General features: G+C 37.3%; 9 protein-coding genes across 14 annotated transcripts; 7 read left to right on the top strand and 2 right to left on the bottom strand.

Annotated features, from left to right (window-relative positions):
• Nucleotides 1–21,344: 21,344 nt before the first annotated feature.
• LOC145125880 (kinesin-like protein KIN-14H) lies at nt 21,345–24,994 on the top strand. Of its 5 annotated transcripts, none has more exons than XM_079061288.1 (9): nt 21,345–21,362; nt 21,495–21,848; nt 21,923–22,064; nt 22,131–22,250; nt 22,333–22,520; nt 22,593–22,739; nt 22,813–22,884; nt 23,214–23,357; nt 23,437–24,994. In XM_079061288.1, exons 5-9 carry the CDS (start codon nt 22,494–22,496, stop codon nt 23,458–23,460), a joined length of 414 nt encoding a protein of 137 aa, XP_078917414.1. In that variant the 5' UTR covers nt 21,345–21,362; nt 21,495–21,848; nt 21,923–22,064; nt 22,131–22,250; nt 22,333–22,493; the 3' UTR covers nt 23,461–24,994. The 5 variants fall into 5 exon arrangements, with proteins under 5 accessions (XP_078917414.1, XP_078917416.1, XP_078917415.1 ...); XM_079061290.1 differs by lacking the exon at nt 21,345–21,362 and having other exon boundaries at nt 21,378–21,848; nt 23,437–23,474; nt 23,542–24,994; XM_079061289.1 differs by lacking the exon at nt 21,345–21,362 and having other exon boundaries at nt 21,378–21,848; nt 22,156–22,250.
• An 11,998-nt stretch (nt 24,995–36,992) lies between these two features.
• On the top strand, nt 36,993–41,651 carry LOC145124356 (kinesin-like protein KIN-14C). Its single transcript, XM_079059665.1, has 17 exons — nt 36,993–37,240; nt 37,718–37,978; nt 38,069–38,213; nt 38,283–38,392; nt 38,485–38,604; nt 38,721–38,924; nt 38,991–39,200; nt 39,270–39,344; nt 39,432–39,578; nt 39,662–39,797; nt 39,940–40,049; nt 40,176–40,337; nt 40,415–40,587; nt 40,661–40,742; nt 40,821–40,925; nt 41,007–41,111; nt 41,210–41,651. Exons 1-17 carry the CDS (start codon nt 37,205–37,207, stop codon nt 41,384–41,386), a joined length of 2,358 nt encoding a protein of 785 aa, XP_078915791.1. The 5' UTR covers nt 36,993–37,204; the 3' UTR covers nt 41,387–41,651.
• A 4,019-nt stretch (nt 41,652–45,670) lies between these two features.
• On the top strand, nt 45,671–47,968 carry CXXS1 (thioredoxin family protein CXXS1). The gene is made up of 3 exons (XM_079061090.1): nt 45,671–45,939; nt 47,099–47,221; nt 47,543–47,968. The coding sequence occupies exons 1-3, from the start codon at nt 45,769–45,771 to the stop codon at nt 47,693–47,695; spliced, it is 447 nt and encodes a 148-aa protein (XP_078917216.1). The 5' UTR covers nt 45,671–45,768; the 3' UTR covers nt 47,696–47,968.
• Nucleotides 47,969–53,044: 5,076 nt separating this feature from the next.
• LOC145125954 (transcription factor bHLH115-like) lies at nt 53,045–55,441 on the top strand. The gene is made up of 5 exons (XM_079061362.1): nt 53,045–53,427; nt 53,853–53,915; nt 53,997–54,068; nt 54,291–54,453; nt 54,964–55,441. Exons 1-5 carry the CDS (start codon nt 53,279–53,281, stop codon nt 55,222–55,224), a joined length of 708 nt encoding a protein of 235 aa, XP_078917488.1. The 5' UTR covers nt 53,045–53,278; the 3' UTR covers nt 55,225–55,441.
• Nucleotides 55,442–61,139: 5,698 nt separating this feature from the next.
• LOC145127842 (uncharacterized) lies at nt 61,140–66,092 on the top strand. The gene is made up of 5 exons (XM_079062963.1): nt 61,140–61,384; nt 61,739–61,915; nt 62,527–62,598; nt 65,651–65,768; nt 65,850–66,092. Exons 1-5 carry the CDS (start codon nt 61,301–61,303, stop codon nt 65,876–65,878), a joined length of 480 nt encoding a protein of 159 aa, XP_078919089.1. The 5' UTR covers nt 61,140–61,300; the 3' UTR covers nt 65,879–66,092.
• Nucleotides 66,093–73,175: 7,083 nt separating this feature from the next.
• On the top strand, nt 73,176–76,862 carry LOC145125198 (kinesin-like protein KIN-14C). Of its 2 annotated transcripts, XM_079060694.1 has the most exons (10): nt 73,176–73,432; nt 73,818–74,063; nt 74,170–74,314; nt 74,384–74,493; nt 74,583–74,702; nt 74,782–74,838; nt 74,919–75,149; nt 75,249–75,323; nt 75,438–75,475; nt 75,715–76,862. In XM_079060694.1, exons 1-9 carry the CDS (start codon nt 73,382–73,384, stop codon nt 75,468–75,470), a joined length of 1,068 nt encoding a protein of 355 aa, XP_078916820.1. In that variant the 5' UTR covers nt 73,176–73,381; the 3' UTR covers nt 75,471–75,475; nt 75,715–76,862. The 2 variants fall into 2 exon arrangements, with proteins under 2 accessions (XP_078916820.1, XP_078916819.1); XM_079060693.1 differs by lacking the exon at nt 75,715–76,862 and having other exon boundaries at nt 75,438–75,667.
• On the bottom strand, nt 76,124–76,855 carry LOC145126535 (antimicrobial ginkbilobin-2-like protein). Its single transcript, XM_079061886.1, has one exon. The coding sequence runs from the start codon at nt 76,853–76,855 to the stop codon at nt 76,124–76,126; it is 732 nt and encodes a 243-aa protein (XP_078918012.1).
• A 25,869-nt stretch (nt 76,863–102,731) lies between the features above and the next one.
• Nucleotides 102,732–103,794, bottom strand: LOC145125661 (antimicrobial ginkbilobin-2-like protein). Its single transcript, XM_079061086.1, has 2 exons — nt 103,011–103,794; nt 102,732–102,925 (listed from the first exon to the last, which is right to left on the bottom strand). Exons 1-2 carry the CDS (start codon nt 103,762–103,764, stop codon nt 102,846–102,848), a joined length of 834 nt encoding a protein of 277 aa, XP_078917212.1. The 5' UTR covers nt 103,765–103,794; the 3' UTR covers nt 102,732–102,845.
• A 20,533-nt stretch (nt 103,795–124,327) lies between these two features.
• On the top strand, nt 124,328–134,936 carry LOC145126534 (uncharacterized). Its single transcript, XM_079061885.1, has 3 exons — nt 124,328–124,883; nt 124,991–125,904; nt 134,550–134,936. The coding sequence occupies exons 1-3, from the start codon at nt 124,328–124,330 to the stop codon at nt 134,934–134,936; spliced, it is 1,857 nt and encodes a 618-aa protein (XP_078918011.1).
• The last annotated feature ends 9,243 nt before the right edge of the window (nt 134,937–144,179 follow it).

The raw sequence follows: 144,179 nt of genomic DNA, 5'->3' as shown, positions 1-144,179 counted from the left end.
GAGGACAATCTAAGGTTTACCAAAGATTGGTTGCTCAAGGACAGTTGGAAGTATAATGTTAATTCTGGAAGGACCATATTGACATAATCTGTAAGGAGGCAACTCTTGTTCAGAAGTGATAGTCAAAATGGAATATGGAAATGTTTCAAAGTTAGAAATTATTCAATCTGTGTAAGATTAGGAAACTTAATGAAAGAAGGATGTTTCCAAGGAGCTGATCTCCTTTGGAATGCTCTGTAATGATTGTTGTCAAGTCTTTCTAACTTCGTGCATAATCATTAAGAGGATCAATGCATATAAGTTTAGAATCTAACAGATTTCAGTAAATGGCATGAATTTGGAATTCTTGCATTTGCAGTAAGGATTTGGGACTATGAAAAGAGGATCATTGGAGTGATGTTCAATTGATCTATTTTACAAAGTAAAGATCATAGACAAACATAGTATGCATACTTGGTGTATGGCATGACTAGTGTTTAGAAAACATAGTGTACATGCTTGGAGCATGAGACAACTATTGTTTTAAATTCAAGTATAAAGTTGATAAAACCGAAACAATGAATAATGAGTAATCAGTATGGTGATAAATAAAAGTGTTTATTTATATTCATAGGGTTTGATACCATATTTGATTCATTTATTCTTGTGTTTCACTTTGCATGTTTTGACTTCCATAATAACTAAGTCGCTCTTCCTGAATGATTAAGTTATTCAAACCATCCACAGTCGGTCATATGTTGGAAGTAGATATGAATCAAGACTGTCATGGGTTGGTTTGTAGAGGTCCAAGTTGGTGGACAAAGTGGTGCTACAACACTCATGAGTGCTCATAAGTTCTGAGTATTGGATTCAACCCGCACTCATTTGAATCACTTCATGGATTTTATCACGAGTGATCATGAGACGATAATATCTTATATTCTTCAAACCTAGAGATATGAGTTGTTACTATGAGTTGGTTATACATTGATTGCACGAAAACACATTGGTAACTCAATGTTATAAAACGTGCCTTTGTGTATGATTCAACAAGTAGTAGAACAAGCCATATGAGTCGAAGTTTATCCATTCCTTTTACCTTCGGGATAAAAGCGATATCTGTGGGCCCCTCGATGATTTAAAGATGATACATGTGAGTGCTTGGCCAAGCCAGGACTGATGATTTGTTCAATCAGTCAGTCATCATGAATCAGAAATCGGGAAACAACAAATGGACAGAGAGAATGATTGATAATCCATGTCTCAGTCCATATGATATCTAGAATGGAGGAATATATGATCCCTTATCTAATGGACAAGTCATTGATAAAGGTCAGAGTTCATCGACAAGGTCAGAGTTCGACAGAAGCTTTTGAGAGCTACGATTGCTGATCGGTTCCTGAAGTCATACGCAATAATAGTTTTAGACTTATCCAAGTGGGAGACTGTTGGATTAATGTCTAAGTCCATAACTATAATTGGTAAGACTTGACCCGACCCGACATGGTCCATTTGGGTTGCATGGCATCATGCATTTGGATATACTATAATGAGAGAAATAACACTTAAGGTTGGTTAATATATTATAAGTTCTAATATATTAATAAGGTTATTTAATTAGTATTGATCAAGAATTAATTTGGAATTAATTAAGTGATCAAAAGGAGACTAATTAAATATATGGGTTGATTGTGTAAATCATTCATTCTTATATATGTGGGCTTGTGATCCAAGATTCCTTATGTTGGACTAAGTCCATGGGGTGACCCATGGATACTCCATGGAGGTTAAAATCCATGGAGCATAAGGAATGGGTAAAGTTATGAGTTACATGGTGTAACCCTAATAGCCACCATATAAAAGAATCCCATGGCTCAAGAAATCGTGCACTAATGTGTGAGTGTGAGGGCTAGACGATTTCAAGGAGTGTTCAAGTTTCTCTCAAGTTATTCCAAGTGTATTTGGTGTTGTGTGAACCATTTGAGGTGTCACACTTGGGGCACTAGGCACTCAAGCTTCATGAAGACATTCTACATCAAAGAGGTATGTATTCTATCTTGTTATATTTATTATTTTGTATGCTAGATTAGGATAATACCTTGGATGTTCATAATTGTATGTATAATAGAGAAAACATAGATCCAAGGTATTTAGGGTTGCATGTACACTTAGGAGTGTTAGAATGCTCATAACCCAACAACTGTCTCACGGGCCTCGCCCATGGGTCTCACCCAACCATACTACTGAGCAATCCTGCTCCCAGGTCTTACCTATACTGCTACTAACATACGGGCCTCACCCACGGGTCTCACCCAACTGTATCCTGGAGCGGCCTCTCCCAAGGTCTTACTTCTCTAGGGCTACGCATGCCAACTCCACACTAATCTCAACGAACCACCCTTTCCTGATCCCTACCTTGCTAACTAGGAGATACGGGCCTCCGCCCACACTTCGTGAACTAGGAGATACGAGCCGCTACCCACACTCCGCTAACTAAACTGCTAATGAATGCTACGGCTTACCCGCAGTATTACATCACTTCCCTCACTATCTCGCTGCTGGGGAATGCTGCAGCTATCCTGCAGTCCTACCACACTCTCCCTGTTGTCTTTACCACTGACTACTATTCTGAAGGCACCCTGACTCACCCGAGTCCTGCTGGCGATCCTCCAACCTGATTTCCCCTACCAGCCCTCAACTATCAAATGCTACCACTATCTTGTAGTCTTATATCCTTGCTACACTCATGTTCTGTCGAGAAAATCTTCAGCTTGGTTTCTCAAACCAATCGTCTACTAACCCCAATTACATGAACCCAACGTCGGGAAGTTTTCCCAAATTCCCAACTCCTGCACAACCTCACGGACTGCTTTCCCTTCCTTCTCGGAGATTACTAACCCTTTCTAAGTTTAGCGTACTACCGACCCTGAATACTTGAAGGGTTCTCCCCCACTTTGATCCAGCTAATCTCTTACAACTCACAGCTTGAAAAGGATTTCCACATCCTTCCTATCATTTAAAGGGTCGATCTGCTGTCAACCAACGTTTACCTCTGCTGGTGCTCCAACTAACCCTTTACCAGACCTGAACCAATCTTGCCAACTAACCGAGCACCTTTCAATCTCCGATTGCATTTGCTACAGTGACTGCATCCTGAGAACCTGCGCTTAAGGGGAAATATCTTCGAACTACTACCCTATCGTCCATGGTATGCAGATGGCATATAACTCAATTACAAGCAGGTAATATAATACTCCAATATATATATATATATATATATATATATATGTATATATATATATATATATGTATATATATATATATATATGCTTACTAACGTCGATGCAGTACCATAACCATAAAATAAAAGTTGACAAGAAAGTAGAAGATACGCACCTCCAACATCCGGTGCTGCTCGCGGCTCCACTGTAGACCACTGAAATGCCCTGCTCCTCACCGCAGGCGCCTCTGCTCGGCCCTGACGGCCATCAGTGATCCTCAATGTCGCAGGGGCAGGTGCTATCACCTGTCCTGCTGAAAGCAAACTCGGGCACTGGGCCCTGACGGCCTTCTTGTGGCCCCGCTGATTGCAATGGAAACATATCATGTCTGATCCCTGAGCGATGGTAGCAGTACAATCTCTGCTATAATGACCAGTTTGGCCGCACTTGAAGCAGCCAGAATCACCACCACTACCACTCCTACATGCACCCTCGTGCGTCCTGCCACAGTTCCCGCATCGACTGCGACTCTGATAGCCCCTCGATCTCGAATCTGACCCCTTGGGCCTTTTTCCCGAACCCATGGCTACCTGAATCTCATCCGACATCCTCTTCCGGATCTGCTCCAAATCGATCTCCCTTTGCTTGGCTCGAGCAATCATGTCCTCCAACGTCTTGTAACTGGACCTGCTCACAAACTCCCTGATGTCACTCCTCAGCATCTCGTGATGTCGGGCCTTCTTCATCTCCTCATCCGCGACATACTGTGGAACAAGAAAAGCCCTCTCTCTGAACTTGGCGGTGATCTCCACCACTGACTCTGTCGTCTGCTGAAGGTCCTGGAACTCCTGTGCCAACTGTTGCACCTCAATAATTGGTGCAAACTCAGCCCTGAACCTGGCCAAGAAATCACTCCATGTCATCGCGTCCAATGCGGCATCATCACCAATGGCATGTCCAACCTCCTCCCACCAATCTCGTGCTCTGTCCTTCAGAAGACAGGAGGCAAGTCGGACCTTGTCCCCCTCGGGACACCGGCTCGTACGGAAAGCATTGGCAATATCGGCCAACCATCTGCTGCTAGCAATGGGGTCCCTAGCCCCATGATAATCTGGAGCTCCACATGCTCTGAACTCCCGGAATGTCAAGGTACGCGCTCCCATCAAAGCCATCATCTATGCGCGAAAGGTTCCCAGCCTCTCGTCCAAAATATCTAGTATACCCTCCTTGACCGTGCCAAAGATCACAGGAGTCTGGTCCAAGATACTGCGCGTGATCTCAGCTGATACAAACTCTCTCATCCGCTAATCAAGCTGCTCGGTCCCTGAACTCGAGCCTGATCCCTCTCCGACGCCTGATCCGCCCACTGGTCTCTCGTGCAATGTCACCATGCTGAAAACACATCACAATAACTATCAAAATACTCATCACTACTGAGGGATCACTCATACGTACACTACAAGTTTCCTGGTTTTATCTCATCCCTTCTTGAATCGAGTACAGATCCTCTGCTTTCAGTAGTATGGGCCCCTACTACCTTCCACATATATCCGTACTTTCCTCAAGAATTGCCTCGACTATGCCAAGTCCCTTTCACTGCTACTAACACTGATACCAACACTACTCTCATCACAGGCTTGCCCTAGGGTATCATCTAACTCATTCCGTCCTCAGCTGCTGAAGGACTTCCCATTAGTGCTAACTAGCTACCTTATGAATATAGCCACATGCAACAGAGATCAGATAATCTTTCGAGTAATAGACTCATCCCTAGAACGGTTAGACTCAAACGAGAGCTGCCTAATAGGGTCAACTCCATCACTCTGAGATTATCCAGCTTGTGCCCCATGTGACTTAGCATATTCACTTAATAGCTAACTCACATTACTAAGAGTCCCACAAGCACAAAGCAAGCAGCATTCAGACAATGGGAAATAAACTAACCACATAATCCAATCAAGCTGTTTTATCCTCTAATCGGGAATCTGTACTAGCATGCAATTCATAAAGCTCATACACATAAAGCAGGCACATAAGGCATCTTCCTAGATCCTTAGTCCTAATCCAGCATGCAGTTCTAATAAACATAGCATAACATAACTTGTATGGGTATTTTGGGGTACTTACTTGAGCTCGGCTGATTGCATGCACCACACCCTTTTCTATTTTCAAAGTTCTTTTCTTTCTCAAAGTTCTTTCCGCTTTTTCTAAAACTCTTTTCTTTTCTCAAAAATCCATTTTTACAAAAATTGATTTTTCTTTTGAAAATTTCTATACCAATTCCTTAGTTTGAGTTCAGACACACCCGAAAGTGTGCCCAAATCCCTCAAACCAAGGCTCTGATACCAACTTGTAACGACCCAAAAATCATGACTAAAAATTTCATTTTTAAAACGTTACTTAAACCACAATTGTCAATCCATAACATAAATCATAACATAAAATCAGAGTGTTAATTCAAAACATATTCTTATTATCAGAGTAAAACATCCCAGGCTGACTAACTCGCCGAGTCCACTTGCCAACTCGCCGAGTCGGTCACTTAATCTTTGACACGGAACCCGCTCCGACTCGTCGAGTTCTTCCCTAGACTCGACGAGTTGACCCCTTTGACTCAGGTTTTCCTTTCCTTTCTTGGTCTTGCTGATTCTGGGTGTTACAGATCATTGACAATGTGCCAAGATCTACTAAAAATGGTGGGGAATGAGTCAAAAATGGGTGTTACCGAAAAAACTTGGTCCCAAAATATGTGAATTGGGGGACCCACTTCAATGTTTATCGAGCACCTCAATGAAAGGTGTGATAAACAAAATCTATCTAACTATCTACTCTAGACCCCTAGAAAAATGATGACCTATCTTAAAAAGGTGGTGAGAATCTAACTAAGTAAGGCTCGGACGTGACTCGGGAGTACTAAGGGGTACTCCCCCCAAAACCAAGATGCGAGTCTTCAATATCTTCAATGTCTTCATAATACCTTACCGGGCTAATCTTTTCTCGCACACATTGGCATGGCCAACCACATCCCTCTGCACCTAGACCCAATCAAGCTACCTGCATCTGACCCCCACGCAAGCGGTCTTAAAGTGGTCTGTGAGGCTCAAAACGTGTCCCATTTATCCAATACAAGGAATTCCATATTAAGACCCCGGACCAATCTATGATTCAATACTTATGACTCGATGCTATGGTACCTGTAGGGATGAGAAGACAAGAGATAACAAAAATGCATGAAACTTAAACTAGAATGCATCTAAAAAGTATGAAAATTAGAAAAGAAAGAAACAAAATATGCAATATTTTTGAAATTTTTATGCAATTTTTATGAATGACCTAAATGACTTACTCTAAATGCAACTATATATAACCTAAATGCAATCAAAAAAATAAAAGATAAAGAATACCTCACCCCAAGCTTAAAATGAAGCATTGTCCTCAATGCTTAGGATGAGAGTAAGGAATGATCATACTGGGATCAAGGTGGAGGAGGCATGCGAGGACGGTATGGAAGCAACACATGGGTCGTACAATAATGTGTGGGTGGAGTCCTCAATAATGTGTGAATTGGGGGACCCACTTCAATGTTTATCGAGCACCTCAATGAAAGGTGTGATAAACAAAATCTATCTAACTATCTACTCTAGACCCCTAGAAAAATGATGACCTATCTTAAAAAGGTGGTGAGAATCTAACTAAGTAAGGCTCGGACGAGACTCGGGAGTACTAAGGGGTACTCCCCCCAAAACCAAGATGCGAGTCTTCAATATCTTCAATGTCTTCATAATACCTTACCGGGCTAATCTTTTCTCGCACACATTGGCATGGCCAACCACATCCCTCTGCACCTAGACCCAATCAAGCTACCCGCATCTGACCCCCACACAAGCGGTCTTAAAGTGGTCTGTGAGGCTCAAAACGTGTCCCATTTATCCAATACAAGGAATTCCATATTAAGACCCCAGACCAATCTATGATTCAATACTTATGACTCGACGCTATGGTACCTGTAGGGATGAGAAGACAAGAGATAACAAAAATGCATGAAACTTAAACTAGAATGCATCTAAAAAGTATGAAAATTAGAAAAGAAAGAAACAAAATATGCAATATTTTTGAAAATTTTATGCAATTTTTATGAATGACCTAAATGACTTACTCTAAATGCAACTATATATAACCTAAATGCAATCAAAAAATAAAAGATAAAGAATACCTCACCCCAAGCTTAAAATGAAGCATTGTCCTCAATGCTTAGGATGAGAGTAAGGAATGATCATACTGGGATCAAGGTGGAGGAGGCACGTGAAGACGGTATGGAAGCAACACATGGGTCGTACAATAATGTGTGGGTGGAGTCCTTGGCCGCCTAAATACACATGGATGAAAGCTTGGTCGCGCAAAGGAAGCATATGAAATTACTCAAAATTTTCTTATGAAGTGGCATACTTGCGCGGGTACCCTCGCAAACTTTGGGCGGGTGGGGAGCAGCCATGCGCATACATCAAAATGCAACTCGTGTGGGGGTAATTTGAGCTTGGATTTTGCGCGGGTAGGGTTGGGTCGCGCAATGTTTATGCGGGTACCCGCACAAGTTGCAGATTTTGATATTTTTTGCAATTTTTAGCTCTACAAGCTCCGGTTTTCTTCCATACTTTACTAAGATCATTGCTAAACTCAAGATACTTATTTTTGACCAACTTCAAGCCTAGAAACATCAAAACTTCAAGCGGAGATTATTTATTTACAATGTATTTATTTAACGTCTTTGCCGAGACATAGCCCCGCTTCCGTCAACCTTCTTAAATCAGAGTTTCCAATGTTACGTTGTCGAATTCTCCCGTGTCAAAGCCTTCATAAAATGGTTTCAAACGGTGCTCATTCACTTTGAATATTTGATTTGTTTCCAAACTCTTAATTTCAACCGCACTGTGATTAAACACTTTTATAACAATAAAAGGTCCGTGCCATCGAGATCGCAATTTTCCCGGGAATATCTTTAAGCGTGAATGATAAAGAAGAACTTCTTGACCCAAAATAAAGTGTTTTTGGGTTATGTGCTTGTCATGAAATTCCTTTTTCTTCTCTTTGCATCTTTTGAACCTTTTAATTATCTTCTTCTTGACCACTTCCATCAATGGAGGATTCAATCTTCTTTGAGCCTCTCTCTTAGGCTTGCAATCATCTTCCATGAGAATCTTGTGTGTGCATACATTAGGGCTTATACTGTTTATTGGCTCAATCACATAAACCCGGTACAATGGAGAAACATTGCTAGGGTATCTCATTGCTTCAAAGATGTTGAAGTGAATGATCTCTCCGTCAAACTCCATAGTAATTTTTCCTTTATGGACATCAATGATCGTGTGAACGGTATTCATGAAAGGTCTTCCAAGGAGGATATAGATGATTTGGAAGGAGTCTTCTCTTCAAGATCAATGACATAAAAATTCGTGGGAAAAACAAGGTGATTAACTTGTACTAACACATCCTCCAACACTCTTCTTGTAGACACACTTGACTTGTCCGCTAATTGAATGATTACTCCGGTTTCTTCCAAAGGTCCAACATTGAGAGATTGAAAAATCGAGTATGACATCACATTGATCGAGACTCCAAGATCTAACATGGCACTTTCGACATGCAAATCACCAATGGTACAAGGGATAGCAAATATTCCCGGATCCTTACATTTGCGAGGTAACTTCTTTTAGATAACCGCAGACACGTTTGCATTGACTTGAATCTTCTCATTCGCTTTGAATTTCCTCTTCTTGGTGCACAAATCCTTGAGGAATTTTGCATAACTTGGAATTTGCTTAATAGCATTCAATAGTGGAATGTTGATTTGGACCTTGCGGAAAGTTTCAAAGAATTCATTTTCTTCCTTGTTTTTCTTTGAAGCGGCTAACCGGGAAGGGAAGGGTGGTGGTATGACCGATGGTTTGATGGTCTTGTTGGAAGATTCAGGTTGTTCAATATTTGGAACAACCGGTTCCTTTGGAGGAACTACAACTTTCGAAGGTTCAACAATAATAACTTCATCTTCGTCTTCTCTTGAAACTCTTTTAGGGTTGCTTTCTCCAAGTGTTTTCCCACTTCGCAAGGTTATTGCACTCACATTGGGGTTCTTCTCAGTTTGAGATGGAAGTTTACCCCTTTGTTCTATCTTGTTGAGAGTGGTGACCAAGTCTCCAATTTGTGCTTGAATGTTGGAGAAGGTGTTCTTGGTCTCTTGTTGAAATTGGGTTTGGCTTTGAGCAAGAGAAGTGACAAGTTCTTGAAGACTAATTTGATGGTTACCACTTGATTGGACTTGTTGATGAGGTTGTTGGTAATTTGGAGGGGGATGAGATGTTTGTGGATATGGAGGTTTTTGTGATGGGTATTGAGAAAATTGGGGTCTCATCATAACATTTGTTGGGTATGGGTTGTTTGGGTTATTCCTCCAATTTTGGTTGTATGTGTTTTGAAATTCCATGGGTCTTGGTTGACCTTGATATCCGACCATTGCATTAACATCCTCCGGTTCACTACCAAGTGTGGGACACTTATCCATATAATGTCCCGTCATTGCACAAATACCACACACCATCAATTGTTGACCACTTCCCACCACCATTTGACTTAACACATTAGTCAAAGCCAAGAGCTTTGATTCCAAGTGTTGGGTGTTGCTAACTTCACCAACCACTTGTGGGGAATTTCTCTTCATTTCATTTCGAGTCCCAAAGTTCCTTTGATTTTGAGAAATGGTTCCAAAAAGTGATCTTATCTCTTGAGGTGTCTTGTTGAATATGTCACCGCCACTTGAAGCATCAATCATCCTTCGATCTTTTTCATTCATACCCTCATAAAATTATTGAAGAAGTAATTGTTCGGGTATATTGTGTTGAGGACAACTTGTACACAAATTGTTGAATCGCTCCCAAAAATCATGAAAAGTCTCATTCTCCCCTTGACGAATCCCCAAAACTTGCTATTGAAGGCTTTGAGTAACTCTTCCTATGTGTGAATAGATCCCGATGGTAAGTTGAATAACCACTCTCTAGCTTTATCTTTCAAGGTGAGCGGGAAGGCGGTTAGCTTAAAGTCATCCAATGTCACATGTTCGGGCAACATGCTAACACATATCATATGAAAGGACTTCAAATGCCTTTGAGGATCTTCTCTATCCAAACCATGGAACGTGGTGAGTTGATGTATGAAACTTGACTTCAATTCAATCCCTCGGCGGTTTACGGGATAAATAATACCAAGGGGTGTGTGAGTAACATCCGTCGCCATTATTTGTCTAAGTGTCAACTCTTGAGGGCGATTGGGTGGATTGGGGTTACTGGGATATTGTTGCATGTAATTGGGAGGTTGTTGTTGGTAAGGTGGGTATGGGTATGGTTGATGATTATACATTTGTGGTGGATAAGGTTGGTAGTTAGGGTATTGGTTGTAGGGAGGTTGTTGTTGGGGGTACATTGGGTTTTGGTACATTGGAGGGTGTTGGTAATTGGGTTGATTTGGGTAATGTACTTGTTGTTGAACTTGAAAAGCATTGGTTTGAGGTTGGTTGTTTTGGTGGAATTGTTGGTTTTGTGGTTGTGGTTGTTGATAATTGGGTTGGGTTTGAGGTGGGGCTTGATTCCAAGGTGGCATATCAATGAGAGGTTCTTGTTGTTGTTGTCTTGGTTGTTGGGGTGGGGTATTGGCATCTTGATTGTTTGGGTTTGGGCTGGGATTGTGAGGTGGAGTGTGATTCATGGCTATATAGTTTTCAAACGGAATATCTTCAAAGGAATGACCAACAATTGGAGAACTCGGCTCGATGTCGGTATCACTTGAAGTATGAACTTGGTCTTCTATGTTGATTAGTGGATAAGAGGAAGAAGCTTGAACGAGTTGTTGTTGCTTTGCTTGTTTGGCTAACTTTTTCAACCTTTTTGCTTCTTTTTCAATTTCCGGATTGTAGAGTAGTTCACCGGTTCTAGTAGACCTAGGCATAAACAATCAAATAACAATAACCAATTTCCCCGACAACGACGCCAAAACTTGATGGGATGTCAAGTCCACCAAGCAAATTACACCCTTTGTTTTCAATAAAACGTAATATAATGGTAAAAAAGGGGTATCGATCCTTGGGCAAATGGTTGTCTTCAATCACCAATGCAATCCAATAGAACTAGTGTAAATAAACAAACTAACTACAATTAAACTAAAATGGGGGTGTTGTGATTGCTTGAAAACTAAAAGACTTGAATAACTAAAAAGCTTGCAATTAAGCAAGATGATGAGATGCTCAAATATTGGTGAGAATTGGTTAACCAAGGCAATTCAACACAATGAACATTTGTGTGTTTATCATTAGGATTCAACTTGAAGCTTATCATTCATCCTAAATTGGTTATAGCAATCATAAAGCATGATATGCCAAGATTCCTCATAGGTAGTATGGAGGTTGGGGAAGCCCACAACACACCTTCTTAATCAAAATCAAAGATCCAATTGAAGCAATTGAACCCAAGAAGTTGATTAGCCTTAAGAATGAAGAAATCCCCAATTCCTAGTGGATGTCAATGCTTACACATCCATAAAGGAGCTATGATTCATAAGCTAGAGATGATTTCTACCATCATAAAGCTCTTGTTCTAAGTAAATTCAATGATTCAATGCTAAACCAAAGAAATAAACCAACAATTGCTCATGCAAGTACCAATCTCATGATCAAAGTATTAAACAAGCATAACAAATATGAACTAGAACCATAAACATAAGATAAATGATAAATAAGCATGAATCCTTCAAAAACCACAAACATTCAAAGGTTTTAGCCAAAGTTAACCAAAATAGAGAGTTTAGCCACTCATGACAATAGAATAATAATCACAAAAGTCTAATTGCATAAAGAAACTACCAATAACTTGGAAAGATGAAAAGAAATGAGTCTCAAGCTCCAAAATCGCCTTCTTCTGGTCTCCAATGGTGTAAAATCCAAGTGATAGCTGATAGATCCAATCCCCCAAGGTAATAGCAAGCCAAATGACCAAAATGCCCAAAACTGGGCAGTTGCGCGGGTACCCGCGCGACGGAAATTCCACCCGCGCAAGTGCTGCTGGAATGCTATTGGCTCATTTTTCCTCCATTAACCATCCCACTACCAAAGATTCCCTTGGTCCCCTCCATATCCCAGATGATTCAAATTAATCAATCATCTTTTAGCTTCAAATATGGATGCTCCAAGCCCAAAATAACAATCCATGATCCATCTTCACAAGCTCACTTCATCCAAGTCTTTAGCCTTTTTAAGCCCAAATCTTCTTTGGTGGATCCGCAAAGCCCAATAATGCATCGAAAGCCCACAAAGCCCAACTCCAGTCAAACCGCAACCGCAATGAGTTCCAAAACCCTGCAAAATTCCTCATGCAAAATAAAAAGTCCCCGATACGATCCATGATAAAGAAAATAAATAATATACAATGCAATACTAATAAAAATAGCTAAAAATCTAAAATAAACTAATAAAAATAAGGAAATAAAATAAGCTATCAGTGTCAAATTTAATGACATATTTAATAAAATTGATAATATTTTAATCCATTTGTCACTATTTAATATGGGTAAGAAGATAGTAGGAATAAAATGTAAGAGGATTTTTAATTTCTCTATAATTAAAAACAGAAAGGAGAAAATAATGAAATAAACATTGATAGATAACCTTATCTAAGTTATTTTGATATGTATTTCAAAATATACATTTGAGCATATTTTAACAATTTACATTAAAAAAGGAAAGCAATTTCCATTCACTAATATTTTAGCAATAATCGAAACGATGATCACTAATTAACAACATATCATTAAAATATAATTATGGTTGTTATCATGAGTCTATCCAATTTTTATTATTTATAGTTGGATCTCATAAAAATATCAGTTTACAATCTTAACATTATTTGGTTTTTGAGTTTTTATTTTTTATTTATAAACTTAAATTTGAATTTTATTATCTATTATTTTATAGGAAATTATGTATTTATCGTATTTTAATTCGTCATATATATTTGGATTTGGAGCGCATATATATATATATATATATATATATATATATATATATATATATATATATATATTGGAGAATCACATACACAATTTTTATAATATAGTTAGTAAATATTTATTTAATAATTTAAAATTAATGTTATGATAGGGAACGAGAAGTTAGGTAGTTCGGTGGAGATGAAACGTTTTGTTTGACTGAGGTTTCTTATTTCTGCTTCCCGCTTTCCCTTTCCTTCTCATCGAAGCCCGACATCTGTGAATTGAAATTTCTGTTTCCGGCGATTCCTCCTCCATCCCATTACGAAGGTATGATTTCCATGGATTTAGATCTATAACGTTCGGATGCTATATATAAAGTGTTTAAGTCATTTGTGCTATAATTTATCACGGATGTTATTGCTAATTTATGCCCAATCACTTGATATATATTAACTTCAACGTCTGCAGGTGGGTGCAGTGAAGCACTAACTTCCCTAATGAACAAGTTATCTGAAAAGCCGATGATGGTTAGTTTGTCTTATTAATCAACTGTTAATCTGTAGTATTATCTTGAGTATTTGTTAGAATGTAATGTTGGTGCCAATTAGCATTCATTCACACTTCCTTTTATCTTTCATAGCTAAGGATCACCGAAATATCAAATCCCCAACAACAGTTAGCTACTGCCAAAAAAAGTTTGGAAGATGAAAAGTCACAGAAGCTAGTAAGGCTTTTAATCTAACAATTACGTGTTATCTCATTGCCTTATCTGATTCTTTTTATCTCAAATCTTATGTATACATTCTTAGGATGCCCTTGAACGTCTTAAGAAAGAAAATGAGGGTAGAATCGTTCTAGAAAAGAAGCTGGATTCTTTAAGGGATGAGCTTGGAAGGGCCCATCAGAAGGTAACCATACAATAAAATTAACTACAAAATGTGGGATTGATTTCAGATATTTGTTTTTCCATTTTTTTTTTCGGGTGGAAACATTAGAAAGTGCAAACAAAAACCTAGAAAAGGAGAAAGATATGATATCAAAGTACAACATAACATTGGAGAAACTGTGTCTCATTTATGAGGCTCAGATTGTTGATGCTAAGGTAAGACCCCGTTTGATAATTGTTGACTGAGAAAGTGCTGACTGGGAAAGGTCTGTCTGGGTAAGAAATCCTGACTGAGTAAGAAATCCTGTTGTTTGATTGTACATCTGACTGAATGTGCTGAGTGATGAAAAATGACCATTTTACCCTTCTGTTGTATATAGTGATTGATTAAGTTGCTGAATAATTATAAAAACATACATATTGTCATACAAAATGTAAATTACACACAAATAAAAAATGTCATTCAAAATGTAAATTAAACATAAATCATTTAATATCCAAATAAAAACATAAATTCAAAATAAAATAATAATTTAACGTAAAGTAGGTGAAAGTAGTTGATTTGCAATCTGATCACGCAAAACACGCATATATTCAACGGCTTCTGGACCCCATTCTATGCCTTGTATGTTTTCTCTATCAATTCCCCCACCTTGGACGTCAGGAGTAACCATAGTGTCCTCCTCAAAATTTCTAAACAAGTCATCTTCTATATTGTATTTCCTTATAAAATTATGGACCGCGACACAAGCAATTACTATGTCTCTTTGCACTGTAAAAGGATAAGAAGCCATTTGTTTTAAGATTGGGAATCTCGCCTTCAAAACACCATATGCACGCTCAATAACATTTCTAAGTTGTGCATGAGCATAATTGAACCTTTCTTCTCTAGTTAAAGGTCTGCCTCTTCGAAAATCGGCTAACCAATACCTAGTATTGCGGTATGGAGCCATAAACCCACGAGTGTTTGTATATGCGGCATCACAAAGGTAATATTTATCTGCAAATGAATGTGACACATATTATATAATGACACATATTATATAAAGAAGATAAATAATAAAAATTATATAAAGATTACAAACCTGGTGGAGGAAATGGAAATCCAGAAGTCGAATTGAATGCAACTTCTTTCAAAACTCTTGAATCATGTGCTATACCCTCCCATCCAGCCCAAACAAAGGTGAATATCATATCAAAATCACAAATTCCTATTACATTTTGAAAACATTCTCCTTTTCCTCTTCCTCTATAACGAGTTTGTTGATCAACGGGTACAACCGCATGTACAAGAGTTCCATCTAATGCACCTATTGCTCCGGAAAAAATATTTTTTAACCGTCTATGCCGTTCCGAGTTATGTCTTGTTGGATTAGGAGTTGTTGGTACTATAATTTCTTTTGCAAAACACATCACTGCTGTTAGGACCTCATGAAAACATTGATGAATCGTTTGTGTGGAGTGATGAAATCTTCCCTTAACGGCGCAAAAACGTTCGTTATGTCCTATAACATGTAAGAATATAGCTATCTTCTCTTCAATGCTTATTGTCCTACTAGCTTGCAACCAATTTTTTTGGGTAAAGTGGTTGCATAATAAAGCAAATGCCTCTTGTGTAAGACGCATCATATCGAAACATTGTGTAGGGTCTCCATACATCAAATCTTGCGTATACGCATACCCGCTTGAATTGTTATCTCTAATTCTATGAATTCTGATTAGCCTGCGCCGGTTTGACCTCAACCAATAAAACACAAGTAAAAGAAAAGCTACAACTTCACCATCAGAAACCATACTTGACCTGTTACAAACAATTAGGTAACATGTTAAAGTAACAAAAGTCATATAACAAACGTCATATAACAAAAAACTAGTAAATAACAAAAGTCATATTCAATATCCAAATATCATCCAAAGTAACAAAAGTCACATAACAAAAAAAAAACTATTACACATCATCCAAAGTAACATCCAAAAAAGTCATCAAACATAGGATCCAAAAGTCATGCAAATAACAAAAAGTCATGCAACAAAAACATAGTAAACATCATCAAAGGTAACCATACTTCCTACCCGCACCCATCACCCACGACTCACAACTAGTATGCGAAAGTCGTAACCAAACTTTCCTAACATCGGCACTTTCACCAAATAGCAAAAGAGCGGTTTTGTGTCTTTCATCTTCTTCTCCCCATTCCATTTTGTTTAATTTCTCCATACACGCATCAACATCCTTGTCCATTTCACCTTTTTCAATTCTTTCATTTTTTTCCACTAACGACCTTGCAAATTTGACAATCTCCTCTTCAACTTCTAATGCCCTTGCATCTCTTTTTTTTCCACCAACTTTTTTGTTTCCACCAACTTCCGTATTTTTTGAACGCCCAGAAGATTCTTCACTTGCACCTACGTGTTGTGTTGAGGTTTCCATTGGAACATCATCATCAAAATCATGGGCACTAAACTCCTCTACAGGACGAGGGAGTGTAGATGATGGCCCCCAACTTTGAAAGTCGGTTGAGGTCGACCCTTCAAATAGTTGGGTGCAAAGATCAGGAAACTGCAGGGGTTTAGTTTTCAATAACAACACGAACTTGTTCAACTGTTTACAATTTTTAAAAATATTAGTATTTTTTATAAAAATAATTATAATAGTATTTGTTATAAAAATATTACCTTCCCCTCTTCCTTCCATTGTTCATCAGTGAGGTTAAATTTATTTTTTATAGGGTCATATATATTGTCGGTTTTGTTTTTCAGTTTCACCCAAACAACATACTTTGATTTGTAGTAGTCAAAGTGGTTTCTCATTTGCTTTTGATCAACCTCTTTACCGTGTTCGTTCATCAATTTTTCGCGTACTATCTTCCATGAACTAGCCTTAAGCCCAGAACCCTCACGACCATTAGTGGTTAATTCATGGATACATGCATCAAGAAAAGTTTTGTCCTCACTTTCGTTCCAAACCAACATCCTAAAACATAAATAACAAGCTAACATAAATATCTAAACATAAAACAATTTTCTACCAATGAGATCAACATAATCCTAAATAGTAATAGCTAAATCAAAGTCAACAATTTTCTACCAATTACATAGCTTATACATGGAAAAAAAATTCTGATTTCATAGCTTATACATATACAATTTGAGATTTCATAACATTAGAACATAACATCATACAAAAAAAATCTGATTTCATAACTTATACAAGCAAAAAAATCAGATTTAATAGCTTATACAAAGAAAAAAAAATTCTGATTTCATAATCTATTACATACATTACACACAATTTCAGATTTCATAGATTATTCATACACAACATACCAAGTACATACATACATTACACACAATTTCAGATTTAATAGATTATACAAAGAAAAAAAATTCTGATTACATAACATACCAAGTACAATGGTTTTTTTATTTGAATATTTGAAGAACATATACACATATAGGGACGATTCATGATAAGGGGGGCTGTAACCTAACATTAATTCAATTAAAGCATTATCATTCAAGTATTTAGAGGGGACCAGCCCATTAATTCAATTAGCAACAATAAGGGGCTCAATCATCGGCCAAGAAGATGGAGTTTTGACTAAATAAAGTCAAAATCGAATTTGATTTGAACAGATGAGGGCAAGAACGAACCTGTGTGGACGGACGTAAGGGGAAGAACATATCGGCGATTGGGAAGAACAGATCGGCGATTGGGATGCCGACGTGAACAGATGTCGCTGCCGTTTTTCTTTTAGGTCACGAAGGAGAATAATAGATCAGGGGTAGTGAAGTCCTTTTTGCCAGTCAGATGGGTTTTGGAAGCTGACCAACTCAGCCAATTGAGCCAGACATGCTGACCGAATCAGCCCACATCAAACATATTCATGTCTGACCGAGTCAGCTGATATCGCTGACTCAGACCGGTCAGACGGTTTCAAACAGCCCCTAAGTCTTTTGTCTCCATTTTTTTTACTTTCACTGTCATGAAACCTACATGATTGTTTCAAAAGCAGTATTTATTTGTTGATCATAACATCATTACATTTAAATTGGCTGAAACACGAAACTCGTTTTTTGCATTTTGACATTTTTTATGGTGTTATCATAGGGTTCAAGAGATGATGCAGACAAGCAAAAATAAATTACATTATTATACTCTAATTAATTTCAAGCAAGTGAGCGAAGATGGTTAGGATTTTTATTATTAATGGTTTTGGAACAATGTTTTGTTTTAATAGGATATGTTGGTTTAAGGACTTGTTTATATCGGGTTGGAAAAAAAATATTTGATATGCATTTATTTTCACTTAATTTAACAAGAAGCACATGATTCAACGATACAAAAAAGTGATATTGAAAAAACTAGAGAGACTCAAAATCTTATTTTGCATTTGTACGAATCAAGCTTAGTATGGATTATAATGAATACATATGAGTTATTAAAGTTCAAATTTCTATCAAGTCTCCTCATGAAGTCTCATTAAACTATAAAATTGAGTGCATGCTTTCCAAATTTGCAAGAAGAAACTATTTGGAACCAAAAGTGCAATTTTTGAGCAAACTTATCGAGCAAAAATGTAAAAGAAAATGTGTTCTACCATGGCCTTTTTCTTTGTGAGGATGGACAAAATAATGTACTTTAATCTAATATAATTTGATTAGTAAAAATGTGTTCTACCATGGCCTCTATTTTTTCACATCAAAATGGAATAATTTTTCATTACATCAAAATGGAGTAAAAGGTAAAAGTGTAAAACTTAAGTTAAGTTGGTAGGAGTGGAACAATTCAACTCATTCAATTTAGTGTCATCTCAACTTTATATCACTTTTTTATTCTTTTATTTTTTTCAATCCACACCACATGAAAATAATAATTTTCCAACTTATTCCACCCATTTGCCACATCATTATTTTTAACTAAATTAAAATAGGAAATACAAAATTAAATACAACATAACATTTTTATAAATTTTTAATCTTTAAAACCAAAAAAGTATATATAAAACAATATTAATAGTAACATTTAATTAAAAAACCACACTAAAACAACACTACAATAACATAAATTACATCCAAAGGAAATAACTAAAAAAACCATACTACAAACGATAAATGAAAACTAAAAGAAATCCTTAAATTCTAAAAAAAGACCTATAATTTTTTAAAATATTTCATGTCGTCTTGTGTCCAAAGTCTTTTATTAAAGTGTTCGCAATACTCATTTTTTGTTGTGTTTAAAATTTCTTCGTCGGAAACTCCAAATTCACAAGTATTTCTGGGTGAAAATAACATTAAACTCTTTCACTTTCCCATGTATATCTTTCCATTTTGAAAAAAAAAATTGATGGGTTGAATGATCTGAACCCTCCAAGTTGCTGCTTAAAATGATCTAGAACTGATTGCCAAAAATATGACAATCTATGTTGACTCATGTGCCTATTATCGAAATTCTCCATGTATGCTCGAGCCAACGCCACTTCTTCGATTTCGGAGCATTTTGGAGATATAACTGGCTAGGAACGACATCTATTTCAAAATTTTGAATTAGAATGTAGAGAGAATAGAGTAAAATGGAATGAGATTTAAAAAGGAAGAGAAAGTATAAAGAATGGAATGAAATTGAAAGAAAGAAATATGTGGTTTTAAATTGATAGATTATCTTAATCTATAAAAATTAAAAAAAGAGTAAATCAAAATTTCATAATTTTATTTCTCTATAAATAGAATATAAAAATGACATATTTCGTATTCAAATACAACTCTTTGTTTCTAATCCCTTGTGATTCCATATGTGTTAGCATGGATCATTTGTATCCAGATTTCATTTTAAATCTTGACCAGGGTAAAATAATTTTTCTGCTCAAAATAAAAAAATATGTACTTAGTTATTGCTTCCTGCTGCCTACAAAATGTATTATATCACAAGTTTTATAGTTGTTTTATAGCATTGTATTTTAGAAAATGTAACCAATTAGAGCATTGTAATTAGTACATAATACTTTAAAAAACCTACAACTAAAATTACATCCTACCTAATAAATGAAAGTTTTTTTTTGCCACTTGTCACACTTTCATTCAATTTGCCAAATGTCATTTTGTAGTTATTTTGAATTAATTCTTTTTCCACATGTCATTTTATGAGTTTTTCTATTTTATTAAATTTCATATAATATTTTAATGTAATAATTGTAATAAATGTAGTAATAAATGGATATCAATTCCATTAATGAACTTACATTTTAATTTCAAAATCCCAAAAATTAAAGCTTATTAATTTCTTTTATTTATTTAAATTGTTTGTTTAAATTTAAAAAATAAAAAACATTCTCATTATAATAATTTATTATTTTTCTTATTTTCTTATAAACTCAAAGTTCTCAAATATTTTGACATTTGTATTTAACTTTTTCTTTTTTTAAAATTAACCTATGTAATACATGGGTCTCACACCTAGTTTCTAATTAAATGACATTGGTAGATCTTTCAAAACATAAAGAAATAAAAGTAGGATGCTATTTAGTGCATTTAACCCTACAAACGGGTTTGGGTTGAATTTTTCAACCCATCAACCCGTCAATCCGTTTATTAAACAGGTCATATATGTGTTTCTCAAAAAATATACGGGTTGACCTGCCAACCCGTTTAGAATTTTAATAAAAAAATTATATATTTTTTAAAAGTATCAAGTATTATACACTATACATTTTATACTTTATACTAGGATATGATACCCAGTATCATTGACCATTTGACCCGTGGGTAACCATCTGCTGATTTGCATTGCAACGCGTTTGGTGTTTGCCCTAAATAATGTAAATATCCTACAAAAACGACGACATGAACAATTGAATCATTATCGAACGACGTCGACGCCTGCGATTGAATTTATCTATGTTTGTATTAATGTTTTTGTTTGAACATGTTTCCATGAATGTTTATAATTTTCATTTGGATGTTTAAGACTTAAGTTTCAAAAATTCGGATATGTTTGCATCAAAAATTTATTCATGTTTAATTATCAATTTTAATTATGGAATCTGATTTACAAACATACGAACCCAAATCTGACCCATAAACCCGCCAACCTGTGAACCCGTATAAATAAATGGGTTGACAGGTCATATATGAGTTTATGTTCCAAACCGGCCAACCCGTGACCTGTATAATTAAATGGGTTGTGTTTGAGTTGGTATATTTTGAGTTTTTGACCCGCATTCCACCAACCCACGACTCGATTGACAGACCTGGTTAGAATGGTTACATTTGATCTAGAACTTTTCTTCGCACAATGCTTTTGAGTTATTCACGTTTTCTGTTCACAAGTCTCATTTAGGGTTTATCATTTCAGTTACTAATGTGAGCTGACGATGTAATTGCAGAAAAATCGACCTGGTTATGATGTTCCTTATGATAAACATAGGAAAATCGTGACTGATAAGATCATGGGCTCAACCACTGCAAGTCGAGGAAGACAAGCTCTTGCCCCTTTGAACAACCAAACGAATGTTGCTGTAGTAACGCCATCATAAACTGAGGTTTCTGAGTGTGAAAGTATTGAGTTTACAAAGGAGGAGGTCAATGTGCTACTGAATGAGAAGTTTAAAGGGAAAAAGTTCGGTTCAAAGGTCTTTTTTTGTTAAAATGGTTCCAAAAGGGTCTAGACAACCTTGTTGAGGAAAAGGATAACTTGCACACAATGCTGGATCTTTCAGAAAAGAAATGTGTGGAAGCAGGTAAAACTAAAGTCACTTCAGTATATAAAAAATAACTTCATATTAATATCAACTTTCTTTTTATCTGTTTACAGAGGCTGCAATGAAAATCAAGGAAGAAGAGTTGAATTCAACTATTTCCAAATTGGAAAACAACTCATCCTCTTTGAAAGAGAATTTGGCAAATGAAGAGTCACAAAAGCTAATAAGCCTTATGATCTCATCTCACAACTCTCTGTAATGTTATCTCATTACCTTCTCTTTATGTTTTATTTTACCTTACATCTTTTGTATAATTACTAGAATGCCATTGATTTTCACAATAAAGAAAAAGAAGCTAGGATGACTTTAGAAAAGAATCAAGATTCTTTAAAGGAAGAGCTTCTACAGGCTAAACAGAATGCATCAACTGCTGAAGAGGAGGTGATATAAATTAAAGAATCTAAAATCATTGAAATAAAACTACGTACAAAACATATTTCTGATTTCAGATTGTCCTTTTTAGGTGAAAACTGAAAGAGACATGAACAAGATTTTGCATGAGTACAACAAAGGCTTGCAAAAGTACAATATCAAACTTCAAGATCAACTGAAAACTGCCATTGATGCAAACAATCAAGTTGCAAAAGAGAAAGCTGCAATCTTGGAAAGGAACGTTACCTCTTCATGAAACAGGAGTTCACTTCTGTAAATGTAAGTCTTTCATCTCAATCTTTTTCCCCTTTGTTCCCAATTTGACCCTCTGGTTAATACATTACATTACAGGATTCACGAGATGATGCAGTCAAACAAAAAGAAACTGCTGTAAAAGTGGTTGACATCCTCATAGATGAAATAAAGCAACTTAGGGTAGACCGGAAACACCAGGTGTCAGATTACGAGAGTTTGAGCTTGAATTCAGTCGTTTTGGAGGTTAGTTTTGTCTTTTCACTAGCCTATTAATTTCTAATAATTCCGTTTAACATATTGTCTCTTCTTTTTATAGAAGTGTTGTGCTCAAACAGAGCAAATATCTGTGCTTGAACATCAGTTAGCAGCTGCAAATGAAAAACTTAAGGTACATTTTCATTATCTTTAGAGTAGATTACATTTTTGGTCCCTGAGTATAACTGATTTTTTCAATTTTGGTCCCAAAATGTTTTCTCTTTATATTTTGGTCCTTATTTGAGGTAATTGTAACATTTTTTTGTCACTTTACCAAGAAAAAACACTGTATTTTTGGCGACAAATTTGCAAGAGAAAAGTTTTTAAGACCAAATTTGCAAAAGATCAGCATTACTCATGGATCAAATATGTAATTTACTGTTATCTTTGTTGTGTGTTAACTGTTAAGTATATAGTTAACTTTCAAAAAAAACTGTGACTGATTACTATTTTTCCAAATAGATTGTGGATTTATCTTCATTAGAGATAAGAAGAAAATACGAGGACCAAAAACGGATTGTTTCAAAATTAGAGGACCGATTGCTGGAAGCAGGTCAACTTTCTGAAGGGGAGAGATTGAGGAATAAACTCCACAATATCATTTTGGTACCCTTTTTACCAGTTATTTTTAAATTATGTTTTGACAAATGCTTTTTTGGATTTTAATGGTTTTATATAATTGCAGGAGCTCAAAGGGGATATAAGTTGATGTAGTTCAAAGTGGTATGTTTGCTATTCTCATTTTTCTGCATATTTGCATATTTGAAGTCTCATTATGATGTTATTACAGAGTAATGATGATGACAACACACAATCAATTGTCAATGAAATCAGGATGGAGTTTGAAAACACTAACAATGATCAATTTTAGTTCAATTTGATGACAGAGACTTGAAATTTTGGTTTTTTGTAACACGTTTTTACAAAATATTTGATAGTTATTTTTTAACGACCTAGAGGTTTTAATCGTCAAAACATTTCCATTGAACCTGATACCCTAAATATCGTCTGATCTCAAAACTAATTACACTTTTTTAATCGTCATAAATTACAGAACTAACGATTAGTTCTTCGTAATTTATTTCAAAACAAAATATTACCAATATACTGAATTCCATTGATTTTTTTTTTATTTATCCATATAAAATACTAAATGATTTTTACATTGACTAATAAAATAATCTCATATCCACGATTCTGGCTCCAATCAATATTTTTAATCAAATTACTTAATATCAATCCAAAAGTACATTGTTATTTTTTCCATGCAATGTCTACTTTAGTTTCATTTTCTGAAAACCTCACATCTTTTTGTTTAATCTTTATAATCTGGAACAAAGGATTAGGGAAAATTTACATGCGTATTTGATTTAATTGAATGTCATTGATTTTAAACTATTTTTGGGTTTCTAACCATACTACGATCAAATATAATTATATTTAGATAATATAATTACGTTTTATCAAACTTACACATGATTTTAATTTATAATAATTTAGAAATAAACATATATTTGTCTGTTTGCAAAAGTTTTAAACAATAGGATAAAATAGTGACTTATGGATATATATTAAGACAAAAGAAAAGAAACACATGTTTTGTATACACCACTTATTCAGAACAAACGTCCTATATCTGCAAGTGTGCTTGAACTATGACTACTTACCTATGAAGCAAATGGGGAAAAGAGAATATGAATAAGATGACGTGGCCAGAGATTCACATAGTTCAGTGGATACACCAGGAGGTGGGCCAACCTTGATAGGTTTCACTTTCACATCTGCAATCTGAACAAAAGAAGCCGAAGCTAGCCCACTAGTAATCAGTCTTAGCACAACTCTACGACTCATCTCTTTGTGTATGGATTGGGTGTTGATAACGAGTTTAGAACGAGTCACGATGCCATGGCTAGTTTCAGTCATGAGAGCTAGACTGGTCGAGCCACTCAGCTCGGAGCTTACCTCCAGCCCAACCAAAGCCATGGTTCGAGTCATATGACTATTTGCTAATCGCTATGGGTTTTTGTCTAGGCAAAATAAGATAAAGCTAAAGAGATTTTTGTTTCATCGGTCATGTAATGTAAATATGTAATGTGTGGTCAATTGGATATTTTTGATATGTGGCTATTGAGTGGCTAGAAAAGAAGAGTTGGTGTTGGGGGTGGTTGCTTGCCTTATTTTTTTAAATATATACTCAAAAAAATATATAATACAATAATTACATTTATATTGTTTTCTTGAAATTTGTTAATATGATTTTGTTTCAATTAGATACCTGTTGTTGTTGTTATTGATTTTAGGGTCTTGTGCGAAAACTAAAAAGTGGATTCATAAATATAATTTTTTATTTATACATTATAATTTTTTTTTATTAATAATAACATCTTTTAATCTAGATCATTCAAATAATAAATTAAGGGTCATAAGTGTACTTCTATGTTACTGTAAGTTTAAAGTAGTTCTACATTGATCATTCATATATATATATATATATATATATATATATATATAAATTTAGGTCCCTAAACGACACGGACCATGTGTGGTTGCACACCCGACATGTGCTTGAGGCCGACCCTGTTATGACATTCCCAATTTTCGCGATCAAATAAAACTTTTTCCTTTATGCTTATTTAGAAGTACCTCGCCATCGTGATGTTACAACCAACCACCTATATAATCACAATCACTTAAACTCAAAATACTAATCAAAATACCCAAAACACCCGTAAGTCAAACTTAGGTCAAAGTTAACCTACAGTTGACGTCCATGCGTGGCCATCCATGGCCACACCATGGTCGCAATACGACAAAACATGTGTGCTCAGCCCAACCACCACGCCGTGGGGATCAATCAGAATGACTTAATTCATTAAGCTGATTTCCAACCCGTTCCAGGAGTTCCCAAGCTCATATTAGGTCCAAACCATAACCTAGATGGATAAAGTCTTCAACTTTATCCTTTAGGCCTTGCCAATAAGTCAAGATCCAAAGCCCTAAGTCCTTAATGGAAGCATAAAGCACATACTACTCATTAAGCACTTAATCCTTAGAGTTACTTCTCCAAAGTTTTCGGAAGAGTTTCCAGCACCTTTTGGATCATAAAAATCATAGATTTAGGGACATGCATTTCCATTTTTAGGGCAAAACAAGGGAAAAAATGGCCAAGATTCCATGCATGGCCTCAAAACTCAAATCTACTTTAGATCCAAAGAGTCAAATGCTCTCAATGGCTTGGAGATCCATAAAGTTGCAAGCTTTATGAAATCTCACCTTCCAAAACCCACCAAGCATGAAGAAAAGGGACCAAATCCAAGATCTAACAACCTAGCAAATAAAAGATTGGGTCTTGAACACTCATCCAAGTCCAGAAGAGAAGCTAGAAGATGAATATACTGCTTGCAAGATGATAATCTCCACCAAAGGCTTCATTCTCCTTGCCAATAAAGTATGAAGAATGAAAATACTGCTTGCCAATAAAGTATGAAGAATGAACTACTTGCCAATAAAGTATGAAGAATGAACTTTCGAGAATGATGGAGGCTAGGGTTAGGGTTTCAGTGCTTGAGAAGGCGATGGAAGCTAAATGACCTTGAAACCCTAGGCCATAATGTCCTTTAATTAGGGCTCAAAGCCCAAATGATTAGGGTTTCACCAAAACTTGTTGCCTCGTCGTCGTGGTTCATTAAAACCCGCGACCTATAAAATAATGCCACGCCATGGCCACCCAAAACAATATTGACATTGTAAATTAAATTTGTACCTGAAACAGGTGTTACATTACAAAAATTTGGTGGTTCTTCAAAAGAGTCTGGAGCCTTTGAACAACACGTTTTTTATTAGTGGTGATTTAGAAGACAAGAAGACAACATGGGTTAACTAGAATAAAGTCTTTGCTAGTAAGAAGTTGGGTGGTCTGGGTATAGGCGGTATCTTTGCTTTGAACAATGTTTTAATGTTCAAATGATTTTGGTGGTTTAGATTTGATTCAAATAACCTATGGTTCAAATTCATTTAGTCTATTTATGGCTTAGATGGTGCATTCATCATGCTCATATTCTGATTTCCAGCTCTATCCCTTAGGTTGCTATCATGAAGTCGGTCAAAGAGCTCTCTAAAAAAAGGGATTGATCTTTTGCCTAGTTGCAAGTGGAGCTTGGGAGATGGTCATGGGACGTATTTCTAGGATGATAGCTGTTGTGGTGTTAGTCCTCTTAAAGTTCAATTTTCGGGAGTTTATGCCTTTGATTGTAGTAAGAATTACAACATTGCTTCTTGACTTGATTTGACCGAGTGGTTCTCGGTTTTTAAGAGGAACCTGAGAGGTGGATATGAGCTCTTTTTAGTACTCGACCTTAAGGATTGCATCAATATTGTTGTTTTGTCTTCTCAATGAGACATATAGGTGTGGCTTTTAGATGCTTCTTCCAGACATACGATTGCATATGCTAGGATTTTCAGTAATGTTAATACTTTTATAAGGGGTGTAAATTCCACTAGGTGGAATCGGTTAATCCATATGAAAGTCAATATCTTTTAGTGGCGTCCTGCACAAAACAAGATTCCTACTCGGGTCAATTTGGATAAGAATGGAATTGACATTGGTTTAAATTTATGTCCGACTTGTGATATTGATGTGGAGACGACCAATCATCATTTTTTAATTGTGAGATGGCTTATGATCTTTAAAGTCTTTGTGCTAGATGATGGAACGTGGATACATTAGTCTTTTTTTTAATGGATTGGACAACTTGGTTCTCTTCTCAAAGGATGACGTCTGTAGGTTGTATTTGTCTGTAGGGGTGCTCATCAGTTTAAATGCAATAGAATTTGATGGAGCCGATGTAATCCGATTGTCTACTGGATGTTGGATTTTGTCAACTAATCCAATCCAGTTTGTTATATGCAACCAAATCGAAGCGATCCAATTTACATATTGGATCAGATCGGTTTTATACATTGGATATATTTGATTAGTTATCGGTATTCCAACAAATTATAATCTATTTCTATCAAATAACAACCAAATATAATTATGATAATCAAAATTAAAATCATACACAATTACAATAAATAAGACGAACAAACGACACTTCAAATCTTCGACTTCACTGAACAAGGTTCAAACATGTAAAATCATTAAGAGAATTGGCTATGTTTGTAATTTTTATGATATTAATTGGTTGGTAATGGAATATGTAACACCCAAATTTTCAAAACAATTTTTCACTTTTTAAAACCATATAAATTCATCCACAATTGCTTTCAAAAACAATGTATCAATTTTATCTCACTACAAATCCCAAGATCAAATCATAATAAACTCTGCGGGTGTGTGTACAGATCATGCCGGCGCCTTCCCGCGATTACCACTGGTACCTGAAACACATAACACATAACACCGTAAGCATAAAGCTTAGTGAGTTCCCCAAAATACCACTCTAACACATATTAGCCACTCGAGGCTATGACTCTGCTGACCCTCTGGTCAGTGTGTCTCAGTGGGACCCTCCAGTCCCAATTCTCTGTGGGCTCTCTAGCCCTAACTCTATGGACCCAAAGGTCCTAACTCTGATAACTCTGGATCATGCATATCACATATCACAATAAATCTCAACACATAAATAGCATACAAATACACTGGCACATAACTATAGAACATAACACACATTAGCCACTCGAGGCTATAACTCTGTGGGCCCTTGGGCCCTAACTCTGTGGATCCTCTGGTCCTAGCTCTTTGGACCTTCCGGTCCTAACTCTGGTATACACACAACATAAATCACATAGAAATAATGTCGTGCCACAAATCACATAGCTAGCATACAATAACTCTGTCACATAACTCTGTTACCACTCTAGGTAAAGTATAGTGAGAAGACTCACCTCGGATGTCTCGGATAATATCTCGCTCGCGTATTCACTGATCTAGCCTCTGCCTAAACACATAACATAATCACCTCAATCAATAACGGCTCTCTAGGCTAGACTAGACTCTCACATGTTCTCTAAGAAGGCTAAAAGACTATTTTACCCTTCAAACAGTCCACAAGTCCCATTGTTGACCAAACCCTAAAAGTCAACAAAAGTCAACGGTCAACCCTTGACCAGACTCGCCGAGTGCACAAATGTGACTCGGCGAGTTCAGTCGTGAACTCGAGTCCTCTATCCCCCCTCTGACTCACTGAGTCATTCCCCTAACTCGGCAAGTTACTCACTGAGTGAATTACGGGAAACCCTAACCCTACTCGCCGAGTCTGCTCTTGGTACTCGGCGAGTTCACGCCATGCTCGAGCTCAAATGAGCTCCTGAGGTCAGATCCGCTCCTCTAACTCATAGATCTGGCCTCCTTAAGCAATATAAACACGTAAAGTTTGGATCTTGATGTCCATGCAAGAACCCAATGGCTTTATTTGAAGAAATGGCCTCAATATGCCACCTTAAGCTCATAACTCTCCATGACACCCATAAAGATCAAGAAGTTAAGGTCTCTGGACCTCTTTGGATCCAGATTCGAAGCCCCAACACAAGAAGGGACCAATTGCTTCACAAATCATACTAAAAAAGGGGCTAGAAACCCCAACTCTCAAAGCTTACACCAAAACTGAAAAGGGGATCGAATGTTTACCTCAAGATGAAGTCCCTAAGCTCTGAAATCCACAGATTAGCACCCTCTTCAGTTTCCTCTTGCCTTGGTCACCTTCTTCTTGCAAAATCACCCACTCAAGGATCAAAAATGGCTCCTTTTCTCTCTCAAAATGTTCACACACTCTGGGGTTTCTCTCTATCAACTGGTAGCCGCCATTGAAGGCCATAAGGGCCTTTAAATAGGTCCCAAACCCAAGAAATTAGGGTTTCATTAAACAGCATGGACTCGCCGAGTCCACGTATGGACTCGCCGAGTCCGGTCATTAACCCGGATGGAAATTCGCGACTCTACTCGGCGAGTCTAAGCGTCAACTCGCCGAGTCTCTCCCAAAATCTCTAAAAATAAATGAATACTTAATGTATCTGGAAAATCCGGATGTTACAATTCTCCCCCACTAGAATCAGACTTCGCCCTCGAAGTCTCTTTCCATAAATAACTCTGGATACTGCTCGCGCATCTCTAACTCCGGCTCCCAGGTCATCTCGGAACCCTTCTGATGTTGCCTCTGGACCTGAACCAATGGCACCTCCTTGTTTCTCAATGTCTTGATCCTTCTATCCCGAATCGCGATCGGCCTCTCAACATAGTTCAGACTCGCATCCACCTGAATGTCCTCTAATGGAACCACTGCTGACTCATCAGCGATACACTTCCTCAACTGAGAGACGCGGAAGGTATCATGAATTCGACTCAACTCCGCAAGTAGCTCCAAACGGTAGGCTACCTTGCCCACCCTGGCGGTCACCCTGAAAGGACCAATATACCGAGGCCCCAAATTACCTCTCTTCCTGAAACGGATCACTCCTTTCCAAGGAGATACTTTCAGGAGCACTAGATCTCCGACCTGATACTCGAGCTCGGATCGTCGCCTATCCGCATAACTCTTCTGGCGACTCTGAGTGGTTCAACAACCTCTGTCTGACCCGCTGAATCTGCTCAGTCGTCTGAAGTACTATCTCTGTACTACCCATCACACGCTGCCCGACCTCACCCCAACAAATGGGAGTCTGGCACCTCCTCCCATACAACAGCTTAAAGGGTGGCATACTGATGCTCAAATGATGGCTGTTGTTATAGGAAAACTCAACCAAGGGTAAATACGTGTCCCAACTTCCTCCGAAGTCCAATACACATGCCCGAAGCATGTCCTCGAGCGTCCGAATCGTCCGCCCGCTCTGCCCGTCTGTCTGTGGGTGGTAGGCGGTACTGAAATGCAACCTCGTACCCAACTGGAGATCGACTCAACCCCGACCTCTATCATCTGATACTCATCGTTGGACCCTTCGGTCCGGTCTATATCGTTGGACCCTTCGGTCCGGTCTGTACAACACATCACCAGGACTCGACTCAACTCAAGAGTTTGGTCCGCCCGTAGTTGGAATCGCTCGTTCCAATGACTCATTCAACTCATAGCTTGGGGACCCACAACCCATGCGTACTTTACTTATCCAATCCCTTCGGATTGGATGTCCACACTTACTCAGAATGTAATGATTCCCAATCATTGAGGAGACCCCGGTCTCACCCCTGGTCCGACCACCAAGCTCCCAAAACTCATGTGTAGGGCTTTTCAAGCCTAAAACCTACCTGTGTCGTGCTCAGATCAAGAAGGCTTCCTCATAACAACCTCTCGCTAATTAGTGCGTATTACGGCTCCCCATAACATCACCACAACCTCCTACTGACTAGTGAGTACTACGGCTCCCCATAGTATCACAACAACCTCTCTCTGACTAGTGAGTACTACGGCTCCCCATAGTATCACAACAACCTCTCTCTGAGTAGTGAGTACTACGGCTTCCCATAGTATCACAACAACCTCTCTCTGACTAGTGAGTACTACGGCTCCCCATAGTATCACAACAAACTCTCTGATTAGTGAGTACTACGGCTTCCCGTAACATCACAACACCCTTCCCTAGTAGCTCCTGAAGCTGCGAGGATAACTACTGCGTCTCTGGCGGCGCAAGGCGATAAGGCGCCTTGGCAATAGGCGCTGCCCCCGGAACCAACTCGATGCGAAACTCTACTTGCCTCTCGGGAGGCACACCCGGCAACTCCTCGGGAAAAACATCCGGGGACTCTCGCACTATCGGAACGTCATCCATCGAACTTGGCCTCCCAGCGGCCTCTCGTGTGTCCATCACATATGACACATACCCGCTGCAGCCTTGCTGAAAACTCTGTCTCGCTCTGGCGGTTGAACAAAACGCCGACCCACATCGGTTACCCTCGTTGTACACCGTAAGTACTCCCCCACTGGGGTCTCGTATCGTCACCAACTGTCGCTCGCAGTCTATGACAGCCCCAAATCGGCTTAACCCAACCATGCCCACTATGACACACACGTCCCCCATCGATATCGGGACTAGATCTATCGGGGACTCAACACCGAAGATCTCGAGTACACATCCTCGACTCACATTCATAACATACTCCGCTCGCTCGTCCGCTATGGAAACTCGTAGAGGTCGACTCAACGCCTCTTGTCGGCTACTGATGTGCCGACCAAACGTTATTGACACAAATGATCGACTCGCTCCCGAGTCAATTATCACCAAAACAGGTACGGAACCCACAAAAAGTACCAGCCACAACATCGGGCGATGCGCGGAACTCCTTCGCTGTCAACTGTAAAGCTCTCCCGCGAGCCTTCGGTGCCTCGACCGTCGCTGGCCGAACCTCGGTAACTCTAGCAGCAGGTGCGGATTCCTCAATTCAAATACTCGGTTCTTCCCCGCTTAGGGTTCGAACCACCACCAGTTGGTGCACCAACACTCTATCCCTCATGCTGTCTCCACCAGTAACATCGCACCTAATTCCGCAAGGTGCTATGCAACGCTTGATGATTTCTCTGACAAGGATCAAACAACTCCAGATACCAAGGTCTCGTATGCAACCTTCAGAACTTACCATCGTGACTACCTCTAGTCATTCAGGACCTCACACTATACTCTCACCGGACCTCCCAACTGTCCCGTGTTAACACTAACTCTGGATCTGGAAATAATGAACCATCATACTCCTCATCCTTGACTCCTTGCCCAACGTTCCAACATGCTCCTTATCACAAGAGCCGAAACCACATTTCCACCCCTTATACCTCTCAGAAACAATAGGAGTCACTGCCCTGATATACCCTTCTTGATCGCCCAATACCGCCCCTAACACCTGCCCTATTATACTCAAATAGGGTGCATCCTGATCCTTGACCATTTCAGTCTCCACTGTCAACCTGCTCAAACTATATCACTCCCTCGCGGCAGACCTACTGCCAGATACTCTGATTGAAAAGTCACCATCAGTGCGATCCCACAGGGTTCACTCCAACTCAGAAACCGAAATCTCAACACCTCTTACGTCTCCCACAAGAAATAGAAATAACACCACTCGGGTCACGGAAAGTGACATATCTACTATCGGCCGGCTCTCCAGCTCAGACCGTATCCCTCCATAACGCACCGTCCCTACTCTACTCTGATTCTTGTGACTCGAATGGCATATCACCAACAATCCCTTGGAGCTAACTCGGTTTCCCTATCATGGGATGCTCCACTAAAACTCGTTCTTCCTGGCCTTCTGGGCCCATACTCCTTCACATCCGACCTTGGTCTAGATAATCGTTGCAGAATAACCGGCAAAACCAGAAGCACTCACCGCCACATTTCATGGTACTCGAACCATGTCCTCTCTTCTCAACCCGCCTCAAATCATGGTACTCGAACCACAAAATCACCCCTCGATCTGCCACCAATCATGGTACTCGAACCATGACATCACCTCTTGATCTGCTACTAATCATGGTACCCGAACCATGACATCACTTCTCGACCTGTCACCAATCATGGTACTCGAACCATGACATCACCTCTCGATCTGCTACTAATCATGGTACTCCAACCATGACATCACCTCTCGATCTGTCACCAATCATGGTACTCGAACCATGACATCACCTCTCGATCTGCTACTAATCATGGTACTCGAACCATGACATCACCTCTCATTTTGCCACCAATCATGGTACTCGAACCATGACATCACCTCTCGATCTGCTACTAATCATGGTACTCGAACCATGACATCACCCCTCGATCCGCTACTCACAATCCTCCGGATCGCCACGGTCATTTCGTCAAAATCATACTGCGAATCTCTTCATCGCTAATACCGCTGCCCTCCGGCGTGTGCGGTGTTCCAACCATGATGTCTCTGAAACACAATATGAAGATACCAGAGACTCGATCGAGTATACTCGCACTCGATAACTCAACCCTACTTGTTCCTGAGTACCCAATGGATTCTTACTTAGGGTGCGCGCTGCTCCGGTGTCTTCAGTAGTACGGGCCCTATACTACCGTCCACACCGCATCAGTATTCACTCTAAGTCCTCCTCCTTGGATCCCAAGTCCCAAGTACTCTACTCTCTTTAACCATATGCTACTCACTAGCAACTCTCTCATAACTCCTCGCTGCTATCTAAACACTCTCAAGTATCCCTAGCAGCAAAACTCCTAGACTAAGGCATCACATATCAGGCCACTCTAGTCCTAATAAGAATACCTAGTCTACTCTAGCATGCATAGCATAACTCATCGCATATCATAACATAATATATCTCATAACACTAATTGCAAGGGTATTTTGGGAATTCACCGTTCGGGCGCTGGCTGATCGTACACACGGCTCTGCTCTGTTTGTCTCAAAACTCTTTACTCTTGTGAAAAATTTTGCAAATTTTATTTTGAAAATCTCTCAATTCCTCAGTTTGAGTTCAGATACGCCCGAAGATGTATCCGAATCCCTCAAACCAAGGCTCTGATACCAACTTGTAACACCCAAATTTTCAAAACAAATTCACTTTTTAAAACCATATAAATTCATCCACAATTGCTTTCAAAAACAATGTATCAATTTTATCTCACTACAAATCCCAAGATCAAATCATAATAAACTCTGCGGGTGTGTGTACAGATCATGCCGGCGCCTTCCCGCGATCACCACTGGTACCTGAAACACATAACACATAACACCATAAGCATAAAGCTTAGTGAGTTCCCCAAAATACCACTCTAACACATATTAGCCACTCGAGGCTATGACTCTGCTGACCCTCTGGTCAGTGTGTCTCAGTGGGACCCTCCAGTCCCAATTCTCTGTGGGCTCTCTAGCCCTAACTCTATGGACCCAAAGGTCCTAACTCTGATAACTCTGGATCATGCATATCACATATCACAATAAATCTCAACACATAAATAGCATACAAATACACTGGCACATAACTATAGAACATAACACACATTAGTCACTCGAGGCTATAACTCTGTGGGCCCTTGGGCCCTAACTTTGTGGACCCTCTGGTCCTAGCTCTTTGGACCTTCCGGTCCTAACTCTGGTATACACACAGCATAAATCACATAGAAATAATGTCGTGCCACAAATCACATAGATAGCATACAATAACTCTGTCACATAACTCTGTTACCACTCTAGGTAAAGTATAGTGAGAAGACTCACCTCGGATGTCTCGGATAATATCCCGCTCGCGTATACACTGATCTAGCCTCTGCCTAAACACATAACATAATCACCTCAATCAATAACGGCTCTCTAGACTAGACTAGACTCTCACATGTTCTCTAAGAAGGCTAAAAGGCTATTTTACCCTTCAAACAGTCCACAAGTCCCATTGTTGACCAAACCCTAAAAGTCAACAAAAGTCAACGGTCAACCCTTGACCAGACTCGCCGAGTGCACAAATGTGACTCGGCGAGTTCAGTCGTGAACTCGAGTCCTTTATCCCCCCTCTGACTCACTGAGTCATTCCCCTAACTCGGCAAGTTACTCACTGAGTGAATTACGGGAAACCCTAACCCTACTCGCCGAGTCTGCTCTTGGTACTCGGTGAGTTCACGCCATGCTCAAGCTCAAATGAGCTCCCGAGGTCAGATCCGCTCCTCTAACTCATAGATCTGGCCTCCTTAAGCAATATAAACACGTAAAGTTTGGATCTTGATGTCCATGCAAGAACCCAATGGCTTTATTTGAAGAAATGGCCTCAATATGCCACCTTAAGCTCATAACTCTCCATGACACCCATAAAGATCAAGAAGTTAAGGTCTCTGGACCTCTTTGGATCCAGATTCGAAGCCCCAACACAAGAAGGGACCAATTGCTTCACAAATCATACTAAAAAAAGGGCTAGAAACCCCAACTCTCAAAGCTTACACCAAAACTGAAAAGGGGATCGAATGTTTACCTCAAGATGAAGTCCCTAAGCTCTGAAATCCACAGATTAGCACCCTCTTCAGTTTCCTCTTGCCTTGGTCACCTTCTTCTTGCAAAATCACCCACTCAAGGATCAAAAATGGCTCCCTTTCTCTCTCAAAATGTTCACACACTCTGAGGTTTCTCTCTATCAACTGATAGCCGCCATTGAAGGCCATAAGGGCCTTTAAATAGGTCCCAAACCCAAGAAATTAGGGTTTCATTAAACAGCGTGGACTCGCCGAGTCCACGTATGGACTCGCCGAGTCCGGTCATTAACCTGGATGGAAATTCGCGACTCTACTCGGCGAGTCTAAGCGTCAACTCGCCGAGTCTCTCCCAAAATCTCTAAAAATAAGTGAATACTTAATGTATCTGGAAAATCCGGATGTTACAAAATATTTATTGGATCAATATTGAAAATCCAATCGGATGAACATTGGATCGGTTCTATTCAGTTATCCATTCGATTTTCAGGGTGATCTAATAATCAATCCAATCAAAGTGGATTTTGAAAATTTAAAACAAATCCAATCCAATTATAATTGTATATCCAATCCAGTTGATCGGTTCAAATTGGATAGGTTTAGTTTTGCACACCCCGATGCGGTTCGTATGACTTTAGTGTGGGCCATTTGGATTTTTCGGAATAAACTTTTGTTTGATCATAAAAAGCCTTTGCAAATGGCTTTGTGCGATTTTGTTGTTTCTCATTTTTTTTTTTCTGGATTACGGCTAGGAAGGCAAAATGTTGTATTAATTGGGTATGATGGTTACACAATCCTAGTATATCTATTTCATCTATGTAATTTTTAGCCATTTGGTAGTTTTTTTAATAAAATTGCCGCCGTTCTAAAATAACTACTTAACTTAGTATTGTTTATAACGATCATCGAACTATAAATCGAGTTCGAGCTTTCCCTAATGTATGGCAAAATGAGATTAAGCTCAAGCTCATCTTAGCTCATTGAAAATCCTTTTTTAAAGTAATAATTAGATAATTACCCGGTAGAATAAACTTTGATAATATTTACACCCATTTTAGTTGTAACTTTTTTTTTCCCTATAAGTATGATTTTTCTGATTTAGAAAAACCTTGACCAAAAACTCGTTTTCTATTGTAACTTGATCAATGATTATTGATAATTTGATATCACAAAAGTTACATAATTTTCAATAGATGCAAATTTACATATAATCAATAATCTAACTTGATAACTAGCTATGTGGCTTAAACTTAAACCCGGCCCGTGACCCGGCCCATCTGAAACATTCTATTATGCTGGTGAAGAGCGCTTAGATCTGAATTCAAAATTTCAAAATTTTGGGGAGCCTCTCCACTCTCTCTCTCTCTCTAACCCTAACGACAACTTAACGTTCCATTCCCCCAAAATCGAACACCTAAAACTTGAAGTTTCAAGCAATTATCGTCTTCCAAACATAGTTTCCGTTTGATTCACTTGAAATTTGGTGCAAGTTCAAGGCTACAACTCAAAGCTCTCCGTATTCAACTGTATCGGAGAGAGACATAAATCCAATGAGTTCTCGGAACCAAAACAAGCCGCCTGTAAATGTAAGTTTTTGAATAACCCAAATTTGAAACCATGTACTGGAATTTGTGAAATTTGCGTATATGTTGCTAGATTTGCTTTCTATGCTTTTATATTCTTTGATAGTTACATTTGTCGACCTCGTGTGCTTGCTATTTTCTCATTTTGGCTGTGATTTCATGTCTACCGACATTGGTTATATAATTACAAAAGGGCTTCTGAATATCTGTATAGTTAGATTATATATACAAGTCCATTCATACCTGCAGATTTCATTTCATCTCTTCACCACATTTTGTTACATTATGGAGATCCTACTGCAACAATTAAGGGAAATGAAACTGGCTTAATAAATTGACTTGTATTACCTGGAGCTGAATGTTTTATAGCAATCGTCTGTTTACATTTGAACACCGTTTGTGAATTAATCATGTTTTTTGTTTCATAGATTCGTTTTAGGGGTTATTGTTTTCAGTTACTGAATTGAGTTGGTGATATAGGTACAGAAAACTCGAGCAGTTGATGATGCTCCTTTAGATAAGCGTAGGAAAATTGGTACTGGTAGGATGATGGCCTCCACAACTGCAAGTCGAGGCAGGCAAGCACTTGCCCCAATGAGCAATCAGAAGGATGCTTCTATTCCTGCTCCTGTAGCACCCTCTGAAACTGAGGTTTCTGAGTGTGAAGATATCACATTTACAAAGGAGGAGGTCATTGAGCTATTAAACGACAAGTTCAAAGGGAAAAAGTTTGATACAAAGGTCCGTCTTTGTTATGTTATCTTATGCTTATAGTTATCATAAATTCATCATGTGTCTGAACCATGTGGTTGACATCTTTTGTATTTACAGTTAAAACAAGAGTGGATGACCAAACACATTAAAAAGCTCCATGATTGCATAAAATGGTTCCAAAAGAGTCTTGACGACCTTCTAGAGGAAAAGGATAACATGCGTACAATGCTGGATTCTTCTGAAACAAAATATTTGGAAGCAGGTAAAAGTAAACTCACTTCGTTATATAAAAATTAATTTCATATTCACATTCTTTTTTATTTGTTTACAGAGGCTGCAATGAAAATCAAGGAAGAAGAGTTGAATTCAACAATTTCCAAATTGGAAAACAATATTCTCTCTTTGAAAGAAAGTCTTGCAAACGAACAGTCACAAAAGCAAGTAAGCTTTTTTTTTTTAACAACCCTGTGTTATCTTATCTTATCACCTTCTCTTTTTTGTTTCTTACCTCAATTCTCTTTTACAATTACTAGGCTGCCATTGATGGACACAATAATGAAAAGGAAGTTACAGTTGCTTTATCAAAGGATCGAGACTCTTTAAAGGAAAAGCTTTTTGTTTCTGAGCAGAATTTGTCAACTGCTAATGACAAGGTGATTATAAACAAATGAATCTACAACCATAAAAGTTAAACTACAAAATATGGTTTTAAGTTTTGATTACAGATAACCTGTTAAGTTAATCATCTTTTTCCATTATCGATTTTCAGGTAAAACAACAAGAAGATATGTATAAAAGGTTGCAAGAATACAACACAAGTTTGCAACAGTACAATAGCAAACTTCAAAACGAACTTAAAACAGCCACTGATGCAAACAAACAGGTGGAAAAAGAAAAAGCAGCAATCTTGGAAAACCACAGCACTTTAAGGGGACATTATAGCTTGTTGCAGAAAGAGTTCACATCTGCAAAAGTAAGCTTTTTATTTCATCTCAATCTTTTTCCCAATTGTTCCCATTTTGACCCTGTGTTATTACAGGATTCACTAGATAATGCAGTCAAACAAAAGGAAGATGCTACAAATGAGGTTAAGGTACTTAGAGGTGAATTACAGAAGCTAAGGGAAGATCGTGAAAGTCAACTATCAGAAATACAAGATTTAAAATCTGAAATTCTTCGATATAAAGATAATACAGGGCGAACTGCTGCAGAGGTCCATAATTTGAGCTTGAAATCAACTGCTTTGGAGGTTAGTTTTGTCTTTTCACCAACCCATTGAAGGTGTCAAGATGTTCACATATTCTTTTTTCTTTTATAGGAGACATGTTCTGATCAAAGCAAGCAAATATCTATGCTTGAGCATCAATTAGCTGCTGCAAATCAAAAACTAAAGGTACTCAACTTGTTTCTTGATCTTCATTGTTTTTCATTTTATGTTTAATGTTGAATTTTTTTTAATAATTACTATTTTCCCAATTAGATGGCGGATTTATCTTCTTCAGAGATAAGAACAGAATACGAGGGACAAAAGGAAATGATTTGTAAATTAGAAGATCAATTGAGGGAAAAGGAAGGTCAACTAAATGAAGGGGAGAGATTGAGGAAGAAGCTTCACAATACTATCTTGGTATCCTTTTTATCTTTTTTTAATTATGTTCAGATACAAAACTCAATTTTTATTTGGATTTAATGTTTATATAATAATTGCAGGAGCTAAAAGGGAACATAAGAGTTTTTTGTAGAGTGAGGCCTATGCTTTCTGATGATGCCCCTGGATCTGATGCCACTGTCTGTTATCCAACTTCAGTTGAATTAGCTGAACGAGGCATTGAAATTGTTCAGAATGGTAACATACTTTCATTTCTTTTTACTTATTGGAATTTACATTTTCAACAAATCCACAACTATTTTTTTTTAATTGAGAAATGTGAAGTTTAAATTGTTTGTGATATTGGCATGAAAACTGATGACATATTTATTAATTGCAGGACAAATAACTCCTTTCACATTTGACAAAGTGTTTAAACAGAATGCATCTCAAGAAGATGTTTTTATGGAAATATCACAGCTTGTCCAAAGTGCTTTGGATGGATACAAGGTTATTATTTCTTTTCCCTCTTTGGATAATAACAATCTACTTTACCTAAATTGCTTATTAGTAAAGTATCAATTGAAATTGGATAATTATTGATTTTTTTTTTTTTTTTTTTAAATTATTCGACAGGTGTGTATTTTTGCATATGGGCAAACAGGGTCAGGGAAAACATATACAATGATGGGGCCCGAAATTCCAAAAGAAAGTAAAGGTCTTATTCCACGTTCCTTAAAACAGATCTTTGAAACAAGTCAGACACTTGCTGCTCAGGGTTGGGAATTCAAAATGCAGGTTATATATCAATATCAATTAAAGTTTTTATTATTATGATGACGTGGCATTTACGTATTTGAAAAAAAAATGTTTAGGCATCAATGTTGGAAATCTACAATGAAACAATTCGTGATTTGTTGTTAAAATCAAACACCGGAGATTCTTCAAGTGTAGAAGTGGTTGGAGGGAGGACAAAAGGGCTTACAGTTGTTGATGTCACCAGTGAAAATGAGGTTTCAAAACTTCTCAAAAGGGCTTCTCAAAGCAGGTATTTATTTCATATATAGGAATTTTTTTTTTATAACATAATTTATTTATTTGTTTATTTATTGTTCATTCAGGGCTGTTGGGAGGACAGACATGAACGAGCAGTCATCCAGATCTCATTTTGTTTTTACATTAAATATTGATGGTGTGAATCCTGTAAGTTTGTTAATTTAAGCATTTTCTTTTTATTAATTTAATTAATTTTGACAAATTTTATTATATTATTATATATAGCACACGGAACAAAGAGTTCAAGGAGTTTTAAATCTAATTGATTTAGCCGGGAGTGAACGACTTTCAAAAAGTGGAGCCACTGGGGATAGATTAACTGAAACTAAGGTAGTATCTTATTATTATTATTATAATTGTCATTTTTTAAATTAATTTGATTTTTATGTTTTAAAAAAAAAAATGTAACAGCATATCAATAAGAGTTTATCAGCATTGAGTGAGGTTATTTTGGCTCTTGGAAAGAAGGAAGATCATATTCCATATAGGAACTCCAAGCTCACTTATCTTCTTCAGGTATACATGTTGTTTTAAATTTAAAAAATACAGCAACATTTTGTCTTTTATTTAATTAATTTTTGTATTAATAAAAAGTTATTATGCAATTTGTGTAGCCATGTTTGGGAGGAGACTCCAAGACTTTGATGTTTGTGAATGTATCACCTGACCCGTTGTCAGTGAACGAGTCACTATGTGCATTGAAATTTGCTGCACGAGTCAACTCATGTGAGATTGGAATCCCGCGTCGTCAAACCAGCCGTCCAATTGATTCGCGTTTGAGTTGTGGGTAAATTTGTAATTTTGTCATATGCCCTATGACACTTGTGCTACTATTAAATATGATTTGTTTTTGTTGAGAATGGGAAATTTGTTTTAACAAACAAGTTTAAGCTGTAGTTGTATGGTGATTTGGTTTGTGAATTTATATTTGTTGTAACTGATGTAGATGCGGGTAGTGTTTTTTCTTATTGGTTATGAATGGTGATTTGTAATTTTTTTATTTTATCATTTTCCTAGTGTTTTCTTATATAAAGATGATGCCTTATTTTCTTTCAAGTTGATATTATAAACTAAACTATTAAATTTTGTTAATTTGATTAATAACTCATAATTAAAGAAAAATAGGACATTTGTATTGAATTATTAGTAATAACTCATATAATTGATTATGATTATTTTAGTTTTAAATATTCTTTATTTTTTTACTAATTAATTATATAAATTAAATATTTAATAATTTATGAAATATTAAATTTATAACGATTATATATATTATTTTTAATGCAAACATATTCTTTTTTAAGTAATGGTATATTGTAACGTATTTATTTTCGAACAATGTTTTATAATACTTATTAAAGTATTAAAATTTATTATAAAATGACGTGTTTAAAAACAAATTGATTAAATAAATGAATTCTAAAGAAAATTCTATATAAACAATATTAAAATGGTTGTGATTACAATTTCGTTATTAAAACTAATAACATAACAAATTAAATATCATCCTATCTTTTCTTCAAATTTATTTTCCTATTCATATGAAATGGTAACAATTGTTATATTTTGATAAAATTAATTATATTTTATTTCTCTTTATTTTTTTACGAAATGTAATCTAGTACATGAAACTAAAATGGTTATAATATAAATTCCCAATTTGATTGATTTCTTAAACTTGTATATGTTTTCTTGAGTTTGCATTATGCAATATGTGGATAATCACATGCTTAAGATTTTCTTTTAGCTATCCCTATTGATGGATTTGACTCAAATATCGACTCATGATTCCAATATTCTCAGCTGACGAGATATGTCCGATGTGTTGTAAGGCATGTTTGGACTCTTTTGGAGAGCATGCAGTTCATTGCATAGAACTCTCGGGTTTTAAATACAAGCACAATATGGTTAGGGGTATTTTGGTCGCCAAGAAAAAGGCTCTTGTGAATTTCTTGATTGACCCGCAGAAGGAAGGTCAACCCTTAGACCGGCTGACGTTTTGATTTTTGGATGAGTTGGAGGGAAACACACATATGTGAGCCTTACAGGGGTATCCACTCCACTCATGTAGACTTGAGGGTCGGGGGTTTCACGGTGGGACAAGCTGTATTAAAAGTTGCTACATACAAGGTCACCAAACATGAGAAATTGTGCATGGAAAATCAACACGTGTTCATACAATTTGCATTTGATACGTTTTGTTTCCTTGCGCCATATGCGGTGGAGCTTCTTAATAGAGTACAACAGATCATGAAATAGCAATGTTATATCCCCTAGATATATTGATGTAGTCTTCAACATAATTAACTTTTACCATACAAAAAGGCTTAGTGGCACAACTTTGTAACATCCGTTCCAGGTAATAATCTAATTTTCTCAATGTTAGGGTTTTGGTGCTGGGACTCGACGAGTTGGGAGCTCCGACTCGTCGAGTAGAGGCTATTATGTGGACGCGGGGGTTGGGTCCTACTCGACGAGTCGGAAGGCTGACTCGACGAGTAGGAGCTGGAAAGAGAAACCCTAATTTTTAGGGTTTGCACCCTATATAATCTCCTTAAGGACCTTGAGGTTGACCTTTCATCAGTCTCCAAACCCTAAAACGTCTGTGCTAAACCCTAATCCCCATTCTCTTTCATTTTATGAGCTAGAGTGACTTTTGAAGCTTAAGAAGAAGGAGATAGTGAGAAAAAGGAGAAGATCCAGCAAACCAAGCCCTCACTCTTGATCATCTTGTGGACTGTTGTAAGTCTTCAAGACTCAATTTTTATCTTAGAATATGGCTAGATCTTGAGTTTACTCTTGATTTCCCATGATTCTTGTTGATTGCATGCATGGAGTTCATAAAGTTTGTAACTTTATGGATCTCCAGGACAAAATAGTCCCAAGGTGGGCTAGATCTAGCTTTCGGTCAAGCAAGGATGCCATGCAAGGGTTCTTAGAGTATATTCCCCTTTTTTTTGACCATTTTGACCTAAAGACATGCATTGGACATGTATGTCCATAAAGCCTCCATCTTTGGAACGTTTTGAGGACTAGAAACTCTTCTGGAAATGAGGGATTCCAGATCCCTAGAGTCTTGGACCACTTGGCAAAGCTTTTGAGCTTTCCAACCTTTGATAAGGACCTTAGAGCAATTAGAGTAGTTCTAGAAGGTAAAGTTGGAAACTTTATCCTTCTAGGCACCTTAGGGTTTCAGATCTAAGCCTTAGAGTCCCTGCATTCCATGGATTATCATAATAAGCAAACAAGGAGGGGGACTCGACGAGTGACTCTGGCAACTCGACGAGTCGGATCGAGTTTCTCCGTCAATTGGATATTAAGTGAATTCGTTGAGTTGATGAACCAACTCGGCGAGTTGGCTAGGGTTTGTTTAGGTGTTCTGGACTCTGCAGGAACTTGACGAGTTGCTAGATGCACTCGACGAGTTGAGGTCAACATGGACTGTTGACCTTGACTTTGACCAGGGTTGACTTTGAGGGTGATTATGGGATTATGACAAGTTAATCATTTAATGATTATAGGTAGTTGAGTTGGAGCAACACGTGGGACATATCTGATTCTAGCTTGTTAGATCAGCATTCGAGAGGTGAGTCTTCTCACCATACCAATGGGTCTAAGGCACCAATGTCGGCCCATTCTATGTTATGTGGATTGTTGATTGAATTTGCATTATGTTAGTATGACATTTGAATGGAAGACCCTAGGGGGTTCCCGTGGCAGTAGTCGGAGACCACGTGGGGGTTCCCGTGGCATTCGGTATAAGACCTTGGAGGGTTTCCATGACATCCTAGTATATCTGCATGTATAGTTTGCATTATGTCTTGTTTGGTAGTGAAGACCTTGTGGGGGTTCCCAAGGCAGGAAGACCATGTGGGGGTTCCCATGGCAGACAGTTAAGACCACATGGGGGTTCCCGTGGCACCAGGTGTAAGACCCTGGAGGGTTTCCATGGCTTCCTTATATGTTGTATGCATGGCTTATGTGATATGTGTAGCTTTATAGCTAATATGTTATGTGGTATGTGGATTATGTGTGGGGTATGCTCTGGGGGACTCACTAAGCATTAACTTACAGTTTGCGGATTTGTTTCAGGTACTTCTGAGCCCAAGGGCAAGGGCAAGGCTTGATGGCGCGGCGTGCACTCGCTCATGCATTTTATAGGACACTGATGTTTTGAAATAAAATTGTAATTGATATAAGTTTTGAAAACAATTGTATTTGGATTTCGTGGTTTATGGAAATGTGTTTTGGCTAATCAAAAATGAATTTTTTACCCTTGATTTTTGGGTCATTACAAACTTGTTGTCCGTTTGCTTTCTCATTCGTTGTACGATGATAACTAAGATTTATTAATGTTCGATTTACCTAGTAAATTGCCCCAGTGTGTTGCGGCACGGACAATCTGTTTTATAAGTTGACTTTTGACAATTGTATTAATAAAATGTACGTACTGTTGCGTTTGTTGGTAGATAAATACATAAGATCGTTACCACTAACCAGCTCTAATTTATACGGTCCAATAAAAATGTATAATGTATTATACGTGATCGAACTCATACGTATGAAACGTACATAAAGTTAAACACGAAAACGTACACAAAATTTACGTCGAAACGTAAAGAAACTCGAATTTATACTGACATGTACATAAAAACAAGTAAGATTTTTTTATTAAAGTTATCAAACGGAATTAACAAACAAAAGTTGTAAATTTACATCGAAATGTTGACCATTTTGAATTTATACCCACACATACATATTAACATATTACGGGGATTAATACAAAATTTTTAAAAATAAAAAATGAGAAAGTGATATTTTGCCAAGTTTGAAATGAAAATGATCAAAGTGATATGTAAAAAATAGATGGATGGAAAGTATAAATGTAAATTTAAAAAAAAAAATAGAAAATTAGAATATATAATTTATAAAGATGGAAGGGTCTCTACCGACATTGCAAATTGATATTAAATATAATATCTTAATTTTATTTTATATAAAAGTTAATATAATATCTTAAATTTATTTTAAATAAAATTGTTGCCAAATCATTATTCTTGTCTAGATACACGAAGTAAATCATCAAACCGATGGCTGGAGAATCCACAGATTCCAGGTGGCAACCTTTCAAGGATTGGGTGGAGTTGATTTGAAAACAAATGGGACCCAATCTATGTTTATCCACACTCTCTTTATTGTTCTTAATCAAATTGCCAGTGGAATCTTTGTAAACGAAGAGGAGATGGAAGGCGATCTAGAAACCCCGAAACCAGAAGTTGTCAAGGTTGATTCAATTGAATCATGGGATTCCCTTTTGCAACAATCAAAGTCTGATGGAACCCCTGTAAGTATTTCTATACCCGTTATCTTTAATTATGTTTTTCCTTTTCTCTTTCAATTGGGGTTTTTCCTAAAACCCTAACTTTTGTTTGTTCTTCTTCCAGATTTTGGGTTATGGGGATACGTTCTTGTTCATTTTCACAGTGAAAATATTGTTTTCTGTCGCAAAAATAGCTGATTATAGCTCCTAGAACTGTTACTGTGTATTTTGAAAATTAGTTTTCTTTATCTTCATCCCCATGAACTGTTGATGTGAATAAATTATTTTTTCTTGAAAAAATAAAAGCTTTATTTAAGTATCTCCATCCCAGATCTTGAACGATATTTTTGCTTCATTTTCAAATGGGGTTTCTGTATACCCTATTTTTCTATTTTTTTTTGTTTGTTTATAGGAACCAACTCTTGTTAAATTTTGCATTGAAAAAATTGTTTTTTTTTGGTTTCAAAATGACTGATCATTGCTCCTTGAACTGTTAATGCTAATCTCTGATTAGGGGGTTTTGCTGGGTTTACAGTTTAGGTGATTGAAATTAATATAACAAAATATTTATTCAAACTCTAAATTATGTTTTACATCGAAAATATGATATTTTGTAGCAAAAACAGCTGATTGTTGCTCATTTGATCGTAAATTTCAATCTTTGTTGAATCTTTTATTAGGGTCCTTTTTCGGATCATAATATGTTTTATTGGAAGTAGAATAATAAAGAATTTATTCAATCAAATTCTAATGGTATCCAAACTTTAAACTTTGTTTTAAATTTTTGTTGAAGGGACATTTTTATTAAGTTCAGTATAAAAAGATCATATTGTGTTGTAAAAAACTAAAACTTCTGTGTATTGCTGCTTGAACTGTTTTTTTCATTACATTTACAAACTGTGTAAAAGGAAGAAGGATAACAAATAAGTTATTCCGTCAAAGGGTATTTTGGGAATTCAAATTTGGGACCCTTACTTTTTCCACTAATTGAGTTTGAATTCCGATTCCAAACCTCAAGTAAAATGGAATAACTTTTAAAAAGTCATACCTTTCGCTTTCTTTTACCATTTTATTTAGAGATTTTCATGATTCAAATTTCAAAGGTCAAATAACGTTTAATCATCCTATTTAAATGTTAAATTTTATTAAACTTTAACACTTTTTTTTTTGTTGCCATTTGTAGATTGTGGCTCATTTTGCAGCTTCATGGTGCATCCCATCAGTGGCGATGAACTACTTTTTTGAAGAGTTGGCCTCAGATTTCCATGACATAACCTTTCTTATAGTTGATGTTGATGATTTAAAGGTAATCTTTTCACCTTTAATTTTTTGTTTTAAATAACTTTATATTATTGATGAAAACATATAAAATTATTTGGGAAATTGATAGGGAATATAAATGAAAGATTTGCTTAACATGGGTTCTTGTTCTTTGTCTTTAAATTCCACTTTTAAAATATTCCAGAAAATATCATAAAAGTAGTGAATAGTCAAATGATACCTAATGTCTTCATTGATAATTGTGCTATATAATCATATGTGTCAAAAGTGGTATGCAATTTGTTGAAAGCATATCTTTATTGGAAATTGATGGGAATGATATTTGTTTTTTGATATTTTTTTGTAGGATATAGCAAGCAAATACGAGGTGAAGGCAATGCCAACATTCTTGTTGATAAAAGAAGGTGAAGTCGTTGGGAAATTAGTGGGAGCAAATCCTGATGAGATCAAGAAAAGGATTGAGACTCTTCTTCAATCCAACACTCCCTATGTGGTCTAGTGCTACTCTAACAAGTACCATGAGCTTTGTTTCTTGTACATTCCAAATCACTTTGTATGCTATACAACTTGGTTTGTGGGGCCTTTTGTTGTATCTTGTGATTCTTGTTTGGAAGTGACTTTATATGAGATTGATTTGTGTTCACTCAATTTGGACTTTTTGTGAGTGGTACATAAAGCATCTTGTCAAAGCAATGTTTTCTGTAAGTTGTAAGATTTGAATTCATGTCGTTTTTGTGAATATTTTGTATATATTCACATTTTAAGAACCGAATTCCATGCCTAAAAACATCGATTCCTTGTTTGAATTGATTAGCTTTTATCTTATTGAGAAATAAGTCGATTATCGAATATCAAAATCTTATTTCAAACCTTTTTTTATCAAAATTTTGACCAATTGAATTCTTAAGGTAGCGTTTGGTAACGAGACTGAACGGGACTGAACTGAACAGAACAAGATAGAACTGGACTTGAACTGAACAGAACAAGATAGAACTGGACTGGACAGAACTAAAATAATGGAACACGATTGTAAAATTACTAAATCATCCTTGAATTTATCAAAAAGTTTATAAACTATTCCCATTTTGTTTTAGGGTATAATACGTTCTAATAATCGTATTAAAGAGTAATTAAAAATAAAAAATTTACACAAAGCCCACAGATTGGAATTTCTTTTAGGCTTTGGCGGCTGCTATGGGGAATGCATAAATCATGTTATAAAGTAAATTAAAATGGGATGTAGAAGATAATATCGATAATCACTAATAAAATTAAAATAATAAAATAAAAAGGAGAAAAGAAACATAAATGAAATTGATATTTATTCACTACTATGCAACTTGAAGCCCCTTTGAATAAACAATTGAAAATGTAAGAGGCAAAACAAAAATGTAATAGAAGTAAAAAACGATGGAAGAAATGTTAAACGAGGAGGAGTAGAATTTGTTTTAGGGTGGGTATTTTGGTCAAATATTTACTGTTCCATTGTGTTCCACCTTTTTGGGTGGGATTAGTCCCACTTGACTTGGTCAATAACATCTTTTGTTCCTGTTCCATACATGCCAAACGCCTTTTAAAATAATATTGTTTTGTCCAGTCCAGTTCTGTTCCACCCACCAAACGCTAATGATTAAGAAATAAGTCGATTTCGAATATAAGAATCTAATTTTTAACTTTTTCTTAAACCAATTGGCCATCTAGCATGTTAAGTGTGCTTAAATGAAAACTACTAAAAATTTGTGCAATGGTCTTCATAAATTTACTCCGTTTTTCAGGACAACATAAGACAGTTGTTATATTGTGTTTGGCGTACATTGAACTGACACTATGAATAATATAAATAAATTTTTTTAATCCTTTATCCCACTAAAAGATGTGGAACATGGTGGGACATATACTTATTCTATTGTTTGTGTAAAATATGTGAATGTTCTTCTTCTTTATTATCGAAAATAGTTGTAAGTTCGTGTAGCCCTATCCAATCGAATCCAATTTAGTTTAGTCCTATCTTGTTTGGATTATTTCTCATGTAACAAACACATCGTTAAGGGTCTGGCTTGCAGAGCTTATGTATGATTCGTCTAAAGTAAGTTTGTTTTCTTTAGCTCCAGGTATACTTTGCACAAAAAACTAAAGTCATAGTATTTATACGAGTGAATAATTTGTATGCATGATGTGTAATGTATTTATAGTTTTTTTTACCTATAATAACAATGTATTTATATTTCCTTACCTATAATAGCAATATGTAATATGAAACATGCAACTTATAAGTTTCATTTTACATAGAGTTATCATAGGTAAATATTTGTAAGTGTGTTGTTATTGTTGGTAATGATTGTAAGTATGTTCTTATTATCGGTAATGATTGTAAGTATGTTATCATCCGAAAAAGTTCAAGTACATATAAAAATATTATTGACAATGAATTGTAAGTATGTTGCTATCATCTAAAAAATGCAAGTAAAAAAATGTAAGTATGTTCTTGTTAGGTCCGAATACATATAAAATACTTGTAGAAAGGAAGAGGTTGAATACAAGTATAGCCTTTTTATAAATATATTCTTAAAGCATAACCGACAAGTAAATAAATAACAAAATTATAAATTTATAACGTTTTCTGGTTTGTATAAACTTGAAAGGATAACGTGTTTACAATGTGGAAGGTAAACACTCTTTTGATAATCTCTAAGTTATGAGATGATAATATTATATGATCTTAGAAATAAAATCCTTACATATAAGAAATTACTCTCTCTATCCTATACTAAGCAATTGAACATATGGGTTTGCATGAGTATTTATACAAGAAGATATAAGATCTACATGCGGAACAATATCATGCAATCCATGCCTTTTTTAATTTTAGGGTTAGTAAAAGTGTTTTTCGTCTTTGTCCAAAAAAAATATGTATGCTACAATTGTAACAATAAGCTTGTGTAATTTTAGTCTTTAATGTATAGAATCTGTCCGAGTTTGATGAACCATGCCATATATGAACAAGCTTGTTGTTGTTGGTTTTTTCTTGATAAACATAGCCCATGACTTAAAATCTTCGGTGCATTGAAACTGTGTTAGTTTGACTACCATAAATGGCCATATGTTCTACAGACGAGCTATGCTGTCTTTTGAAAAATATTAGAAAAATTCCATGGTAGGTCCTAAAACAGGTTGTGTCAAAATATGGTATTAACTATTAACACACATTTTGCGACACATATAAGATACCCGTTTTTATATGAGGATCGTTATTACACATTGTTATCATCCAAACACTAATTAAATTTTGGTACCAACACTTGCTCATATGGGTTAAAAATAAAGTATATGTTACAAGTTTGAGGTTATAAAATGTAATCTAGGTGTATTTTTTTCAACATTCACATCGTCAAGAATCTAATTCCATGCGTAAAAACATTGATCGGTTAGATTGATTGCCTTTAAATCTGATTAGAGATAGACCAATATCGAATATAAGTATCTAATCATAAACTTTTTATCAAAGTTATTGAAAGAATGGATTTTTATATGATTAAGAAGTAGACCAATATCACATAATAATCTAATTTAAAATATTTCTGAATAATCTAATTTTGGTACGTATCATTTTCTTAAAGCTCTTCAGCTTTTTTTTTTTTTCATATATTTATTTGAATCAAGTATTATATAGTTACAAACAATCACATAACTTTCTTACTTAATATTTTTTGAAATAAATTGATTAATAGTTATGATGTTTAACTATCAAAATTCGATTGATTTTGGAACTATTGTTCTCATGAATTATAACCTAATATATATATATATATATATATATATATATATATATATATATATATATATATATATATATATATATATATATATATGAAGCAAATGAACTACTAAAAACTTGTGTAATGGTGTTTATGAAATTTCAGTCGTGTTGTAGGACATCATAAGAGATAATATGTTATATTGTGTTTGATGTTATTGAACCGATACTATCATATCAATGTAGAAATAAAAAATGAATATTTTGTCCTACCAAAAATATGGGGCCAAGTGAGACAACGACTTACTCTCCGACTCTTCTTTATGCAAACGACATGATTTTCCTTCTTATCTTTATCATCATAAATAGCTCTAATAAGTTTGTCTAATCCTATCTAGAAGAATCCAGTTCATTCTAATCTGGTCCCGTTCAGTTATTTCCCACATAACAAACACATCGTTAGGAGGCTTGTAGAGCCATGTATGATTCGGCTAAAGCAATTTGTCCCCTCGATGGGGGTTGTTATGTCTCTATAATTTTATGTAAAACGTCTTTTGGTGTGATGCTTTTTTATACCTCTCTTTATCAACCTTTTATGAATTCTAAATGAGCCCTTTGATAATGCAAAAGAATCACAAATAAAGTAAATACACTAAATGTTAAATATATTCTCAAACCCTTTGTTTGGATCTCAAGTTAGCTATCTATTAGAAATATTTCCTATTTGTTACATGTTTGAATTTGTTTATGATTCTTTGTAAGATCATTATATAAACTCATCTAGATGTCTTATTTATTATTCTTATATATATTTTTTCTCTTTTCTCCCTGAAGATTTATCAATAATATAAACGTTCAATAAGTAATGGCCGTTCATAGTATTTTTTTTCTTTTCGAGTTTCCACTGTATATCGTCATGTGTTCTTTGTGGTTGCTTCCACATTGTTTATTTTATAACACCAAATAGAAACAATATCGTTGTTTGACTGAAGTTTATGTCGTGTTTTTAGACCAACATTAGACATAATATGTTATATTGTGTTTGACGTAATTGAACTAAGACTATGATACCAATTCAAAAATTGAATTCTTTATCCTTTCAAAAATGTGGGGCCATGTGGGACAACGACTTACTCTTGGTCTCTTGTTTACGCAAAAGACACGTGTGCCTTCTTATATTTATCATCGTAAATAGCCCTGATAAATTTGTTTAGTCTCGTCCAGTCGAATCCAGTCCCTTTTAGTTATTTCTCACATAACAAACACATCTTTAGGAGGATTTTAGAACTATGTACGCATCGGCTAAAGCAATTTGTCCCTTCAATGGGGGTTGTTGTGTCTCTTTAGTTTTATCAATGATAAAACGTCTCTTTGTATGATGCTTTTTTATTCCTCTGTTTATCAAACTTTTATAAATTCTAAAGAACCCCTTTCATTATGCAAGAGAGTCGCAAACAGAGTAAATACAACAAACAGAAATAATATCGTCAATTTATACGATTCATAAGTTATATAATCTGTTAGCACGTTTAAAACTTTTAATAAATAATTAAAATTGTTATCAATAAGTAAATGTTCCCGAGTTCTACTTAAGAAGAGAAATAGATGCATATAGAAGGATATCGAAGAAAAATTGTGTTCCCAAATTTAATTGACAGAAAGAAAGTGCGGGGAAGGAAAAGATTTTGGAGTCATATTTGCTTTTCAAAATTTCCTCCCAAATTGGACGGATTCGGGAAGAAAGTGAGGGGAAAGAAAAATTTTTATTTTATTTTCTTTCTTAACTCGGGAACATAGAAACTTAATATTTTCCTTTCATTTTCTTTTGAATTCGGGAACACGGAATAAGAAACTTTTTCCTTCCCCTCCTTTTTTTTTTTTTCGGTGAATATTTTTCTTTCCTTTCTTTTATTGAATTTACAAGTAATCTGAGGAACAATACGCATGGTGAAATCGATCCAATCAAATGCGTGGGACTGAAAATGTCATTTTGATAATAAGTGGGGTACAATGTGAAACAAGGTTATAGTAAAATGGTTTATTCTGTCATTTCTGAATATTATGCAACGTGTTACTACGACGAACACCCGCCACCCAGTGACAATCTCAATCTCCACGATTTTCCCCTTTCTTCCCCAAATTGCCAAATTCGCATGTGCTTTTCAAACCCACCGAATACTGCCCTCTAAAAGTCTCCCTAATTTATAATTCCTTTCACGTTTTTGGAACGCAAAAACCCACAAAATTCCCATTTGGGTAATCGATTTCTCCGGTCATTTTCCCACCGGAATAGTGGAATTCCGGTTAAGGTTTCCTCAAGAACAGGAAATGGTTGCACCGGAGGAGGATGATAATTCGAATTGTTTCTTCGATTTCAGTTTGATCGAACAGTTTCCGGTTCCCGGAGGTGAACTTCCCTCTCTCGATACGGATTTTCAGTGGTCGTCTAATCCATTTCCCGATTCAGCTAATCTTAGGTCAGTTTGCTTAAATCTTCGTTCAGTCAATTTTATCATGGGTGCAGTTTATTTGATCATATTCTGTATTATCCCTTTGTGTCTGTAGCTCTTCTACATTGCTAACTTTAATTTCATTACGAGGGTGTTTGGACTTTGGATATGCTTTTTTACTTACAGAATCGGAATCAAAGTCTGATTATCAGATAGTTATGAGTTTAGAGTTAGGTAGGGATTGTAATGTAATCATTAAGCTGTTTCATTGGTTCTTATTTTGATCCTAAATAATCAGAGCTTTAGATAACTTGATTCAAGATCATGAATAATACAATAATAGTCAATTATGATTACCGTGTTTCTTGTTTATGTTGGTTTCTTTCAGTTTCATTTACAATAAACTTTTAATTAGTGGAAATAATCATACCCCTCTTGTTTTACATATGCAGCAAAGAATTTGTGGATTCATTAGGAAAATCAAATACTACCAAAGAAGACGAGTCCAGAAAGAGGTATTATTCTTTTCATCTTTTTCAATTTTCTTTTTTTTTGGTGACACATTATTACATACGAGGCGAGTTTATTGTATGTAGGGCCCATCCTGGATCGTGCTCTGATTCAAAAGCATGCCGAGAGAAGAAGAGAAGGGATAAACTGAATGAAAGGTACACTTTTTTCCCATTAAAAATATGCTGTCCACTTGAAATATGGGCAAATCTAAAAAAACAAAAACTAGAACTTAAAAGGGAAAGGGTCGTTTTTTCTGCATTAAGTGAAAGAGAAGATTTAAATATAGCTTACTGGATTAAGTCGTGTCTGTATCAAGTAAAGAAAAAAGAAAAAAAAATATGGTCGTAATGTTTTGAATTTTGAATTTGGTTGAAAAGGTTTCAAGAATTGAATGAAATGTTGGACCCGGGAAGGTCACCCAAGACGGATAAGAGCGTTATTTTGGCGGATGCGATCCGAATGGTCACTCAGTTGAGGAACGATGCGGCCAAGCTTAAAGACTCTTCGCAAGATTTGCTTGTCAAAATCAATGAGTTGAAGGTAAATCCCTTGGAGTTATCTGTTATCTGTTATTTGATATCTTGTTATCTGTTACTGGTAGTCCATCGAGTCCTCTTATCTAGTTTGGTCCAATCTCATGCAACGAATGCAGACTTGATCTTATTTTATTCCATTTGTTTATGACAAAAGATACACTTTGACTTGTGAGGATTTCATTCCTTTTGTTTATGAGAAAAAATATAATTTGACTTTTGAGGACAACATACAAAACTATGAACCTTGGAGATTCTCTAGTTTCTTGGAACTTGTTCCATAATTTGTATGGTAGGATGTTTGACCACAAACTCAAAATATATATTTAATTGTAGATATACGTACTTCTTTGCTTTTTTCTTTTTCTTTTCAAGATTTTGTACTTCTGTGCACGTTGATACAAATATGAAGCTTATATAATAATATATATGACCATACCTTTTTTTGTTTTCATATTTATTTCCTTTTGAGTTTGTAAACATCATTTATCCATACAACATTTCCTGTATATGACAGGTTGAGAAGAACGAACTAAGAGACGAAAAGCAGAAGCTAAAAGCAGACAAAGATAGACTAGAACAGCAACTGAAAGCAGCCACCACCTATTGTGGCCCACCAACCGCCTTCTATCCGCCAGCTCATCCTGTGATCCCGGTCTCCACCCCCAACAAGTTCATGCCATTCATGGGATTCCAAGGAGTTCCCATGTGGCAATTTGCTTCCCCAAATGCAGTCGACACATCCAAAGATCATGTTCTTCGATCTCCACTTGCATGATACAAGAAATTGATTCTTCCATTCCATCTTAATCTGTGCAGATTGGATAGAAATTATGTGAAAAAGAAACAAAAAACTATTCTGTGTAATCTTTATAGTTTATATATATTTATATGAGCTATTGACGAACATGGTCATGATCAGTACTCAGTAGTAAGTGTAATTTTGACTGCTTGGTATAAGGTATCCAGATTTTGACCTTGCTGGAATTTTTGAACAGTGGGTTTGACTTTTCCCAAGAGTCAACGCAATGTAGTAATGTAGTGTATCGTTAACTTGAAATTTGTGTTTAAAGTTTATAGCGGGTTTGATTATTATCATCTAAAGAACTCGATTTCATAGTATTAAAACGATTATAGATTATATTTTTGTTGTAAAATACGACGGATACGAATTGACTTAAATAATATTAGCTCAATGCGGAATGGGATCAAAAATTATCAAAGCGTAATAATCACAACGTAATACGAATAAAATAAATATAATAGAGACACAAGAATTTACGTGGAAACCCAAATCGGGAAAAAAACCACGGGCGGAGGAAGCCGAGAAACAATTCACTATAATTTGCAGTGTTTACAGGGATTATGAAAGAGATTACAAATAGAGTGGGAGAGCTAAAATACACGGTGGTGTATAAGTATATATATTTAATGCTTTTCTATATATACTTTGATTTTGGTTCGTGTGTTTATGATGAAAATGGCTTAGGCTATTTATAGCCAAAGGGAATGTAATATGAAAGGAAAGAAAAAAAAATGTCCAAAATTGTAGGCGGAAAAGATTTGTAGGCGCCTACCATCCATTCTTCATTCCAAAATTAACATATATATATTATAATATTAACCACGGTCCATTCTCATTTCCAAATTCACACTTATATTACTATTCATAGTCAAACTATGAATAGTAAATGATAAGTTATAGAAATAACCCCTGAACTATTTGCCACTTGCTAATTTTGGAGGTAACTTTTCCACAATCTCCACCTTGACATCAAAATTAAGCAAGTCATGCTTTACGATTAGTCAAAACCTATAGCTCATCAAACTCTAAAACTTCCATAAGAACCTGCAATTTTATATAGAGAAAAAAATTGTTTCCGAAAAATAAATAATACTTCCTCCACCTACGAGCCTTCAGGCTCAACTGCGATCAGAAACACCCACCATGTCCAAACATAATTTGAACTTGGCTATAGGAAGACTTTTGGTGAACATATCAGCGGGATTATAATCTGTATGAATCTTGTCCACAACACAATCACCTTTTTCAATGATATCCCGCACAAAATGATAACGAATATCAATATGCTTAGTTCGGTCATGAAACATTTGATCTTTACTCAAGGAGATAGCACTCTGGTTGTCACAGAAAACTGTGGTCACCTTTATTCTATCATCGAGTTCTCCAAATAACCCCTTCAACCAGATATCTTCCTTAACTGCTTCTGTAATCGCCATGTACTCTGCCTCGGTAGAAGACAGGGCAACTGTAGACTGTAACTGGGCTTTCCAACTAACATCACAACCATTTAGAGTAAACACATATCCTGTAATTGATCTTCGTTTATCCAAATCTTTGCCATAATCTGAATCAACATATCCGAACACCCCAGTGTTAGATTTACCAAAACGTAAACACATAGAAGACGTACCGCGTAAATAACGAAAAATCCACTGTACTGCTTTCCAGTGTTCTTTCCCCGGGTTCGCCATGTATCTACTAACCATGCTAACAGCATAAGCCAAATCAGGGCGCGTGCAGATCATAGCATACATCAAAGATCCAACAGCACTAGAGTATGGAACACGTGCCATGTAAGCCATATCAGTCTCATTAGTAGGACTCAAAGCGGATGATAGCTTGAAATGTGCTGCAAAAGGTGTGTTGACAGACTTTGCTTCGTGCATACTGAAGCGTCTTAGGACTTTCTCAATATAACTTTTCTGAGAAAGATGCAAGATCCTAGACTTCCTGTCACGAATAATTTCCATACCTAAAATCTTTTTGGCAGCTCCTAAGTCCTTCATTTCAAATTCAGCTTTCAACTGGTCTTTTAACTTCTGAATCTCCTTCATATCTTTCGCTGCAATCAACATGTCATCCACGTACAAGAGTAAGTAGATCTTTGAACCATTGTCACCTTTCTTAAAATAAACGCAGCTATCATAGGTGCACCTGCTGAATTTGTGACTGGTCATGAAAGAATCGAACCTCTTGTACCATTGTCTAGGAGACTGCTTGAGGCCATAAAGAGATTTGTTCAACTTGCATACGTAGTTCTCCTTTCCAGGAACTACAAAACCTTCAGGTTGTTGCATAAAAATCTCTTCCTCAAGCTCACCATTTAGGAAAGCTGTAGTGACATCAAGTTGTTCTAACTCAAAATCGTTAGAAGCAACCAACCCCAACAACACACGAATGGAAGTATGTTTGACAACTGGGGAATAAATGTCAGTGTAATCAATACCAGGAATCTGACTGTAGCCTTTAGCTACTAACTGAGCTTTGTATCTTAGTTTATCATTTGGGTTGACAGGTTCCTTGAGCTTGTAGACCCATTTGCATTTAACTGGTCTCTTCCCTTTCGGAATAGGAACTAAATTCCAAGTATTGTTTCGCTGCAAAGATTCCATCTCATTTTGCATAGTGAGCATCCAATCATTTGAGTCTTCAGATTCGATAGCCTCGTCATAATTCATAGGCTCCGTTGCGGACTCAATATTATCAGCAACAATAAAAGCATAGGCAACCAAATCAGATTCAGCATACCTCTTCGGAGGAATAATCCGTCTTCTCGGTCTATCTCTTGCAATGCTTGGAGTAGTAGCTTGTGGTTGTGAAGGTGTTGAATCTTCACCAATAACATGCTCATCCGACGAAGAAGAATCTTGATGCTGATTTGTACTCTGATTAGTGGTAGGTGAAGTAGGAAGCTCCACCTCCATTTGAGCATTCTCTTTATTTGCTTCGGATGATACATCTGATGCATCTGTTCTTTTAGAAGAGTCAGCAACTGGTTGAATTATAGCAGACTCATCAAAAGTAACATCTCTTGAGATGATAATTTTCTTCAAATCAAAGCTCCATAACTTGTAACCCTTTACACCTTGATTGTACCCAAGAAAAACGCATTTGATTGCTCTTGGTTCTAGCTTCCCATTGTCAACTCGTGCATACGCTGGACATCCGAATGGTTTTAAATCTGAATAATTTGCAGGTTTACCGGACCATAACTCAAACGGAGTTTTCTTCTCGATTGCTCGTGACGGTGATCGGTTGATAACATAGCAAGCAGTCGAAGCAGCCTCCGCCCAAAAAGACTTTGGCAATCTGGAATTAGAAAGCATACACCGGACCTTCTCCATAATGGTGCGATTCATCCTTTCAGCTACACCATTTTGTTGAGGTGAATGGACTACTGTGCGATGTCGAGTAATGCCTTCCTTTTGACAATAGACATTAAACTCTTCTGAGCAAAACTCAAGTCCATTATCCGTACGAAGATACTTTACCACCAGACCTGATTGCTTTTCAACCTGAACTTTCCAATTTCTGAAGGTAGAGAAAACGTCTCCTTTATTTTTTAAGAAGAAAGACCACACCTTCCTGGAGAAATCATCAATAATAGTGAGCATATAAATAGCTCCACCTTTTGAAGGAACTCGAGCCGGTCCCCACAAATCCGAGTGAACATAATCAAGTGGTCCTTTCGTTGTATGGATACCACTTGCAAACCTCACTCGTTTTGCCTTGCCATATACACAGTCTTCACAGAAATCCAAATCAACAATCTTTTGTTGACCAAGTAAACCTCTTCGACTCAATTCTGACATGCCTTGAAAACTCATATGGCCGAGTCGAAGGTGCCAAAGACGGGACTGATCTGGATCAGAAAAAAACTTTGACACAACAACAGCATCACTCGAAATTGTTTGCCCGTCAAGAAAGTAAAGATCTGAGGTTTTTCGTTCGGCTCTCAGTTTGTCGGAACCGTCTTTGAATACCCTGAGAACTCCACCTTTACCAGCAAACTCATATCCCTTTTTGTCAAAGGAACTGAGAGATAACAAGTTTCTTCTGAGGTCAGGAACATATCTAACATCCCCCATGGTTCGAATAACTCCGTCAAACATACAGATCCTGACTGAACCATGTCCAAGAACTGGACATGTAGTATTGTTACCCATCAACACATAACCCTGGTTAACCTTTTCAAATGTGTAAAACCAACTTTTGTTGTGACACATATGAAAAGTACAACCAGAGTCGAGTATCCAATCACCAGTGGAATCCAGTTTATCTGAATAAACTGTCAAAAGTTCTCCAATACCTTCGACCTCAGCTAGATCGGCTTCACCCGAAGTGCTAGCTTGTTTACCATTTGCTGCCGTCTTCTCTTTTTCTTTGTTCTTCAACTTGAAGCATTCTTCAAGCACATGTCCCTTCTTGTGACAATAGTTGCAAAACTTTCGTTTGCCTTTTGACTTGGATCTGGTTCTGTTGGAAGATTGAGAAGTTCTATTTCTCTCTGTTGTTCTTCCTCTGGCATTCAAACCTTCGGCTTTAGCATCACTTGAACCACCACCAGTAATATGCTTCATCTTCTCTTTTGAATCCAAAGCTGTATAGACTTCATCTAAAACTAGAGTGTCACGGCTATAGATAATAGTATCACGAAAATGGCTATAGGATTCTGGCAACGACGATAGTAAGAATAGAGCCAAGTCTTCATCTTCATACTGAACATCCATATTCTCTAAGTTATTTACTAACTCTTTAAATGTGGATATATGTTCAGCTAAAGAGCCTCCTTCAATCATCTTGAGATTGAACAACCGTTGCTTCAAATGCAACTTGTTTGGTAAGCTCTTGGTCATCAACAGTTGCTCCAACTTTAGCCATAAAGAATCCGCTGACGTTTCTTTTAGAACATCTTGCAAAACATCGTTTGACAAGTGCAAACGAATCTGGGATAAAACCTTCAGATCTTTCATCTCCTTTTCTTCTTCGGTCCATGTATCGGGCATCTTATTGAAACCCAATAGCGCCTTGTGTAAATCCATCTGAATGAGAATGTCTCTCATCTTTACTTGCCACAACGGAAATCGTGTGTTACGATCCAGTAGTGGAATATCGTATTTTACCGAAGACATGATTAATTACTTGATAAAATGATCCCAATGAGCTAATATTACAACCCGGATGCTCTGATACCAATTGTTGTAAAATACGACGGATACGAATTGACTTAAATAATATTAGCTCAATGCGGAATGGGATCAAAAATTATCAAAGCGTAATAATCACAACGTAATACGAATAAAATAAATAGAATAGAGACACAGGAATTTACGTGGAAACCCAAATCGGGAAAAAAACCACGGGCGGAGGAAGCCGAGAAACAATTCACTATAATTTGCAGTGTTTACAGGGATTATGAAAGAGATTACAAATAGAGTGAGAGAGCTAAAATACACGGTGGTGTATAAGTATATATATTTAATGCTTTTCTATATATACTTTGATTTTGGTTCGTGTGTTTATGATGAAAATGGCTTAGGCTATTTATAGCCAAAGGGAATGTAATATGAAAGGAAAGAAAAAAAAAATGTCCAAAATTGTAGGCGAAAAAGATTTGTAGGCGCCTACCATCCATTCTTCATTCCAAAATTAACATATATATATTATAATATTAACCACCATCCATTCTTATTTCCAAATTCACACTTATATTACTATTCATAGTCAAACTATGAATAGTAAATGATAAGTTACGGAAATAACCCCTACACTATTTGCCACTTGCTAATTTTGGAGGTAACTTTTCCATAATTTTAAATAAAATAAAAGATAATTATAAATCATATTTATTTAATAATATATAAGTTGAGTTAAGTTGTGGATAAGGAAGAGCTTATAGAAGATTACGTTTGATCGAGTCGATGATTCTTCTCGATTCCAAAATTTTGGGAGAGATACGAATATACGATATCGGAGAGAGACAGTAAACGCATCGTTTCCATTTGATTCACTTCAAATTTGGTGCAATTTCAGAGCTCTTCGTATTCAAATGGTATCGGAGAGAGACAGTAACCAGATGACAATGAATTCTCGGAACCAAAACAAGTCGTCTGATCCTCACAGTCCTGTGAATGTAGGTTTCTGAATAATACTCCTATAAGTTTGAAATCATGTTCGGTGATTGTGAAATATGTGATTTTGTATTCGTGTATAACTTGCGTATATGTCGCTACATCGTTTTGACGTTTTCTATGATTGTTTTCATGTCTACCGACATTGGTTTTTTTATTATACATACAAGTCGATTCATATTTGCACATATCGGATCATCTCTTGGATCTTTTCTAGCAATCTATCAACGATGAACGTTTAATAAGAATGTATTGTTGTTCAACAACGTTTTTGAATTAATCATGTTTATGTTTCATAGATTCTATTTAGGGTTTTTGTTAACAGTTACTGACGTGAGCTCCTAATGTACTTGCAGAATAATCAAGCTGTTGATGTTTCTGAGTGGGAAATTGTTGAATCTATTAAGCCTTATCTGTTTACAGAGGCTGCAATGAAAATCAAGGAAGAAGAGTTAAATTCAACTATTTCCAAATTGGAAAAGAAAATTTCCTCCTTGAAAGAAAGTTTGGCAAATGAAGAGTCACAAAAGCTAGTAAGCCTTATGATCTCATCTCACAACTCTCTGTAATGTTGTCTCATTACCTTCTCTTTTTGTTTTATTTTACTTTACATCTTTTGTGTAATTACTAGAATGCCATTGATTTTCTCAATAAAGAAAAAGAAGCTAGGAGGCTTTAGAAAAGAATCAAGATTCTTTAAAGGAAGAGCTTCTACAGGCTAAACAGAATGCATCAACTGCTGAAGAGGAGGTGATATAAATTAAAGAATCTAAAATCATTGAAATAAAACTACGTACAAAACATATTTCTGATTTCAGATTGTCTTCTTTCGGTGAAAACTCAACAAGACATGAACAAGATTTTGCAAGAGTACAATACCGAACTTCAAAATCAACTTTTTACTGCCATTGATGCAAACAAACATTTTGTAAAAGAGAAAGCTGCAATCTTGGAAAATCACATCACTTTAAAGAAACATTACAACTTCTTGCAGCAGGAGTTCACTTCTGTTAATGTTTGTCTTTCATCTCAATATTTTTTTCCTGATTGTTCCCAACAGTTGTTTTGGAGGTTACTTTTGTCTTTTCACTGGCTCATTAATTTCTAATAATTCTGTTTAACATACTCTCTCTTCTTTTTATAGAAGTATTGTGCTCAAACAGAGAAAATATCTGTGCTAGAACATCAGTTAGCAGCTGCAAATGAAAAGCTTAAGGTACATTTCCATTATCTTTAGAGTAGATTACATTTTTGGTCCCTGAGTATAACTGATTTTTTCAAATTTGCTCTCAAAATGTTTTCTCTTCAAATATTGGTCCTTATTTGTGATTTTTGTAACGTCTTTATCACTTTTCCAAGAAAAAAACTGTATTTTTGGCTACAAAATTGCAAAAAACAGCTACACTCAGGGACTCAAAATAGTCATTTAATTGGAACATGAACCAAAAATGTTACAAGAACTACAAATACGGACCAAAAATGTAAATTACTCTCATCTTTATTGGTGTGTTAAGTATTGATAAGAACGTGAATCCAATAACAGATAAATGAAACTAAAATATGAGATATATAGATCTAGGTAGCTATTTGATTACTAAATGGAAATAAGAACAAATCAGAAAGGAAATCCAAATGATTGTCCTCCTGCCCTAATCAAAGAAGTTCTCTCAAGAGAAACCTCCTGCCCAAGCTAAAGCCGATACTCAAAGCTACAAAATACTCAATACCTCACTACTCCTATCACTACTCTATTTATGCTATAGATATTACAATTAAGTCCCCCATGTTTACCCATATATTTATATAAGACCCATAGCACATTCTCTATCAATACCACCGTCTTGAAGAAGAGGCTTGTCCTCAAGCCGGGAGTTAGGAAATTGACTTTTTGTTTGAAAGGCACTTTTGCTTCTTTGATGGGACATTGTTGCCATGGAATCAGCCATTGCTTCCTTTGTTTTACCTTGCTGTCAACACAACTAGTTTCCTCTCTTTCATTGGATTCAATAAACACAACTTCTTTCATTGATGGCCGGCCAAAAGATGACAACTTTCTGCACTTTATAGCAACCTTTAAGGTATAATAGATGAAAAGCTTGAGCATAGCTCGGTATTCTTCCACTTCTTTCTTATATTTGCCAAAAGTTATAATCTTCTCTTTGGTGGTGTTCATGTCCCAGGATTCTTTGTCCTTAAGAAAAGAGACAAGCTCGATTTCATATGTACCAGTGGCATTAGGCGGCAATACTGCTAATTTTTGCTTGAAACCGATAAAACCAAAAGCATATTCTGGTGCAATACTCAGAAGAGCTACTTCACCTTTCTTCATCATCATCACAACTTCTTCAAGCCTATCAACTTCCTGCTCTTTATCTACCAACTTAAATTGAAAAACAACCCCTTCATTTGGGAGCTGGAATCCCGCCCCTTCTTCCAAGCTTTTTTGGAGGACTTTCTTGTCATCTGTAATATCTGTAGGGACCCTCCATGATATTATTTGTAGTGTAGCATTTGCAGGGATGGAACCTTCATTACCAGATGCGGTTTTTCCCTTCTCTCCAATTCCATATTTTAGTATGACTGTAGGGATGACCTTGTCCCCCTTCAATCTGGTGTTTAATTTCCGTTTAGCAATCTCTATCTTATCTTTATGGAAGAATTTCATAGCTTCTCGCAACAATAAGATCTTCTGATGGGCCCAACTGTTGGCTTCATGGTCTCCATAAGCTTTGGTTGTATCATCCTTCATGAAAACAAGATTTGAATAACCAGTAACACATGCCCATTTCTTCAAACAATCCAAATATAATAGTGTCTCAACCATTTTGAGGGATTTGCATCGATTTTCAAAGAGAATTCCATGAATTCTGTTGTTCAAACTAGAGTTTTTAATACTACTGGTAGCCAATTCTTGGTATATATCTGATGCTTTTATCTTACACGTGGGTTTATAAAATTGGATTAAGCGATCAATAGACCGCAGGGAGATTTCAGGTACAAGTAATTCGTCTTTTAAATTCACGGTAAGACAAGAGTCCTCATCGTGAAGATCATGATGCTGTGTTTTGGTTTCCCACTCAGAATTCGAAGTCATAGATTTCAAGAAAGTTGAATAATTACATTTCAAATTTGAATCCTCGTCTTCCCCTTCTTGTTTAAACAGGCTCGTAGTAATGACATTACAAATAGAGATGACAATCAATTTTGGCAATTTGTAGGGTTTTAGTGGTAATTGAAGATACGCAGTATTGGGCAGGAATGCTTCAGTGGTCTGTGAATTAGGCCCAATTGACTGCTCGGTCAAATCATGAGGGCTATAGTGCGAATTGAAAATGGAGCCAGAAGTATAGTTCGATACCTTACCATTCACGCTTGTACGTTCTCCCGGAGCGGTGATGGCGGTGGCAACATGTCGGGCGAGATCAATTGCTTTCTCACAGGTGGTCGGTCGGAGTAATCTAAGCCAGTTCTTTATGTCCGCTTGCAAACCACGAATAAATATTCCAAGTCGTTGTTCCTCTTATTGGTATGGAAGAAAAGCTGATAGGGCTTGGAATTTCTCTATGTATTCTTCTACATCCCCCTCCTGATTCAACGATCCTAAGTCATCGATTAGAGTGTAATCGTTGCTAATGGCTGGTCCCCTGAAGAATGAAGTCTCTGTCTCCATAGTTGGAGTAAAATGCTTGCATGTGGGTCGATGTAAGCCTTCCGTCATTTTTTCGAGTGATTTGGGTAGGTTATTAAGAGCCTCACACATCGATCTCATTGAAGAGGTAAGATCCCTTAACTGATCGATTCAAGTTTCTTATCACACGCATCCATCCTTGCTTCAAGTTGAGTAACAGTTTGAGACTCCGGTGTAACCATGGTTGATTCGATTTCCCGGCAACGGAACCAATTGATAAGAACGTGAATCCAATAACAGATAAATGAAACTAAAATATGAGATATATAGATCTAGGTAGCTATTTGATTACTAAATGGAAATAAGAACAAATCAGAAAGGAAATCCAAATGATTGTCCTCCTGCCCTAATCAGAGAAGTTCTCTCAAGCGAAACCTCCTGCCCAAGCTAAAGCCGATACTCAAAGCTACAAAATACTCAATACATCACTACTCCTATCACTACTCTATTTATGCTATAGATATTACAATTAAGTCCCCCATGTTTACCCATATATTTATATAAGACCCATAGCACATTCTCTATCAAGTATATAGTTAACTTTCAAAAAACTGTGGCTGATTACTATTTTTCCAAATAGATGGTGGATTTATCTTCATTAGAGATAAGAAGAAAATACGAGGACCAAAAACGGATTGTTTCAAAATTAGAGGACCAATTGCTGGAAGCAGGTCAACTTTTTGAAGGGGAGAGATTGAGTAAGAACATTTTATTTTTTAATTATGTTTTGACAAATAACTCAAGTTGCTTATTTGAATTTAATGGTTTTATAATTGTAGGAGCTCAAGGGTTGTATAAGTTGATGTAGTTCAAAGTGGTATTTTTTCTATTCTCATTTTAACAAAGGGAAATTTGCATGGAAGAACAACATACTTTCATTTCTTCACGGATAATAGCAATCTACTTACCTTTCACTGTTTATATTGGTATTGTACTTTATTTGTTACATATTGCTACTATCTATAAAAAAAAATGTAAGTTCATTGCTATTTTTAGTTATTAGTTTGACAAAATTGTAAAAATGGTCCCTGTGGTTGTCAAAATTATGTGATTTTGGTTCAAAATTGTTTTGTGGTGCAAAAGTGGTCCAATTTTTGATACCTTGTGCATTTTTGGTCCAAAAATGTTAACTTTAACAACTTGACTGTTAACTTTTTTAAAATACCAATTTTATCTTCAGGGGCCATTTCTACAACCAAACTACAAGGACCATTTGTGCATCTCTTTATTTAAATTTTGTTCAATTATTATACATTAATTCTTTTAAATTTTTTTTATTAGATTATTTTTCTATTATATTATTATATATTAATAATTATTATTTTTAATATATAATATTTATATATTTAAAAATATTTGTTTATTGTATTATGAGTTTATATTTAGTTAATTATTTTTTAATTTCTTTTTAAGGGTTTATTTCTATTTTATTGTATTATTATTTATTAATAAGTATTATTTTAAATTTCTAATATTTATATATTAAAAAATATTACTTTATTGAGTTATAATTTCTTTTTTATTAGATTAGTTTTTTAATTGGATTATAATTTATTAACAATTATTTTTTTAATATATAATGTTTATATATTAATAAATATTATTTTATTGTATTACTATGTTTTAATTGTTTTTAATTTCTTTTCATTATTTTCTTTATTATTTTAAATAAAAAAACCTAAAAAAATCTCACTCACCACACATTTCTTAATTTATTTTAAATATTTGGAAGATAACATATTTTTGATATCACTACCACCATCACCTAATTTGGCATAGGTGGGATAAGTGAACTTTTTTTTAATAAATAAATTAAGATGGTGGTGGTGTTATCCAAAAAAAAAAATAAAAAAAAAATTAATCCCAAAAAAATGAAATTAAAAAAAATAACTAAAAGAAATTAATAGTCTAAATTAAACAACTCGTTTTCATCATCTATGTCTTTAAAATCTTCCTCTTCTTTGTCTTCCTCCCCGGATCCCTCATTCTCGTCATTAGATATTTGGTCATACATCTTTGTAGTTGAGGTTAGGTGCAATCGTTCTGTACGAGTTATAGTAAAGGGGTGACTCAAACTGCTCTTCAACCTGAAAGATTTCATCTGCTTCCATTTCAGCTTCAGTGACTTTAAATACCTCTCTTGGTTTTGTCTTGATAACCGTCCACTTATCTTCGTCTCCTTTGTCATTGAAGGGTATGGTGTATAAACACTTGTTTTGTGATGACAAATAAAAAAGGTGGTCAGTTTGAAGTCAAGGGTTGGGTTTGACATCGATCAAGTTGTTTTGTTGACTATTACACCGTATTTGTTATCAAACCATATATAATTAAACAGTACAACAATCGAGAGTCTGATGTCATAATACCTAATCTCTAAGATCTCTTGTAATATGACGTAGTAGTCCGACTCTTTCTCGACATTATACGTCTCCCCCATCTAGGGCTGTAAGTGAGCCGAGCTACTCGTGAGCTACTCGGGATCGACTCGTTAAAAGCTCGACTCGAGATCGAATTAAACGAGCCTGAGCCGAGCTCGAGCCTAAATATGAGGCTCGTTTATTAAACGAGCTCGAGCCGAGCTTCAATTAGTGGGCTCACGAGCCTAAACGAGCTTTATACATACATGCATGCATGCATATATATATATATATATATATATATATATATATATATATATATATATATATATATATATATATATATATATATATATATATATATATATATAGAGAGAGAGAGAGAGAGAGAGAGAGAGAGGCTCGTTTAGGCTCGATTAGGCTCGCGAGCCCACTAAATTGTTCACGAGCCGAGCTCGAGCTTCATTTTATGGCTCGAAGCGAGCTCGAGCTTCCTCAAAATTAAACGAGCCGAGCTCGAGCTTGGTCAGACTCGGGCTCGGCTCGGCTCATTTACACCCCTACCCCCATCGCACATACTCCTAAGTTATTGATCGCACAATCCTCACCATATTGTTTGGACTTTTTTTTATTATAGTTTTGGACAACACCACCACCATCCTAATTTATTTTAAAATTTTTTTACTCATCCCATTAGTACCGGACTGGGTGATGATGGTGGTGTTGTCAAAAATATGTTATCTTCCAAATATTTATAATAAATTAGGAGATGTTGTTGCGTGTGATTTTCTTTGCGTTTTTTATTTAAAAAAATGAAGAAAACAATTAAAAACAATTAAAACAGTAATCCATTAAAATAACATTTATTAATATATAAATATTATATATTAAAAATAATTTTTATTTGTAACTTATAATCCAATAAAAAAGAATTAATCTAATAAAAAAGAAATTTATAATCAGTAATATTTTTTAATATATTAATATTATATATTTAAATAATATTAATTAATATATAATAATCCAATAAAAATAAATATTCTATTAAAAAAGAAATTAAAAAATAATTAACTAAATGTAATTAATAATCAAATCCAGTATTATTTATTAATATATAAATATTATATATTAAAAATGATATTTATTAATATATTACTAAAAAAATGTAATCTAATAAAATGAAATTAAAAAAAGATTTAATGTATAATAATTGAATAAAATTCAAAAGAAGAGATGTAGAAATAGTCCTTATATTTTGGTTGCAGAAATGGTACCTAAGGGTAAATTGTCATTTTGAAAAATTTAACAACCAAACTGTTAAAGTTAACATTTTTTGGACAAAAAATGCACAAAGTATCCAAAATTGGATTACTTTTGCACCACAAAACATTTTTGGACCAAAATCATATAATTTTGACAACCAGAGGGACCATCTTTGCAATTTTATCTATTAGTTATTAGTAAAGTTTTCTAAGGAAATTTGCAATTATGTACCAAGAAAATGTAAGTATGTTGCTATTATCATTAAAATATGTAAGTACATTGCTATTAGGGGAAAAAAGATAAAGTATATTTCTTATATTGATAAAAAGAATAAAGTACATTGATATTTTCTGCATATTTGCACATTCGAAGTCTTATTATGATGTTATTGTTTGGTTGTCAAACCAACAAATAATGAGATAAAATAATAACAATAAAATACAAGTCACTGCTACTACTTACACTAAAGATTGTATAGAGTAAGCAGGGTCGGTCCACAGGAATACAGAGCTTCTTATGTAGCTATATTCTCACAACTCATAAATCAATGTTAAAATGGGGGGTTGTGTTTGAATTCAAATTAAACTTCATAAACAAACAAAATTAATACTAAAATGCAATAAGATAAATACATTTCCATTTGTGATTCATATACATGTGTTGTGTTGGAAGATGTAATATGACTGTAATTCATGTTCAATCTAGGTTGGTAATGTAGATATTAATAAGCTCTAATATCCAAGTTAACAAAGGTGTTTCATTCAAAATATGTTCTTCAAATAAAACTTCATTTAATTGATTCAATTCAAATAAGCTCTTGCATCAAATCATTAAATGACATTAAATTCTTACAACAATTACCAACAATGTCCAACATTCCTCATAAGTTCGGGAATATGAATATCTAATCTTTGATTACACTAATTTTGATCTATTTACAACCAATCAAGTGCATGTTATTAGCAGCAAATCATAAAACATATACGAATTTCACAATTTGACTAACTAGATTGATAAGAACCCTAATTCGTTGATCAAGTGAAAAGAGATCCATCAAACATATATTTAAGACCAAATCAAAGATTACTAGATGATAAACATAAAATCAAGTGCAAATTACAATCTAACAACAAACACTTAGAAATCTGGAATCGGAAATGATAGAGAAGTTAGCCACACATGGCTAAATCAAACTACAAATTCAACAAGTTTGATCTTCAAATCAACTTACAAAATGCAAATTAAAGTGTTTCCAAAGTGCTAAGTAGTGATATGATCTCCCAAAATCGCCCCTTGAAGTCCCAAGTCGAAGTTATGTGTTAATGTGTAACACCCATAATTTTTTTTCTTCAAAATTTAAGTTTCACACTCATTCCAAATTCATCAAAAACATTACACACTGGTTTTCAAAATGTATAATATCAGAGTTTTCCCAGAAACATAAACAAAACATGAGGAGCTGTACGATCACGCCTTCGCCTTGCCGCGATCCCATGATGTACCTGAAACAATAAACTGAAACTGTAAGCCCGAGAGCTTAGTGAGTTCCCCCAAAATACCGATACACTGTACATAACACATATATAAACAACAACATGTACTGGGTCCATAGCTTTACAGACTGGATTACCCCCTGGGCCGATAGTGTGAGTCTGGATTGCCTTACGGGCCCACAACTCACATCTGGCTTGCCATTGAGCCCACAGTACGAGTCTCCCTTAGCCCGTAACTGGAATGCTCCCGAGCCCACAGTACGAGTCTCCCTTAGCCCGTAACTGGAATGCTCCTAGGGTTTGTTGGCTACCGCACGGGGCAGTACAACCTCAACCCATCCCACATAACATATAACATATAACATAACCACTGAGCATGCAATAATCATATAACATCACAGGTAGTCCTACAGGTCTACCTAACTGGCATAACCACTAGCATGCATCACTAACTCATACTCAACATCTAACACTGCTAGGATAACATATCCAATGGGCCGGCCTTGGTGCCTTAGACCCCTTAGTATAGTGAGGATAACTTACCTCACAACTGTCGTCTGAAACTAGAAAGCTCAACTCCCGGATCACCAACACGAACTCCACCACCTATAGTTACCATAAAACCCTTTTTCGTAAGAATTCAATACCTGAGAATCGGGGCGGGCTGGCACATTATGTAACACCCCGATTCTTAGGTATTGAATTAATATAATAATTTTCTTGTTTTCAAGGTCTACTCGACGAGTTGGTTGCCTTACTCGTCGAGTAGCAGCGGGTTGGGTCGCGTGTTTTAGTGACCTACTCGCCGAGTCCAATAAGGGACTCGACGAGTAGGAACTGGAGGATGAAACCCTAAATTCCGGGGTTTTGCATCCTATTTAAAGGATCATTTACCCTTAGCCTCCCTTTGCAGCCTCTAGAGAGTTCAGCAAAACCCTAATACGTGTGTGTGTGCTCCATTTGTGTGTTTCAAGCCTTGGAAGAAGATTCTTGGAGAAGGGAACTTGAAGATCAAGTAGCTAGCAGCAAGGAGCTTGTGTGGACCTGAAATCTACCTCAGATAGCATCATTTGAAGGTATCAAGTCGTTACCTTGACCTTCTTTCCTTCTAGATCTCTTTTGGGTTGAAGATTAGGGCTTTTCATCATGTTATGAAGCTATTCTTGGGTATGAGCTAAGATCTGAAGTTGCAACTTCAGATCTGAACTCTGCTTGGTCCTTAGGTCCATAAAGCTTACAACTTTAGCAAGTATGAACCCTTCCTTTTGAGTTAAACTCCATTTCAAGTTTAGATTTGGCATTATGAGTCATTAGAGCCTTGCATACACGTAAAGTTTGCAACTTTACGTGATAAAACATGTGTTGGGAAGCTGGATCTGCAATATGGAGCCTTTGCATGACTTAAAAAGCATCTGTATGGTTAAAGGATTGAAGGAACTTGGCGAGTCGCAAGGTCGACTCGGCGAGTCATATGAAGATAGTCATGTACTCGACGAGTTGGATGAACAACTCGGCGAGTCCGATGAAGATTGTCTTGGGCTCGACGAGTCAGATGTATGACTCGGCTAGTCGGCTAGGGTTTTTCCACAACCCTTTGATACGCGTGAACTCGACGAGTTGCGAGGAAACTCGTCGAGTCAACCAAGGATTTCATCCGTATCTTCTACGTACGAACTCCGTTTTCTACGTTCTTTATATCCACGTGTAGGTATTGCCGAGTACTACAATTTTTATTTAGACCCCGTCGACTAATTCTCATTCTATCTCAAATTTACAAATCTGTATCGAATTCATCGCGCTCGAAGATTAGGGACTAAGTTTCGTCCATATCTTTAATATACAAGCTCTATTCTCGACGTTCTTTATATCCATGTGTTGGTATTTCCGAGTGCTAAAACTTTTATTTAGACTCAATAGGTTAATTCTCATTCTATCTCAAATTTACAAATCTGTATCGAATTCGCTACGCTCGAAGAGTAGGGACTAAGTTTCGTATATATCTTTCGCATACGAGCTCCGTTTTCAACTGTCCTTTTATCGTTGAGCTCCTATTAACGAGATATTCAATTCTCGTTTAGATTGTTTTGGCTAAAAATTGACCGATCTAAAATTCGATTTCCGGGCTGTATACTGCTATGCAAAATCTTAGAAAAATCGTAACTTCCTCAAACGAAGTCAGATTTGGACGTTCTCTATATGCACGTTCTCGGTTTAACGACTACTACCACTTTCGTTTAGATTACCAAGGCTAAAAAGTATTCTATCAAAAATTTATGTTTTACGTTACGAAGAGCTGTGTCGGTTTATTTGTGAAACTTCAACGAGTCATAACTTCTTCGTTATAAGTCGGATTTTAGCGTTCTTTATATGTACGGAATCCTTGTGACATATACAATAACTTTGGTTAAGATTATTTATTCTAAATAATCTTTTATCAAAAAGTCATTTTTAACGCTTATTATCTCTAAATTGATTAGCCCAAATCTGCGGGCGTTAAACACACACACCCACAGACACCTACCCACCCCCACAAACACACACATATACCTACACCCACAAACACACACACACACACCCACCTACCCAATACCACTACTACAATCATCGACCTACCATCACCACCACCATCACCACTACCACTACCCCATCACCACCACCACCGCCACCACCATCATCACCACTGCCACAATTGCCGCCGCCGCCACTACCGTCTGTCATCACCACCATCGCCGCCTCCTCCACCCCACCCTACCACCGCTACCGTTTTCTAAAAATGAAAACCTATAGAAAAATACAAATCTAAACACGTTTTCTAATTTTCTAAAACTAAAAATGAAAAACGAATAAGTTTTAACTAAACGCGTTTTCTAAATTTTCCAATGAAAAGTATAAACGGAAAACGAAAACTGAAAAAAAAAAACTATAAACGAAAAATAAAAATCTTTTGTTTTTGTACATTTCCCAAAGTGCAAGTTAAATTGTTAATGTATTTTAAAAATTGTGTTGGATTGGGTTAGTATGTGGACAAGGAAGAAATTATAGAAGATTACGTTCAACCGAGTTGGATGATTATCCTCGATTCAAATTTCCAAAATTTAGGGAGAGATACGATATCGGAGATAGACAGTAACACATCGTTTACATTTAATTCACTTCAAATTTGGTGCAATTCCACACAAAGCTCTCCATATTCAAATAATGAATTCTCGGAACCAAAACAATCCGTCTGATCCTCGCAGTCCTGTGAATGTAAGTTTCTGATTAATCTAAATTTGAAATCATGTTCGGTGACTGTGAAATATGTGCTTTTGTATTCGTGTATAACTTGGGTATATGTTGCTTGATCGTTTTCTATGTTTTTATTGTCGTTGATAGTCTGTTTTGGACATCGTGTTCTCGCTATATTCTTGTTTAGCTCTGATTTCATGTCCACCGACATTGATTATATCCGGATTGTTTTGATCATACATACAAGTCGATTCATATTTGCGCAAATCTCGTTTATCTCTTGGATGTTTTCTAGCAATCTATCATTGTTCAACAACGTTTTTGAATTAATCATGGTTATGTTTCATAGATTCTATTTAGGGTTTTTGTTAACAGTTACTGACTTGATCTCGTAATGTACTTGCAGAATAATCAAGCCATCGATGATGCTTTTATTGATAAGCTCTGGGAAATTGAAATTGGTTGGATGATGGCCTCAACAACTGCAAGTGGATGCAGGGAAACACTTGCTTCAAGAAACAATCAAAATGATTTTACTGTAGCACCCTCTGAAACTCAGGTTTCTGAGTGGGAAATTGTTGAATGTACAAAGGAGGAGGAGGTCGATGTGCTATTGAATGATAAGTTTAAAGGGAAAAAGTTTGATTCAAAGGTATGACTTTCTTATGTAATCTTATGCTTTATTTCTGTTCCTGTTGCATATTGAGCTGCATTTCATATACTTATGGTATAACATCAATTCATCTTTTGTATTTCAGGGAAAACATGAGTGGATGAGAGAGTATATTAAACAGCTCAAGGTTTGTATAAAATGGTTTCAAGAGAATCTTGAAGATCCTGTTAAAGAAAAGGATCACTTGCGTACATTGCTGGATTCTTCAGAAAGTAAACGTGTGGAAGCAGGTAAAAGTAAAGTAACTTCAATATATAAGAAACAACTTCATCTTAACAGTCTTTTTTATCTGTTTTCAGAGGCTGCAATTAAACTTAAGGAGGAAGAGTTGAACTCAACTATTATCAAATGGGAAAACAAGATATCTTCTTTAAGAAAAAGTTTGTCAAATGAAGAGTCACAGAAGCTAGTAAGCCTTAAAGTCTAACAACTCTGTGTTATCAATCATATCTCGTTTGTTTCTTATTCTTATCTCAAATCTCTTGTATTAATTACTAGAATGCCATTGATTTTCACAATAAAGAAAAAGAAGCTAGGATGGCTTTAGAAAAGAATCAAGATTCTCTAAATGAGAAACTTTTAAAGGCTGAACAGAATGCATCGATTGCTAATGAGAAGGTAATATAAATAAGTGAATCAACATTTATAGAAGTAAAACTACAAAATGTTGTTTTTGATTTCAAATCATCTGTTTCAGGTGAAAACACAAGAAAATATGTACAAGAGGTTGCAAAATGAACTCACTTCTGCTAAAGTAAGTCTTTTATCTCTTACTTTGGCTGAAAGTACATTATAATACTTTGTTCCCAATTTGACCCTGTGTTATTATCAAAGGATTCACGAGATGATGCAGTGAAACAAAAAGAAATTGCTGTAAAAGAGGTGGCTATCCTCAGAGATGAATTGACTCAACTAAGGGAAGATCGTGAACGCCACCTGTCACAATTACAGGAGTTAGGTTCTGAAATTGTAAGATATAGATACAGAGAAAAGGAAAGAGAAAGAACAGGGCACACTGCTGCTGCTGAGTGTAGTATATTGAGGTTAAAATCGATTGCTATGGAGGTTAGTTTTGTCTTTTCATTAACACGTTAATTTCTCATCTTTCTATTATAATGAGGTGCCAATATGTTAAACATTTTTCCATTCCTTCTTCTTTTATAGAAGACTTGTTCCTCTCAAAGAGAGCAAATATCTTTGCTCCAACATCAGTTAGATGCCGCAAATAAAAAAATAAAGGTACATTTACATCATCTTCATTGTTTTTAATTTTTAATTTTTAATTTTTTTTTTGGTCTAGACAAATAATTCAATGTTCATTGGGTTTAATATTTGTTATTTTTATAATTTCAGGAGCTAAAAGGGAAGAACATAATGTATCAATAAGAGAGGTATGTTTGACTTTTCTTAAGTAGCCAGATTTTGTGTAGATTGGAAAGAAATTCCGTTAAAAAAATAAAAAATAACTACTTTAGCTTGAAGGTATCCTGATTTTGACCTTGCTCGATATTTTTAATAGTGGGTTTGACTTTTCTCTATCGCGTTAATCTTTTGTTGGTAAAATAAAATTATCAATTTTCTTAGGTTCTGAGTTTTTCTTGTTCTTTAATTTTGGTTATTGTATTTGCAGACACCGTGGAACATGGTTTTTGATTTGGGTTAATGTCGTAAATGGGTTGACAACTAACAAACTATTTTTTCTTTTACAAAACGTTATTGTTTTAAAAAGGTTACCATAAGAAGGGAAGCAAGCGAAACCATAAAAAAACTATAAATAAGTGTATTTTGTGAACATAAAGTTTGAGTTTCTTACATTCTGATAATATATGTGAAAAATACAAATAGTTTATATACCCATTTGTGACTATTTGCAATTCTATCCAAACCATAATTATTAAAATGAAGATATAAGTCATATATATATAATAGTAGATTCTATGTCATGCAATCCAATGGAATAAAAGAAATGCTACAAAAGTCAGAAGTAAAAGTAAAATACTCGTACCTGAGCTGAGCTGATTGGTGTCTTGGTGTTAGAGTCAATCCTGAATCGTTGGCATAGAACTATACCACAAACCACAACTCACTCCCAACATCTCCCACCCAGTCCGATTCAATACAAACCTTTGATAAATCATTAGAAGCTTCTCCAAACACTTTTCACAATCAAACTTGCTCAAATCTCGACTACACTGACCCAACCCGTATCTCTTCCCATCATTCCCAACATCAATAACACCAATATCAAACATCAATGCTTGATTAGAAACATTCCTTCCTAATGCTTCCATCATCGAAAACCCTCTTGAAAACACTGAAGCTTCATCAAGTGTGTTTCTACCATAGCCGGATGATGAAGACCTGTTCCAAAGTTCACCAAAGAAACTCTCGTTTGAGAACCTTAAACTACACAAACTCGACCATATCACCAAGCCTTTGCTTTCGGGACAATATCTTAGAGGTACACGAATGGTTTCGTTCAAACACTTGGAGCATGTGGTAGGAGAAACATCTGCTCGACACCATGCAAGACCATAAACTTGATTAGAACCAGTTCCAATGGTGGTATTCATGAATCCTCCTTGAAGAGGTGAGTTGTTGGCTAGTGAATCTAAAAGGGTTTTAAGGTTTGTTTGGTAGATGGTATTATAATTACCAGTTGTGTTCCTTGTTTGTGAGCATTTAGAACCCAAATGGAAAATTTTACCGTTTACATGAACAAACCCTGTCATGACAAACAACATTAATGTGCATAGCATAAACTTCTCCATCTTTGAATTGGTGTTTTGTTCTTAGACTTTGGCCTATTAATAAGCTGAGTTTTGGTTGACGAGTTGAATTAAATGGTAAACTATACGTGTTAAACTGAATTATGAAAGTCTAATTAACCAAGTTTTGGACATGGTCAAATGACTAATTCATAACATAAGTCATAAAGGATTTTATTTTTGTATGATAAGATAATAAATAGTAAAACATTTTAGTATTCGATAAAGGCGCATTTTTATATTAACTATATATGTGGAATTTTATGTCGAGATATAGTCGTCGTGTTTGAGAATAATCTGAAAAAAAACCCTATGCATTTACAAAACGTGTACATGGGAAAATGTCATATGTCCTACTTTCACCTTAAAAAAATATGTGAAACTTTCATATATCCTACTTTCTCCTTATATACAAGCAAGCTCTACTAATGACGTTTATCCTTTTTCGGGAGACCAGATCAACGTCTCAAGACTGATCATTAACTTTAGATAGTTTGGCGTCAATAAGGATAGGATAAATCACATTCATTAAGGTATAACTACATTTCTAGTTCTTAAAATAAAATTTGATTATTTTTAGAGAACTTCTTGTAGCAATTTTGGTGTTGTTACTTATGAAAAATCATAACACACTATTATTAAAAGTAAAAAGAATAATTAGAAAAAATATTTGGAAAATCGTGAGAGTACAATTAAGTTAGTCACATGTACTATATTTTTTGTTTTGTATGTCTAGTATTAAGATTAAAAAAATGACTTACTTATAAATAGAAATAACAAGAAAATAGACAAAAAATTACAATACAAATGAGATTAAGTTGCAAATATCTTACCCCTCTTGTCCTCAAAACTAGACGAATCATCGCGCGTTGCGCAAGAATATATTTATATAGTTATTTTAACGGAAAACACACAAATCCACACAATTATTTAATCGTTCTCTTAATTCTATAAATTGTGATTTAATATTTATAAATGAAAAACCAATGTTACTAAATGTATATAAAACATATATTGATTTCTATATATAACGAATAACAAATAGTATAAAAAATAAATATTTGATGATTTTATTGACCATTTTAAGGTTTGTAAATTGTATATAAATTGTATGTTAATTTATGTATTTAATGAATAACAAATATATGAAAAACATAAATACTACAACTTTTAATAACATAAAAACACTACAATTTTTACTATACCATTTGTAACAAAAAAACCTTATTAAATACTGATAAAATAATCATATCGCTATTATTAACTTTGAAATAATTATATTTATACGAAGTTGATATAAAAACTCATTATCGCATGTTTGATGCCTTTAAGGCATACAACAAAAAATTATTAATAACATTAAACTAATTATGAAATAATACTTATTGTTCCAAGAAAAATCCGCATAGTAATAACCAGATGCGGCAAAACACTCTTTTTTTCAACTATTCATATTTTAATTAAAAATATCTTAAAACACGTGATTGTTTGTGAGAAAACATATTTATATATTACTAATACGGATAAAATGTATATAAATGAGATATATTAAAACACGCGACCATGTTTTCATCGGATTTTGCGTTGGTAGCAGCTTGTATTGTGAAAGAAATTGTGCGTGCTAAAAGAGTATGACATTGTTGCGTTCGGTTAGCGTTGAGAAGGACGTTGATTGGGTTCCTGCAAGGCGGTTGAATGAGGTTAAGTATCTTTAGGCCGCGTGGTGCTGGTCGTGAGTTTCCAGGCGAATGATGGAATGTCGATAAGATCAACGTAATATCGGGAGCATTCCAAACATAGGCTGTGGGCTTAGTGATCGTGATTGTTTATTTCTTCTGCATGTGGTGTGACATCCCTATTTTCACGGCCAGAAAAGACCGATTTTGTTTATGCTTTATAAAAATCAGAGTACCTTTTTAATAAAAATGTTGCGGAATTTGTTCCCAGAAAAACATGATAAATACGTTATCAAAGCATTTCCGAAGAAATGTATTTTATTCATTTTAAAACATTGGGATGTCATCGTCAATACAGAAACATAAGCATAAACAGAACTTATATTCATTATCACTAGTGATCTACATCTCTTTTAAATCTCTCAGTGTAATGTAACTTCATATCGACACCTGTGATAGAAATAAGCTGGAGTGGGTCAGGTTGGGAAACCTGGTGAGTACATAGGGTTTTCAACCCACAATAATATAATTATTATGTTTAAACATCAAACAATCAACCCAATTACCCATCCCCATTATCTTCTTTACTCTTAAGGATCTACCCTAAGAATCAACTATTCCTCGTTCATTCATTCCTAAGGATCATCCTAAGGAATCGACACGAAGTCTATCGTCACCGGGGTTTAGGCACTAAGTCTGCATAGTTGCCAGGATTTATACAACAGACACTAAGTCCGCATAGTCGCCAGGGTTTAGGCACTAAGTCTGCATAGTCGCCAGGGTTTATACAACAGGCACTAAGTCCGCATAGTCGCCAGGGTTTAGGCACTAAGTCTGCTTAGTTACCAGGGTTTATACAACAGGCACTAAGTCCGCATAGTCGCCAGGGTTTTGGCACCAAGTCTGCATGATCGCCAAGGTTTAGGCACCAAGTCTGCATGATCGCCAGGGTTTAGAGTACACCGGGTGAACACATCGTTCACAACACCTACAGGTTGCGAGCCTGCTAGTGTTCCACTGGACTGTCTAGAATAGTCCGTGGTTGTCATCCATACTCTGCTAGATGACGGGGACATCATTTGGGAAAAAGGCTTCTCACATCGTCCACCTCTCACCCTTACCTCTTGGTCTATATCACCTCTCAACTCATCGTCTAACTTATATTTCATCTACCCATGTTTTACCCAACATATTATGTAGATATAAATACATATACAGTTTAAATCATATAAAACTTGTATGAAATCGTTCATCCAACATAGATAGCAAGTATACAGATAATATGCACACATAACACGTAATTTATATAAAATACTTCATATCTATGTGTAAGATGAAAGTAACTATGCACTCACATGTAAAAGTGGTGACTCGGAACTCGGACAACACTTCGTTATCTCAAAACAATTTTCCCTTGACAAAACCTAGTATAAATACCACTAGGGTTTAGTCTAACGTTAACCGTGACTAATTAATAGTCTAGCTATTATTATTATTATATAAGCGTTAAACAACACTCTATATAACTCATAATAATAGCCCAAATAATTATTTTAAGGACCTAATAACATTACTATAATTATTTAAAAGCTATATTAAAATTTTCATAGGCGTAGCTCACTTACATCGGATTTTAAAGAAAACCGGGCTTCGCTTGGAGCAGCGTTTTCGAACCGAAAGACCCTTTTTATCGGGACTCCGGGAGCCTCGGGGCTTCCTTCGGGTGCTAGGGGGGGTTCCCTAGGGTGGCTTAAGATAGGCTAGAGAGGGAAAGAAACTAGAGAGAGAAGGAGAATTGGTGTGAAAAACTCGGAACTCTCATCCCCCATTTATAGCCTGCGAGGCCTCGGATTACGCTGGGCGTAACCCTTGGCTACGTTGGGCGTAGTGCTCGGATAAGGATGCCAGCTCGCATCCCGCTGTCTCGCACGTGCCAGTCTCGGAAGTGGATAAGAGCCGAAGTACGCTGGGCGTATTTGGCCTCGGACGCGGGGCGTAGCGAGGGGTGGCATGTCACTCATCCGAAGCGAGACCGTGGGGAGCAAGGGAAGGCTGGGATCGTGCCACGTCATCGTATCTTGCATCAGATTTCACAAATTGCACACTCGTCTTTAAAAATTCGTAACTTTCACATACGAGCTCCGTTTTCGACGTTCTTTATATCCACGCGTAGGCGGGAACGTACTCTACAACTTTTGTTTAGATTCCGTCGGCTAATTTTGACTCCATTTTAAAAGTTATATTTTTAACAGGACGGGACACGATTGGTCCGTTAAAAATTCATAACTTCTTCATCCGACGTCCGTTTTCGTCTGTCTTTTTATCGATGCGCTACTATTAACGAGATCTTCGATTCTCGTTTAGCTTGTGTCGGCTAAAACCGCTCATTCTAATATTCGAATTTCGGGCTGTACACTGCTAAGCCGAAACTTCGAAAAATCATAACTTCCTCATACGAAGTCAGATTTGGACGTTCTTTTTATGGACGCTCTCGGTTTAACGTATTCTACGACTTTCGTTTAGTTCGCTAAGGCTAAAAGTCGCTCTATCGTAAATTCACTATTTACGCTTCCTGGTGCCGTGCCGGTTGCTATCGCGAAACTTCGTCGGGTCATAACTTCTTCGTTATAACTCGGATTTCGGCGTTCTTTATATGTACGGAACCCTTGAGACATATTCTACAACTTGGTTAAGATTATTTATTCTAAATAATATTTTGTCGAAAAGTCGTTTTCGACCCCTATTATCTCTAGATTGACTAGCCCGGATCTATGGGCGTTACATTTATCTCCCCCTTAGGATGATTACGTCCCAGAATCATCAACGAAACAGGGCTCACATGATGACTCCATCCGTTATCTCTTCATCCTATGTTATAACCGTAACTTTGATGTTTCTTCGAACGAGTATCTAACTCTTAGACTCCTTGACTACAGGCGGTGCTCGATCTTGCACCTGTTCCCTATCTCGCATTAGACTCCAAATTATGACCTTCAAGTCACAATATCGATCCTTACTGGAGACTCCTTTTTCTTCTTGACAAACTTAAGAATAAATTCTTTGATTTATTCTTAACACCTACAGGTTGCGAGCCTGCTAGTGTTCCACTGGACTGTCTAGAATAGTCCGTGGTTGTCATCCATACTCTGCTAGATGACGGGGACATCATTTGGGAAAAAGGCTTCTCACATCGTCCACCTCTCACCCTTACCTCTTGGTCTATATCACCTCTCAACTCATCGTCCAACTCATATTTCATCTACCCATGTTTTACCCAACATATTATGTAGATATAAATACATATACAGTTTAAATCATATAAAACTTGTATGAAATCGTTCATCCAGCATAGATAGCAAGTATACAGATAATATGCACACATAGCACATAATTTATATAAAATACTTCATATCTATGTGTAAGATGAAAGTAACTATGCACTCACATGTAAAGGTGGTGACTCGGAACTCGGACATCACTTCGTTATCTCAAAACAATTTTCCCTTGACAAAACCTAGTATCAATACCACTAGGGTTTAGTCTAACGTTAACCGTGACTAATTAATAGTCTAGCTATTATTATTATTATATAAACATTAAACAACACTCTATATAACTCATAATAATAGCCCAAATAATTATTTTAAGGACCTAATAACATTACTATAATTATTTAAAAGCTATATTAAAAATTTCATAGGCGTAGCTCACTTACAACAGATTTTAAAGAAAACCAGGCTTCGCTTGGAGCAGCGTTTCCGCACCGAAAGACCTTTTTTCTCGGGACTCCGGGAGCCTCGGGGCTTCCTTCGGGTGCTAAGGGGGTTCCCTAGGGTTTAGGGGGCTTAAGATAGGCTAGAGAGAGAAAGAAACTAGAGAGAGAAGGAGAATTGGTGTGAAAAACTCGGAATTCTCGTCCCCCATTTATAGCCTGCGAGGCCTCGGATTACGCTGGGCGTAACCCTTGGCTACGCTGGGGGTAGTGCTCGGATAAGGATGCCAGCTCGCATCCAGCTGTCTCGCACGTGCCAGTCTCGGAAGTGGATAAGAGCCGAAGTACGCTGGGCGTATTTGGCCTCGGACGCGGGGCGTAGCGAGGGGTGGCATGTCACTCATCCGAAGCGAGACCGTGGGGAGCAAGGGAAGGCTGGGATCGTGCCACGTCATCGTATCTTGCATCAGATTTCACAAATTGCACACTCGACTTTAAAAATTCGTAACTTTCACATACGAGCTCCGTTTTCGACGTTCTTTATATCCACGCGTAGGCAGGAACGTACTCTACAACTTTTGTTTAGATTGCGTCGGTTAATTTTGACTCCATTTTAAAAGTTATATTTTTAACAAGCCGGGACACGATTGGTCCGTTAAAAATTCATAACTTCTTCATCCGACGTCCGTTTTCGTCTGTCTTTTTATCGATGCGCTACTATTAACGAGATCTTCGATTCTCGTTTAGGTTGTGTCGGCTAAAACCGCTCGTTCTAATATTCGAACTTCGGGCTGTACACTGCTAAGCCGAAACTTCGAAAAATCATAACTTCCTCATACGAAGTCAGATTTGGGCGTTCTTTTTATGGACGCTCTCGGTTTAATGTATTCTACGACTTTTGTTTAGGTCGCTAAGGCTAAAAGTCGCTCTATCGTAAATTCACTATTTACGCTTCCTGGTGCCGTGCCGGTTGCTGTCGCGAAACTTCGACGGGTCATAACTTCTTCGTTATAACTCGGATTTCGGCGTTCTTTATATGTACGGAACCCTTGAGACATATTCTACAACTTGGTTAAGGTTATTTATTCTAAATAATATTTTGTCGAAAAGTCGTTTTCGACCCCTATTATCTCTAGATTGACTAGCCCGGATCTATGGGCGTTACAATTATCTCCCCCTTAGGATGATTACGTCCCGGAATCATCAACGAAACAGGGCTCACATGATGACTCCATCCGTTATCTCTTCATCCTATGTTATAACCGTAACTTTGATGTTTCTTCGAACGAGTATCTAACTGTTAGACTCCTTGACTACAGGCGGTGCTCGATCTTGCACCTGTTCCCTATCTCGCATTAGACTCCAAATTATGACCTTCAAGTCACAATATCGATCCTTACTGGAGACTCCTTCTTCTTCTTGACAAACTTAAGAATAAATTCTTTGATTTCTATAATAGATTGACGTGCCTCGTTCTAACGACCTCCCGTCGTATGTTGCAACACTTAGACTCAGGTCTCTTAGAGTCAAATTACAGAACAGAATATACCTTCCTTCATGTTCTAATCTCATCTTAAAAGGTAGCATTTCTAGCTAGAAGCAACTATCGCGATACCTCTACTGATCGCTTTGATTGTCTTTCACTTCAATCTTCTAGCTTAAGTCAGATGCTACATCGGACTTGGTTCTCTGAACCATGTAACATACTCGTCTTATTCGGACTCAATTTGATATGACCACTAGGGTCGGAATAACAACAATCTTCTTAGTCATTACCGAAACAATGGTAACGACATACTTGAATAAAATGGTATCAATTACTAGCTTCTTGGTAACCTTGTGACTTTCCCTGATCCAAGTCTGAGTCCTGTGCTTCCGGTAGTATAGGCCTCTACTACCATTCACACCTACTCATACTCGTCCCAAGTATTGTCTCGCAGTTTTCCAAGTCACCATACAAGAAGATCACATAACAATTTAACACACCAGATAACAAAACGAAGGTTTTATATTATTCCTTGAAACGATTACATAGGTGTTCAAGTTCCCCCTAAACTATGCCTCTAGTAGGCTACATCATACGATACTATGGCTACTGCATAAATCGATCTTCGGATACGAACTTCTCATCCTCGATTTCTTGCGTCGTTTTCTGCCTCGTCGAGGATCATGTGGAATGCCCTTGGCCTTGGTGGCGTTTCTGGCCTTGCTGCCTCATTTTTCTTCAGGCAGTCTTTAGAAACATGCCCTTCTTTGTTACATCTGTAGCACACCTTCTTGTTGGATGTGCACTTGCTGGCGTAATGCCCAGTCTTTCCACATTTGTAGCAAGTCACTTCTTCGCTACATTTCCCGAAGTGTTTCTTTTTACACTTCTCGCACCACTTAGCTTCACCTCCTCCTCCTCCTTCAGTCTTCGATAATTTCCTTTCTTTGTTGGATTTTGAAGATCCTTCGTACTTCCTTTTCTCGCCAACTTCAGCTCTCTCCAGACCCTTTTCCCTAATGTGAGTCTCAACATTCATGGCTGCCCAGATGGCGGCTTTCAAAGTGGTTGCTTGCTTGACCATTGGACCAAAGTCCGCTGGTTATTCAAGGGCAAACTTGTTGACCTTGGAGAGCTCAGTTGGAACTAGGTAAGGAACAAGCTTCATCTTCTCCGTAAAACTTGCAACATACTCAGTGACACTCATCCTTCCCTTCTTCAGATTTTGAAACTCATTGTTGATCTCTAGAAGATCCTGCTCAGAGCAGTACTGCATTTTCAGTTGCACCACAAAATCTTCCTAAGACATCTTGCTTGCTTCTCTTTTGGGCATCGTATTAGCTAGTAGTTTCCACCAGCTCAGTACTCCAGACTTTAACAGAGGAACCGCGAGAGCGGTCTTCTGTCTGTTGCTACACTCGCAACTCTCAAACATTGTCTCCATCTCAGAGATCCAGTCCATAACTTCCACCGGTGTTGGGCTTCCAGAAAGACTCGGGGGTTTGGATGCCATGAAATCCTTGTACTTGCATCCACGTCCGTCATTTCCTCCATCTTGATTGTTTCTCCTAATCACCGGCGGATCAGCTTGACCAACGGTCCTGCTGTAGTTCCCTTCCTCAGATTGCTCAGGAATCAGCTCAGGTTGCTCAATGGGAATGGTAGGTTCATCCCTATTTTCATGCAACATCCTCCTCATTTCTTCCCTTTGTTCAGCTAACATAGCCCGAATCATGGCTTGTACTCCAGCCATAGTGATTGGTTCAGGAGCGGCTACCACAACAGGTATTTGCTCAATCACCGGTGGTTGAGGTGGTTGATTTCTATTTCCATTCGCGTTTCCACTTCGGGTTCTTGCCATTTCGTTCTATACACCAAATCAGACGTTCGGTGCGAAACGACGAGAATTAAGATAGGAAAGATTGTATTTACGATCGACGTGTAAATCTCCCTATTACTCCGAAAAGTTACATGCCAGTTCTAATACCATAATTAAACGTTTAGAAGTCTGAACACATAAAGTTTCCAGATCCGGTCGGCCACAGACCATACATCCGATCATATAATGCATATCACAAATCATTTAGCACATAAAAGCATGTTAGGCATTTTCCCTAAATTAGCTAGTGCTTGTGTCTATTCAGGTGTATTACCTAAATTTTATTAGACACACTCCTCACGATCATCGCTTAGCATTCTAAGTTTAAGTCTAGAAATAAATCCATATTCCTAGTTCGCTTAAACTAATGCTCTGATACCAACTGTGACATCCCCATTTTCACGGCCAGAAAAGACCGATTTTGTTTATGCTTTATAAAAATCAGAGTACCTTTTTAATAAAAATGTTGCGGAATTTGTTCCCAGAAAAACATGATAAATACGTTATCAAAGCATTTCCGAAGAAATGTATTTTATTCATTTTAAAACATTGGGATGTCATCGTCAATACAGAAACATAAGCATAAACAGAACTTACATTCATTATCACTAGTGATCTACATCTCTTTTAAATGTAACATCCCAAATTTCGAGTCCAAAAATTTCATTTTAATTAACGGTTTATAAAACATTCATAAGAAAACTGCGTAACAATATATCATTTTGTGAATCAATGTATCATGTCTGAAAACCCAAAACATATAATAGCAACATGTCAGAGTACAATCCCAGAATATCTCAAGTGCGGAAAATCAATGCGTGTGTGTATGATGTGCCGCTACCGCGCCAGCTCTTTCCCCTTCGCTGAAGAGGTACCTGAAACCAAAACTGTAAACTGTAAGCACGAAGCTTAGTGAGTTCCCCCATCGCACCACACATATACAATACATACTGTCAGGCAGTTCTGGGGTGCCTGAATACCCAGGTCAAGCCATTCTGGGGTGCTTGACGTACCCAGGTCAAGCCATTCTGGGGTGATTGACTTACCCGTCGGTCTGTTTCACCCGACTACTGGGGACTATTTCACCCCCTACCACTACCACATAACACACATATACTGCCAGCAATTCTGGGGTGCCTGACTACCCAGGTCAAGCCATTCTGGGGTGCTTGACTTACCCGTCGGTCCTTACGACCGACATCGGAGGACTATTTCACCTCCTATTACTACCACATAATATCATAGCATGAACATACTGTCAGGCAATTCTGGGGTGCGAGACCTACCCTTCGGTCCTAACGACCGATCTTGGGGACTATTCTCCCTCTACTAACACTATCACATATAACATATAACATATCATGCTAGCACATAAACATATCAGGTAGTAGCAACCCTTGATGAATGTCACAAAGACAATCATCTAACATACAACTCCTACTGGTGGGCCGACATTGTGGCCGTAGACCCACCGCTACTGAAAGGTAACTCACCTCGAACGAGTAGCTGCTGATAATCTGTGCGGGAAATCTCTGTCTGCTGCTGCTCCGGAAATCCTCCGGCTATAATCCCCACAAAACACTTAATCAGAGTCTGAAATCTATTCTTAGGGTAAAATGACCATTTTACCCCTGGCCAAGTCCAAGTCAAGGTCAAAGTCAACTTCCAGTTGACCCGACTCGCCGAGTTGGGCCGCCAACTCGTCGAGTCCCTATCTCTTCAACTGTCCTCATCCACGACTCTACTCGTCGAGTTTAGCAACGACTCGACGAGTTCCACTTCGATATTAACATCGAATGAACCTTCATCTGACTCACCGAGTTGTATGAACAACTCGTCGAGTTCACCTTCATCTGATGAACAAGTTCTGACCTTGACTCGCCGAGTTGTATGAACAACTCGTCGAGTTCATCTTCAACCATAAGGAGATTGCCTTGGACTCGCCGAGTCTGTTCTAGCACTCGTTGAGTCCCATGAACTCCAGGTCTAAGGCTAAGTCCAATACATTGGGTCACTCCTTCGGACCTTCTACAACCTTTCTAACACCTAACTGAGTTCTTTTGACCCTCAACAGACATGGGACTTTATGCCTTGGAGTCGTCGAGTCCCAAGAACGGACTCGCCGAGTCGATAACGTCCACACCCTAAATCCTCGATTTCTGATGTACAACCTTTGACGAAAAGATAGATCCAAGCCCCTAAGCTCGATCTAGCACGTAAAGTTTCGAAGTTTACGTGCATGCATGGGACTTTTGAGCCTAAAAGGCTCTAAAATGGCTCTTATGTTGCATGGGGCCTTCCTTGAGTGCAAAAGCAACCCAAATCTGCCTTGTGACCCCTCCCAAGACTTAGATCCAAAGTCTTGACCCCCAACCATGTTTGCAATCATGGTTGGCTACCTCATATGGCTTAAAAAGCCCTAAATCTTCCCCAAAAAGGGATCTAACAAACAAGCAAGCAAGGTACAAACTTTATACCTTTCAAAGACTGCAAATGATAAACCAAACTCGAATCCTTCAGTCTCCTCTTGATCCTTCTATGCTCTTCCTGCTTCCTTGAGGTCAAAACCCACAAAAATCACTCAAAAGCCTTAGATCTTGCACCAAAACACTTAGGGTTTGCTATGGAGGGTTTCTGGGAGCATAAAGGGGCGATGGAGGCTGTATAAGGTTGTTTAAATAGGGTGCAAACCCTTAGATTAGGGTTTTGTCCAGTCAGAGCCTACTCGTCGAGTCCGGGACCCGACTCGACGAGTCCATCACTTAAATCCCGCATCTCATCCAGCTTCTACTCGGTGAGTTGGGCCTTCAACTCGCCGAGTCCCAGGCCAAAAATGCAAAATTACTTAAATAAAATACATTAAATCTCTCAGTGTAATGTAACTTCATATCGACACCTGTGATAGAAATAAGCTGGAGTGGGTCAGGTTGGGAAACCTGGTGAGTACATAGGGTTTTCAACCCACAATAATATAATTATTATGTTTAAACATCAAACAATCAACCCAATTACCCATCCCCATTATCTTCTTTACTCTTAAGGATCTACCCTAAGAATCAACTATTCCTCGTTCGTTCATTCCTAAGGATCATCCTAAGGAATCGGCACGAAGTCCATCGTCACCGGGGTTTAGGCACTAAGTCTGCATAGTCACTAGGATTTATACAACAGGCACTAAGTCCACATAGTCGCCAGGGTTTAGGCACTAAGTCTGCATAGTCGCCAGGGTTTAGGCACTAAGTCTGCATAGTCGCCAGGGTTTATACAACATGCACTAAGTCCGCATAGTCGCCAGGGTTTAGGCACTAAGTCTGCATAGTCGCAGGGTTTATACAACAGACACTAAGTCCGCATAGTCTCCAGGGTTTTGGCACCAAGTCTGCATGATCGCCAAGGTTTAGGCACCAAGTCTGCATGATCGCCAGGGTTTAGAGTACACCGGGTGAACACATCGTTCACAACACCTACAGGTTGCGAGCCTGCTAGTGTTCCACTGGACTGTCTAGAATAGTCCGTGGTTGTCATCCATACTCTGCTAGATGACGGGGACATCATTTGGGAAAAAGGCTTCTCACATTGTCCACCTCTCACCCTTACCTCTTGGTCTATATCACCTCTCAACTCATCGTCCAACTCATATTTCATCTACCCATGTTTTACCCAACATATTATGTAGATATAAATACATATACAGTTTAAATCATATAAAACTTGTATGAAATCGTTCATCCAGCATAGATAGCAAGTATACAGATAATATGCACACATAGCACATAATTTATATAAAATACTTCATATTTATGTGTAAGATGAAAGTAACTATGCACTCACATGTAAAGGTGGTGACTCGGAACTCGGACATCACTTCGTTATCTCAAAACAATTTTCCCTTGACAAAACCTAGTATCAATACCACTAGGGTTTAGTCTAACGTTAACCGTGACTAATTAATAGTCTAGCTATTATTATTATTATATAAACATTAAACAACACTCTATATAACTCATAATAATAGCCCAAATAATTATTTTAAGGACCTAATAACATTACTATAATTATTTAAAAGCTATATTAAAAATTTCATAGGCGTAGCTCACTTACAACAGATTTTAAAGAAAACCAGGCTTCACTTGGAGCAGCGTTTCTGAACCGAAAGACCCTTTTTCTCGGGACTCCTGGAGCCTCGGGGCTTCCTTCGGGTGCTAAGGGGGTTCCCTAGGGTTTAGGGGGCTTAAGATAGGCTAGAGAGAGAAAGAAACTAGAGAGAGAAGGAGAATTGGTGTGAAAAACTCGGAACTCTCGTCCCCCATTTATAGCCTGCGAGGCCTCGGATTACGCTGGGCGTAGTGCTCGGATAAGGATGCCAGCTCGCATCCAGCTGTCTCGCACGTGCCAGTCTCGGAAGTGGATAAGAGCCGAAGTACGCTGGGTGTATTTGGCCTCGGACGCGGGGCGTAGCGAGGGGTGGCATGTCACTCATCCGAAGCGAGACCGTGGGGAGCAAGGGAAGGCTGGGATCGTGCCACGTCATCGTATCTTGCATCAGATTTCACAAATTGCACACTCGACTTTAAAAATTCGTAACTTTCACATACGAGCTCCGTTTTCGACGTTCTTTATATCCACGCGTAGGTGGGAACGTACTCTACAACTTTTGTTTAGATTCCGTCGGCTAATTTTGACTCCATTTTAAAAGTTATATTTTTAACAGGACGGGACACGTTTGGTCCGTTAAAAATTCATAACTTCTTCATCCGACGTCCGTTTTCGTCTGTCTTTTTATCGATACGCTACTATTAACGAGATATTCGATTCTCGTTTAGGTTGTATCGGCTAAAAACCGCTCGTTCTAATATTCGAACTTCGGGCTGTACACTGCTAAGCCGAAACTTCGAAAAATCACAACTTCCTCATACGAAGTCAGATTTGGGCGTTCTTTTTATGGACGCTCTCGGTTTAACGCATTCTACAACTTTCGTTTAGGTCATTAAGGCTAAAAGTTGCTCTATCGTAAATTCACTATTTACGCTTCCCGGTGCCGTGCTGGTTTCTGTCGCGAAACTTCGACGGGTCATAACTTCTTCGTTATAACTCGGATTTCGGCGTTCTTTATATGTACGGAACCCTTGAGACATATTCTACAACTTGGTTATGATTATTTATTCTAAATAATCTTTTGTCGAAAAGTCGTTTTCGACCCATATTATCTCTAGATTGACTAGCCCGGATCTACGGGCGTTACATGTGGTACTTTCGGTGTTGGTGCATTGTTGGAAGTCTGGAGACTCACAAACCAGCTAATTTGGATAAAGTGAGCAGTTAAGGGTTGTTGGGAGTATTAGTCGTGCATCAGAAAGTCTCTTGCCGAGTGTTTGCATTATAAATCCCGTTTGTTCGTGAGTTGTTATTAGGGGTTTGGTTACCAAGGTTGGGTATAGGTTATGGAGTCTCGAGTCATAAAGTTCATTGTGAATGCCTCAAGTAATTTGCTAGGTGGGGGTATGTTGGATAAGGTGTCTAAGTCCATAACTTATTTGGTATATACTTGACCCGACCCGACATGGTCCATTTGGGTTGCACTTCACCCGAACTATTTATATGGATAACATTATGAGAAGAGTATATTTGCGGCCTACTAATATATTATAAGTTATAATATATTAATATCAAATTGTATTATTTAATTAGTATTGATCTTAAATTAGTTATGAATTAATTTAGTGATCATAAGGTGACTAATTAAATAATGGGCTATTGTACTTATATAGTGTGGGCTAACACTCATAAGGAAATGGGCTAAGCTTGAATGGGAGTCCATGGATGATCCATGGAGCTTTTAACCCATGGATCCTTGGAATAGGAAAAGACATGGGTTATTAGGGTTTGCATGGTTCATAACCCTAATCATCTACACTATATAAAGAGGCTTATGGTGCTTGAAAAGACACTATGTGTGCGTGCATAAGGTGTGGCCGATTTCTAGAGTATTAGAGTGCTCTCTCATAAGTTTTCCAAGTTTGTGGTGATTTGTGATTTCCATTTGAGGCATTCACATTATTGGTGCTTGGCTCTCAAACTCCCAAGGAATCAACTCACTAACAAAGGTATGTAATTCTTCTAGTATCTTTTGTGTTTAAAAGTACCCCATGTATGTTAGATAGGTTATGAACCTTGGAAAATTATTTTGCATGTATTTTAGAAAAACATAGATCCAAGGTTTCTAGGGTTGCATGAACACCTTAGGAGTGTTAGTTTGCTCAAAACCCAAGAGTGGTATCAGAGCCTAGGCTTGTTTGTTTGATACTTGTTGAAAAACTCAAGTTTTCTGCATTCTGCAGCCTGAACTCGCCGAGTCCATGAGTAAATTCATCCTACTCGTCGAGTAGGTTCGTGCACTCGACGAGTAGAAGCCTCAGAATGCAGATTTTCGAGTTTTGCTGCTGGAAATGGACTAGAAACATTACCCTAAACTGTTTTGGTGTTATAAAACCTGTTTTAGATGGTGTAATGTTTATGCTAATCCATTTACAATGGCTTATATCAAAATTGCATGATGATATGTGTTCATATGTTCTTGGAATTTTTGATATGATGTTCATGTTCTTATGAATTATTGTTAGATCATAGGAATTATTTGCTAAATTGTTTATTGATAATTCTTGATCATTTATGTGTTTTAATGGAGTCCATAATTTGTCCTCAAGTTATGGATTTCTAAAGGTCACTTTCATTTATGCACACTTAAAACACATAAGTTACATGAAAATGAAGAGTCTTCATTTTATGAACCTTTAATTCATAAGTTATGAAATGAAAAGTTTTGAATAGTTTCAAAACTTGTCCTCAAGTTTTGGAATTTGTAAAGTTACACACACTTTAATATACTTTAATTCCAAACCCTTAGAGTTTTAAAAGTTAAAATTCAACCCTTATACTATTTATAACATTAATGGTTAATTATTATATATATGTATAAGATTATGTCGTTTTATCGTTAGTAGGCCTCATTCACGAAGCCGGTCTATAAGGGGAGTATAAGGTTGTTGCCTATAAAATGACAACTTAATGGGTGTCCATTCTCACCGACCGCTTCCTTGATCGGTGGAGGGTCGTTAGCCGAACGGGTAGGACAATGACTTTAAATTCTCATTAAAAGTAGAATGAATATTATAAAGTAACTAAACCTTTAATAAATTCCCAATCTTAGTTACTTTGGGAAAATGTGAATATGGTGCTAACCCATGAAATTCACACTTTGTACCTTACCAAGTCGTTGGTGGAGCGTGTGTGGTTAACCGACACACTAACTTGGACTAGTAATGATCACGAAGGGTGACTTAATGTTTATCATAGATCGGTGGAGCGTGTGTGGTTAACCGACACATTGATTAGGTGATAATATTAAGGGTACCAAGTGAATTTGCATGGTTATTCACACCTTGTTTTGTGATCCTCGGCATCCCAGTCACAAAACTTGAAGGGCACAATCGAGATTGAAACATACCATTGAAAAGTTCAATGAATCTCAAAAGAATCTAGGAATTTCAAAACCAATTAAACCTAATAATTCATTTCGTTTTCATGGTGGAAATTGGTGAATCGTCATTCACCTACCTTCAAATATGTTATAGCTTAGATTACGGCATCCCTCTTCTAAGTTATAATATATTGTGTTGGATCCTAGCCTTAATATTACATTTGGGTGTATTATTAAGGATTCGATATATCTAATCTAAACTTGTTTTCTTCTTTTCAGATGTCTTCCAACAACAATGCTTCGGGCTCTAACCCTACTGGCTCCTTTTCCCTCATGAACCTTTGTGGGAGGGTCATCTTTGATGGTTCCAACTTCATGGATTGGATCCGGAACATCAGGATGGTCACTCGTTACGAGGACAAGGAATATGTCCTCGATAAGAAGCTAAAGGAGCTTGATGAGTCCACTGCTACTCCTGAGGAGGTCGCTGAGTATCAGGCACATGAAAGAGATGCCACCAAGGTGGCATGCATCATGATGGCCACCATGACAGCTGAACTCCAAAAGTCCTATGAGGACTATTACCCTTTTGAGATGCATCAGGATCTGATGGAAAGGTACCATCAGAGTGCTCGTCAAGAGCGGTATGAAATAATCTCCTCCATGATCACTACCCGTATGAAGGATAGCGAACCAATCATGAGCCACATGCAGAAAATGCAAAGGTATGTGGACCGTCTAATGAAACTGAATGTGAACTTCCCTGAGGAGTTGGCAATTGATATCATTTTGCACTCCTTGCCCTCGTGTTATGATCAATTTCGTATGACATACCACATGAACAAGGAGGAAGTCACACTCAGTAAGCTTCAAGGACTTCTGAAGACTGCCGAAAGTGGTCTTAAGAGTAAGTCGGTTACTACTCCTACTCCTACTACTACCCCTGTTTTGGATATCGGGCAAGGCAAAGGGAAGAAGAGGAAGCACCCTTCAAAGGGTACCAAGGGAAAGTCCCATGAAGGCTCCTCATCTAGAACCAAAGGTGGTTCTATCACTCCTTCTGCCATCCCTAAGGATGCTGAATGCTTCTACTGTCAAAATAAGGGGCACTGGAAGCGAAACTGCCTAAAGTACTTGCAGGATGTCAAGGATGGGAAAGTGAAACCATCCCATGCAGGTATTTACACTATATTGTCTAATAACTCACCATATTCTAATTCTTGGGTTCTTGATACAGGTTGTGGTATTCACATCTGTTGTGACTTGCAGGGCCTAAGAATAAGTGAGGATGTGGAGCACGGAAAGATAAACTTAATCATGGGGAACAAGAAGGTTACACCTGTTGCCAAGATTGGAGTTTATACTTTATTGCTAGATAGTGGGTTAAAGTTAGATTTGAATAAATGTGTGTACTCGTCTGAAATGGCGAGGAATATTATTTCCTTTCATGCTTTGTACAAACAAGGTTTTACCTTTTCTTTTGATAATGAAGTTGGTAGTATTAATGCTTTCTTTAATAATGTTCTTTATTTTAAAGCAGTACCTTGTGATGGTGTGTATGAAGCTGTATCGGTTGTAGATAATTTAGGAAATAATGTATTATGTATTGATTCTTCTACTAGCTTGGATAAAGCATCTTTGTGGCATTGTCGTCTTGGACATGTAAGCAAGAAACGCATAGGCCAACTCCAAAAGGATGGAGTCTTGGAGTCGTTCGACCTCAAGTCGGATGATAGTTGTGAGTCTTGTCTACTTGGAAAAATGACAAAATCACCCTTCACTGGTACTTGTGCAAGGGGTGAGGGTTTGTTGGACCTTATACATACTGATGTATGTGGACCATTCAAAACCGCCACAAGGGATGCCAATCGCTATTATGTAACTTTTATTGATGATTTTAGTAGATATGGTTATGTCTACTTAATCAAACATAAGTCAGAAACTTTTGAAAGGTTTAAAGAGTTTAAACAGGAAGTAGAAAATCAATTGGGCAGGAACATTAAGATGCTTCGATCCGATCGAGGTGGTGAGTATCTTAGTACTGAGTTCCTCGACTATCTTAAGGAGTGTGGGATTGTCTCACAATTGACACCTCCCAGGACACCACAGCTGAATGGTGTAGATGAGAGGCGTAATCGAACTTTGTTGGACATGGTTCGCTCTATGATGAGTCGAGCTTCGCTACCAATCTCTTTTTGGGGGTATGCCTTAGAGACTGCCGCCCACATCCTTAATCTAGTCCCTACAAAGAAGGTTGCCAAAACACCACATGAAATGTGGACTGGGAAAGTTCCCAATTTGGACCATATCAAGATTTGGGGTTGCGAGGCTTTCGTGAGGCGCGAGACTCATGACAAGCTCGAACCTCGAAGTGAAAGGTGTATTTTCATCGGCTACCCACAAAAATCCTTTGGTTACCTCTTCTACAGACCCAGTGAGAATGTGGTCTTTGTGGCTAGGAGAGGGGTCTTTAGAGAGAGAGAATTTATAAACCAAGGAGACAGTGGGAGGCAAATTGACCTTGAAGAAATTCAAGACTCAATTGGTGAAGGAACCTCAGACACTAGCAATCAACTTGAGGAGGAAATTCCTGTTGATCCAGCTGACGAGTCTATACTTCCAAGGCGTTCCACAAGGGTTAGGAACACACCTGAGTTTTATTATGGATTTCATATTACTACGGAAGGTGATACATTTATCAGTGACAGTACACTGGTAAATCTGGATGAACCTAACAGTGTTAAGGAAGCCATGGCAGGCCCAGAGTCTGCTAAATGGAAGGAGGCTATGGACAGCGAGATACAGTCCATGTATGACAATCAAGTTTGGAACTTGGTTGACAATGTACCAGGCCGTAAGACATTCGGGTGCAAATGGATCTTCAAGAAGAAGACCGACATGGATGGGAAGGTGCACACTTATAAGGCTCGACTGGTTGCGAAGAGTTTTACTCAGACTCAGGGTATTGATTATGATGAAACCTTTTCACCAGTAGCAAAGATTAAGTCTATTAGGGTTATGCTAGCCATTGCTGCATTTCATGATTATGAAATATGGCAAATGGATGTCAAAACCGCTTTCCTTAACGGAAAGTTGGCTGAGGATGTTTACATGAATCAGCCAGAGGGTTTTGTCAGTGCAGAGTACCCCAATAGAGTGTGCAAGCTTGAGAAATCCATTTATGGATTGAAACAAGCATCTCGAAGTTGGAATCTTTGTTTCGATGAGAAGGTCAAAGAGTTTGGTTTCTCAAGAAGTGAAGATGAGTCCTGCGTATATGTCAGAGCTAGTGGGAGTATAGTTAGCTTTTTGGTACTGTATGTGGATGACATACTACTCATAGGAAATGACATCCCAACCTTGCAGGAGGTTAAGTCCTGGCTTGGGAAGTGCTTTGCTATGAAGGACCTTGGAGAAGCTGCCTATATCCTAGGGATAAGGATATTAAGAGAAAGGAGTAAAAGACTAATTGGACTTAGTCAGAGTATCTACTTGGATAAGGTGTTGAAAAGGTTCAACATGTAGAATTCCAAGAAAGGAGAATTACCGATCCAAAGCAATGCCAAATTGAGCAAGGCTCAGAGCCCGAGTACAGAAGATGAGATAGCTGAGATGAGTCGATTACCTTATGCTTCCGCTGTTGGCTCGATCATGTATGCTATGACTTGTACCCGTCCTGATGTGGCCTTCGCTTTGAGCATGGTCAGCAGATATCAGGGGAACCCTGGCAAGGCTCATTGGACTGCGGTAAAGAATATTCTCAAGTACCTGCGGAGGACTAAGGATTGGATCCTTACCCTTGGTGGGATGATGACTTGAGAGTAGTAGGGTATAGTGATGCTAGCTTTCAGACTGATAGGGATGACTTCCGCTCTCAGTTGGGCTGGGTCTTTACCTTAAATGGAGGGGCAATCACTTGGAAGAGTTCCAAACAGGAGACTGTAGCTGAATCGACTTGTGAATCAGAGTACATAGCAGCGAGTGAAGCGGCAAAGGAGGCGATATGGCTGAGGAACTTCATCGGAGACCTTGGAGTTGTACCAGCTATTAAGGAGCCTATGGAGATTTTCTGTGACAGCAATAGTGCGGTTGCCTTAGCCAAGGAACCAAGAGATCATGGCAGATCCCGACACATTGACAGAAAATATCACTTCATAAGACACAAGATAGAAGAGGGACTCCTCGTGGCAAAGAAGGTATCGTCAGATGAGAACCCTGCGGATCCCCTTACGAAGGGACTGACGAGGGTGAAGCATTTGCAGCATGCGAGACGCATCGGGCTGAGGGACGATATTAGTTTTACAGATTAGATAGTTATTACTGAAACTTGTAAAATGTAATCGACGTTTGACGATGAATAAAAGTTGTGATTTATTTATGAGTAAGGTGTTGCTATCATTGTCAATTATTTACTATTGTTTCAGCTTTGCATGTTTTGACTTCCAGAATAATAAGTTTATTCAAACTCTCCACAGTCGGTCATATGTCGGAAGTAGGTATGAATCAAGACTGTCATGAATTGGGATTGTAGATGACTAAAGGTGTTTAGCCATATCAATGGTTGCTACAACATTCATGAGTACTCATAAGTTATGAGTATTGGAATAAACCCACGCTCACTTGTATCACTTCATGGAATTTATCTCGAGTGATCGTGAGACGGTAATATCATATAAGTCTTCAAACCTAGAGATATGAGTTGTTACATATGAGTTGGTTGTGCATTGATTGCACGTAAACGCATCAGTAACTTGATGTTATAAAACGTGCCTTTGTGTGCAATTCAATAAGTAGTAGAACAAGCATATGAGTCGAAGTTTATCTGTTCCTTCTAGAAATAGAAGCGATATCTGGGCCCCTCGATGATTTTGTTTTGACCTATGTACCGGGCCCGGTCAGAACTAAATTGATGTGTTCGATTAAGTTCTTTGTCAAACAAATTGGAAATCGAGAAACAAACTGCTGGACAATAAAGACATTGTTCCATGTATTTGTCCGACTGATATCATGAGAGCAAAGGATTATGTGATCACTTATCTAAAATGGCGCTTCATAGTTCAACAGAGTTTTCAAGAGCTATGATTGTCGGTTGGTTCCTGAAGCTATATAGGCAAATACAGTTATCAGACTTATCCAAGTGGGAGATTGTTGGATAAGGTGTCTAAGTCCATAACTTATTTGGTATATACTTGACCCGACCCGGCATGGTCCATTTGGGTTGCACTTCACCCGAACTATTTATATGGATAACATTATGAGAAGAGTATATTTGCGGCCTACTAATATATTATAAGTTATAATATATTAATATCAAATTGTATTATTTAATTAGTATTGATCTTAAATTAATTATGAATTAATTTAGTGATCATAAGGTGACTAATTAAATAATGGGCTATTGTACTTATATAGTGTGGGCTAACACTCATAAGGAAATGGGCTAAGCTTGAATGGGAGTCCATGGATGATCCATGGAGCTTTTAACCCATGGATCCTTGGAATAGGAAAAGACATGGGTTATTAGGGTTTGCATGGTTCATAACCCTAATCATCTACACTATATAAAGAGGCTTATGGTGCTTGAAAAGAAACTATGTGTGTGTGCATAAGGTGTGGCCGATTTCTAGAGTATTAGAGTGCTCTGTCATAAGTTTTCCAAGTTTGTGGTGATTTGTGATTTCCATTTGAGGAATTCGCATTATTGGTGCTTGGCTCTCAAACTCCCAAGGAATCAACTCACTAACAAAGGTATGTAATTCTTCTAGTATCTTTTGTGTTTAAAAGTACCCCATGTATGCTAGATAGGTTATGAACCTTGGAAAATTATTTTGCATGTATTTTAGACAAACATAGATCCAAGGTTTCTAGGGTTGCATGAACACCTTAGGAGTGTTAGTTTGCTCAAAACCCAACAGGGTACACCTGAGATGATAAGGGTTGGATGCAATGTTAAAATTCTTGGATTGATCATCTTTGCTCGTAAGAGTAGTGGTTGGTAATGGTGTGTCAAGGAGTCAAGGATTTATTTAAGGTTTTTGATACATCTTATAGATTTGGAATTGGTTGAAATTCGCAATCGATGTGTTTTGAGTACTTCATTCCACGTGTTTGGTGGTGTTCTTAGTCAAGGACAAGGGGTAGGTTCAACGAATGAATGAATATCAGTCCTGGAATATGGGTTCTAAAGTTTAGATCTGATGGGTTCCCGGTCTCGGGAAGCATATTGATATAGTTGATTTGATGATTGTAGTTTTGAGAATCCCCGACTCTGTGGTTCTCACTAGAAGTTCGGTCTTATAGTTAGGAAGTTTTGGAATATCCTAGCGTTGTACGTGCTTCTCTGCAGCGGTTATATAGATGAGACTCGCGTTGGGAGTCAGCTTGTTTTTGAGTGGAGGTTTCAACAACAATAAATAGTAAGGGGTTCTGTTTTCCGGTTGGTTCTTGTCGCGATGGTGCAGTTATGTGTAGGATTATCATGACGAAGATTGGCCGAGGTGGTTTAGAGCCGATCAAATATGCAGGTTTTCGGTAAAGGGTTCCATCGTTAAGTAGAAGCGAGAGCTGATTTTGAGGACGAAATCTAATTTAAGTGGGGGAGAATTGTAACATCCTGTTTCTTGCCATTTCTGAGCCATGGACCAAAAGTCGATTGTGTAAGGTTTTGGTCCTTAAGGAGGCAAAGTTTAGTCCTTGTGGAAGGAGGTAATGATAGTTAAGAGATTTTACCCTTGAATTGTGTTTTGGGCTGAAGGGTAAAAATGGAAAAGTCATAGGCCGATTTCTTGCATGAAATATGGATTTTTGCTCGAGAAGTTTTTAGTCCATGATATTTATATAATATTGTAGAGCTCTTCAACACCTTTATGTGGATATAAAGAACGTCGAAAATGGAGTTGGAATGAAGAAGTTACGACAGTTTGAAGTTAGGACGATTTTTGGGTTAGCCGCGTACGCAAGGCGTACGGGGAGTACGCTGGGTGTACTAGGGTATCCTTAGTATGCTGGGCGTACGTGATCAATGCCCAAACCCTATTTTCGTGGTTTGAGCCCTATTTAAGCTCCTTAACTTCCCCAAACCCACTCCATTGTTAGGCTCCACCTCTCCAACACCCTCTCTTGAAACCCTAACCCTAGTTTGAGCTTTGTGAGCAAAAAGAAGGTGTTTTTAAGTGCTTTGGAGTGTTCTTGGTGCACCTTGGAGAAGAAGGAACTCATTGAAGAAGCGTTGGTTGCATTGGAGCTTGTAGATCCAGATTTTGTTCACATTGTTCTTTCTTCTGGAGGTATAAAGTTTGAATCTTGATGATGAAATTGTTAGATCTAGCTAGTTTTGGGTGTTATGAGCTTTTGGTTACTTTAAGTGCATGAAGTTTAGATCTTGAAAGTTTGTGACCTTGTTATGGATAAAATTGGAAACTTTATCTATCTAAACATGATATTGATTCAGATCTAAAGGTTGGAGACTTGGACTTAATAGATTAAGTTGAAAAAGATGCACTTTTGGTCCCTTTGCGACTTAAAGACTAGATCTTGCTTATTAGGACCATTCTAATGGAAAAAGTTGGAAACTTTATCCATTATGGAGTTATTAGTAACCATAAAAATGTGATCTTGGTCCTTCTATCCCTTCCGTGCAAGAGTTGTGATGTATTAATGGATTAATACGTTAGAGTTTTAGCTTTTGGACCTTACCTAGCCATGGAAAGTCATAAAGGTGGAAACTTTATGACTTAAGACAATGTTTTGAGGGTAGATATGAGTTTGGGTGAAAAGTCCTTAAGGGATTAAGTGCTTAATGGAAAGGATGGAACCAACTCGAGTACGATGGGTGCACTAAACCATCTTGGGTACGCTAGGCGTTAGTTGAGTACGCAGGGTGTACTCAACCAACCTTGGACTTTGACTTTAGTTGACTCTGCTGACCATTGACTTTTTGAACATGTTTGACCTTGGGTCAAACTTGAGGATTTTGAGCTATTGATTAAGATGTTATCTAGTTATGGTGTTAGTGGATTCGCGGGAGCAAGCAGTATAGAAGGGAGCATATCGCAGTCTTTCAAGGTTCTTCGATTCAAGTGAGTTTTCCTCACTGTAATTGTGGGTCGAAGGCACCAATGCTGACCCACTAGGTTATGTATCCTGGTGTATACGATGTTGCTATGTTGTAGTAATTTGTTAGATCTGTATCCTGGTAATTGGGATGTTGCTATGCGGTAGTGATCTGTAGATCTGCCTGTTATCTGTTAACTGGTTATATGTTTATCTGTTGCATATGTCGATGTAGTGTGGTTGGGTTGAGAATGTACTGCTTTGTGCTGCCAGTCAACAAACCCGGTAATGTTTATATCGATATGTTGTTATGGTTTACTGGGTTGAGGCGGACCAGCTGGTACTGAAGGCCAAGATACCCATGGCAGTTCGGATAGATTGAAGGCCTGCCAGTCAGGTCGAAGGCCTGGAGAGCGGTCCAGATAGGCTGTAGGCTCGGTGCGGTAGTCCAATCATGCTGAAGGCTCTGAGAGCGGTCCAGATAGTCTGTAGGCCGGTGCGGCGGTCCAGTCATGCTGAAGGCTCTGTATGCATGCTGTTGTTTGTTATGTTATGTGGTGATACTTTGGGGGGGGGGGGGACTCACTAAGCTTCATGTTTACACTTGTTTGTTATGGTTTCAGTTACTTTAGATGATCGGGAAAAGTAAATGAGTGATCGTGCACATCTTCCTATTTTATGTCACTGGGTCTTGGAAAAACTCTGATTTTGAAATAATGTTTTTGAAACAATGACTCCTTTTGTAAACAATTTTGGTTAATGGTTGATTTTGAAAATTTTAAATTTCTTTGATTTTTGGAGTGTTACAACAACACAAGAATCGACAAGCTTGAACGACAACTATAATCGGCAATGACGGTTATTAACGCTTTTAAAAACTGTAAAATTAGGAGATCATAGAGTGATGCTTTGTTTGTGGTTTATTTTAAATTAGGTCACTTTTTATTTCTATGTAATAAATATTTTTTGTTTTATTTTATGGTATAAATCTTATTTGATTTTTTGTTATTTTTGTTTTTATATATTCATACAAAATAATTGAGAATTAATTTGTAAATTAATATCCATCCGTAGCTATGTAGCTTTGCAACAAAAATATTTCTACAAAATTTGCTACAACAGTTTGTTGATAACTTCCTATGACCGTTTCTACAAAATACTTCCATGGATTTTGCTAGGAAAATACGTTTATGGATTGTGCTACAGAAACGTGGCAACGGACTTTGTTATGGAATCATGACTACGTAATTTGCAATGAAATCTGCTATTGAATCTAGACCATAAATTTACCCTCTGCTATGGATTTCATTCTGTTGTCACATTTGCAACGGAACTACGGTATTCATATTTGCAACAAAATTTCAATTTCCGTTGGCACTACGGAATTCGTAACGGAATCTTTCTAGGCAATTTGTCTTTGCAACAAAATTTCATCCTTTTGCAACGGATTCATTCCATTGCAAATCGACTTTTTCTTGTAGTGCAAAAAAGAAAGAAAAAAAACAAACTCTAACCTTTTTGGTCCACATATATATGGATTTTAATAAACAGAAGTGCGAATTGCAATTTATTATCAAATACTTTTTGCTTAAACAACTTATACATTTTTATTATCACATATACCATTCATTTAGCAAATTAACAACCCTAAAAAGAACTATTTGCATTTCTATCCAAACCATAATTTTTATGCATAGTAGAATTGTAGAAGTCATGCAATCCAATGGAATAAAAGAAATGCTACAAAAGCCATGATCACATAATCTCCTGTGCACAACGTCTCTCCAACTCCTACATCACATTAATCAATTAATATTTGATAATTATTCTGTAATTAAGTTTTTATAAGTCAAAAATAAAAGTCAAATACTCGTACCCGAGCCGATTGGTGTCGGAGTCAACCCTGAATCGTCGTCAGAGAACTGAACATCATCATACCACAAACCACAACTCACTCCTAACATCTCCCACCCAGTTCGATTCATCACAAACCTTCGATAAGTCACTAAAAGCTCCTCCAAACAATTTTCACAATCCAACTTGCTCAAATCTCTACTACACTGACCCAACCCGTATCTCTTCCCATCATTCCCAACATCAATAACACCAGTATCAAACATCAATGGTCGATCAGAAACATTCCTTCCTAATGCTTCCATCATCGCATACCCTCTTGAAAACACTGAAGCTTCATCAAGTGTGTTTCCACCATAGCTGGATGATGAAGAGCTGTTCCAAAGTTCACCAAAGAAACTCTCGTTTGAGAACCTTAAACTGCACAAACTCGACCATATCACCAAGTCTTTGCTTTCGGGACAATCTCTTAAAGGTACGCTAATGGATTCGTTCAAACACTTGGAGCATGTGTTAGGAGAAACATCTGCTCGACACCATGCAAGACCATACACTTGATTTGAACCAGTTCCGATGGTGGTATTCAGGAATCCTCCTTGAAGAGGTGAGTCGTTGACTAGTGAATCTAAAAGGGTTTTAAGGTTTGCTTGGTAGATGCTATTACCAGTTGTGTTTCCAGTTTGTGAGCATTCTGAACCCAAATGGAGAATACCGTTTACATGAACAAACCCTGTCATGACAAACAACATTAATGTGCATAACATAAACTTCTCCATCTTTGAATTGATGCTTTAGTTATTCTTAGACTTTGGCCTATTAATAAGCTCGAATTTTGGATAATGAGTTGAATTAAATGGTAAACCATACGTGTTAAACTGAATTATGAAAGTCTAATTAACCAAGTTTTGGACATGGTCAAGTGACTAATAGTAAAACAGTTTAGTATTAAAATAAAGGAATTTAAATAAAGGCCCAGTTTATATTCATAACATAAGTCATAAAGGAATTTAAATATGATAAGATAATTAATAGTAAAACAGTTTAGTATTAAAATAAAGGCCCAGTTTATATTTTAACTACATATGTGGAATATTATGTCAAAATACTCGTTCAGTGTTTGACGTTTATCCTTTTTCAGGGAGACCAGATCAATGAGGATAGGATGAGTCACATTCAATAAGGTATAACTATATTTCTAGTTCTTAAAATAAAATTCGATTATTTTTCGAGAACTTCTTGTAGCAATTTTGGTGTTTTTATGTAAAATAGTAGAGAATCTTCGAAAAAGTCCTAAAATTTTACCATAATTTAAGAAAAAGTCACAAACTAAAATTTGTTTACGAAAAAATATGAATTACCGGTAAAAGTGACGATTTGACATTTTTTTTTTCTGGTTTACTAGTTTCATTACTTACCTGTTTGATTAAAGTCTCATTATTTTATCCTAATTTACAAATAAGTCTCAAACTAAAATTTAGTAATGATTTGACAATTTTCTTCATGTAACATACATTTTATCAGTTTCATTGCTGATTTGGACACCTAGACATTCAATTAGTTGATAAGATGGATACAATAAGTTAGATAATGCTACATTTATTGTAAAACTAGGTGAATGCCCGCGCGTTGCGTAGAAACACTTATATAGTTGAAGTCTTTACAAATATATGTTTTTTTAAACATAACAATAACCTTGTTGTTAAATTTGATATAATAATTCCTATACTACATTGATATAATATATTGATTATTTTTAATTATATGATAATATATATTTATTATAACTGCATAATTTCAATCGTTTAAATGATTTCTACGCGCAAGTTACACATGAATAAAGTTAAATGTAATATATGGTTTTATGTTATTTATAGTTGTTATTGTTAATTAATTTTTTAAAATTTATTAATGTTTTAATTTCTATCATTATAATTATTTAAAACATCAAACATTGTTTTTTGATTTTATAGGTAACAATATAATCATTTACATAAAATTATTTTTCATTATTGTTATTGTAAATTATTTTAAGCTACTTATTTGAAAACTTTTAACGATTATAAAAATATCTTTAGGAAATATTTTAGTTAAATTGAGATTACAATTTAGTTTTTGCATTTATCACTACAATTTATCACTTTTAACTATTTACAAAATATTCTTTGGTTTTTTAAGTGGAACTGAAATTTATATTTAAGTTGACACTGTAATATTATATTTAAATTAACAATTTAAGTATTTTGTCCAAACTGTTCGAAAGTTGTAGCTTTAAACTGATAATGGTTTACATACAACAACATTTTCAATCTAATAAATTAAGTATAATATGTTAAAAGTTAAAGACATAACTTTATAAGTAGAAGTAAATATATTATTTTAAAATTGAAATTTAGATTATTTATGATTACACTTTAGGTTTGATATTTATTTAACCTTATTAACCAAATTATAATCATTATTAGAAAGACACTACAGTTTATCACGTTTAACTATTTACAAAATATCTTTTGGGTTGTTTAAGTTAAACTAAAATTTATATTTAAGTTGAACCTGTAATGTTATATTTAAATTAATAATTTAAGTATTTTATACAAAATGACTTTAGGTTTGATATTTATTTAACCTTATTAACCAAATTATAATCATTATTAGAAAGACACTACAATTTATCACGTTTAACTATTTACAAAATATTTTTTGGGTTGTTTAAGTTAAACTAAAATTTATATTTAAGTTGACTCTTTAATGTTATATTAAATTAATAATTTAAGTATTTTATACAAATTGTTCCAAAATTTTATCTTTAAAATGATAATGGTTTATATTCAACAATATATTAAAACTAATAAATTAAGTATAATATATAAAAAGTTAAAAAACATAACTTTATAAGTAGAAGTAAAGATATTATTTTAATATTGAGATTTAGTTTATATATGATTACACTTTAGGTTTGATACTTATTTAACATTACTAACCAACTTATAATTATTATTAGAAAGAAATTGAAAAGTCATGAAAGTTTCAAATGAATGTGGTGAAAGGAAAATTACATGGGAGTTTCAAATGAATGTGGTGAAAGAAAAAAATGCTTCCTTTATAATATAGTATGATATGATATGATATGATTTGATATCCATCTCATCGGTTCATTATAAGACTATGTATCTATGTCAGCAATGAAACTAACAAAATGTGTATTTCAAGGAAAAAAAAGCAGCAGGGAATGAGTTGATGTCTGGTAAGATAGATATATTCGGTTGCATAAGTTTAAATAGACAATTTGAAATTTCTTATAAAAATAAAAATGACGAAGTTGTTGCTAGTTTATGTAATTATTGCAGTCTTTGTTGGATGGATTTTATATTCCAAAAAATATATAATGCATCACGATATCAAGTTTTATGGTAAACATAACATTATATAACCCAATATATCAACTCATTTAATGACTAAACGTCCATGTCAGCAATAAAACCGGTAAAATATATGTTATTGGGAGAAAATTTTCAAATCATCACTAAATTTTCGTTTGAGACTTATTCGTAAATTATGGTAAAATAATGAGACTTTAATGAAACCAGATAAGTAATAAAACCAGTACCCCGGGAAAAAATATTCAAATCACTATTTTTATCGGTAATTCATATTTTTTCGTAAACAAATTTTTGTTTGGGACTTTTTCATAAATTAGGGTCAAAATTTTATGACATTTTCGAAGATTTTCCAAAATAATAATACACCCTTATTAATAGTAAAAAGAGTAAGTAGAAAAAACATTTGGAAAATCGTGAGGGTACAGTTAAGTTAATTAATCACATATACTATATTTTTTGTTTTATATACCTAGTATTGAGATTAAAAAAACGAACTTGTAAGAGAGAAATAAGAACCAAAGAAAATAGACAAAAAAACTACAATAAAAATTAAGAGTAAATTGCAAATATGAGTATATGATCTTATCCACAAATTTTAATTTCCTGCTTTCCATCTTCTTCCCATTTTTGGCAAAACTAACAATACCTGCCTTGGTATTTTAATCCAACAATCATATTTGGCAAGAAGCCGTTGAGGAAGATACCAAGTTTCTAATGATCGTTACATATATTTTTCATGGGTTTCATTCATTTTCTTTCGCAGGTTCAAGAATTGAACTTGTTGCTGCTACTAAGTTAGGATCTTAATCATTCACAGTATTAACGATATAAATGCTTATTTTTAGTAGTAAGTGATCGTCTTAGTAATTGATATTTTATTGATTTAAGGCTTTAAGAAATCGATTATTACATGAATAAGAAAGTAAATTTCCATTGTTGGTGATGCAGAACACATAGATGATTTGACATAAGTTTTTATGGACAAATAGAAGAAAGACAAACGGAACCAAAAGAGGCCCAACTTGATACGGACCTAAGTTTTGATCCATAAAGAATTTGGATGCGTATGATATATCTACGGAAAGGTATTGACGGGCCATCCCGACAGGTAGACCCTCAAAAATCACTCTTTAGGCCCCCAAATCCCCGTTTTCCTTAATTTTCGCATATTTTTTGTTTTTGTTTTATTCTATTTTAATGACAGAATTTTCTTTTCCTTATTTTCTAAATTTCCATTTATTATTTAGGAGGTTATTCAGTAGAATTTATTATTGATTTGCGTTTTCCAACTTTGGTCGTACCTACCAAATTTAACATCGTCTTTTATATAAGGTCCATTGTAAGCCTTAAAAGGCATCCTAAATCTTAGTAATAAAAAAGTATTAAGTTTCTCTCTATTTTTTACTTTCGTTCTGCGTCAATTAGAGAATAAAGTTGCAAACACTGATGAGGTGATCATTAACACTTTGTTGAAATTCTTTTGAGAAGGTTTAGTTTGAGTTGGTTGATTTCTATTCATAAGATTCCTGATACACTAAGTTTTGATGAATCTAGTAACATATCTTAGAAAATTAGCAATCGCTTTTGCTCAAATGAAAACTGATTACTAATTACAACACTGAAACCTGAAAAAAAATCAAAGATCTATCCATTGATGAAATCAGAAAATATTGTGTATCCCTGGCTAACTTGTCCGATATGCACCTTCGATTAAACATGAAAAAAATGCACCTACCTAGAAAAATATTCCATCCCTTTCCACCTTCATCGTTCACCACCACTACTGATAAGCATCCATTTGATTGAAGACAAAGATTGAAATCCTATCTCCGATTAACTCGATTGAATTAGTTCTAAATCTCATTGATTACACAGCTTGAACACATCCAAATTTCACATTTGATTAAAATGACACTCCTTTCCTATAATGACACTTACCATGAATGTGTGTGCTTTGAGTGGTGACAAACAAAAACTGGAGGTCTCACTTCTTTGGATTCGATGCGCTCTCGGACGAAATAACAATCTATTTCGACGTAGTTGGTGCTCTCGTGAAAAACAAGATTGTTGGCAATGTGTTTCATAACTATGTTGTCATAGTACAGTTAAGTAGGACCACTTTGTTCTAGATCTAATTCTTTTAGAAGCCACCAAAGCCAAATGACTTCACTAACCGTAGTTGCCATTGCTTGATACTCAGCTTCTGCAGACGAGTGAGACAGAACACATTGCTTCTTTGATTTCTATGATATTGGGGCACCTCCTAGAAGTAATCAGTAACCAGTCCTCGATCTCCTCGTATCGGGACACCCAAGTCAATATTAATTAGTATAGGCTACTAAATTCGATTCATCCTTTATTGGAAGGATAATCCCTTATCTAGGCATAACTTTCAAGTATCTCAACACTCTCATAGCAACTTTCATGTCACTTTCATGAGGATCTATCATAAAGTGGCTTAAAACATTGATCAAGTAGGTAATGTTGGGCCTAGTTGCTTGTAAGTATAACAATATTCCTACTAGTCTTCTATATTTGTTGGCATTCACATGTATATCTTAATTATTCTTCCTATGTTTAGTATTTTGCTCCATGGGAAAAGAGCTATGTTAATACCCCATCATCCCGCTGTCTTCTAGGATGCCAATAATGTATTTCCTTTCATTGAGCACAGTTTAATCTCGAGTGCGAGTAACTTCAATACCTAAGGAGTATTTCAAGGGGCGTAGCGTTGGATTAAGGTGTCTAAACTCATAACTAAATTGGTATATACTTGTAATTAAAAAGCAAAGTCCTTTTTGAGTTGCTCTCAAAACTAGAACTTGGTTAGAATGATATTTATAGAGAGAGGGTATTAATTTATTATGATTAATAAATTGTAATATATGATTTATTAATATATTATATGATTAATATATTAATTTGAAATAGTAATAAATAATAAAGAATTAATCATAAATTAATTGGAATTAATTTTAGGGAGTAATTAGAATTAATTGAGAGTGCAAGGACTAAAATGTATTTGTTCAAAAGTTGAACAAGGTAAGGGTTCCAGAACCTTCCTTCAGAGATGGTTTTGGGATGCCCTAATAGGGCATTCTGGAAGCCTCCTAATGATAAGGAAACTAGATAACCACCCGGATTTGTATATTAATATCATATGTTCTAATTATGGTTTCTAAGGCTTTCCAATCAACTATAAATAAGACCCTTGGGTCTCCTATTTTTTTCCACTCCATACTTCAGAAGGATAGCCGAAATTTGCACTCTCCCTCCTCTCCCATCTCTTGTCTTCTAGATTCTAGGGTTTGGGTACAAACCATTAGAGACATAATAATGTTGGTGCTAGGCTTTCCAAGACTACAACAAGGAAGTAAAATGAATTGTTTACTACAACAAATCATAGGTATGTAACCCAAATTCTTATGTTTTGATTATATTAGGGTTCATCTATTTTTGTTGTTCATAGTATATTGTCTTCAAAGTGTTATGACATAGATTCTTATAGGTTGCATGTGTCCTCTTAATTGTTAAGTGTTTTTCCACATTGTACATGTATTTATAATGTATAAAACCCTTCATTGGTATCAAAACATTTGGTTGTCTAACATTGAAAGTGCATGAGATGAATTGAACAAAATTAAAATTTTCGTCAATCTATTTCTAACGACGTGGCAGGTCTTCTGTCACAATGTGTAGACAGTAAAAATATGATTTCGGGATTTTCTGCCTAATCTGATTAGTAGGGTATTTTTTGTGATTATCTGGTTTTAATTATGTTGAAATCCTAATTTTGAATACCTTATTTGATTAAAAATAAAACCCTGAATATTAGAAAATAATCTTGAATAGATAATATTTAATTATAAGATTAGTTAAATTGAATTATCCTTTCAGATTTAATAATAATTTAATTATAAGATTAATTAAAAGATAATTATAAATCCATCGTAGGTTTAAATTAATTATTTAATTATAATATTAATTTAGATAATTAATATTTAAACCTTTTGTTTTAAATTTTTTTAAAAATACACCTTATATATATATATATATATATATATATATATATATATATATATATATATATATATATATATTAAAGCGTTTAATACCATATGTATAAGAAAAAGTCGGTCAAATCAATAGTAGGCCTCATTCACGAAGTCATGCTATAAGAGGGGTATAAGAAAACGAGGATAAGCTCCCAACCTAATGTGAGTAATGAAATCACCAACTCACTAGGTTGAACCGATTTACTAGTTATTGCTTAGATGAAAAGGTGCTCGAACACTTCACATGAAACATGCGTCGTTTTCCTTTGTTCTATTCTGGGTGGTAATGATTTGTTCTCTCCTGGTATCTATAGGGTGTCCTTCTTCTCTGTAGGTATATTGAATTCTCGGGCTGTCTTACTTCCGACTCTGACATTGATCCCCATTACTTCGAAATGAAGATTTTGAATCTTGGAAGTTCATGCGAATATCTCATTGGTGTCCTTAATAGGGTAAAGGCACTAAATGATTTCTATAATTCGTTTACTTCTCTTATGTTTCTTCTTGGGATTCTCCTAATGAAATTCTGTTGGATCCTCCTTGACTCTTCTCTTGATTGCTGGAGTAACTATGTTTATCTAACGGGTTTATACGAGAATGAGAATGTCTAAAGAATTTATGAGAAAATTTGAATTTTTACGAAGGTGATTCTTTCTGGTCCTTCTATAATCACATGGTGTGTACCGATTATATATAATCCAGATCAAATAGACCTTTGAATAAGTAATCCTACTCTAAAACCACATCCAAACAAGGAAAAGGAAGTAGAGTGAAAATCACCTATTCTATGTCTATAAAATCTCGGCTATATATAACCTTAACGTATCCACTTAGTAATTATAGACTTATCAGAAAAGATCTTTTTAACATTTCCCCAAAGGTATGTAACATACCTCCATGTTATTTTAGTTATGAGTTTGATTCTTGGACTTTTAGATACAAGAACTTAACAAGTTTTCAGTTTCCTTGTTATAGCATCCTAAAATACTCCCATAGTATTTTAGTCTTTGGTTCTAGAATTCTTCTGGTGCTTAGGTAAGTTTTAGACCAGTTGCAACACTACAATCACTCCCCTAAACACATGTTGGTCATATTGCGGATGAATATAGTTGATCAGGCTATATTGGTCCCAGATATGATTAGGTCACTGTCTAGGTTTAACTGCAATGTCCAACATCTAAATACTTTAATTTTGTTCTTCTTGTGATACTCATTCTGGTATATATACTCTGCATGTACTTATACTTTTATAAAATATTGATATATTTTTAAAGTATAACTCTTGGTCATAGTGTTTTTATCCCAATGGGTTTATAGTTGTATATCTTTTATGACTGATATACTAAGTTCACTATAAACACTGCTCTGATACCAATTTGTCGCACCCCCAAACCAGAACGGCGGAAACGTTCGGGGGCGGAGGACTTAAGGTAAGTATCACAACACATGTAACATAGTAATCAAAGTACAAACAACCATTGCATTAATAAGTATAAGTTTTACATAAGTGTTTAAACATTACATATTCAAACACTAAAGTAGGTACAGTAGAAGACAAGAGTCGCAGTACGATACTAGGTAGTCTTCTCAAAAGCTGCTGGAGTGTACCTGTCTACTGGATTCCTGAGAATACAAGTTATTTGGAAAGAGTAGATCAACATTTAAGCTGGTGAGTTCATAAGTATTTTAGTTCTGTTAAGTATACCCTAAGTTCTCTGGATAAGTTCACTAGTTTCTCCAGGAAATCCTATATTTCCTGAGGTGCTAGATTGATAACCTCAATAGTTTCCCTCTGTAATTACTTAGTTTATACTGATTATACATAACACAATATCGAATGGACAGTCAACTGGGTGTATCTGCCCTAAGCCCACAACTACACAAGGAATAGGAAGTAAGGCGGAAGTCACACACTTCACTGTCAATCGAACATTACTTATGTATAACTATGATGTAATAACTAAGGAATTATAGAATTAACCACTAAAGGTCTTTTATGTTATACTAGTTTACCGAGATTGAGTGACTAAGTTCCATTGGATAAGTGGTTTAATCCCATAAACCATTCTCTTTGTATTACTGTTTTATATTTGTATTCCTTTATGAAAACTTGAAACTGAGAGTGTGCCTGGCTCCACCAGGTGTTAATGAAAACTGTATTAAACCATTGTATTTTGTATTCTATAAACTGGTACTTTGAAGGTGTACTTTCGTTTATTTGTTTATACACTAACGTATTATTAATATCTTTTTAATGAGTAGTTATTATAACCATACTATGACTGATGGCCTAAAACAAAAGCTTTGTGGGCGTTTAAACTGGTGATAACAATTGTCACTCATCTAACTGTAGCTAGCAGCCTGAGTGCGGGGTTGTCAATCCCGATATAGATCTACACACACTTGTTTCGATCCCCGGCTGGAGATTCTGGTTATAATGTCAGGACTTTCCCATGTTGTCTAAAATGAATTAAACAACCTGAATATAGAGTCTCATAAAAAGCATATTAAACGTTACATGTATATTAGTTTTGAAAACCCAATCATTCTGAAATAATGATTGACAGTATATTCTTAGTTTTCCAAACATGTATTTGATAAGTGTAAACCCTTGATTTGTTTTGAATCAAAACACGGGTTTCTTGTAAAACAGTGTATTCTAGTATACTTGAATTATGAATTATTACCTCGTGTTTGCTAACTCGGGTACTCTGTATAGTACCTTTGCTAATGCAAACTCGGCAGAATGTATTATTACCTCGTGTTTGCTAACTCGGGTACTCTGTATAGTACCTTTGCTAATGCAAACTCGGCAGGATGTATTATTACCTCATGTTTGCTAACTCAGACACTCTGTATAGTATCTTTGTTAATGCAAACCCAGCATTACCACGTGTTTGCTAACCCTGATACTCTGTATAGTACCTTTGTTAATGCAAACTAGGTATGATGTATCTTTATTTCTTTAATATGTTGTTCGTATATTAAAGGTATTATACATATCATAGTATAGTTGAATGAATTTTGGTAATTTCCTTGGGAAGTATACAGTCATGAATCATACTTGTATATTTAGTTTGGAATCATAAATTATACCTATTATAATTTATATGTTCTATCTGATTAGAATGAATTCTCATGGAATATCACATTTGCTCAGCCTGATACAAAGGTAATAATACTAAAAGGAGTAGCCTTTTAGACTCATATATGTATATATATATATATATATATATATATATATATATATATATATATATATATATAATTAAGAAGGAAACGACCTTCAGACAAATAACACAACCTTAATTCCACATCCAAACAAGGAAAAGGATATAAGATAATTCATTAGTCCTAAGCCCTTCAAGTCTTATTTATATATTTATACATATATAAACATGATTTTGGCATTTATACTTTGAAATAGCTTATAAAACATGTTTCAAATAATTTTAACGGAGTTTTTACATGACTTTAAAGATTTAACATGGCTTCACGTTATTTTGAAAGTATTTGATAATTCTTAAAAGCATACGGAAACATTTGTGTGATTATTATCACATACAGTTATTAACACCATTTAATATTGTGTTAAACTTGTATCCCCCCCCCCCCCCTAAAAAGCATTTAAAAACCATTGAAAAGGTAAATTATAGGGGTATGAACTCACTTTGATAAGCGGTGATTCGGGCAGCGTTTCGTTTCCCGTAAAGAGTTTATTTAACGAGAAACCGGCTCAAACCGGGCAGAGTTTCGACAGGAGAGAGGATGACTTCTCGAGAATTCCGGGGTTCCGGGGCTTGCTTCGGGCTTTAGACACAATACCGGGGCCTTGGGGGGTCGTGAGAAAGTCGAGGGGGCGAAATGGTGCAAAATGGGGAATTTAGGGGTGAAAAATCCTCTCTAGCCGAGAAGTCTCGCACCCTTTATATAGGGGTGCGAGGGTGCGGTCCGAAGGGTGACTCAGTAGCCACCTGGCGAGGCGAAGATAGGAGTCACCAGGACACGCGGCAGCTCCTGCGAAGGCGGTGCGGATCGGACCCGGTACGAGGCACATGTTTCGGACAGGTATAGGCTTCTAAGTGGATCGAAGTTCGGTCCAATGGGGAAGGAAGGTGACGACTTCGGACCAATCAGGAGAGGACACGAAAGGCTGCGGTCCAATCAGAAGGTCACACGTGGAGGTTCGCACGTGATGATGACGTGTCCGAAGAGTGACATGCGAAATTTCTCGGTTATCCATAATTTCTCGATTTTTGTGCCAGAAACTTGCGAAATTCATAACTTTCGCATACAAGCTCCGTTTATGGCGTTCTTTATATGCACACGTAGCTAAAATCATACTCTACGACTTTCGTTTAGACTTCGTCGGCTGATTTTGACTTTATTTTTAATATTATTATTTTAAACAGATCGGGACGGGAATCCGTTAAAAAATCATAACTTCTTCATCCGACGTCCGTTTTCGTCTGTCTTTTTACCGTTGTGCTAATTTTGACGAGACCTTCGATTCTCGTTTAAGTTGCGTCGGCTAAATATCGATCGATTTATATTTCGAATTTTTAGCTGTCTACTGCTAAACCGAAACTTCGAAAAATCATAACTTCCTCATACGAAGTCAGATTTTGACGTTCTTTTCATGAACGTTCTCGGTTTAACATATTCTACAAGTTTCATTTAGATTGTTAAGGCTAAAAATCCTTTTATCGATAATTCGCTTTTTACGCTGAACAGTGTTTTGCCGGTTTTACCGTGGATTTTCGATTGGTCATAACTTCTTCGTTATAGCTCGGATTTCATTGTTCTTTATGTTTTTAGAAACATTGTTACAAACTCTACCACTTGGTTCATCCCAATTACGATTATTGATCATTTATTTTTGACCAAAATTTGACTGGTGTCACATCTACGACCTATAGGCATTGATGAACCATATGTGGAAAGGTACATAACATGTAGGTGTTACTAAATTATACATGGGTAGGTCCTCAACCTGTAGATGTTAAGGAACCATATACGAACATGACTACGACCTGTAGGTATGAATAAATTATTCATGTGGGTATTATGTTCACCACATGGTCATCTTATTAGCATATATTGCTAAGGAATCCCCAAAACAATATTGTTCACTTAGAGATCCTTTAGTATATATTCCTTGAGATCATCGGTCTCGAATTAGGGGGTGAGAATATCGCGAATGGGTAATCGGGTTAATTGGTTGATGTGAATTATATAATTTTAACAAATTAATTATAGTATTGTGGGTTGAAAACCCTATATACTCATAGGTTTTCCAACCTGATCCACTTAGTTTCTTTGGATCACAGGTAGCGGTCCGAAGATATTTGATGTTTGGATCTGATGAGAAATTAAAGGAAATGTAGGCCATTAGATGTTGTAAGGACAATACTAAACATGTTTATGCTTATGTTTCTTGTATCAATTATGACATTCCAAGTTTTAATAAATCAATAAAAAACATTTCTTTGGAAATACTTTTATGGGAAAAATTGGTAACATAGTTTAGATTGTGTACACATTTAGTTACTTATGTTTATTTTTGTATATATTTAGTCATTTATGTTTTTTGTACATGTTTAGTCACTTATGTTTTTGCCTTTGTACACATATGGCCATCAAACATAATGGTCATATGTGTACAAAATAAAAAACATAAGTGACTAAATAGATACAAAAAAGAACATAGATGACTAAATATGTATAAAAATAAACATAAGTGATTAAATGTGTACACAATCTAAACTATGTTACCCTTTTAGTGCATTATCCCTAATGATTAATCAGTTTTAAAATAAGCATAAATAAAATGGTCTTTTCTGACCGTGAAAATGGGGATTTAAAAAAGGGTAAGGCCCATGCTAGAGCGTCTAGTAGTGGGTCGAAGGGAAGCCTAACTTTGATGTTCATGTTGTTAGTGATCCAAAAGAGGCCACTTGCTTTCACTGTGATGAAAAGGGGCATTGGAGAAGAAGCTGCCCAAAATACCTGCAAAATTTAAAAGAGGGGGAGATTAAGCCATCTGGATCCTCGTCAGGTATATACACTATCCAAATCAATAACACACAACTTTCTCATTCTTGCGTCCTTGATACAGGATGCGGTTTTCATATTTTCTCTGAGTATGTAGGGTCTAAGAGAAAGTGAGGAAGTGGAGCATGTAAGATTGGACCTTATCATAGGGAATATACATTCTTCACTTGTTACCAAGATCGAGACTTATAGACTTGTGCTTGATGGTGGTGTTAGAGTTGATTTAGTTAATTATTGTTCTTTGTCAGATATGACAGAAAACATTATTTTATTTCATGCATTATTTAGACAAGGATATCATTTTTTGTTTAATAGTGACAATGGTTCAATTTTGGATTATAAAAATGGTTGTTTTATATTTAAAGCTTTTCCTTGTAATGGCATGTATGAAATTGTAGTGTGTGTTGATAACTTGGGCAATAGTATATTCCATATTGATTCGTCTAATGGTGTAGACAAAGCCTGCTTGTGGCATTATCGTCTTGGGTACATAAACAAGAAACGAATTGCCCAACTCCAAAATGATGGAGTGTTGGAATCATTTGAATTAAGGTCAGATGATGAATGTGAATCTTGTCTATTGGGCAAGATGACAAAATCACCTTTCACTGGAACATATGAAAGAGGTGAAATATTGTTGGACCTTATCCATATGGATGTGTGTGGGCCCTTCAGATCTGCTACAAGTGATGCAAATCGCTACTACATGACATTTACTAATGATTATAGCAAATATGGGTATATCCACTTAATCAAGTGCAAATCTGAAATGTTTGAGAAGTTCAAAGAATTTCAACACGATTAGAGAATCAATTGGATAAGAAGATAATGATGCATCAATCTGATAGAGGTGGAGAGTATCTTAGTATCGAGTTCCACCACTATCTAAAGAAATGTGGAATTGTATCACAATTGACTCATCCCGGAACACAACAACTTAATAGTGTGGTTGAGAGGCGTAATCGAACATTACTTGATATGGTTTGTTCCATGATGAGTCGAGCTTTTCTTTCTATATCTTTTGGGGGTATGCCTTAGAGACAGTTGCCTATATCCTAAATCTTGTTCCCACAAAGAAGGTTTCTAAAATACCTCATGATATGTGGACAGAGGAAGTTCCCTCGCTTGCACATATCAAGGTTTGGGGTTGTAAGGCTCTAGTAAGACGAGAAACTCATGACAAACTTGAGTCTAGAGCCGAGAAGTGTATTTTCATTGGCTACACTCAAAAGTCCTTTGGATACTTGTTCTACAGACCTAGTGAGAACATGGTATTTGTAGATTGAATATGATCTTTTGTGAGAGAGAGCTCATATTCAAAGAGGATAGTGGGAGTGTTATTGATCTAGAAGAAATTCCAGAGTCATCCAATAAAGGAACCTTAAATGACACTAGCACTCAACCAGTGGATGAGATACCTTTTTAGCCTATTGACATTTCATTACCTCTTCATCGATCCAATAAATTTAGCATGCCACCTGAGTTCTATGGTTTCCATATAACTGCAGATGGGGATACGTTCATCAGTGATAACATATTGGTGAATTTGGATGAACCGACTAACTACAAGGAAGCGATGGTAGGCCTTGAGGCTGAAAAATGGAAAGAGGTTATGGAAAACGAGATCCAATCCATGTATGATAACCAAGTATAGAACTTAGTTGATCATGTACCTGGTCGAAAGATAGTAGGTTGCAAATGGATCTTCAAGGAGAAGACCGGCATGGATGGAATGGTACATACATTCAAGGCTCGACTGGTTGCAAAGGGCTTTACTCAAACCCAAGGCCAACATCAAATCGGTCATGATAACACTTGTCATAGTATCCTTTTATGATTATGAGGTATGAAAAATGGATGTCAAGTCCGCTTTCCTAAATATGAAGTTAACTGAGGACATCTACATGAGTCAGCTAGAAGGTTTTATACATGCCAAAGTTCCTGATAGAGTATGTAAGCTTGAGAAATCTATTTATGGATTGAAACATACATATTGCAGCTGAAATCTTTGCTTCCATGAGAAAGTCAAAGAGTTTGGATTCTCTAGGAGCGAGGATGAGTCCTGTATATATATGTTAAAGCTAGTGAGAGTATAATAACTTTCTTAGTATTGTATGTTGATGACATACTCCTTATAGGAAACGAAATTTAGGGGAAGCGGCCTATATTCTTGGGATAAGAATTTTCAAGGATAGAAAGAAATGTCTTATTGGTCTTAGTCAGAGTACATACTTGGATACAATATTGAAACGTTTCAGTATGAAGAACTCCAAGAAAGGGGATTTGCCCATTCATTGGACTGTCAAATTGAGTATGACTCGAAGTCTAAGTACCGAGGAATAAATATATTACATGAGTCGAGTTCCATATGCTTCGGATATCGGATCGATCATGTATGCTATGACATGTAATCGCCCTGATGTGTTTTATGCTTTGAGGAAAGAGAATAGATTTCAGGATAATCTTGACAGAGCCCATTGGACAGTAGTCAATAATATTCTTAAGTATTTGTGAAGAACAAAAGACATGTTTCTAGTTCATGGCGGCAATGATACGTTAAGAGTGAGTGGATATGGTGATGCCAACTTTCAAACAGATTGAGAAAATTTTTGTTCTCAATCTGGCTGAGTATTCTTATTGAATAGTGGAGCGGTGATTAGGAAAAGTTCCAAGAAAACAACGGTGGCTGATTCTACTTGTGAATCAGAGTACATCACAGCGAGTGAGGCATCGAAGGAAGAGGCTTGGTTGAATAATTTCATCGAAGATCTCGAAGTAGTACTGACCATTTAAGAGCCAATGGAACTCTTCTGTGAGAATGAAGGCTCAGTTTTTTTGACTAAAGAACCGAAATACCATGAGAGGTCCAAGCATATCGAAAGAAAGTATCATTACATCAGGCATAGGGTTGAAGATGGGCATCTCCTAGTGAAACGAGTATCATCAGATGATAATCCTGTAGATCCTTTCACAAAGGCTCTGAGCAGGGTCAAGCACAACCAACATGCTAAAAACATTGACTTAAAAGATGATATTAATTTTAGAAGTTAGTTGATAGATTGAAACTTTGTAAGAAAATAAATGTAATTGATTTTGGCGATTGAACAATAGAGAATTATTTATGAGTATGGGTACTGCATTCTTTAATTATTTATTATTGTGTTTCACTTTGCATGTTTTACTTCCTGAGTTTGAAGATCTGTAGTTTTACCCGTGACCGGTGCCACGTGTCAGCACCAGAGGAGAAGCCTTGGTGCTTACGCAAGCTCATGACGTGAGAGGCATATCTCATGATGTGAGAGCCTCCTAAACAGCCTATAAATAGTTGCAAGACTTGATTCATTCACCACATCTTTCACTCCAACTCTTCTGGAGAACTCCCACTCTTCTAGTTTTAATTATTCAAAATTCCACAGTCGCTTATACTTTTGGAAGTAAGTAGTAATTGAAGACTTCCATTCACAAAAGCAACCGACCCCTCTCGTATCGACATAAACATGCTCCAGCGAATACTCATTATTTGCGAATCAGTTACTGGTCACATTTGGAATCTTGACAATCAGCCATACATCATTCTTCCTCACGAGTATATAGGGTCTTTCGAAGCAACCGACCCCGAACAATGGGTCATTCCATCCGACTACCCTCCTCCCGTGGATTATGAAGATGATTAGTTTCAACCTCCACAACATTTTGCACAGCCTCAATATCAGCCACAACAGCAGGGGGGACACGAGATTCCACCATATTTCTCCCCTAACTTCTTCGACCAATTCGCCACGATGTTCTCCACGGTTCAGCGCATCGATACTCAGACGCAGGAGAACACCCGAGCTATCCAGGATGTGGCGGCCCGTGTTGATCAGTTGGAGCAGTCCTTTCCACCTACTTCTCACCAGGTCCTGGATATGTGGGATTACCACTACCGTCACAGACACTTTCTGCCGCCCGACCCTCCGATTTAGGTTATTTCCGCCCTTTCCTTAAGCATTGAGGACAATGCTTGTTCTTAAGCTTGGGGTGGGGCATTTCCTTTTGCTTTTACTTTTTCATGCATTTTTTAGTTAGGTTGCATTTCATTTTAGTTTTAAGCTAATTTGCATTTATTTATTTTATTTTTTTTTTGCAAAAATTCCGAAAGATTTTATTTTCTTCTTTTCTACTTTCTATTTTTTTGCATAACATTTAGCTTAGGTCATTAGCATTCATGCATTTTTGTTAACTGTTTATTCTCACCCCCCCTTGGATGCCATGGAACAGGTTCACAGTTATTGTATCATTATTGGTCCAGGATCTTGTTGTTATCTCACCCATCGAACCGGGAGCACTAGCTGCAGCTTGGGATTTCATACTTGGGATCAGATGCTGGAAGCTTAAAGGAGTAAGTGATCATGGCCAGGTAGTTTCATGAAGAATTATGCATGCAATACTAACAACTGTAGGATATACTATAGCAATGGATGTTCTTAGCCTTACGGTCACTACCGCCGAGAGGATCACACTTGATCATGTTTGAACCGTTAGGATGAAGCACCGGTGCTTGTCCCCGAGTAGAATCCATATCCGGTATCTTTACATCACCATTTTTTTTTGCGATTTTCTTAGGATTTTAGAGTATTTTAGCTCGCATTTGGGCATTTTCTTTATTTTTAAAAATCACAAGTTTCAAAAGGAGCTTGCATATTTACGCTCCACACATGGTCATTTTCACACTTAGACCATTCAGATTATTATTGTTACTCCCCTCGGTTCCACTTACATAATTTTGGAAACCAAATTTTGAGTCAAAAAGTTTTCTTGATAAAAGAAAAAATTCAATATGTTAGTGCATTGCATATGAATCTTAAAAAAAAGGAGAGATATGGCTGCAATAAACTTAGATAGGTGACCGGTTCAATTATTGAACAAATTTTCCTTCATTTTGGTCACCCGGCGTTTGATATTCATTTATTTAGGTATGTTTTATTGTATATAGATCGAGTTGTTTTTCGCAAATTGGTAATGTTAGGGAGACTGTTGAGTCGGATACTACGGGAGGTTTGGACTAACACTAAGTGAACTGATTCCTACAATGGTGCCCGAGCGATGAAACCCAATCACATTTGAGAGTGGCCGCCAGACGTGAGATCACGCAACTTTCATGATAAGAGTGTACACTTAAAGAAGAGCTCTACACGAAACCGTACGGCTGCTTTCTCCCTACTACAGATGTTCTTCATTGTATGCATGTTCCATTGGGGCTGCGACTGACCACCCCTCCTTACTCACTTGAAGGAGTTGTTCTGGCTGTGGTTTATGGTTCCATTGTCATCGGATGACCAAGTAATGAGATAATAGCAAGATCAATTCTGACCATGTTGACTAACGGTGATCAGGTTCCGCGGTTCTAACCATTCGTTTTATTTTTCTTAGGATAGTTCATCCCGGGTTCATTTTAGTCTTGTCTTACTTGAGTACAAGTAAAGTTTAAGCTTGGGGTGATTTGATAGCTTCATTTTATTTACTTCTTTTTATAGTTTATTTTAGCACATTTCATTCGCATTTTAGTTAATTTCCATGCATATTTTACTTTTTGTTATTTTATGACCATTTCGGGTACTTTCTAGTTTCTTGAGCATTATTGCAATTTTTTTTGGAGACTAGCGGGAGCGGGATTTTTTAGGAGCCGATTGGACTTGAAGGGCAATGGGGATTTCGAGCTTGGTGGCTATGGACTTGATGCTTGCAGTGGGCTTGTCAATTGCTTGAAGTCTTGGAAGATTTGAATTTTAAATTACAAGGCGCTGGAGAATTTTTAAGTTTGCGGAGATCGATGATTGAGAGTTTGCGGAAGCTTTTAGTGATTTGGAGAAGCAAATTGAGATCAAATTGAAGAAATCTTGAAGAAAAATGGGCTAGAAGCTGATTAGACTCGAACTGGGCCAATAGAATAGCTGTGGGGGCCCAAGACTTGAAGAAGCCCAAAAATCCGTCACACTCACGCGGCCCGCGTAAGGTTTCCACGCGGCCCGCGTGGGTTCCTGAAGGGGCAATTTCGGGATTTTGTTGAGAGCTCTATACTGGGAAGGTTGGTGTGCCTCTTTAGCCTTATCCCGAACATCCGATTTTGACACTTTCTCTCTGGAGTTTTGGAGCACTTTGAAGGCCAAGAACCCTCAATAACTTCATCATTTCACCTCTTGATTCATGTTAAATGTTTGGTACAATCTTTTCTAACTTTGTTTTCTTAAGTTTAGCCATGCTTGGCTAGACTAATTGTGGTTGACTTTGGTGAAATCCTTTGACTAATTGTTGAATGTTGAAGACTCCATGAACTTATGTTTGAATCTTTATGAAAATGTTTTGTGTTTTAACATCTTATCATTACTTGTATGTTTTTATTCATGAGTTTAAATGTGTTTGTGGTGATTAGTTGGCTAGTTTCTTGATTAAGTAAAGGATCTTCAAATTAGGAAGCAACAAATGATTTTTGTGTTAGTTTTACTTCACACAATCATAAAAACATTTTTCCAACATGGTAGTGGAAGCTTTTGACTCCTGTTGGATTTGGTGACTTTTTAATTCTTAATGCTAATTGACTTTCACTAATTACATGCTTAATGGAATTTGTGACTTTGACTAAGGAAATTGTTATGAGCTTCTCTAACCATTTCAACAATTAGGAAAAGTCTAGGGAATCTCAAGCTTCTTGGATTACTATAGCCAAATTAAGGATTTAAAACAAGCATTGCACTATTGGATTCTAATGATATGTTCATCAAAAAGTCAAAGTGAGGAAACCTCAAGTCAACCATCTTTCTCTTATTGATTTTACATCAAACTCTTATTCTTGTCAAAATTGTCCATTTAAATCTTAGTTTAATTCTAGTTTGTTTCAAGTATTTCAAAACACCAAACCCCCTATTTTTAATTTATTGTCATTTTACAAGTATTTTTACAAAGAGATTTTTCATAGAGTTATTAAATTGAGCCAATCTCCGTGGATTCGATCCCTTTACCGCTATACACTAATTTAGTGCAAAAGATTTAGGGTTATTAATTTTGTTGGCCTCGACAACCACCAAATTTTGGTGTCGTTGCCAGGGATTGGTTTATTTTTTAATCAATTTGTTTCTCTATGCCCAGATCTCAACGTACAGGTGCTTTGATTTATAATCCGGAAATTGAAAAAGAAGCAAGGCATTTGGCGAAGGAAAAGAGAATAGAACGTGGTCAAACTTCAAATCCTCACGGGGATTCGGAGGTTGAACCCGCTTTATCAAGTGACACGGAACCCGATTCTAGTCCCGACCCTCACCAAGAAATTCCCAAAACACCACCTCTACAATAAAATCCACCCATTATTGAACCTGCTTTATCAAGTGATGGAAACTGATGTAACACAAACTCCAACTGGTATCAATTACCCGGTTTTGGAAGGAGGTTCGAAATTGAAGTCAAGTCTAGTCCATCACCTTCCAACTTTTCATGGATTAGAGAATGAAGACCCTCATAAGCATTTGAAGATGTTCCATATTATTTGCACTAGTATGAAGCCACAAGGGTCAACCGATGACCAAATCAAATTAAGGGCATTCCCCTTTTCATTGGCCGATAGAGCAAAGGATTGGTTATTCTATCTTCTACCGGGGTCAATCAACTCATGGACCGACATGGCAAGAGCTTTTCTTGATAAGTTCTATCCCGCTTTAAGAGTCTCAAGTCTTAGAAATGAGATTTGTGGAATCCGCCAAGGTCAAAATGAGACTTTTCATGATTATTGGGAGAGGTTCAACAAATTGTGCTATAGTTATCCACAACATCAAATTCCGGAACAACTCCTCATTCAACACTTCTATGAGGGATTGTTCCCAATGGAGAGAAGACTAGTTGATGCCTCAAGTGTTGGTGATGTCTTTAGTAAAACTCCACAACAAACAAGACAACTTTTCAACACCATAGCCGCGAATTCCCAACACTTTGGCCCGCATCAGGACATGAAAAGAGATACACAACACAAAGTCAATGAAGTGGGAACATCAAATCTCGAGTCTCAAATCAAAGATTTAACCTCCATTGTCCAAAAGTTAGCCATGGGACAAACTCCACAAGTGATTGTTTGTGGAATATGTGCAACAATGGGACACCCTACGGATATGTGCCCCGTTCTACAAGAAAATGTGGAACACGTGAATGCCACGGGAGAGTTCCAAAACTACCACAACAAGCCATCCGGTTACCAAAATGCTTATAATTCGAGTTGGAAGCCAAATCCCAATACAAGCTACAACCCAAGAACATTGCCCCAAAATGCATTGGTTAGACCTTCCTACCCACCACAACAACCTCACTACCAACATCCACAGCCACACTATCAACCCAAACCGCACCCTCCACATCATCACCAACAACCTCCTCAATCCCAACCAAGTAGCTCCAGAATGCTCTCGAAGACATTGTCAAATCCTTAGCCACTAGTACCCAACAATTCCAAAAAGAAACAAGGACTAGTATCTCCAACCTTGAAGCACAAATAGGAGATATAGTTACATCCATAAGCAAGTTAGAGTCCCGTGGCAAATTACCTTCTCAAACCGAAAAGAACCCAAATGTCAATGTAGTGACTTTGAGAAGTGGCAAACAAACCGGAGAAAGTAGTTCAAAGAAGAAGCCAAGGGATGAAGAGGAAGAAATAAAGGTCATTCCCATTGAGGATCCTATAGTTAAGAATGATGCACAAGCCGAAGTTCCAAAGAAGACTGTTCCTATAGTGAAACCAATAGCCACTCAACCGCCATTCCCCTCCCGACTTGGAACTTCAAAGAAGAACATGGAGGAGAAAGAGATTTTAGACACCTTCCGAAAGGTGGAAGTAAACATCCCTTTACTTGATGCAATCAAGCAAATCCCTAGATATGCAAAGTTTTTGAAAGAACTTTGTACCAACAAGAGGAAGTTGAAGGGAAACGAGAAAATCTCAATGAACGAAAACACATCCGTGGTTTTACAAAGGAAACTTCCACCCAAATGCAAAGATCCCAGAATGTTTACGGTTCCTTGCAAGATTGGGGATGTCACTTTTAGTAGCGCTATGCTTGATCTTGGTGCTTCTATCAATGTCATGCCCTATTCGGTGTATGAATCATTGAATGTCGGGCCTTTAAGTGAAACCGGTGTCATAATTTCTCTTGCGGACAAATCAAGTGTATTTCCTAGAGGTGTTTTGGAAGATGTCTCAGTGAAAGTGAACAAATTGGTCTTTCCGGCGGATTTCTATGTGATTGATCTAGATGAGCAAGTGTCCTCCAAATCGACTCTAATCTTGCTTGGGAGATCATTTTTGAAGACGGCTAGGACGAAGATCGATGTGTATGCGGGAAGTTTGACAATGGAGTTTGATGGTGAAACAATAAGCTTTAATATTTATGATGCCATGAGATATCCTAGCGATGTAACATCCATAAAATTCAAGCCAAATTAAAACTTTTTGAAACATTTCAAAACCAATAAGTATTACACTGGTATTTCCAAAATGGTTTATTATCAGAGTTTCCCAGAGACCATAAGTCCAAAACACGAGGATGTGTACGATCACGCCTTCGCCTTGCTGAGACATCTGAAACACCTGAAACAATAAACTGAAACCGTAAGCACAAATCTTAGTGAGTTCCCCCAAAATACCAACACCTTACAAATATAACCATATCATATAACAAATACAGAACACCATGCATAATTAGCCGTCAGCCTAACTGAACCGCCTCGCAGGCCTTCAGTCTATCTGGACCACCTCGCAGGCCTTCAGTCTATCAGGACCGCTCTCCGAGCCTTCGGCCTGACTGAATCCCTTTGCAGGGCCTTCAGTTTATCCGGACCGCCCTGGGTATGTTGGCCTACATCACAAGGCAGGACCGCCTCAACCCAAGCCCCAACCAAACAAACATGTGCATATAAATATCATACGCTATCTCATTTCATATAACAGTCAAACCAATCTAACAGATCACCAATCATAGCAACATCCCAATAACCGGGATACAGACCTAACCGGTCACTAACATAGCATCATCCTATAACCAGGACAATCATGTGCACATAGATATCATATAACACTAGCATGTATATATATAACAGTCAAACCGATCTAACAGATCACAAAGCATAACAACAATCCTATAACCAGGATATCGACCTAACAGGTCACTAACATAGCATCATCCTATATACCAGGATACCGACCCAACCGGGTCACTAAAGCATAGCATATCACCATCCTAACTACCAGGATGTAAATCAGTAAGCATAACATGCAATAATCCGAATACAATCCATAAAGGGCCGACCTTGGTGCCTTAGACCCTTGTTGATATAGTGAGGATAACTCACCTGACACTGATGAGGTCCTGCAGATACACTCCAGCTGCTAATTGACAGATTCCCGAACTGTCAACATCAAACAATACCAAATTAATAATTGGGTTCCAAGTTCAAAGTCCAACTCATACTCCAAAAGCCCAAAAGTCAAGTAATGGGCCGAAGCCCAACATATGGAAAATTGGGCCCAGAGCTCTACATGGTCTTTCCTTAAGGCTCATCCAATTATTCCAATCCAATTCCCATGGCCCAATATCACATAATCATAAAGGCCCAATTATGGCCCATCTATGGCCCAAATTTCCAAATTGGGCCCAATACTTTCACATGGGCCTTATCCTAAAGCCTATACAATTATTTAGTCCATTTACTTATTCTTAGAAAGCCCATTATTAGTCCAATCACCAAAGCCCAATAGGAAGGCCCAACTCAAGGACCGAGTAAGATTAGGGCTTTCACATGAAATGATGATTAGGGTTAAGTGTTTCTTACTTAACCCATTAAGGACTTAATCTATTAAGTCTATTGTTGCCTTACATTAATTTGCCAATGACTATTATTTAATATTTCAAGTTATTAAATAATTCTCGTGTGCATGCCGATCAATTCCCAAAAATTAGGGTTTTATGCTATTAGGGTTTTCCAGACCCTAATTAGGGTTTCCCAACTCAATATTAGCCCGTTAGTCCATTGATTGGGTTTTTAGATCACATTAGGCCTTATTGGGCCCATAAGGGTTTTATTAGGTCAAGTATGGTTCTTTTGGGCCCATTAGGGCTTCATTGGGCCCACTAGGGTTTCATGCATCCCATACGAATCAAACACACCAATGTGAAGCACACCACCACCCGACACGACGGTCGGTGGCGGCAAGAGGCGGCGACCACCACCCTACGGTGGTGGTTAGGGTTTTCTTTCCATTATCCTTTAACGATTACATCATACAACACAAAACTCAAATAACACACCCACTAAACTAACACCCCCGCACACACACACACACACAACCACCTTGTGGTGGCCGGCGGTGGTATATGGCGGCAGCCACCACCTCACGGTGGTGGTGGTGGCCTTTTCTTAGCTTTCCGGCCAAACAGAACATACACCCACACTAAGGCTTTGAGAAACGATCCCTGCCACCCACCTGGTGGCTCACAGCGACGACAACGACAACACAACGGCGGCTAAGGCGGTACACCAGAGGTTTGCAGTGACAACCACCATGGCTGGCTGCCATGGTGGTTCTTCATGGCTCCTACTCGTTAAAAGGCCCAACCTATGAACATAACAGCCCCTCGGGGCGGCAAACAACGACGTGAGCGACATATTTGAGCCATACGGAACCACGGTCACGACTGAGAAATAACACCGGAAGAACGGTGAGGAGGATGAGCGGAGGCTGTCGTGGACCGAAGCTGCATTGACCGCCGGCTAGTGGCGCCTTCGTCTTCAACTGATGGAGCTTAGCGGTAGCAGCGAGCACCCCCGGGATTCGTCGACAACTTGCTCTCGCCAGAAACTAGGACTGTGACGCGTTGGTGGAACAGAAACGAGCTAGGCGTGGCGTCCGGTGGTTGATGACCTCAACAGAGGTGGTGGCGTCAGGAGTTAGGAGAGGCGGCTGGAGGGTGAAGAGGGGGTGGCGGCTACAACATCCAAGTAGGGTTAGGGTTTTCTATGTGTTTTAAATGAATGGGAAGAAGGTGACGGGGGAAGGAAGGGAGCCGGGTATAAGTCCCGCTCCAAAACAATCTATACACATTTTACATGTTTGGCCCCTCCTTACGAAATCTTTTTCAAACTAAGGCTAAAAGTTACAAATCAGCCCCCAACATCCAAGATTTATAACAATACAAGCCCCAAAAGTTACCATATAGCCCCTCCATGACAATTTCTCTTCAACATAGGTCCAAAACTTACTCTTTAGTCCCTGCTTCCATAAATCCTTACATTTTAAGTCCAATTAATACCAAACACCCCTTGACCTATGAAAATCTTTGCAAATCAAATCCCAAGATTTCACTTTAACCCCCTTGAAGATTCAAATCCTAACGTTTGGCTTCCCGAAACCAACTCTCAGCTAATTATTATTTCTCGGGGTTCCCGAGTTTATTATTTAAATCCCTATATTTTAAACGGGATGTTACAACTCTCCCCCACTTAAATTTGATTTGTCCTCGAAATCATCTCTTATCATTCACTACCCACCAGACAACTTGACCTACATGGCCACTACTACAAGAATACCCTAGCCTTCCTACGACAACCGAATCCAACCCTCGCAGGGTTTCGAAACCTGAAGATAAACGAATTACTTGTAAATGATCACATCTACTCAATCCATAATCTGAAGTCTGGAGATGGTCTAGCTCCCTGACAGACTGCTCATACTGAATCATCTGTAACATCCCCCTCTGGCACATATCACAATATTGTCCGCTTTGGGTCCCCGGTGTGAAAACTGAAATCACAGACCCAATTATCCCTGCAAGTCACTTAGCATCACCCAAGCAATCTATTATTCCGTTTGTATTTGCAACCCAACACAAATATCAATACTGCCCAAAACTGGAAACTGCCCGCACACTGATCTGCCTGAAGCAATATGCTGCCACATGAATGCTTTCCAAAATCTACCGAGACCTGCCTGGCCTCATCTCGTTCGCCAATCATCTGAAATACCGGGCCCCGGCCCGGTCGCGGAGCTAAAGGACTCCCACATAGTTGCCTCACACGACCTCCGAACGAAATCCTTCCCTAGAACTAGTCACCACTAGTTATCATGCCACTGCGATTCTAACAACCTCATGATCCAACCGATCGGATCCATGCGTCAAATCCCGTTGCTACCAACCCATGACTAAAAGCGATTGCTACATGACCAATGGTAGCCTTACATCACACGCAACGTTAAGCAATCCATTGCTTCCTTGGTCTCATGACTGTAGTGGCGTTCCTACAGCCTTATCACTAGCTTAACCAGGTTTAACCCGGTTCCCAGAACCTGAACGACAGAACATTCTAATCTCAAGCCTTCCTGAAACTGACGGATACCCATTCAGATCTACTCTCGGTCCCCAACTGGAGTATTACCCGATCCAAGCAGATTAATCCTATGAAACACTCCGAACTGATGAGATCACCAAGATCCTCTGTACTCCATCCGATTTCTAATGACAACTTCCGATCAAACCAAAAATACACCGCAGTCTTCAGCCTACTCCAACAACATGTTCAATACTTGGGAACAGACCCACTGGTTGATACAACATAGTAGCATACTCAATACTCGCATATAAATCTACAAACACATACAGAGTCTTCAGCATGACTGGAGCGCCTCACTAGGCCTTCAGTCATCTGGACCACTCTAAACTGTTGAGCATCTCCTTGGGACCACCCCCTGGTGATCTTTCCCATGCAGACTGTTCTCACCCACTTAGGGTTCCGAACTCCTGATCCATTTCGTGGACTCTAACCCCGGTCTAACCCTAGGCCTCATGTCGATCGTCCATCCTCTCGGAAATTCATGGTCTGTTCCCTGACCCGCATGTCTACCACGTACGCTAATAACCCGCACCCCCGTGCTGAATGTACTGTCGAGCCCTGACAGCTAACAAAACCCTCAATCTATCAATCCAAAACCTTCAGAGTCGAGCACACCCTCGACCGAATACATCGAACTGAACTCGATTCATGACTAGAACTCCAACCTGGTTTCCCGACTTCTGCTATCAAGCACCAAGAAGACGTGATACACATGCTCGAGAGTTTTACCGAACTCCGAATTCACACAACCCACAAACCAAACAGCCATTAGGGTTGTCTTCCTTCCTGGCAACGATGCGAAACATATCCCAGTTTCAAAGCCGATCCTGCTTCTGCATTCCGAGACGATTCTCCCCCACTTAGATTCAACTAAGTCTTCACAATACATGAAAATTTGAGAATTCCCAATCCTTCTCGCGTTCCAAAAATCGATCTGATGACAACCAGACTTTTCCAACTAGTACTCCTTTACTAGCCAACCACAGGCGATCACACACTTCTAAGAACTAGGTGAACACTTCCTGAATCCCAGTGAAACCGACAGTCCTTAATTCTTGAATGATCCCACACTCAAATCTTGAAGTCCAAAGGATAGATGCTCCAACTAACATCTCAGCAACGAGTTACTTCCCTTGGTGTTTTCCTCCGCTAACCAATAACGGTTACTGAACTACTGAATCCTGACAATGGTGAATAACCATCCTGTGGGACCCTGCCCGCAAACCTCCCACATAATACCCTTCTTCCCAAAGTGTTCCAACAATACTCCCGCTCTCGACTCTAGAACTCATATCATTCAGGGCCTCGCACCCTGACTCACTCACCGACTCGATCATCCACCGCTGAACTACAGTAACTGAAACAACCTCTGCCCTATACCGGGCTACAACCTACTCCCAAGACATAATCTACAATCCCCAAAAGTACAATATGCCGCACAATCAATCCTTACCGTCCGATACAAGAGATCCAAAGCAAACCGGACCTCGCAAAATACTTAGGCCATATCGACCCTCCTGCGCTCACCGGCGCTGAAGTAATATCGCCAATCCCTGCAACCAACTGTCCCCGAGCTAGAATATAACCTGATCCTAGGTCACAAGCCTGCTCACTCCTTCGGGCTCAAAAAATTGAAAGGGCACAATCCTTTCCCTATAAAACGACAGCCCAATCCATCAATTAACCATTCCACTTCGAGCTGCCAAAACCCCAGCTGAACATAATCATCACTCCTCTTCCGGAGTCCCAGCACTCGAATTTCGGCCTCGAACAAAACCCCTGAAGCCTCAAACCAGAACTCCTATGCCAGCATCTCCCACTCAACTCGGGTAATAAGTACAAAACATCTCCCTGATCACAATTAACTACAGTCCTCTGCTCATCAGAATAGGTACTAGTAACAAATCCCGGTACTGGAAAGCTCGACCAGCTCCTCTCCCTACCGTTGTTACAGCTGTTGAAGCTGCAACGACAGCCGTCTCAGCAATGGTTGCATGGCGCTCGACAAAATACTCAACCATGGTGGTCTTGAAAGACCCAATCGTCTCCTGAATCTATCCCCGAACGATCTCCATCACCCCTCCTGGATAATCTCCCTGACACGATCCTCTGACAAAGCTGGCCTATCCTGGCTGTCAGCTCTCGATCCTGATCCGGATCCGGTCTCAAAACGTCTCGAGTAAACCATACCATAACAGGGAACCAACTTCCAACTAAACCCCAGGGGTTGTGACTTCCTTGCTACGCGTATGGGTCCTATGCTTTCAGTAGTACGAGCCCATACTACCTTCCACATCTACCCATATTTGTCTCAAGTATCACCACAACACCCTTACAATACACATAAACATAGCGAGCGCTCAGTCCTCACTCCTAGAGGAATCCTAAATATCTCATAACTGGCCTTCCGACCCCACACAACCCACCCATTCATGAAATTTCCACCAACCCTGTAGCATTAGTGTATGCTAACCATACATACCGCTGGACCCTATAGACTTTCGAATATCCAATCTTACCCTAAGCTCTAATCAATAAGAACATAACATAAGGCCAAATCAAACATTCTTGAGCTATAAGATCTTAGTTATGTACAGCCGTGATGCATACATAAGAAACTACAGTAATGATGTCAATCCCATATAAAGAAAACCCTAGGCTAGCAAGCATCATGTAATCAGGCAATTCTATCATGCAATCCCTGAAGATCCCTAGCCTAGTACTAGCATGTTGTTCTAACATATCATAATATCAAATAACTGTATGGTATTTTGGGGTCTACTTACTGGCTCCGGCTGATCGTACACCCTGCATCCTCCTTTACTTATTTTGAAAACCATTTTTAAAATCATTTTGAAAGTCCTTTCCTTGATTTGAGACTGGAGTTACACGAGTGTTCCTCCAATTCACTCAAACCAAGGCTATTATACTAACTTGTAACATCCATAAAATTCAAGCCAAATTAAAACTTTTTGAAACATTTCAAAACCAATAAGTATTACACTGGTATTTCCAAAATGGTTTATTATGATAGTTTCCCAGAGACCATAAGTCCAAAACACGAGGATGTGTACGATCACGCCTTCGCCTTGCCGAGACATCTGAAACACCTGAAACAATAAACTGAAACCGTAAGCACAAAGCTTAGTGAGTTCCCCCAAAATACCAACACCTTACAAATATAACCATATCATATAACAAATACAGAACACCATGCATAATTAGCCGTCAGCCTGACTGGACCGCCTCGCATGCCTTCAGTCTATCTGGACCGCCTCGCAGGCCTTCAGTCTATCAGGAGCGCTCTCCGAGCCTTCGGCCTGACTGAATCCCTTTGTAGGGCCTTCAGTTTATCCGCACCGCCCTGGGTATGTTGGCCTACAGCACAAGGCATGACCGCCTCAACCCAAGCCCCAACCAAACAAACATGTGCATATAAATATCATACGCTAGCTCATTTCATATAACAGTCAAACCAATCTAACAGATCACCAATCATAGCAACATCCCAATAACCGGGATACAGACCTAACCGGTCACTAACATAGCATCTCCTATAACCAGGACAATCATGTGCACATAGATATCATATAACACTAGCATGTATATATATAACAGTCAAACCGATCTAACAGATCACAAAGCATAGCAACAATCCTATAACCAGGATATCGACCTAACAGGTCACTAACATAACATCATCCTATATACCAGGATACCGACCCAACCGGGTCACTAAAGCATAGCATATCACCATCCTAACTACCAGGATGTAAATCAGTAAGCATAACATGCAATAATCCGAATACAATCCATAAAGGGCCGGCCTTGGTGCCTTAGACCCTTGTTGATATAGTGAGGATAACTCACCTGGCACTGATGAGGTCCTGCAGATACACTCCAGCTGCTGATTGACAGATTCTCGAACTGTCAACATCAAACAATACCAAATTAATAATTGGGTTCCAAGTTCAAAGTCCAACTCATACTCCAAAAGCCCAAAAGTCAAGTAATGGACCGAAGCCCAACATATGGCCCAATTTTCCAAATTGGGCCCAGACCTCTACATGGTCTTTCCTTAAGGCTCATCCAATTATTCCAATCCAATTCCCATGGCCCAATATCACATAATCATAAAGGCCCAATTATGGCCCATCTATGGCCCAATTTTCCAAATTGGGCCCAATACTCTCACATGGGCCTTATCCTAAAGCCCATACAATTATTTAGTCCATTTACTTATTCTTAGAAAGCCCATTATTAGTCCAATCACCAAAGCCCAATAGGAAGGCCCAACTCAAGGACCGAGTAAGATTAGGGCTTTCACATGAAATGATGATTAGGGTTAAGTGTTTCTTACTTAACCCATTAAGGACTTAATCTATTAAGTCTATTGTTGCCTTACATTAATTTGCCAATGACTGTTATTTAATATTTCAAGTTATTAAATAATTCTCGTGTGCATGCCGATCAATTCCCAAAAATTAGGGTTTTATGCTATTAGGGTTTTCCAGACCCTAATTAGGGTTTCCCAACCCAATATTAGCCCGTTTTCCAGACCCTAATTAGGGTTCCCGAGTTTATTATTTAAATCCCTATATTTTAAACGGGATGTTACATTCCATGAGATATCCTAGCGATGTTTCATCTTTGTACTTTGTTGATGTTGTTGAGCCAATAACCCAAGAATTGTTTGAGTTGTCTAATAGTGATGTGTTGGAACTGATTTTAAGCAAGAGGTTTGATTGTGGGAAGCTAGCCGAGAAATTAAAGCTTTATTCTTTGGATTCGGAGATTGAGAGGTTGGTCAATAATTTAGAAGTGAAGAAATCTACAAGATTCGATGTCAAGCAAAGTGAGTTGCCCCCAACCCACACGAAGTTGTCGCCATCCCTTGTTCAACCACTCGAATTGGAACTTAAGGTCCTACCTCAACATTTAAAGTATGCTTATTTGGGAAAGAATGAAACCCTTCTGGTTATTATTTCAACTTACTTGACCAAATTTGAAGAAGAGCAACTCCTTGAGGTGTTGAAGGAGCACAAAGAAGCCATGGGTTAGACAATCGCGGACATTAAGGGATTGAGCCCCTCCACTTGTATTCATAAGATCTTGATGGAGGATGAATGCAAGCCAAGCCGGGACGTACAAAGGAGATTGAACCCGCCTATGATGGATGTTGTGAAGAAAGAGATATTGAAGCTTCTTGATGCGGGGATGATCTATCCAATCTCGGATAGAAAGTGGGTGAGTCCGGTGCATGTGGTACCGAAGAAGACGGGGATCACGGTGGTCGAGAACAACTAAGGTATGATGGTCCCCACCCGTGTGCAAAACGGGTGGAGAGTATGTATTGACTACCGCAAACTCAATGCAAGCACAAGAAAAGATCATTTCCCATTACCTTTCATTGACCAAATGTTAGAAAGGTTGGACGGGAAGTCTCATTATTGTTGTCTAGACGGGTACTCCGGTTTCCACCAAATCCCAGTGGCACCGGAAGACCAAGAAAAGACAAGCTTTACATGTCCATTTGGCACTTTCTCATATCGGAGAATGCCATTTGGATTGTGTAACGCCCCGACCACTTTCCAACGTTGTATGGTTAGTATCTTCTCGGAATATTTCAAAAATATAATTGAGGTTTTTATGGATGATTTTACGGTATATGGCAACTCTTTTCAAGAATGTTTGACCAATCTCACCAAAATTTTAAAAAGATGCATTGAAACGAATTTGGTTTTAAATTTTGAGAAATGTCATTTTATGGTGAGTCACGGTCTTATTTTGGGTCACATTGTGTCAAAGAAAGGAATTGAGGTAGATAAGGCAAAATTGATGTTATTCAAAGCTTACCTTACCCGACTGGTGTTCGGGAAGTTCGTTCTTTTTTAGGTCGTGCCGGATTCTACCGAAGGTTCATCAATGACTTTTCAAAGATAACAAGACCAATGTGCCAACTCTTCCAAAAAGAAGTTGATTTCGAGTTCAATGAGGCGTGCAAAGAAGCTTTCGACAAGCTCAAATAATTGCTTACATCCGCCCCCATCATACAAGCACCAAATTGGGATCTCCCCTTCGAGATCATGTGTGATGCAAGAAATTATGCTATTGGTGCCGTTTTGGGTCAAAAGAATGGAAGAGCCTCCCATGTGATCTACTATGCATCGAGAGCACTAGACAATGATCAAAGCAACTACTCTACCACGGAGAAGGAGTTACCGGCTATAGTGTTTGCTTTGGAGAAGTTTAGTCAATATCTACTTGGCACCAAAGTTATAGTATATTCGGATCATGCGACTCTCAAGTACTTGATGACGAAGAAGGATGCAAAGCCAAGACTCATCCAGTGGATCTTATTGTTAAAAGAATTTGATTTGGAAATCTGGGACAAGAGTGGATGCGAGAACCGTGTTGCCAACCACCTAAGCCGGATCACTTCGAATGAAACTCCTCTCCCGTTGCGGGACGAGTTTCCGGATGAGCATCTCTTTTCCCTTACTCAATCTACTCCTTGGTATGTCGATATCGTTAACTTTTTGGTCACAAAAAGGTATCCCGATACATTCTCACGTGCTCAAAAAGACAAATTAAAAAGTGATGCAAAGTATTACGTGTGGGATGAACCTTATTTATGGAAACATTGTCCCGATCAAATCATTAGGCGATGTGTGCCCCAACAAGAACATCACTCCATTTTGCAGTTTTGTCATGAATTTGCTTGTGGGGGACACTTCGGACCTAGCCGAACTTTGAGAAAAGTTCTTGAGTGTGGATTATTTTGGCCAAACATGTCACGCGATTGTTATATGTTTTGTAAAAGTTATGAACGGTGCCAAAGGACGGGAAACATTTCACAAAAAAATCAAATGCCACAAAATCAAATCTTTGTTTGTGAAGTTTTTGACGTATGGGGGAATGATTTCATGGGCCCATTTCCCGTTTCGTTTGGCAAGGTTTATATTTTACTCGCGGTTGACTATGTCTCTAAATGGGTTGAAGCCAAAGCCACACGATCGGATGATGCCAAAACGGTTATCGAGTTTTTAAAATCTAATGTCTTTGTGAGGTTTGGTGTGCCCAGGGCGTTGATTAGTGATCGAGGGATGCATTTCTGCAACAAGATGATGGAGGCTTTATTGAAGAAGTACAACGTGACCCATCGTGTTTCAACCGCCTACCACCCTTAAACGAACGGTCAAGCGGAAGTTTCAAATTGTGAGGTGAAGAGTATTCTTGAGAAAACAGTGAATCCGACGAGAAAGGATTGGAGTTTGAGGCTTGATGATGCCTTATGGGCCTATCAGACCGCTTACAAGACCCCGATAGGAATGTCCCCATTTAGGTTGGTTTTTGGAAAGCCGTGTCATCTACCCGTCAAATTAGAGCACCGTGCATTTTGTGCGGTCAAGCAATGTAATTACAATATTGATGAGGCAGGAAGACATAGGAAGCTTCAACTCTAAGAGGTAGAAGAATTAAGAAATGACTCCTTTGAGAACTCAAGGATTTATAAGGAGAAAACGAAGCTCTTCCACGACAAGTCCATCACTCGGAAGCATTTTGAACCGGGGCATAGGGTCTTACTTTACCATTCACGATTGAAGTTATTTCCGGGCAAGCTAAGGTCAAGATGGATTGGGACCTTTGTTGTGATTAAAACTTTTGACCATGGGGCAGTGGAAATTCAAAGTGAAAAGACAGGGCAGATTTTCAAAGTCAATGAGCATCGTTTGAAGCCATTCTATGAAGGTTTCAATGCTAATGCTCTTGAAATCATCCATTTGGATGTCCCGATGTGTTGAAGCAAGCAAGGAAGACGTCTCGCCAAAGACGTTAAAGAAGGGCATTTTTGGAAAGCATTATGCTTTCGTTTTTTCCAAATCAAAATAAATCATTTTAAAAAGTGTTTTCGGTATTTTGAAAAATAAATTTTTGAAAGGTTTCACCCTTCATTCCCCGTTTTATTCCAACTTTTGTCAAAAACTTTGAAACCGGGCCTTACGGGGATCATTTTGAACTAAAAATCAAGTTTTTTTTTTGAAAAATCTCATTTTTTTGAAGTGTGATAGTTTACTTTATTTACTTCTTTTTATAGCTTATTTTAGCATATTTCATCCATAATTTAGTTAATTTCCATGCATATTTTCCTTTTTGTTATTTTATGACAATTTCGGGTATTTTCTAGTTTCGTGAGCATAATTGCAGATTTTAAGGAGACTAGCGGTGCAGAATCTTTGGGAGGCGATTGGACTTAGAGGATGTCAAGGATCTTGGGCTTTATAATAATGGAAGTTGATGCATTGAGCGGGCTTGATGATTATTTGAAGGCTTGGAGAAAAAGAAATTTGAATTTGCAAGAACCGAAAGAATATTCGAGCGTGTGGAGATTATTAACCGGGCGAGTTTACGAGCTATGGGTGATTTGGAAAAGTCATCTTGGGCTTAAATTGAAGAAAACATGAAGAATATTGGGTTACAAGCTTAATGGATTCGTTCTGGGCAAGTGGGCTAAGTCATTGGAGGCCCAAATCACAAAAGAGCCCAAATTACACAATAACCCAACTCAGCACGCGGGCTACCCGCGCAACAGCATGCGGATCGCGCAACCCCCTGCAGGGGCAATTCCGGAAATTCTTCTTTTGAGCTATATGGGGAAGGTTTGTGCCACTTTTACACACTCTTAGACATCCGATTTTTGAGCATTCTCTCTGGAGTTTTGAAGATTTTTGAAGGGCAAGAACACCTCAAGAACATCATCTTTTCACCTCTTGATTCTTGTTTAATGTTTGGTACAATCTTCTCTAACTTTGTTTCTTTGAGTTTAGTCATGCTTGGCTAAACTAATCTTGGTTGACTTTTGTTGAATCCTTTGAACTTTTGTTGAATGTTGAAGAATCCATGAACATGTTCTTAAATCTTTATAGGAATGTTTTGTGTTTTAACATCTTATCACTACTTGTATGTTTTTATTCATGAGTTTAAATGTGTTTGTGGTGATTAGTTGGCTAATTTCTTGATTAAGTAAAGGATCCTCAAATTAGCAAGCAACAAATGATTTTTGTGTTGTTTTTGCTTCACACAATCATAAAAACATTTTCTCCGACATGGTAGTGAAAGCATTTGACTCCTCTTGGATTTGGTGACTTTTTGGTCTTTAATGCTAGTTGACTTTCACTAATCACATGCTTAATGGAGATTGTGACTTTGACTAAGGAAATTGTTATGAGCTTCTCTAACCATTTTAATAACTAAGAAAAGTCTAGGTAATCTCAAGCTTCTTGGATTACTATAGCCAAATTGAGGATTTAAAACAAGTATTGCACCATTGGATTCTAATGATATGTTCATCAAAAGTCAAAGTGAGGAAACTTTAAGTCAACCATCCTCCCCTTATTGATTTTACATCAAACTCTTATTTTTGTTGAAATTGTCTATTTAAATCTTAGTTTAATTCTAGTTTATTTCAAGTATCTCAAAAGACCAAACCCCCCATTTTTCATTTATTGTCATTTTACAAGTATTTTTACAAAGAGATTTTTCATAGAGTTATAAAATTGAACCAATCTCCATGGATTTGATCCCTTTACCACTATACACTATTTTAGTGTGTAATATTTAGGGTTATTAATTTTGTTGGCCTCGACAACCACCAAAGTGCAGGAAAGGCCCGCGTAAGAAATGGGAAAGAAAGCCCGCGGCCCGCGTAGATCAATGGTACACATCTCGTTCAGCAAGCGTGGCCAGCACGCGGTCCGCGCCTAGCCCGCATGAAGGATCAATGGTTTTTCTCCCAACTAGACGCGACCTCCATGCGGCCCGCGCCTAGCCCGCGTGGGGGGGTTCGAACACTTAGCATTTTTTTTCAATCGCTTCAGGTCATGCGGCCTCCATGCGGCCCGAGTCTAGCCCACATAATGAGTCAGAAGGCTAAGTCGCATATCGAGCAACTAGACGCGGCCAGCACACGGCCCGCGCCTAGCCCGCGTGTTGGTCGTTGACTGGATTTTTAAGCTGTTGACTCGTTTGACTTTATTTGACCACGAGTTTTAATGAATTGACCAAACATTGACCAGGTTTGGCCTCTCTTGACCAAGGATTAAAACACTCAAGCCTTCTTCTTCTTCATTCTAATCGTACACAAATCCACCATTTCCTCTCTAGAGCTCAAGAACACCATAACCCACTTCTCACAAAAATCCAATTTCCCGGAGTTCTACTGGTCGGAATCTCGTGAAACCACCGCCATTCTCTCCCATTTTTCAAGCTCTACAAACCCCACCCAAAATCCGGTCCGATCTGTGGCCGGAATTTCGGGTGTCACCACCACCCACCGCCGCATTCTTTCGCATTTTCCGGCCAACTCCGGCCACCATTGGAAATTCCGAGCATGGGGTTTTGTTTCTCTCATCAAGAGCTTTCCAACCATACCGATTTTCCCCCAAAAACTCACCAAAAAAATTCAAACGAGTCAACAGCTTAAAAATCGTGAAAACGAGTCAACAACTTAAAAATCGTGAAGACCGCAAAACATATGACTTTCTCGTTTCCAACATCCGCAAAGTTAAATCCACAAAGTTCCTCCATAGAGAGTCCCTTGAGGAGCTCGGGGTGGTCGAAGGAGTCCAAGCATTATTTGACAACATTGGGTGGGGCCAATTCCTTCACAATCGCACTGCAACCTATGTTGAACCAACTTTAGAATTCCTCTCCACCTTCCACCCCGATGAGGAAGCGAACTCCATCACTTTCCAAATTCTCGGCGATAATCGATCACTACCATTTCGGGTTGTGAACGCCCTAATGGGCACTCAAGTGGACCACACGTATAACCAACAAGAACCATGGCCCGCCAACTTTAACAAGCACAACTTTTGGCAACAAATCACCCATGAACCACAGTATTCATCATCCTCTTCCAAGGCCTCTTCTATTATTCATACGTTTTTGCGCCTCGCCCATCAAGTCCTCGCATGTACCATTTTTGCCCGCGTCGAAGTAGGTCAAATTTCTAAAGCTGAGCTATTCTTTCTCTGGTGCATGACTCGTGAAAATAGACCCCGACCAGATTTCACATCATTCTTTTTCACCAAATGCTACAACCTCACGACCATGGACACCGGGGACATTTTTATCGGGGGATGGATTACCCTTATTGCATCTAGACCCCCACTTCAACTTCATCTCTCCACCCTTCCATTCAAAAAAGGAACTGACCCCTCTCGTCTCGACATAAACGCGCTCCGGCGAATGCTCATTATTCGCGAATCAGTTGCTGGTCACATTTGGAATCTTGACAATCAGCTATACATCATTCTTCCTCACGAATATATAGGGTGTTTCGAACCAACCGACCCCGAACAACGGGTCATTCCATACGACTGCCCTCCTCCCGTAGATTATGAAGATGATCAGTTTCAACCTCCACAACATTTTGCACAACCTCAATATCAGCCACAACAGCAGGGGGACACGAGATCCCACCATATTTCTCCCCTAACTTCTTCGACCAATTCGCCACGACGTTCTCCATGGTTCAGCGTATCGATACTCAGACGCAGGAGAACACCCGAGCTATCCAGGATGTGGCGGCCCGTGTTGATCAGCTGGAGCAGTCCTTTCCACCCCCTTTTCACCAGGTCCAGGATATGTGGGATTACCACTACCGCCACAGACACTTTCCGGCGCCCGACCCTCCGATTTAGGTCATTTCCGCCCTTTCCTTAAGCATTGAGGACAATGCTTGTTCTTAAGCTTGGGGTGGGGCATTTCCTTTTGCTTTTACTTTTTCAAGCATTTTTTAGTTAGGTTGCATTTCATTTTAGTTTTAAGCTAATTTGCATTCATTTTTTTTTTGCAAAAATTCCAAAAATATTTTATTTTCTTCTTTTCTACTTTCTATTTTTTAGCATAACATTTAGCTTAGGACATTAGCATTCATACATTTTTGCTATCTGTTTATTCTCACCCCCCTTGGATGCCATGGAACAGGTTCACAGTTATTGTATCATTATTGGTCCAGGATCTTGTTGTTATCTCACCCATCGAACCGGGACCATTAGCTGCAGCTTGGGATTTCATACTTGGGATCAGATGCTGGAAGCTTAAATGGGTAAGTGATCATGGCCAGGTAGTTTCATGAAGAATTATGCATGCAATACTAACAACTGTAGGATATACTATAGCAATGTATGTTCTTAGCCTTGCGGTCACTACCGCCGAGAGAATCACACTTGATCATGTTTGAACCGTTAGGATGAAGCACCGGTGCTTGTCCCCGAGTAGAATCCATATCCGGTCTCTTTACATCACCATTTTTTTTTGCGATTTTCTTAGGATTTTAGAGTCTTTTAGCCTGTATTTGGGCATTTTCTTTATTTTTAAAAAATCACAAGTTTGAAAAGGAGCTTGCATATTTACGCTCCACACATGGTCATTTTCACACTTAGACCATTCAGATTATTACTGTTACTCCCTCGGTTCCACTTACATAATTTTGGGAACCAAATTTTGAGTCAAAAAGTTTTCTTGAAAAAAGCAAAAATTCAATATGTTAGTGCATTGCATATGAATCTTAAAAAAAAGGAGAGATATGGCTGCAATAAACTTAGATAGGTGACCGGTTCAATTATTGAAAAAAATTTCCTTCATTTTGGTCACCCGACGTTTGATATACATTTATTTAGGTATGTTTTATTGTATATAGATCGAGTTGTTTTTCGCAAATTGGTGATGTTAGGGAGACTGTTGAGTCGGATACTACGGGAGGTTTGGACCAACACTAAGTGAACTGATTCCTACAATGGTACCCGAGCGATGAAACCCAATCACATTTGAGAGTGGCCGACATACGTGAGATCACACAACTTTCGTGATAAGAGTGTACACTTAAAGAAGAGCTTCACACGAGCCCGTCCAGCTGCTTTCTCCCTACTACAGATGTTCTTCATTGTATGCATGTTCCATTGGGGCTGCGACTGACCATCCCTTCTTACTCACCTAAATGAGTTGTTCTGGCTGTAGTTTATGGTTCCATTGTCATCGGATGAAAAAGTAATGAGATAATAGCAAGATCAATTCTGACCATGTTGACTAACGGTGGTTAGGTTCCGCGATTCTATCCATTCTTTTTATTTTTCTTAGGATAGTTCATCCCGAGTTCATTTTAGTCTTGTCTTACTTGAGGACAAGTAAGGTTTAAACTTGGAGTGATTTGATAGCTTCATTTTATTTACTTCTTTTTATAGTTTATTTTAGCACATTTCATTCGCATTTTAGTTAATTTCCATGCATATTTTCCTTTTTGTTATTTTATGACCATTTCGGGTACTTTCTAGTTTCTTGAGCATTATTGCAATTTTTTTTGGAGACTAGCGGAGCGGGATTTTTTAGGAGCCGATTGGACTTGAAGGGCAATGGGGATTTCGAGCTTGGTGGCTATGGAGTTGATGCTTGCAGTGGGCTTGTCAATTGCTTGAAGTCTTGGAAGATTTGAATTTTAAATTACTAGGCGCGGGAGAATTTTTAAGTGTGCGGAGATCGATGATCGAGAGTTTGCGGAAGCTTTTAGTGATTTGGAGAGGCAAATTGGGCTCAAATTGAAGAAATCTTGAAGAAAAATGGGCTAGAAGCTGATTAGACTCGAACTGGGCCAATGGAATAGCTGTGGGGGCCCAATACTTGAAGAAGCCCAAAAATCCATCACACTCACGCGGCCCGCGTAAGGTTTCCACGCGGCCCGCGTGGGTTCCTGAAGGGGCAATTTCGGGATTTTGTTGAGAGCTCTATATTGGGAAGGTTGGTGTGCCTCTTTAGCCTTATCCCGAACATCCGATTTTGACAGTTTCTCTCTGGAGTTTTGGAGCACTTTGAAGGCCAAGAACCCTCAAGAAGTTCATCATTTCACATCTCGATTCTTGTTAAATGTTTGGTACAATCTTCTTTAACTTTGTTTTCTTAAGTTTAGCCATGCTTGGCTAGACTAATTGTGGTTGACTTTGGTGAAATCCTTTGACTAATTGTTGAATGTTGAAGACTCCATGAACTTATGTTTGAATCTTTATGAAAATGTTTTGTGTTTTAACATCTTATCATTACTTGTATGTTTTTATTCATGAGTTTAAATGTGTTTGTGGTGATTAGTTGGCTAATTTCTTGATTAAGTAAATGATCTTCAAGTTAGGAAGCAACAAGTGATTTTTGTGTTAGTTTTACTTCACACAATCATACAAATATTTTTCCAACATGGTAGTGGAAGCTTTTGACTCCTCTTGGATTTGATGATTTTTTAATTCTTAATGCTAA

Source organism: Lactuca virosa, chromosome 7, assembly GCF_052849685.1.
Source record: "Lactuca virosa cultivar CGN04683 chromosome 7, Lactuca_virosa_CGN04683_v6, whole genome shotgun sequence".
Lineage (NCBI taxonomy): Eukaryota > Viridiplantae > Streptophyta > Magnoliopsida > Asterales > Asteraceae > Lactuca > Lactuca virosa.
This window is presented reverse-complemented; position numbering and strand designations above follow the sequence as displayed.

Excerpts from the sequence above, each read along its gene's own strand:
- LOC145125880 (XM_079061288.1), top strand. The coding sequence starts at position 22,494 with ATGAAACAGGAGTTCACTTCTGTAAAT. Across the intron at positions 22,521-22,592 it reads AGGAGTTCACTTCTGTAAAT|GATTCACGAGATGATGCAGT; the intron begins GTAAGTCTTTCA and ends ATTACATTACAG. Across the intron at positions 22,885-23,213 it reads CTGCAAATGAAAAACTTAAG|ATTGTGGATTTATCTTCATT; the intron begins GTACATTTTCAT and ends TTTTCCAAATAG.
- LOC145124356 (XM_079059665.1), top strand. The coding sequence starts at position 37,205 with ATGAGTTCTCGGAACCAAAACAAGCCGCCTGTAAAT. Across the intron at positions 38,605-38,720 it reads TGTCAACTGCTAATGACAAG|GTAAAACAACAAGAAGATAT; the intron begins GTGATTATAAAC and ends ATCGATTTTCAG. Across the intron at positions 41,112-41,209 it reads AGCTCACTTATCTTCTTCAG|CCATGTTTGGGAGGAGACTC; the intron begins GTATACATGTTG and ends CAATTTGTGTAG.
- CXXS1 (XM_079061090.1), top strand. The coding sequence starts at position 45,769 with ATGTTTATCCACACTCTCTTTATTGTTCTTAATCAAATTGCCAGTGGA. Across the intron at positions 45,940-47,098 it reads CAAAGTCTGATGGAACCCCT|ATTGTGGCTCATTTTGCAGC; the intron begins GTAAGTATTTCT and ends TGCCATTTGTAG. Across the intron at positions 47,222-47,542 it reads TTGATGTTGATGATTTAAAG|GATATAGCAAGCAAATACGA; the intron begins GTAATCTTTTCA and ends ATTTTTTTGTAG.
- LOC145125954 (XM_079061362.1), top strand. The coding sequence starts at position 53,279 with ATGGTTGCACCGGAGGAGGATGATAATTCGAATTGTTTCTTCGATTTC. Across the intron at positions 54,069-54,290 it reads AGGGATAAACTGAATGAAAG|GTTTCAAGAATTGAATGAAA; the intron begins GTACACTTTTTT and ends TTGGTTGAAAAG. Across the intron at positions 54,454-54,963 it reads TCAAAATCAATGAGTTGAAG|GTTGAGAAGAACGAACTAAG; the intron begins GTAAATCCCTTG and ends TGTATATGACAG.
- LOC145127842 (XM_079062963.1), top strand. The coding sequence starts at position 61,301 with ATGGTATCGGAGAGAGACAGTAACCAGATGACAATGAATTCTCGGAAC. Across the intron at positions 61,385-61,738 it reads ATCCTCACAGTCCTGTGAAT|AATAATCAAGCTGTTGATGT; the intron begins GTAGGTTTCTGA and ends ATGTACTTGCAG. Across the intron at positions 65,769-65,849 it reads TTTTGAAGGGGAGAGATTGA|GAGCTCAAGGGTTGTATAAG; the intron begins GTAAGAACATTT and ends TTATAATTGTAG.
- LOC145125198 (XM_079060694.1), top strand. The coding sequence starts at position 73,382 with ATGAATTCTCGGAACCAAAACAATCCGTCTGATCCTCGCAGTCCTGTG. Across the intron at positions 74,703-74,781 it reads CATCGATTGCTAATGAGAAG|GTGAAAACACAAGAAAATAT; the intron begins GTAATATAAATA and ends CATCTGTTTCAG. Across the intron at positions 74,839-74,918 it reads ATGAACTCACTTCTGCTAAA|GATTCACGAGATGATGCAGT; the intron begins GTAAGTCTTTTA and ends TTATTATCAAAG.
- LOC145126535 (XM_079061886.1), bottom strand. The coding sequence starts at position 76,855 with ATGGAGAAGTTTATGCTATGCACATTAATGTTGTTTGTCATGACAGGG.
- LOC145125661 (XM_079061086.1), bottom strand. The coding sequence starts at position 103,764 with ATGGAGAAGTTTATGTTATGCACATTAATGTTGTTTGTCATGACAGGG. Across the intron at positions 102,926-103,010 it reads TCCGACACCAATCGGCTCGG|GAGTTGGAGAGACGTTGTGC; the intron begins GTACGAGTATTT and ends AATGTGATGTAG.
- LOC145126534 (XM_079061885.1), top strand. The coding sequence starts at position 124,328 with ATGGAGAGAAGACTAGTTGATGCCTCAAGTGTTGGTGATGTCTTTAGT. Across the intron at positions 124,884-124,990 it reads ACCTCCTCAATCCCAACCAA|GAGATATAGTTACATCCATA; the intron begins GTAGCTCCAGAA and ends AAGCACAAATAG. Across the intron at positions 125,905-134,549 it reads CCATGAGATATCCTAGCGAT|CCAATAACCCAAGAATTGTT; the intron begins GTAACATCCATA and ends GATGTTGTTGAG.